This window comes from Mya arenaria, chromosome 15 (assembly GCF_026914265.1).
Source record: "Mya arenaria isolate MELC-2E11 chromosome 15, ASM2691426v1".
In the NCBI taxonomy this organism is placed as follows: domain Eukaryota; kingdom Metazoa; phylum Mollusca; class Bivalvia; order Myida; family Myidae; genus Mya; species Mya arenaria.
In genome coordinates, this window is record NC_069136.1 from 18,945,161 (window position 1) to 19,072,060 (window position 126,900).

The following is a 126,900-nucleotide window of genomic DNA, read 5'->3' on the forward strand; positions in this document are numbered from 1 at the left end:
TTAAGATAGTGATTGAACATATTGGCCTACAAGTTTGTTCAATGCGGATTATAGTAAACATTATTTTTAAAAGTATGTGTGTTTAGACTAAATAAAGTAAAAGCATAGGCTGACCTGAAAAAGTGTGTTATGTATAGTTCGGTTTGTTTGGTGTCAGATCAGCTATATACATTTGAAAGCACCTACGCTTCACGGCTTTCATTACTGAATTCTACTTTTATGGATAAAGACTAATCAGTAACTTGCAGATACTCATTTGAACAGAATTTATATATCCAAGCCTAAAAGTATTCAATTTTCATAACACTTCGAACAAATTGGGCATTTCCTCGTATATTTTTAGATAAATATTAATATATTTTGTGTAAACTATAAACATGGCCCTATAGGTCCGTGCTGTTAATAGCGTTGCTCTAATTTGAACTCTTGATGATGTTTCATCATAGTAACAAGCAATCTTTCACACTTCTCACGTGTTTTTGGTCGAGTTTAATCGTGAATGTCATAGTTGCACTCTCAAAGATTAACCGTTTTGACAACTTCTTTATTTTTTGTCTTAGAATGAGCCAATTCTCCGTAAATATCTGCAAAACAGTGATATAAGACTGTTGACAAAAGATCAGATCACAGATTTTCATATATCCGTTCGAAAATTAATGTTTTATGGCTAAAAGCGTTACTAACGGTTTATGAAAAATGCATAAAACATCAGTTTTTGAACTTAAATATGAAAATCTGCGATCTGATCTTTTGTCAGCAGTCATTGGTTTCCATGCATTTTCGCATAAATTGTCTCTTTCCAAGACAAAAAATACAAAAGATGTCAAAAAATTCAATATGTGAGAGTGCAGCTTTAATCGTAAAACGTGAACGAATCCGTTTAAAAACAACAATCCGATTAAAAACAACAATATTTATATCAAAACAAGAAAAGACATTTGATTGTGATATAAGCCTCCGGCCACTGACACAAGAATATGGATTTACATACATATGTACATGTATGTACAATACAATTCATGTGAGCACCAAACATGTCATTGGGTTCGCATTTCTGTAAAGGGCTACAAACAAATCAACCAATTTGCACTGACTTGCTAAATATCACATTGTGTTCTTTTACACTCCAGGTTGAAACGCGTACTGTGCTATTTCAATTCGTTCATTGTCGTCTTTCATTGTTGCGAAGCTTGATCTCGTTAGGTGATGTTTCACTTGCTTCGTCATCCATGACAGCGCCCTCGTTCCTTACACCGTGATCGAATGTATTCCTATTCCGTTGAGAGTTTTGCGGCGTTACCTCACGTTTTAGTTTTAGATGACCAGGCCCTATCCAAGACAACACTACCGGAAGTAACAAAAGTGCATGTGCGATTCCAAAAAGGAGAACGAAACACATAATTGTTGCGAACGTTTTAAATATATAGGATGTGGCGGCAAAAAGTATAACTACTCCACATAATGATGAAAATGCCCCATGGAATATTGGCGCACCGACTTCGTCTATTGCTTGTTCCACTCTAAGATTTTTGTCAGCTCCTGGAGCTACTATATAACCGTGACATATATGTGCTGTGAAGTCTATAGAGAAACCAATACACATGATTAGCTGTACCATAGTGATGGCGCTAAGTGCTATATCAACATAAAGCATATAACCGAACACCCCGACCATTATCATTGTTACAGCAACGGTTACAAATATAATCAGGACTGGATGAGGCATAAGTAAACATGTCACAACAAACACTGCAGCTAATGCTATACCCACTGATTGTAGAGTCTGGCCAAGAACACTTACATACTGTTCAAAAACATCAAAGTATGGGGAGAATGCTAGACAGTTCATCTGAGCATTTTTGGCTATTTCTCGCGCCTTTAGCATCATTTTTCCTTCTTCTTGACTGTCCGAAAGAACCCTTGATAGCACATAATACCTTGACGCAGTTATTTTCGTTCCGCTAGAGTCAATCACAATGTCGTTTTCATATCGAGTAAACTTGGGGTTGGTAATAAAGCTTTTGAAACCGTTTATGAAATTCAATTCGCTAGTTCCATCATAATACGCACTTGCCATGTAAACTTTAAGCCAGTTGGATTCAAATGAATCGTCAAAATAGTCATTCGCTTTGGCTGTGCTTAAAATACCATCTATTAGTGCCGTTGTATTCGGATCAGTGTATTTATATGTTTGCGTTGTCAAAAACGATATTGGATATTGACGTTTAAACTTTGTTTGGAGTAAATCCGAATATTTATAGAAATACGAATCTTCCTGAACCAATTGGGTAAATTCGAGTCCTTGTTTTAGATGGACACATCCGTAAATTCCTGCTGCCAGATATCCAAGAAATAGCAAAATAATAACGATTTTAAACGGTAATTTTAGCACAATCTTTGGAAACAACCACCTCGGAAATTTGTCAAGTAGACTTTCTGCCTCTTCACGATTACTGGGTGGGGAACCACTACAGCAAATGATGTAGGATCTTGATTTTCTTTCGACCTCTAGGCTTTGTTCTGTTTTAACGCGCCTACACGTAAAGAAATGCCGGTTTGCATCAACACGTCTTTCGTTGAGTGTAAGAGCCGCGGTGACAATGGTGATGTTGTTTAAGTAGCAGAACACAACCGCGACACCTGGAAATATCAGTGGAAACTATGACAACCTTTGTAAAGGAGGTATACGAATACAGTTGTTTAAAAGTTATTTTTGTCAATGAAACGTTTTGCTATGATAGTGCAATCGGCATAGCTTTTTATTGACAGAATATGCTCTAATGCCGCACTGTTTTGATTTTAAGAAATAAACATATATATATCCACTACAGAGTTATAATTTATGGTTGCTAGCTGTGGAAAATGTATCACGTTTCGTTGCTTGCATAGACATTGCACCCGCTCTGCAGTCTCGCGTGATATGGACTTTACGTCAGCAAGTCGAAGTAAACAACCCCTACTGATCAACCGACTGTTATATTTATAATTTATTTTATTTATAGGTATAATTTACCAGTATAGACACAAAAATTCCTGACAGCTATAAAGCTGGACCCTGCACCAGACATAAAGGCAATAAGGTCTGTGAGGGATGAAATTGTGATACTGACACACGAGGTCTGCAGTGTTGTCGCCATTTTGTCTTCAACAGTTGCTTCTCCTTGCGCTCCCGCCAGAGCCGATAACAACAAAAACATGTCGTCAATACCAATCCCTAGAAGCAAAGTCGTAGATGTAATGTCATGCAATAAATACTACAAAGGAGACAATGGAAATGACAGGGACAATCCCAGCAAAAATCCCCCAATAAAGTATTGAAATTCCTAGCAGGGGCGTAGCTTGACCACATTGTGCAGGCTTTGTGTCCCAAGGGATTTGGGTAATGTTCCCTCGCGATTATTTTTAGTGCAAATTTAGCAAATGTGCTTTTTGTACTAAATATATTTGAATAAAATAAAAACAGGAAAAAATAATGTAAAAAGGCCAACATTTTAAAGGCAATTTCGGACTTTTTAAAAATACCATTTGGAAAATTCATGTGCAGGACCAAGCCTTAAGTGCCTACATGGAGCTACGACAGTGAATAATGTTAAATTCTGTAAAAATAGAATACCGTTTAAGCATTTGCATATCGAGGGTTTAATCGAAATCGTTATTTCTGCTTTTTTATGTAATGTCACTCAGAACGTTTTCGTTTCGACCCTCGACATGTAAGTGGAGCATTGTACCGGGGTTGCCCTATTTTGTTGTTAATAAACAGTCTCAGTCAAACAGGGATTGCCGTTAAATAAGCTAACAGCTGTGTAGCATGTTCCTTTAGTTTCAATTGCATTATGTACGGGAGTTTTTGACAAAGCGCACATAAATGATAATGTCAATTAAGCGTTAAACATTAGATGAATTTTAAGCGTAAAGCATAATGTATTAATGCATAAACAGTACAGTACAGTACAGTACAGCACAGCAGAGTAGAGCACAGCGCAGCACAGCACTGTACCGTGCAGTACAGAATAGTACAGTACAATATAGTAGAGTAAAATACAGTACAGTACAAAACATTTCAGTACAGTACAGTAAAATACAGTGCAGTACAGTACAATACATTGGATTAAACCAAATGTACCAAAGTGTTGAATATTACAAATACCAGCACGTCTACTTGCAGATAATAAGCAACGATTGCTCAAAAGGCTTGTGAATTTAGATACTCAACATTTTTAATGTATTCAGTTTATTTAATGTTTCATTGGCATTGGTAACAACTGTCACCTCAATGTGTTTATATTATTCATATTTTGTGATATCAATGTATATTCATTTAACTATATGGGTTTATTTATTTATGTGACCAACGATTGGTAGATTGCTATTTTGTGTATTTATAAATTTCATTAATTATGCTTAAGGGTCTATGACCTTTATGCATCTGAAATAACTATTAAACTTTAATTCTCACCGATAATAAGAAAAGGGACCGTCCCAACAATACTGACAAACTCCAATCCGATTGCTGAACAGAACCCAAAACTGGCAAAAATAGCAAGAGCCGCTGCAGATATACCAGCCAACCCCAGCATAGCTCGTTGACTCACTACGTCCCTTAAATATGGAAAAATAACTATTAAAACTACAATTATCTATCATATATTAAAAATTATTAAAATCGAGGGGGTTTGTTTTCAATGTTCTTGGGTTGTGCTCAGTAAAGCTGTCTCATATTAATCAATATAAAACATAGTAAATTTGTACAGATTTGTTAACGTGATAGCTCGTCAGTAAATTATAAAAAACGTATATAAGAATGCAATAAAGGGAAAGTATATCAAGTTTTTTTCGAAAAATAAGTAATAGCTTGACAACACCAAATGCCATTTGTTCTATTTATAAACAAAGCAAAACGGTTCTAATAACCATTTTATTCTAGATGTAAGGCGGTATTAATACTATTACTACATTAACAATAATGCAATAAAAATATATAGAGACAATCCAGGTTCCATTTTTACTAACAGTTTCAAAACTGCAAATCTTAATTTTATTGCTCTAGTTGTTATACTTATAGCAAAAGGAATTTATCTAGTCCTATGTATTGCAACTACCATGTTTAACAAAAATTAACACATTTTTTGTCAAAATCACTAAATAAAATATTCTCGACATTTAAAGAAATCGCTATTCTTGATCTGAGTCCCAAACTCAGAGCCAAGACGTTAGTAAATATGGGCCCTGGTCACAATTTCTCGAAACATCTGAAGCTTAACAGGCTTAAGTAGCATACTTCACTTAGCCAAACTACATACTTAAATTTTGATTTTGAAGAATAAAAAGTTGTTTATAGTGATTGTCATTAACATAATTCCTATTTAAAGTCTAAAATCTCTAAACAAAATATAATATTACACCAATTATGGGGAAACAAAAATAGTGAGATAAGCTTCATCCTGTTATAAGGGACTTAAGAAGTTTCGAGAAATATGGGCCCAGGTGAACAGTGTAATTGTTGTTCCAGGAATCCGTGTAAAGAAACGCCAACAACATGGCTATGATGTACACTTTAATACTACTGGACTCGTGAAACATATAATGCAAACTCGTACCTTATAGATAACGTTGCAAGACAGGCATATAGGACCATAAGAAGAATGGTAACAGCAAACCATTTGATATCACCAGTTACATTTCTGTCTAATTCTTCATCAATTGAAGTGTGATGACCATAGGCAATGTCCAGTTTATCGGAGTTGTACGCCTCCATGTGATCAACAAAAGCATCCATCTGAAAGAAAATTTGTGATTTTTGAAATGAATGTTGAATGGAATTCAAACTTTGAAAACAACTTCATTGTTTATAACAACAAATAAACGTTTCTCACACAAGTGAAATGGTGCCTCTGGAGGCGGACACTACTGCATCCCTTTATAACCTTTATCTATGGCGAGGCTACAAATTTCATTATATAAATATATATAGAATACACGCCTACACCCACTGGAACAATTTTGAAAATCGTCCTCAAATTTCGGAGACTTTCCAATGACCTTGAGGCTATCATGCATAGTGAGTTATTTACGCTGGATGCCAAATGTAACGTTTTCCAAAAATTAGTACATGCCTCCGGCTGCGACCGATTCCACGAACACGCTGTTCCTGGACAATCTACTGCGTCGCTAGAAAAGCTAGATCAAGAGCGAAACAGTGATGTGCCACTTTATCAAAAAAAACAAACCCATAGCATACAACATACCTTAGAATTTGTGTCACAGGAATGCGTCAAAACAAGCATATCATATATATTAACTATAGTTACTTCCATTTACTACCGATTTTCAATAAAAGATGGTATACATGATACGTTGATATGTGTAATGTTTCGGAATGTTGTGATTTCGAAAGAGTATAGAAGGCATTTAAATATGTGCCACTGGTATACCTGTTTAATAAGTAGTTTGTACGTACACCACTTCATTTTTTATGAAAGGTACCGCAGTCAGAAACACTAATACATGCGTTATCTTGATACATAACGCACAAACACACGGTTGACCCTTGGGGTATTATGATTCTTCCGATTTCAATTCATAATTTATCATTCGAACGTATAAATTGTTATTGCTAATTACAAAGTGCTATCATATGTTGAAAAAGTATTTCTAATAAAACAACATCCAATATCAGACTCTAAAAAAAGAAAGTATCGACTTCATTTGTTTATAGAGTCGTTTTAAATAGCATGTTCCTTATTTTTGTATCTTAACAATTTCGTCAATTTTTTATAAACCTTCAGCATTACATGACATCGTTAAGGAAAGCTAGTATTTGGAATTCGTAACAATTTGCAAAAACGTCTTGTACAAGTAGAAAAATAAGTTATATACATAATAAGAATTTTCCACCATCACCAAGAACCATACATGTATTAGTACTTTTAATTGCACAATGCTGCTTCCTTTGTATTCAGTATTAGAACTAAATTTATAACCCACCATAACATTGGTTAGATTATAGTATCAAATATTTCAAACAATTCTACTGTCGGAAAATAATGGTTTATGATAATATATTTACACCTCCACTTCCATTCCTTTAATGAACTGCCTTTCGGCAATTGCGTTCATCAATCGATGAACACAACATCTTCGGATATGTTCGGATAGTAATTCATTGCATAACAATATACATGAAAGCTATTGATCCTGTTATTGGTTGTATTGTGTCTGCATGTCCCGTAAAATATAGATCAACATTTTTAAAAGGGTTAGTTTATTATATTTCAAATACAATGGTACCAGAAGTGTTTCAATTTTTACGTTTTAAAGTGATTTCAAGTGGTTGATCTTTTCCCGCGTTATTGTGACGTCATTTGAAAAAAATGTTTCCGGTTATAGTCGGGTCGTTCTATTTACAGAATGGGTAAGAACGGATAACTTAAAGGTTTTCTTAACTGAAATGAAGAATTTTTTTAACAATTCTTGAATGAAATAATGACTTATTGGTGTAAGTATAAGGAATGAATTGCGGGGTTGATGTCATTATCGAGGATATGAACGCAATTGGGTTGGTCAAAGTACGCGTGGAGTCCTTCGGACTCCACACACATTGACCAACCCAATTGCGTTCATACCCCGATAATGACATCAACCCCGCAAGTCATTCCTTAAATAAAATGGCTCAAATAGCCCTTTTGAGCTTGAGCTGCCAACTTATCCTTATCTTGTGCCCACGACATTTGTGTACTCAACAGTAGGCCCATTTATTCATAGACTGATTAGATTTAGCATTGAAACGACGAAAATGCCATTGTTCATAGTTTCGTAATGGCCTATCGTTTCTACAAAAATATATTTCGGTATTATAGAGGCTGACAGCCATACCTGAATTTAAACAGAAGTTATCTACTATATTTGATTGTTGTAATTTTGAAAACGTTTCTGTGCAATTAGGTACGCCATATGCAAACATTACGTATATGTTGTCTGGTTTTGCATTGTTTATGTAGATCCCAGAACCACAGGTCACCCTAAAACGGAGGAAAAGGGCGTACATCTTGACTTATTCCCTTGTCTTGCACCTAAAGCACACATATTAGTCTCAACACATGAATTTTAACCACAATTGTTTTGGAGCCCTTAAAATACGGTGTAAGCCTATCTGTTAAAGTGTTTGAACGTGTTAAACGTGATTTAACAAAAGCCTTGCGAAAATCTACTTATAAACAGGGAAAAGGGTCTTTTATCTAAAAATATTACTGTACCATGGATTTTAAACGAAGCATTTTATCGACTGTCCAATCGTTACAACGAAATCCAGCTTGACATTCATCAAACTTTAGTGTTAAGCACAACCGACCCGCCTTTAATTAATTTAACCCGATAATAGTTTATACATGGTATAAGTATGTATCCTCATTAATTTCGTGGTACAGTATTATGTCCAGATTTGTAAACAGAACATATTATACTTTGTCCCAATGTGTTTTCCAGTTGACAGGACTAGCAATAATGGTCCTATCTCAGAACTAGTATGTTTATAAAACTCAGACACGATTCCATCCAATCCAAAGCTTTTATTATTATCAAGCGCAGAAAAATATAAAACAATAAAATGATCAAATCCTTAATTATGGCTTTAAAACACCTTCGACAATAAACTGCCGCTTTCAGTCGCGTAAGCTGGTTCTAAAGAGTGTTGGACTGTACCTTTGCAGTCTTAAGAAGACCGAACCTACTATTTCCTTACCTCAAATGCCTCCTGTAATCTGGAGTATCTTATTCCTGAATAATATATTCGTGTGCGTATCTATTACTTTTGCTGGAGCACTTTTGTTAACATTTCAGGTGGGTCGAGAATTTGCGTTATGTTTACAGATCTTATACTTACCCATTTCTTTATGTAATCGTCAGAAGTGTCTTTACGAAGCTCATAGTTTAGATGTATGTACTTCATTTGCTTCAAGAATCCATTGGCATCCGTGGTTGCAGACTCTAAAAACGATGTAAATTGTAAGTAGAAGATATAATAAATAATGGAAATCATGATGAAACTGTCATGCACGAGCATTCCATTTTCTTCCATCCCAGGTAAGTAGATCCAAAGATTTTGGCATGCTGGAAATCCTTATCTTATAAGATCAAAACGTACCCGTAAGGAAATACTTTTTTCACTACACACAAAAGCGTTCCAGCGAAAAAAACATTTTTGATATATTCTGTCTATCTGAGGTGGGAGAAAAGGCATCTACAATGGCCACGCGTGTAAGAAAGGTGTATCTCAACCCTCGCGCAGGGTGATCTGCGAAAACTCTGTAAACCTCATTTCAGCAAAAAAACCTACGCTCAGGTTTGGATAAATCTTGCTCTCTCTCGGTCATGGAATATACTTATAGTCATGCACCATCATCCCAATATCACGTCGCAGTGACGTATAGTAAGCACTTACTGTCTACATTTAAAGCGTAGTAGACGTTTCCGACTATGGATGAAACAAAGACCGGAAACGTCACATTGCCAGCATCGACGGCAGCGAGGAATTCGTTGTTCCAGAAAATTGAGCCATCCACGGCACAGATACCATATGCACGGGCACATATGTCATTGAACTGAAAAGAACAACAAACTTGAGTATAGCTCATTTGAAGCTTTGGAAGAAAACACACAACTTATATAGTATTTTATGGGAACAAATACTTCTATGTTTTCTTTGTTCCACTTTCGATGATAAAATCGCAATTTATTGCGATTTATGCCTTTAACCAGTATAATGAAAAGATATAGCTCTAAAATATGAACTGGGTAATGCCTAATTTGACAAATAAAGCTCTTATTTTCAAAATTAATATTATTACTACTCAGAAATATTAATATGAAAGAATGTGTCATGCGGTGCGTGTGTTGATATGATGCCGCCAGACTGAAGCGTTCAAGCGCTTACCATTTTAATAAGGAATAATACAAAAATACCGTGACAATGGTTCCATCGTCGGCTGTAGCATTCATTGTTTGTAAAAAGGTGTTAAAGTCTTTGACTGCTTCAAGAGACGTTCTAGAAAGAAGGTTCCCTGATTTTGCCCGAACAATTACGCGAGCCCAGAGGCTGTCGAAATAAACGTCATACAGTGGGTTGTAGTTTCTTCCGGTTAGATCAGGAAATGTACTCTCGATTAAGTGCTGGTCTTTCTTTGACTGAGAATCTGAATGGTGAATGAATAATTGATTTTACAACTACATGTTTATCCATATACAGTGTGTGCATAAAGTGTATGCACAATTGAGTGGGATAACGGAAGTTGAGAATTCATCACATTTTCCATTCAGAGCGCCTCGGCCATTTTTATCGAAAACAACCTCGGATGTATGCCGGTACATCAGTTGATGTAGTTCGTAAATTTTTGATATATATTATTAAATGTAGTGTTTCAGAGTTGTATTTAATGAGCTAAGCTTAATTTTATTGCCAGTAAAGTGTATTATTGCAAACATAATTAAGATTCCCAAGAGTCAAGTCATAAAGATTAACTGCTAAGTAAAACCACTACGCGATCTACTTGCAGCGGACTTAAACGTAAAACTTTTTGAGTATGTAAGCCGTCCAAATACATTTGAGGTGCACATTTTCACGTTAAAATTCTATAGATAGCTTGATTGCTGACACTATTTTGTAGAGCGAATTGACTGACAAAGCATCATTGGTATCATCCAAGTAAATTTTATTAAAAAAGTAATGGAATATCAATGAAAGTTCTCGATTTTTATGGAAATCAAGCAAAAACTACATTTATTCGCTGAAAAGGGTCGAAAGAGCCTCGCTCATCTGAGAAATTAGATCCTGACTCCAATTTCTCGAATACTATTAAGGCATTTATAACAGGATCAAGTTAAGAACACGAGTTTTGTTTCGGTGAAATTAGTGTTTCGTTTGGAAAAGTGATGACACTTTTAATCACAATAAACAAATGTTCACCTTGTGAAATCAAGTTCAAGTAAGTAAGCAATTCTGCCAAATAAAAATTAGATAATTAAGCATTTTGCGCCCAGGGGTTTTAACAGCAGATAATTGTCAACCCTGAAAAACAACAGGATTCTTGCTTAAAGCAGGCTCAGGCCCTGTTCATTTATTATTTAATTTAAATATTTTTTATTCATTTCAAGGTACTTCCAATTGTTTTGTATGCAAATGTCCGATCAAAAACAATCTTTAAAACCGAACAATAATATGAACTTCAGAATCATGTACGCTCAAGTTTTGCTTTTAGAGTAATTTGGGCCTTTTATTACGGTCATGATTTGGACAAAGTCGGTAAAGAAACGCAAATCAATCTGTATTGTGATTTCAACCAAGGAAGCTTCGTTTATTCGAAAAAAGCTTTTAATTACACATCCAACATGCAAAATTAAATAAAAAACTTGAAGAAGTCGTTTAAAGCATATATTGATGACTGCAGACGACAACATTAGCCCAACACGAGCACAAGCATTGCGAGAAGTTACAATACGTTTTAGCAATAGTTTGAAGTACCTTGGGGTAGATAGACGTGCTCTGCGTCAATGTCGATTCGAAATCTGACCATGCCTATTCCAAGAGCGAGGTTCACCACAACAGCAATAATAAGGACATGCCAAGGGTGCCGGGCAACAAAACGACCATACCGGGCAAACAGCGAGCCAAACTTTCCCTCAACAAACTCGTAAAGGAAGTTTACTTGTGGCATCTTTGGGCTTGATAACTTTGAAAAAATGAAAATCGTCGCTTCAAGAAGTGCTCCTTATTTGCACAATTTGAATATGTCTTTAGCGAAGTTAAAGTCCCGTGTTATAGTTGGACCTAAAACCGAAATAATAACATAAAAGTTTAAAGAATAGGCAAAATAGGCGCATCTATAGTTTATCTTGATGCCAAACCTGCATGTAACAGACAAACGTTGTTTTAATTAAATGACCAGTTACTTTCCATCACGTTAAGTACAATTTAATTAATATAAGCTTCAACATTTTAACAGTAGCTGATAAGCCAACATTTGCAAATTTACTTTGTTTGTACTTTTTGATTGGTTTACAAAACAATTTATATTCACTGGAATAAATAAGACCTGAAACCTTCACATTCAAATCTTTAACATCACTTCTAAAATGCAAATGCATTAATAAATGAAGGTGTAATCGCACGCCATTATACTCACTGGTCTTTGAAAATAATTTAATCACTAGAGTATATTGTAATATTAAAAGGTGCACAGGCGTATGCAATAAACAAAAAAATGGTAATATTTCTTCACAATCCATCAATCTTATCGTTTCCAAACTGAAAAAATGCTTACATGATACATAAAACTTTCGAAATATAATTCATCCATAATCTATCCAAAATGAGTTTACATGAAAGGTTTTTGCAACCCGCATTTTAATATACAAAGATAATTCTGCTCTTAGAAGCAAAAAATACAAATACTTTCGAAATGAAATTCGTCGATGGTCTCTTTGATGTGGGGAGGTGTTGTTTAAATGTAGTCCCTCTTAATCATTATTTAATTTCCTTTCTTTGAAAGTATCGTACTTTTGTGAAAGTGAAACAGTTAAAACACGTCTGCCCAAACTCAAGCTGTACGTATTATGACCACGCCATAATCTCCTATTATGAATAGGTTTTTTCTACATAACAATTTAAAATATTTTAAACATAATATAATGAGGAATCTATTTAAATGCAACACATAACTAAAGAAGACGGATGATAAAAAACATAGTTTAAGGATCTTAGAACATGTCCAACAAACCTGATTGAAAAGTCTGCATCGTCTAGTCTTGGTATGAGTTTTTTTCAAAAGTAAGATTGTTCTCAAGACTTTAAAATACCGATCTATATACGTCTTGTAAATCCACGCCCTTTCTACATTAGAAAGCATCCATAGAAACGGTAAAAATCGATGCACAGTTCAAAATCACCTTCATCTCTGTGAATAAATAGAACATTGAAGAAATGTTAGTGATCACATTTAAATACCATTGAATGCACACTATTTAAAAAAAAAATCGTAACATTTAATGATAACAGAGCATGCACTAGCATGCATGTTTATCTTACCACTTCGAGCAATATCGTTAACATAAACAACTCTTGTTTATTTACTCGATGATAGTTTATAAAAAGCACGTGACATGTTTTTTTGCAGTGTGCGATAACAAATTCTAAATTGCCTTTACTTTGGTGATGTGTTTGTTATTTTTAGCAGCAACGAGAATGCTTCTAAAATGTTCTTAAACATTATATATATTATGCAATATTCATTGCATATACTAGTCACTGCTTTATCTTTCTTTCTCATATGTTTGTCATTGCATTTTTTTTTGCACTCACAAATCATTCGCTCACCCTGTAAAACTATTGTTAAACAATTTAATTATTGATGCTGTACATACAAATGATAGTTTGTGTTGAAATGAAGCTTTACAATAGTAATATTTATATTAAAACCTACAGAAACATGCTCAGTAACAGATAGTTTAAACATAATCCCCGTCTAATGGCACAGGGTAAATGCCAAAGACATAGAACACAATATATATATTTATACTGTTTCTCTCTTCACATAAGATAGTGCTACTACATTTTTACTCTTTCATAAGTATATGCACCAAGGGAGATTTGTGTGTTTATTGAAATGATATCCACTCGAGAAGGTTTCATAAATCATCTTATAAATAGGTATTACGATGGAAATATTCTAAAACAATGTGTCCAAGCAACTATATACATGTAGATCAGGTCCTCTTTTTGACTGCTTTTTTTATCAAGTTTCATAGTCACACATTGTAGAAAAAATAAAAATAAAACACTTACCTATCGAGATATATCCTTAATTTGTGGCTACACAAAGCAATTGTGGGACAAGCTTATAAAGGAATATGTAAAATTCAAGGAAATTATCTACTTTAATGCACATTTAAACGCCAAACCAATCTGTATTTAAATATTGTTTTCAATTTAACGTACACTGATAAAGCTAAGTTACAGATACACTCCCAAAACAGATACTTCCTGTTTTCCTCCTTTGAGTAAACATTAAAGATTCACTCTTACTCCCAAAAAAGATAAACCACAATTCATTATATTGTTTTAATATTCCAAAAATGGTGAATAAATGTCGAAAACAATGGTTCTCTTATGATACCGAGTACAATTTGAAAGAAATGAGCATAAAACACAGCATTTCTACCTTATGAGACTATAGTAGACCACAGTAAATCTTTAAGAATTCACCAATCATTTAATATTTTTGCTCTTTCTGCTATTAAATACACGGTTATAATCTTGTTATAAGTAATTTATATTTTCCATAAATGCATTATTTTGTGAGCAGTTAAAAGTTTATCAGTCAAACTTGATGTTTGTTATGCATGTGTATTTATTTATTTTGAATAAGAGTGTCACTTTAAAGGGGCTGTCTCACGTATGATAAAATAGCGGGGGAAAAAAGAAAATTGTCGAAAACTGACTTAAACTTGGCATCGATGTGTCCAATGCATTGAAACTTACTAACTGAAGTACCACATAGTTTACAATTTAATTAAGTTTAGCAGTTATTTCGTATTTTTCCATTCGAAAAGATTACTTGGTATGTCTATCAGGTAGAATTCATTCCTTATGCGTGATTGGCTAGTCGGTGTTATCACGTGATATTACCGAGGTAGGTGTATAGTTTAATTATGTCACCCGATTAGTATAGCTCAGTGAGTAAGACGCTGGAATTCAATTTTGGCGACGCGGGTTCGAACCCGGTCTCTAACACATTTTTTTTTATATATTGGTACTTTTTTTACAATTATGATATCAAAGCGTAACACATTCTATTAGATAATTTTCCTGAGATTCGTTACAGAAAAAAAAATTTGGTGCCAATCTGTGACACAGTCCCTTTAAGAAATGCACGTAACATTTGTATGCAATGAATTCAAGGTTCTTTCAACTCTAAAGTGCAGACGACATTTTTTGGTTGTCATGCAGGGAAAATGCACTATTCCAGTGCACATACGCAAATAACAAGTTAAATTGGAATACAATACACGCTTTTAGGTTTCCAGAATATATCACTTCTATTGGTATATGCATATTAAAATAATGCATTGGAAGCTATAGGGTAAAACATTGCAGCTTAAACGAGATAATAATCATTTTATTAATTGGCAAAAGGGTCATCAACTTTTTCGAACGTCAAAAAGAAAGCATCAATAAATTGTACTCTATTTTCAATTTTTGGGGTAACCATCGTAAATTATATGAAGAGGTTGTTATTGTTTTTGTTGAATATACGTATATTTACCTGTTGAGTTTATTGCTATAGCTTGAACTTTGATATTTTTTAGGCTTTTCTATTTTCATTTTGCTGTTGTTGCTTTTTCTTTCTTTTTTTTTCGTTTAATAAAATCCTAAAAGAATGTGTGTGTTTTATTGCTTTATCAATTAATCTTAATGATAAGCAATCCTTTTCTATTCACAAATGGCTGCAGTATTTCCTTTTCCACGACCAAAACCAAACATGCAAAGCGACAATATCAACGCAAAAATGCAAACAATGTTAAGATCAATATTACAGATTCGTTTTTTATGCACTCTGGAACAATCGCGTTTGTAATCAGAAGAGTTGATTTAAGGGGCTTAAACGGGTTAAACCCGCTTCGTAGTGCTCACAAATAGAACTCAAAATGTATAAAAACAGGAAAACCTTTAAATTGTAATCTTCATCTTTCTGGGTATCAAATTATATTGAGGCCATTACTTTACAACAAAACGTTAAATGATAGTGTAATTCAGTCGCACAGCAGTGCAAAAATGGAGAACAACTGAAAATCAACATCAACATCAACATAAAAGTCTGTTAAGTATATAATGGCATGGATATCCACAAAAAAAACGTCATTTGTGTCAGTAAAACGTAAAAAAAAAACCATGATGCCTTTATTTTTGTTGATGACTAATTGTCAGTTTATAGCAAAGGGACTAGTGTTGTTACCGAAGTTGTTTTTCGTGGATTTGGAACTCTGTGCACGGTAAAAAAATATAGACGACACTGAGTTTAAAGTTGAGCTAGAACTATGGGCCAGCACAAGCAATCCGGAACGATGTCCTGTGAAAATGTTCAAAATGTATGTTGAAAAACGGCCAGTCGGTCATTCTGATCCAGGTCTCACATTTTACATAGCTACAACAACCGTTATTTAAAATGGGCCTCGGGACATTTTGTTCCAAAAAAAATCTTGTCGGTGTCAACGAGCTCCACGGTGAAACGAATGGTGAAGAAGTCTGGGCTAAATTCAAACAAACGAGTCTATAATCACAGCACTAGAAAATACCCCGTCTAGAAATTAAATGACAACAATGGCCACATAAATCCGAATCCAAGGAAATATTCCACAACCTGAATGCCATCGAAAATATCACGTCTACTTCCATGCAAATTCCAGCAATGCACAAATTCTAACAGTCACTGATTCAAATTTAACTGTTTCTGTGTAAGTTTGTAACATTTTTAGAGCTCCAGTTTCACGGAGGTAATATCCATAGGCACATCCATCACCATGACAAAATTCCATGTGGTAAAACACCAGTTAGGAAGCGAATTCGCACCATTGAAAGTTACAGAGAAACTGAATTATGGTATTTTCAAAACTCGACAGCCAAATTACAAACTGGCTTGATTACTGATGACGTCACGCATGACATTACTCTATTAATGATACGTCTTATTTAAATGGATTGAAATCTGTATTTGTGTGGATCTTAATTGAAACCTTTGAGAATCGGCTGAAAATTTGGACATGATGCATGTTTTTTTTTTATTGTAATGTTTTTATGTGGGACTATTTTCATCCTTGCGGACGAAGTAGGCTTATAGCACATAATGTAAATTATTCGCACTACGAAACGAGAATGTGTACTGAAGAATATTTCACTTAGATATAGACCGTAAATGAGTTATCTAATAATATAATTGCAATCTCGTGTTTATTTGGTATCGAATCTATTAAACTCGTCATTTAAAAACGATAAAAAAAACTACGCAGAGCTTCGTTTTTATCATGATTTTAAAATCCTTTAAATAATGAACTCGATACAAAATACTGATTTGAGATCCTATATACACGTGTATCTATTATATGTTTGCTCTTACGTCTTTCTTCATTCATAGGCTGTGTTTAGATTGAAACTGTATTACAGTGCGAACATATCTCCCATTTCAACTTATTTTATAGTACATTCAATGCTTTGATAACGTGTCATTTTTGTACTCTTTGTGGAACTAATTTAATTTGTTGAATTGTTCTTTTATGATAAGTATGTTCCACTTTCCAGATCGTTTACATGCAAACCGCTCTAAATGTCTAAATAGAAATAAAAAATGAATGATACGAAAAATGATACGATTTTTACAAAAAGAAAGGAAACCGGGTGCCGGCATTTATTTGAAACGCTGTGCAGTTGTCTCCCTTATTTTCAAAATAATAAGGTAAACATACGTTTGTAAACATACTGGTACACAGTTTAGTATTGTTAATGGTTTGTACGGTTCTTTGGTGTTTGATAAAAGGTATGTATTAACTGCCTTTACTAGTTATGAGTTTCATGATATTGAATTCTAGTACTGCTCATATGTTTCGAATGTAAATTGTGACCGGTATCCGGACGTTTCGACCTTTTGTTATTTAGGCCCGGTCGTAGCGATCCATGTAGCATTATCGGACATCGGTGCCTTGTGTTTTCGACGGTGTTACTTCATTTGCTATACGAGGAAAAGTAAATAAAAACAAACATTACCGTACTGTTCAAGTAATTCATAAATAAGTTTTTTGTTGTTTTTTTTGCGACCATATTCAATTGCAAATCGTACAGTATACGTATTATATCGATATAACATGTTAACTACATGCAGTGTAATCCTTCGGTTGGAATGTTTTACTGAGTACTTCGTATTAACAAATAAAACAATGCATGGAATAAGATTATTCAGAAAATACTATTTCAAGATATTTTCTATTCCCTTCAACAATGACACATCCACAAGACAGACTCGGCGAACCAGGCATCACGCAGTGTTGTATTAATAGAATTAGATATTGATTGGCTCCATGCTTTTACTGTATGTAAAATGTATGTGTTGTTAATATCCAGTATTATGCATCCATATATTCAGCTATCGTTTCTTGAAACATTCCGTTCATTACTAGAAATTTATAAAGACTTCGGTATTTTGAACAAAGATTAAAAATTAAATAACCCTGTAACCTGTCTTTACCAATGATGTTAGACATGATTACACTTGAAAGGCTTTTGTACAGACCCATGGAATTTAAAATTCAAACAGACGAATCTGACATAAAACTCATCTATATTAAGTGCCCATACCTCCTTGATTTTAACAAAAAACTACGTCATCAGTACGCTCATGTTTACATCTTGGCACACAATGTCAGGAAATATCTCGGAACCATTGTAAACATGAGACCGACAAAAATACAAAACAACAAGATATAGTGTTAAGAGGAAATTCATTTAAAAAAGCCTCGTAATATTTATCAGCTTATCTTCTTATATAAGTTGCAGACAATAAATTATGGACAGTGTTTATAGAAGTTTGATTGTGTTGTTTTTTCCTCAATAAATGTCCCAAAATTATATTCTCTTATTTAAGACACATTTTGGTAAAATAAGCCAAAATTCGGTTGTTGAAATAAACCAGATAGTCTATTAAAATCGATTTTGGGTTGAAAATTAAATCAAAAGTTACATTACCGTGCATTTTGGTGTTAAAAAAGATGATGACAAATAATATGTTGATTCAATCAGAACATGCACTTCTGTAGTATAGGTGGAGTGTTCATTAGGGTTAGGAGTTTATTTGGTTATGTTTTTATTGAGAAAAACACACATAAAAATACTGGTTTTAGGGGCAAGGAAAATCCACATATATACAAGAAATTTTGAAACGTCCGTCCGTCTATCCGTCCGTCACCCCCTTGTCCGGAGAAAAACTTCAAAATTACTGATGGAATAAAATTGAAACTTGATATACTGATAGATTGCATTGAGGGGAAGTGCAATGCACAAAAACCGTAAGAACGTTTGCGACGCCTCTACCATTAGTCATAATTGATCTTGTTTTAATTGTAGTCTAGGTGATATAAATCTGTTTTACTGCATTGCAATTAGATTTAAAGTAGACGCTCTACATGTAAAGTCATGCTTGAAATATGACAAGCCGATCAATATTATATACGTGTAACATAGAACGATTGTGACCTTCGTGCTAATATGATTCAGGTAAGGTTTACATTTATGGCTAAACCATCGCACAGTCGTCTTAATTTACCCCAGTGTCATTCCCTTTCAGGTCCTTAGTTATGTGGTATTCGTTGTTAACTGAATACTACTAAACATATTCAGCGACTTGAAAATAACCAATAACCAACCAGTGCATTTATTTATACATTGCATGTGCACCTTTGAATAGTATAAATCGATAGATGGCAAAAGATGTCTGAGATGCTTCTGATGAGAATATCCGTGGAATATCTTTATTCAACTTTATTTTACGGCACACGTATGTGTGTCAATGCCATTATTTTTCTTGATGTTTATTGTTATTTGAGTAAAAGTCTTACTAATTCATTACTTCAATATAATTTTATAATGTACATATAAATGAGAATATATCCTAGCAAAACACTAAACTTTGGTTAATATTTATTTTGATTAATCATATGCTTCAAAACAGGCTTTATTTCCCACGCATTGCTGCAATTATTTGAAGTGCCTATTCGATAATGTTTCGAGTAATCGAGGGGTGAAAGCGAAAAGGTTCTATCTGCTTCTTTATTTAATGTCACTTAGAACCTTTTCATATTCACCTTTGAGTTATAAGCTAGAGAATGATTCAATAGCAGAATTCATTAGAGAAATATTGAACAGACAGACAAAGAAAATCACATTTACATGGAACATCAATACACACATTATCGAATCTGGTTCAATAAATGAGTTTTTAATGCAGTATCTCAAGCATTTGTCAATTCGTCTTTTTTGAAGAGTGTAAAGTACATACATCGTTTTGAATCGTTTATCTTTCGTTAAAAACGAGGCTATTTTTTTTCAAATTTGACATGAAGTATTGTTTACGTCCTCGAAAAATCATGCTTTAAACTTCCTCGTCTAATTGTCATATTCATATCAGTTTACAATGTTAAGTGTTCATTATTTCCTGTTAATCTTATTACACCGAAAACAAAGCTGTGTAAGTAGTGTTAAATGATATTATGGAGTTTCATATTATTCTCTAATAACGATAACCAATGCTGTGTTAAGTAGTGTTAAATGATATTATGGAGTTTCATATTATTCTCTAATAACGATAACCAATGCTGTGTAAAGTTTTATTGATTGAAAATATTTTTTGGCATTTCAAGGGCCATAATCAAACTATACATGAGCGGACCAGGTTTTCGATAGGAATGGAGCTCTCATAGATATCTAACTACTATTTAAGTTTGATTAAGATACACTGAAAACTTTTTCGCGTAAACAAGCGATTATTCACAGACGCACGGGCTAAAAACGTCCAATGAAAACAGTACAAAGATAATGACTTATTAACTTCTCCACATATATTGCAGGATGTTCCAACAACAGGAACAAGAACAGCGTAAATGTTCACCTATTTGCGTTCAAGCAATGATAAATATTTACAGGATGTGACTGGTAGCAGGCACAATATATAAACCTACTTGTGAAATAAAAGTGATAACTAATAACAGACTGTAACTGGGAGCAGCACAATATATAAACCTACTTGTGCAATAACCGATAACTACAGAATGTGACTGGGAGCAGCACAATATATAAACCTACTTGTGCAATAACCGATAACTACAGAATGTGACTGGGAGCAGCACAATATATAAACCTACTTGTGCAATAACCGATAACTACAGAATGTGGCTGGGAGCAGCACAATATATAAACCTACTTGTGCAATAAAAGTGATAACTAATAACAGACTGTAACTGGGAGCAACACAATATACCTACTTGTGCAATATCTGATAACTACAGAATGTGACTGGGTGCAACACAATACATAAACCTACTTGTGCAATATCTGATAACTACAGAATGTGACTGAGAGCAGCACAATATATAAACCTACTTGTGCAACTGATATAGATCTGCAGAATTTGACTTGGAACAACATGATATATATTTACCTTCAATGATATCTACGGACGGGAGCTTAGTATCTGAACCAAACCTGCCTCAAAATGTCTCGAGCAAACCATGTTTACGAGTGTGTTGAAGGCTTTATGTGCTCGGCCTTTTCCACCTATGGTCGCTTTGTTGCTCGTCATCCATGGAAAGTGCTTGTCCTATCAGTCGTTGTGAACGGATTACTTGGCCTTGGAATGATTAGACTGAACATCAATATTGATGCAGAACACGTGTATCTTCCACAAGGTAGCAACTATTGCTGTTAAAGACAAAAGTATTCATGATTTATCAAACTGTTTAATTTTGTGTTGTTAAAAGCTACATTGGTTTAACCAATAGGTATTCAATTCTTTAATTCTGACCAGTAAGCATATGTAATTAAATACTATTTGGTATGAAATTTGACGTAAAACGAACTTTAACAACGATGCTTAAATGAAGCAATATAGTTACTGACATAAAAGGATTAAGTTTTACAGAATTGTGAATTAACCAACAAGTCTCTCTTCTGAGGTTCCAGTACTTACAACTATTTTTGATGACCACTGTAATATATGTTGCATTTTACTTGCTTGTGTATTACAGGCTCACAAGCCAAAATGGATCAGGACTTGATCAAGAATACATTTCCAGACCTATCTGGACGCAACTACCAAAGCCTTCATGACATTTATTTTGACAGCTTTTGGGCAAGAGTAATCGTGCGTAGCAAATCGGGCAATCTTTTGTCTAGGACCGAACTTGAGGCTTTACGACAGCTGAACTCACTCATACACAGCATAAATATTACGTCGGAGAATGGAAGCACAGTAGAGGTAAATGCTTTAAAATATGATTATCTTATGCTATTTTTTTTAAAAACAACTCAATTGCATTTATTTTAATGTTAGTTTTGTCATAATTGTCAGGACATGTTGAAAATTGACATCCATACCAAAGATGTTAACCACGTAATATAAAGCAAATATGTAAAGATAGTCACTAACTAAATATCTAATATAACTGCATTGTTATCCTATCTATTTTATTACTGTTAAAAAAGGTTCTCAGATGATATGAAGTTTACTACTTCATTTTCCGAATAACTTATTCTTTACAATAATGCATTTTTTTTGTTTAACAAGTACTCAGACCTTTGTGCAAGGGCTTATGGAAGTTGTGCTGTAGATGGCGCCCTCTTTTGGAGCCCTGAGTTTCTGACCGCTGTTGATGCTGGGATAGTTACTTACCCTGCCTTCGTGTCGCAAGTTTTTGGGCCCATCTACTACGCCTTGCAAGTTGGTGGTATGAAGTACATTTGTATTGAGTTCTTTTGTGTATGAAATGCATATTCGATTGTTGCTTGTATTTAAATATCCAACTATAAGTGAAGAATATCTGTCCGTCAATTACCCCCCCCCCCCCCCCATAAAAACAGATGGAACAATACACTTCTGTTTTTTGTTCTTTACTACTGGGTTTGTCCCTGTAGTTTTCATTGTATTGCTAAGATTGTGTTATTGGTATCATTTAGGTTTATTTGGATGTTGACAATGAATATATCAATATTACATTAATACTACAGGGTCCCTGGAATATGACGCCAGTGGCTTCCTAACTGAAGTGGAATATATTCACCTAAGTTATAGGCTTCGGTCTGATACCAACCAGAAGGATCTTATTGCTAAATGGGTATGTGGATGATTTGAATACTTGTTACATTTTAGAAATCTCCTACGCAGTGATCTCCCTTGACAAGCAGAATATAGCGAGTATAGCTGGATTTTAGCTATATAAATTTTATATAAACTTTATTTCAAATGTTTTTGTCTCCCTTTTTGGGTAGTTGTTATCAAATTTCAAAAACAAGGTGCATTGAGGTTAAAATACAAACACATGTTTTAAATCAAAGATGATTTACATTCCATCTTTGGTCACGTGATTTGCATGGAGGCAGTTGTAATGTTTGAATTTTTATTGAATATGGTATTATTCTTATTTTCGTTTTTCGACTTTCACATACTGTGCATTCACCAAATGTTTTCTTACACCGATAAACCACAATACTAACACTTTCAATCTTTAAATCTTGTATGGTATTTGGGGTCTTAAAACAGTTGATCTGTTGACTTTCGAGTTTTATCAGTGGCGATTTTCGTGTTGGGTCATTCATGCTTTTAAGTATTTTCAATTGCAGACAGACACATTCAAAAACCGCCTATCCAGTTACAGCTCCGACGTTTTAGACATTGCATTTGGACATTTTACGTCTATGGATGAAGAACTGCATAGAAACGTCCTTGGAGATATATTTTGGTTCGCTGTAACCATATTTCTGATGGTTACATATGCCTGCATAGCCACACTGTCTTTTAGGTATTACTTGACATTGCATTTGTGGTAACTGCTTTTGTATGTCTAGTTCAGATTCCTTCAAGTCATTGATGCGATACAACTAATTCATAATGTGTAAAATATACCGCTTTACTTACTTTTGGTACATGTAACTTATTTCCGTGGAAATTGCTCTTATAATTAAGGCAAAAGTTGCAGAAAAAGGTTATGATTTGTGTCTAGAAGTAGATTGAACCTAATTTCTTTGCAGGGATGCAGTGAGTCAGCGATGTATGCTTGGTATCGCGGGAATCTTGGCAGCCTCTCTCGCCATTGTTTCGGGGTTTGGCTTTTGCTCGGCCATTGGTGTGGACTTTGTGAGCATTGTTGGCGCTGTGCCATTTCTTGTCGTAGGTGAGGCAAAATGATCAATTTATAGCGATTATGCTGTTTGAAGAAAAAAGTTGAGTTATTGTCATAGCCTTGTCGGTGTCGTCGACTGTAATAATTGTGAACCTTGCTTGACTTAGAAAACAAAACAAGACAAGCGTTTACTTTGCTCCGCGGCATCTTATTATAATTTGACACGTGTTTTCGTCGCATTAGATGTGAATTTAAAATTAAGACTTAAAAAGAACAAATAATAAACTGATTTGTATAATAGATAATATGAACAACTGAAAAATAGACCTCCGTAAACATGATAATTACGCGCATAATATTTTATAAACTAAAAGTTACTTTATAAAAGATATCTTATGATTTCTTCCAGGCATTGGTATTGACGACATGTTCATTCTTTTGTCTGGCCTGTCGGGTGCTCAAGGAATTGATTCCATTGAAGACAAGATGGCGGAGACACTTAGAGCGTCAGGAGTTAGTATCACGATCACAACACTTACAGACTTCATTGCCTTTATGGCAGGTCTCGGGTCCAGTTTCATTGCTGTCAGAAACTTCTGTCTTTATACAGGTACATCTTTTATATTAGGGTTAAAATTTAAATTGATCTCATCCAGTGTATTGCATCCCCCTCTCTCCCTCTCCAAAGAAAAAATGTTATTTGGTGCCACCATGTCTTTATAGCGCGAAATTATAGTCTAAAATTATTTTTGGTACGTTTTGGTTCTATGAAAATGCTTTAGCCTATAAAACATAATCATATATAATGTAATTTTAAGTGTATGCTCAGGTTGTAACTTAAAATACCGCATATACATACATATATTGTGAATTACATGCCTTTGTATATCTTTAATCAACAGTTTGAAATGAAGTGAAGTTCATCCCTTTGTATATTACTTATCAAAGTTTTGAATTGAAGTGTTGAAATGAAATGTTTTGACATTAAACTATCCTGTAATTTGTTTCAGGTGTATCTGTTGTGTTTTGCTACATCAACAACGTGACTTTCTTCGCGGCTTGTTTGACTTTAAACGAACGCCGACTCAAACAAAATCGTCACTTTTTGACATGTCGGCGTATTGCAACAGGAGCAGAAACACTGGACAGTAAAGATAAATCCAAATGTTTTGCCGTCTGCTGTGTAGGATCCCCGCCGAAAAACAGAGCAGAAGCCGAAAGCCTCTTAGATAAATTTCCACGATGGTTGTTCCCAAAGATTGTCTTAAAACTGCCATTTAAAATATTAATTGTTATATTATTCCTTGGATATCTGGCCGTGGGTATTTATGGGTGTATTAATTTAAAGCAAGGGCTTGTTTTTACGCAACTTGTTCCAACGGATGGGTATTTTTACAAATACACGAACTGGTTAGAAATCCATTTTTCCCGGCAGACTCCGGTATCTTTCGTGGCGAACAAGGCGTACAATTACAGTGACTCCAGTACAAAAACACTCATTGACCATCTTATAAATTCAACAACAAGTCACGACTACTTTGATGAAAGATTTGAATTGAACTGGTTAAATATGTACTTATCAAGCAGCTACCATGACGTATCAAATGAAACTAATTTTATCAGTGGACTTAGAACTTTTTTCAATGACATAAGGTACGCCAGATTTGAAAATGATGTGGTTATTGATTCGAGCGGAACACAAATCGTTGCTTCAAGATTTTATGTGTTATCAAGACCGTTAAAAGACAGCCAAGAAGAAGGAAAAATGATGTTAAAAGCGCGGGAAATCGCCGAAGATGCTGAACTCAGCTGTTTTGCATTTTCTCCGTATTTTGATGTATTCGAGCAGTATGTGAGTGTTCTCAAACAGACGATGCAATCTGTGGGAATAGCATTAGCGGCAGTGTTTGTAGTGACGTGTATTTTGATGCCCCAACCACTGTTGATAATATTTGTGACCGTCGCTGTGGCAATGATAATGTCAGGTGTGTTTGGTTATATGTTGTATATCGATGTATCGCTCAGCGCAATAACCATGGTGCAGCTGATAATGTGTATAGGGTTCTCTGTAGACTTTACTGCCCATATCTGCCATGGGTACATAACTTCAAAAAGCGAGAACAGAGATGAAAGAGTGAGACTTGCCATTGACAAAACCGGTGCTCCAATTTTTCATGGTGCTGTTTCATCTTTGGTAGGGGTTGTTGTCCTTTTTGGTGCCAACTCGTACATATTTAGAACCTTCGCTGCTGTAATGTCTTTCGTTTTGTTGTTCGGAATTGCGCATGCGTTGCTGTTACTGTTAGTGGTATTGTCGTGGATAGGACCAAAACAAGTGGTTGAAGAACACCCACTTTCGAATCCAAACTCAGTAAACCATGAGGTATATGAACTTGTATCCCAAATTTAGTTCATTGTACGATTTTCTTCCGTTCATGGTCGGAAACAGGCGACTAATCAGTTAAGTTACACTCACTTTATTGAGACTTGAATGGAGTGGTTCACAAATATGTAGCCGTCGATGGTTTTTGTTAAAAATTGGTAAGATTTTTTTCAACCGAAGTTGTTTGTTTATTTTTATTTCAATGCGATTCTTTTGTAATTGTTTTGTGTAAAAAGCACACAGAATGAAAACAAAAACTTACAACGACGAGAAGGTATTTTCGACGCACTTCTCTTGACACTTTATCATACTTGTTTTATTCAGAGGAATCCAAATTCTGACACAACGGCAGCCACTCGATATATATAATATTATGTTAGTGATAGTGATATGAGTGTGTTATACTGTGTGAAATGTTTATGTGAAGCATGTATGCCATTGTTTTGTGATTGTTAAATTAGTTATATTTGTTCTTTAAAGTACCTGTTTTACTCGGGTGGAATGGCAACCTTGACACAAAGGCAGTACTCGACACTTTGTGCTATAAGTGGAAATTAAGGATAAATTTTTTCTATTTTGCAAGATGCTTTAAAATGCTAAGCATATTGTTATCGTTATTATTTGAGAAGGAAAACGCCGTCTGATCTGGTCTGTTTTGTCATGCAATAGGGGCGTACTTTCATGTGTAAAGCATATGCCAAGCCTTCGTATGTCATTGTTGTGTGTGATTGTTTTGTTTATTTGCTTTAGTACCTGTTGATTGGAAATCTTAATATAATGACATAATGGCATTTATTGACTTTTATTATTTCAACTTAGTAATATTTAGTTGGGCTGTGTTATATATTTAGTTTGGGTACTTTATATATTCCAAGAATACTTATGTCGTTTTTATAAGTGCTTGAATTAGTTATGTTATCTGTTTTACAAAGACGAATGGCAATTTTGGCGTTTAACCATGGCAATTACTCGACATGTTATATTGGAAATAATAGGAGTGCGCTTTGTTTTGTGAAATGTGTTCTATGCTTAAAGTAAATATATATGTTATTATAGTTTTTATATGTTAGGTATATAGTCATAGCCTTGTAGTGCCAAAAGTTTAACTTTCACCATAACTAAAAAACACATTCAATCTAAATGAAATGAAACTTAGTACACATGTTGCCAAAGAAAATACACACTAGTACAGAAAGGCACTTAACTCTGAATGTGGTAATCATCAAATTATGCCCTTTGATTGGCTGAAAAAGACTAGCGTTGGCGTTCGCTCCACTGCGCCTTTGTCAAAACCAATCATTATACATGAAGCAGTATTGAATTAACCTCCGTGAACTGCATATATACCTGTACTCACAGTTTGCTTTTGATTACCTTAGTCTTCTACTATCATAGGCTTCCATGTTGTTGAATTGAAGAACTGGCGATACTTAAACAATACCATCATATAGTTCCAATACTGTAATAATGTAATATAATATTTTGACCATTTGTAAAGAAATATGCTGTACCATTACACGAATTGTACCAGAAAATTATATATATTAATATTTAATACCGCCAAGGGACATAACTCGAGTTATACTATTTTAGGAGTTCTGAAACCTCTCTAGATGTATACTTTTGCATGGATGTCTTACGACTGGTTTTGCGTCCTTTTGATTGGCAGCATTATAATATAAATGATAAGTTTCAGAATTCTTATTACGGTATAATTTGGCTGATTGCTCTTGGCGTATCAATAGGTAAAACATATTTTCCTTTTTCAATCTTTGTAAGAGAGACAACATTTTTAGTCAGCTACCTTGATACCAAATTTTACCAAACTGATTTTTTTGGGAAACCAACATATTTCTTTGCGATTTTTCGCGAATTTTAAGTATTATATATCATGTTTCGGTATGTCATGCTTTTATTTTGTATAAAGACAAGTTTCGGTAGAATAGGCTTGAGATTATTTCTGCACCATCTACCAAGTTGCTCACGTTGTTCAGTAGGTTTGTGTTCAAATATTACTTGTTGTATTGTTAGTTTGTTTTTACCTTTTATCCCGGTGCATATTGTATTTTTAAACATAAATATTGTAATCATAGATATTGTATTTCAGAACATAGATATTTTATTTAAAATAAATAGATACTGTATTTCAGAACTTGGTCAGTTTCTTAACTTAAAATAAAACAATCAGCTGATTTGATCAAAATCTTTATCTAGTATATATTAATTTGTATAAGTTCATGCTATAAATGTGAAGAAAATATTTTGTGTTTGTGATTCCTAAACTAGCTATTTATTTTGGCTCAAAGTGGTCATGCGAACTATTGTTATCGGTTGTTGTGCATCGTACAGGCCCTCGTCCTCCCCTCCCCCACCATTCTTTTCTCGAAATGATTTTTTATGTCAATATAGGATAGAAGGCTTATAAAAAGCCAAAGTATTGTTTGGGGACAAGTAAGAAACTCGCATTAACCCAAATTTAAACCATACATTATTCGATTTCGATTGGAATCCTGGATTCACCTCTGGACTCTCCTATGAAATCTTAAATTGATTCGACTATTGAATCACGCTATATGCCAGGTCAAAAAGCAGGTGACTTGGTCAAATTTCATAAAAAGGCCTATCTATAAATCTAGATTGGTTTTAAAACAGGTCAATGTATTTTTTCAAAATTGGTCACGGCCGTGTATGGTGCTGCAGTGCTTTTTAGTAAAATGGAGGACTTTCCAAAATACTTTGAATTTACATACATCACCGAAAGAAATTCCCATCTTAACATATCGGCCATTATCCAACATATATGACAATCCGAAGCTTGCAGGAGATGGCTGAGTTGTTACACTTGATCATGGCATAAGGGCATGTCACATATGAACGATTTCGTTCGCCGAAGCTAAACCCAAGAACAAATCTGGCAATTTTCGGTAATCGGTACAAGAACGGCAGCGCAACGGTATCACATCGTAAAAAATGGTATCACATCGCCAGGAATATCATTGGCGGAAACGGTATCAATTTTTGAACATGATCAAAATTTCTGTCGTTGCGCTACCGGGGCAGCAGTACTCCGGCATGGCTTCGTTAATCATAATGTTGGTAGAGCACCAGTCGGCCCCCGTAATGGATCGGCGGCTCCCCGGTGGCCCCAATGTGCACCGTACTGGTACAGATGTGATTCCGTATTTCAGCCGATATACTTACGATGTACTACCGTTCTTAGCGATGTGATACCGTACAACTGTAGTACAACGCTATAGCTCCGGTCAGCGTTAACACATTGTGAGAACAACGGCGGCGCTTCGATATAACCTCGCTGACAGAAAAGTGGAATGCTGGTAGCAAAGTAGCAAATCCGGCAGTACTAACGCCACGTTCCATTCCACTGGCGGAAAAACTACACATGGAAATGTTTACATGATAAAAAGAAAATGCACCCCCCCACACACACACACACATACACACCCCGAATTCTTTTCCAAAGATTACATATTATTTCAATATAGGAGTATCCTTTTTAAAAATAAAATAGGTCTAAAATGCACCACTTCGTAGATTTTCTTTCAAAATTTTCTTATGGGAGTACCGCCAACCCCCCTGCCAACACTTTATACAAAAAACGGTCTCAGGAAGGGACGCAAGTCAAAAGCCTATGCCTCTAAGTTACGCCCCTAGATCTGCACCTGAGATATAATTGAACATTTCGTTAGTCCGAACATAATCTCCATTAACCATGAAAACATTATTTTTATTTTTATTTCAGTCCGCAGTTCGATTTTGCAGACCTTGGATCAGAGCTATAAAAGCCGTTAGAGATCTACTGATCAGTATAGATGATCTGCCTGCGACCAGTGAGTGAATAATTAAAAAAAACAAATGTTTAAAAACAATATAAATCATGGTCCGTAAATTTCTAAATCTGGTCCGTAATGTCCCTAAATCTGGTCCGTAATGTCCCTAAATCTGGTCCGTAGTGTCTGGTCCGTAATGTCCATGGTCCGTAGTGTCCGTGACCCCCTGCGACTATCGTGTTAAGCTAAATTTGTCAAAGTCAAGCAACGAATTAGGCCCTTTCTATGTTTATGGATTTGAATCCAAATACATGATATGTTCTAGTTCCGATAACTATACAAATTAGTATTAGAGCTACATTATGAATAGCCTGTACTGAGGAAGTCGTGGAAACCGGTATTATAAATTCTGAAAATACAGGTGCCGGCTTTTATATGGTTAACCACGAATGTGTGACAGTGGCCTCCCCTATTTCTAAAGTTCACAATTTTGATGAACATTTCCTGCATATAATGCGTGATTGATTGGAAATTTAAACATTGATTGCATTCAGATAAAGGAAAATAGCCGGTAGGTTACTTTTGTAGAAGTAAAATAGGTATTTCATTTGAAGGTAAATTCTTACATGACAAATTGACATTGCCTAAGAAAGATCGTGGAGGTTGGAAAGCGGTGGGCTGTTGCTTTTTGCTATGGCCTCTGAAAAACAGTACCTGTCAACATTGGTCTTTATTTTCTATAAATTTATTCTATTACACTGAGTAAATTATACGTAAAACAGTAAATTTTACGTGAAAAACTACCAATTCTATTCTTCTAAAAAGATTTTCGGCATCATGGATATGAAATGTAATTTGACACTATCCACTTTCCTTGGTGTTTACACTCTTCTTCTTCCATATACTATGCTGGGGTCTTCAAAGAGCGTAAGTAGCTCAACGAGACTAGGCGTGGTGGTGGCGCAGTGTCTCAAATGTTAAAATTCGCACAGTGTCTCAAATGTTAAAATTCGCACAGTGTCTTAAATGTTAAATTTTTTAAAAACTATATACAGTGTCATGTCTGGCGAAGAAGTGTCAGGTTACTCAGCTAAAAGCAACCTGAATGCATCCATGGTGGGCGCAGATACTGTGCTAGCAGGTAAGAGGTTCCATTCACTCACTGTCCGTGGGAAGGAGTTTGCCAGTACCTGGTCTGTTATTCACTCCTGGAATAGCCGGTGTTGGCCCCTGGTTCGCGCATCACCACTTTGGAGGTACCTGTCTGCGATGATGTCTACAAAGTTATTGCGGATCATGTACATCATGGACAACCGGCTGTGTTTTCTATGCTGTTTGAGGGACTCCCAGTTAAGGTCTTTTACATACATGTGATAACGTCCCGGACGTCCAGGATTGTCCCGGAAATCGTATCTCTGTCACAGAGTCACGGAGGGTGCATGTTTGTCCCGGAAAGTCATAAGAAAAAAAGGGAAAAAAAATCTCAGAATCGATTATCTTAATTTTACCAATGTAAGTCAGCTATTTTGCCTGTCCGGGACACTGGTCGTAAAACACAGGACATGTTGACACTAATCCGTTAATCGGTACGAGTGTCGTCGAGGTCATCGTCAATCACCCGATAATTGATCTATTGGCCTATTGTTATGCTTAACGAGTCGGGGAGGGTTCTTGTATACAAATTCATTGTTTTCATATGGATTTGTTTGGTCTTATGAATGATAGCTTTTTATTCATGAATTGATATTTTTCACACATTTTACCGACAAACGAGCATGAAGGTAAGTTCAAAGAAAGTGACAAAATGAGTAAAAAAAACAAAATTAAAACACGGAAAACATCCCATATTCCATTCAAATTTCAAAGTCGATACGTCGTTATACTTTAAAAAACTTTAAACAACTTATGCGTCCATAAGGAATTTTAGTGTTTTGATTTTTTTTTCAAACTATCGTGTATTTTTACGCCGAAATAAAACTGACGATATGGGGTTTACAGGTGGTTATATATAGAGTGCTTTAATCACGTGACCATGGTAAGTCACGTGATCGCTTTATACACCCAATAGTTGACACGTCTCTATTAAAATTATATGCATCTCCAAACGGAAAAAAGCTCATCGACTGGAAAATCTTCTTGATCGTCTAGAAAATATTGTGTGTCATAAATTGCAAACGTTTTAAATATGATGAAAAAATAAATATTTTGTAACGCATATTCTTAAAAGCGCAGGAAAACAGGTGCCCGAATAGTTGTTTATTTCCTGTTTTGATGAAACCAAAAGTAGACTGCATATTCTCCTGGTTAGCACTTTATTTAAAGCAGGGTTTGACACTAACAGTAGTCCGGTAGTCCGGGACTACCAGATTTATGGTCGGACTACAAGACATTTTAAGTCGATTGTCCGTCGGACTACTAGAAGGAAGTAAATATCACATCAGTTAATTGAGCATAAAATCTTTATTACACTTAAACTTGCGTAAAACGTGATGTCAAGAAGCCGATTATCACCGGTAAACACTCATTGTAAAGCTTGTCGAAGATGGCCGAGCAGTTCCGGACAACAAGGACTGTTAACCAAATTTCGCGCGCATTTCGTATATAGCCTTTCGATCAATGTTTAAGTAGAATGTCAGTAGAATGTCTTTATTTAGAAAGGGAAAAACCATTTTCACACTCTATGGTGTGTTTTAATCGTCAGACATGTGCACCTCTGCTTAAATGTCAGCAAGGTAGATTTGGGTCCAAGTGGCAGATTTTCTAAATCCCTTGCATTTTCAGTCAAAAACAATGAAAGATATGATGCAGATAAACACTTGACAGTTGTTACCATTTTTAGATTTTCTGAAAATACGTCATGATTATTATGGTTTAGGGTATTGCCAAATGTCGGTGTTTATTTAAAGCAAACAGAAGGAACATTATGTCTGGCTTTTTATGAAATCTTTTAAACTGGCTTTTAGAAGAACAGCTGATAAATTAATCATACTGCCAAAACAGGTATAATGCAGTGTAAGTGCAGACGATGACAGAGTTGTGTGCTTTAATTTTCGCGCCAAAATGTAACATTTTATACATTGAAGCTAGGGCCAATAACAATAAACACCACGCCGATAGCGATAAGGCTACATGTACACCTACAGTGTCACATGACCACTTAATTAAGGACCTCCGACAAATACCCAGAAGCAGACGATAATAATACAAAAGTTATAAATGACAATCAGATAAAAAATGCATGGAACATGGTAAAACATAGCAATAAAACCAAGTATAACATTAAATAAGTTCATTATTATTAATTGTATGCAATGTATAATTCAGGTAGAAAAATGTCTAAACTTTAAAATAATTTATTTCTAGATAACATCGGAATTTTGTTACAGTACAATAACAGTCTCTATTTTAAAACTCAAATAATGGGAAACAAAACATGTGTTAATTTCCTATCCAAAAATCAACAAAAAAAGATGTTTGTATAGATCCATTGTCAAAACTCAATGGATTTCGCTGTTTTTCTTCCTTTTTCGATTCAGAATCACCTGTTTTATACAAGTGTAATGCATTATTATCATTATTTATATAACTACCTTATTGTTTCTCTCAATGAATAAATTTCCGTATTAAATGAAATGCAAAACTGTTTTAACAATCAGCATAGAAATTTTGAAACGACCATAGTACATTATACATGCAAAGGTTTTTACTTTGATTTGCGTCATTTTAAAATATGATTTTGTTTTATCTATACGTATATACTTTTTGTGACCTTAAGCTATATATCAGATATTTAATTAAATTTAATAAAGAATTTAACTCGCATAAAATGAGGTGTCTTTTTAACTAATATGTCAAACAAACTTAAATGCAAATGTATATATGCCTCGGTTTTAAAACTTTTCGCACAATAAGGAGACAAATTTCAAAATCAAACTAAATCGCAAGATATCATCAATATTGTACACTAATTCTCATAATGATATTTCTTATTTTAAGGCTATTAAAACGGAAATATACGTATATTATGTACGTTTACATTAAGATATTTTGAGAATTGAATTAGTCTACTAAACAGTCCCTTGTTATCAATTATAATTTTAGCAGCATAAAGGGAAAATGTCAGTATTTCGGATTTCTTAAACTGTCTTTACTATCTCTCAATTATGAGACATAATTTGTGTTAAATATATATAACAGCGTAATTACACTACTGTTGATATGTGAGGATTGTCGGAGGTCATGGCGGATAGCAACGGCAACTGATAAGCCCTGCCTAATCTGGACGCTAGTTTGAGTGACAGGCAGCGTCATGTTAATTGTTATCTTACTCCCATACAAAAAATAATTAATAACACTTTCGGAATTTATTTCATCATGTTTTTTAAGTATTATATGATATGTTGTTTAGGTTAACAAAGAATACTGAATAGTAGGATGCCAATAATCAAATATTGCTTATCAGTTTGATGTCTGTCATTTGTGCCATAACTTAACAACGATCTCAGTCGAGGTGTTTTAGTGTCAAGTGATTTATTGCAACATTTTCCTGAAAGTGACAGATTATGGGGTATTTTAGCATGGTTTTTAGATTTTTTATCAGAGGTATTTTAGCATAGTTTTTAGCATTTTTTTGGGTTTTAAAATTAAATTTAAAGGCCAAAAATTGTTTTGAAGAATGTGGAAATTTTAAGATTGAGACAGATAAAAATCATGACCAATCAAAGGGTTATACTGACAATGTTCTAAGAAGGCTAAGTCTCACAAAACACTGAAGGAATCCGTTGCAGGCTTGCATTTTTATGGACTACCAGAGTTTTTGCTGGACTACCCAGATTTGGGATCCAGTAGTCCGAGGGACTACCTTGTGAAAAATGTTAGAGTCTAACCCTGTAAAGCCTGGGCAAATATCTGGCAGAAAAAACCAAACCATGTCAAGTAAAAAATATGTCTTGGCAGTCAAAATAGGTACATTTTCCCGATATTAAAAACGACTAAAATAGCCCCAGATATGCTCTAAAATGGACCACAGACATTCCCCATTAAAAAAAATGGGGGGGGGGCATGCCCCCGGACCCCCCTAGTGTGCGTTGACATTACGACGAGTGTCCCGGAATCGACCCAAGAAATTATTACATGTATGTCTTTTTATCATGTTGGAGACGCATCCTGGGGTCTTTGTAGAATAGTCGTTGAAGACAAAGCGGGCTGCTCTACGCTGGACCTGCTCAATGGCTTTGATGTGGTTTTGCAGGTGTTGGTCCCAGACGGTGGCTGCATTTTCAAGTGAGGGGCGGACCATGGCCTTGTATGAAGCTTTCTTGACAGGTGGCGTGCATTCCCTCAGGTTTCTGCGTAGGAATCCCAGTGTCCGGTTGGCCTTGCATGTGATGTTGACTATGTGCTTCTCCCAGGTGAGGCTTTCAGTGATGGTTACTCCAAGGTATTTGCTGGCGTCAACTACTTCAAGTGTGTGGCCATGGAGACTGTATTTGGTGTCTATGATTTTTCGACAACAAGGGGCGATTCTGATGACATCACACTTAGTGGGGTTGAAGCTCATTTGCCACTTTTCTTCCTACTTTTCCAGTGCCGTGAGGTCTTCCTGGAGGAATTGTACATCATGGTCGTTCTCGATCACCTTGAAGACTGCACTGTCGTTAGCAAATAACTTAGATGATGATGATTTGATCATGTCTGGGAGGTCATTGATGAAGGCTAAAAACAACAGAGGACCAAGGACTGTCCCTTGCGGAACGCCGGATACTACATCTGCTGTTCCTGACTTGGCACCATCAAGAACAACTTGTTGTTTTTTGTTACTTAGGAATGACTATACCCATCTCTTGATGTTTCCCCTAACACCGTAGTGGTCCAACTTGTGCAGTAGGCGGGCATGGGGGACTCTGTCAGCCTCTGCGGCTGATCAGTGGAAAGAAGAATTGCGACCACCGTATTATTTTGAGGTGTAAACACTGCAGAAACCAACGTATCTAGACTTGATTTATTAAATTAATTAAATACTTTTCTAAATTATTAATTTAACTCATTTGACTTTTTGTCCCAATATCTTTTTTTACTTTTCTTTATGAATATTTCAAATAACTTCTCTTAACCTTTTTGACATTTTTTAACCCCCAGTTTGATAAAAAAAAGGCTAGCTTCATGATTTTATATTTGTTATATAATAAACAATTTAATGAAACTGGTACATGCAAAACACAATTAATATGTACCACAACTTTTGAAATAATGACAGAAAAAATCTTCACACTAAAAGGTACTCAATATCTTCATCACAATAATCGATTAAGTTTCGTGGCCTAGTGGTTAAGCACCCGCCTACAGAGCAGGTGAAACCTCGGGGGAATTGAGCGCGGAATAAGGGTTACATCCTTGGCAGAATTACACTATTTCCTAAAGACACTTGGAAAAGCAGCAGAGTAACCATGGAAATTGGAAGTTCTGCGTGAAATGGACTAAAGAATTTAAATGACAGAAATGCTCTAGAAATGCTCTTTGCTACTGAGAGAAATTTTAGATAGGTTAGGATAGCTGGAATCTCTAGCATTAGGTCACTTTTAGAAAACTGTGGAATAAAACTCATTTACTTCTTGTTTTCTTTATTTTGCAGATTTCAATCAATTTCACGATTTAAGACAAAACTAACAGGTGTTGCAGTTTGTATTCAATGTTGTTTTTATTTTAGATTGTATTTTTTTTTCTTTTCAGAGATGGATCGCTGGCCAGATATTCCACCACCTCCTGATCCAAATGTTATATTTGAACAGTTCAGACTGGATCTTCCTCCAACCCCAGGTCTTATTAATCCTGGTGAACAACTGTCAAATAATGCTACAGATCTTGGACAGAACAAAAATCAACAAGCAAAACAGCAGGGACAATTTATGTCTCAGAATTGGCAACAACAGGACTTTACCACAGGATCAGGATATCAATACCCGCAAGAAAGATCAACGTTCCAGCAAATGCAACATTTTGGTCCACCAACAAACTTTAATAATGCAGGTCAACTTTCGAGCTATGATATGTTTGGCCAGCAAACATTAAATTCAAGAAACTATGGTTTCCAGCAATCTGAGTTGTCAAGTATGAGTGGGCAGTGTAGCTTTAATTTACAAAATCAGCCAGATAAACCTTCCTTTGATAGTCTGAACAACTCTGTCCCTAACTCAGGCGTATCTCAGTATCAGAATCTGCAATATACTCCAGAAGAAAATCAATGCTCGACATCAGTGGAAGACTTTGAATTACCATATCAGACACAATCTGCCAATACAGGCTCTTTTGCAGGTGTACCATCACAGTACCACACTTTCACAGATGATCCAGTAGATTCATCACGAGTGAATGTTGATAATGAAAATGTAGCTGAAAAAAGTGATGGAAATCAATGGTACGATCCTTTGCAGGCATCAGGCGATGATATGTCCATAAGTGATTATTCTGATCAGGAGAGAGAAGATCATACTACCATGCCTACTGTGATAGATTACCAACATGGTAAGGTTAGTATTGTTCCTGAATATGGGTCTGAAATATGTATGGGTCCTCAGTTCCAGAAAGATGTACACAAAGCAAAGATAGTTGATCAGCATGGTCAGGCAGATAATGATATTGAGTATGAAGCAGACATGAATAACCCTCTGCACTTTCAGAAAGAAGAACATGAACCAAAGACTGTTGAAGATTTCTATACAAAGGCCAAAATGTTATTGCCTCTTGGTAAGGATCACCAAGCTGAAACTAAATCCAACAAACAGCTACAGAAGGTCAAACAGACAGATAATGAATCACCAGAAAAGACTAATGAGTTGAAACTTGTTACAGAAAATGTTATAAAGGAACTGGCAGCCAGTGTTAACTTGCTGTCCAAACTTCAGGAGGCAAAAAAGGTACATGTACCAGAGGTGGAAAAGGTGACATGCACTGATAAATCTGCAGGGGAATGGACGAAAGAAAAAGACAAGCCAAGAGAGGTGAAAAAAGAAGTGGTAGAAAAGCAACACGCAGTTACTGAAGTTCATTCAGAAATAACAGATGATAGTGGTAATTGAATCTCATTTTATTAGAAAATATGTCTAACTCTTTTACACTTGAAAATGGATTTATAATTTTGATGGATGCCCTTTTTTATAAAAAAAAATACATGCTTATAAAAACATTAGGATTTAGCTAGAGGATATTGGAGGGTGTTGCACCCTGTCCTTTTTTGGTAGCACCTGTCTGCCCTCATGGGGACCAGAATGTGCACCCTCCTGCCTTCAAAGAATTAAATGCTTAAGCACCTTTAAGGTACTCGAATATTTTTTATTGTTTTGGTTAAAATTGTATTAAAACAAACTTTACATATTTGGTAGTTAAATCCTTATATTACTTCAAATAAGCACAATTTTCTTAACATTTTCTATGAAATTCATAATGCTTTAATTATTTATTGCCACATACAATGCGCCATTGTGTCCCTCAGCATTCTGTCCCTTTTCTGTAGCACCTTATCATTTTTAAAACCTGGCTAAACCCCTAAAACATACCAGAAATCTTCTGAATTATAGAATGTTCTTGATTTTGATTATTGAAATGATTTTTTTATAAATTTTACTAAAAAAACAACTTGTAATTTAGTTGGTCTCTTACATATCCTTTACATTAATTTTGAAACAATATGAAGCTAACTGCTGTTTTGACTTTATTGTTTGTTGTCATGGAGAAAGTTCCTAAATGAGGATTTGTTGTGATTTCAGATGGGGACCCAGAACACGTGCAGGCCCAGATTTTCCTTGGCAACTTGGCTCCCAGCACAACTTTGGTAGGTCTATAATGCACTGGCTTAAAATATGAAAATATGAAAACATTTTGGCTGTCTGTCTGTGTGTTTTTTAGCCCTTAACAAATCTAACCACAACAACAAGATGTTATCACTACACGCTTTTGTTGTTATTGTCAAAATTGTTTTGAAACCTGAATACGATATTATTTCGGGAGTGAATAACTTTACTTATCAGCAATATTAAAAAGAAGGTAAGGTCACTTGGCAAATGGAACAATTTTGTTGACTGTTACAAAGAGTTGTGAAGTTCAAATGTGGCTTCTGAAATCCAGGCTTGTATATTTATATTAACTTAAATTACCAGCACTATCAAACAGAAGGAAGAGTAACTGGGTAAAATGTATTCATTTGCTGACTGTAACCAAGAGTTGTGAATTTAAAATTATGTGCCTTTTGAAATCCGGGTTCGTTAATATTTATTTTTAGTAGGGATAAATTGATGACTGATTATTGTTAAAGACTGAGGTCATTGATAATCATGGCAACATCCAGGTGTTGGTGTCGCATGCAAGAAGTGAAGAGCAATGTTGTAAATCCTTTGGTATTCAGTTGGAAATAAACAAAACACAAAATAAGATTTTTGCATTCATGTTCATTTACTGAAGTGCACTTGTAAACATCAAAATACTTATAATTAAATCTTTATTCTTTTAAACCACTATGTTTTTTAACATTGTTTATCTTTTCATATTTTGATATTGATTGCATATTTGAAAATTGATCAAGAATGCTTGACTACCTTAATTAATTCCAATGCTTTAGTGTATTTCTGACCGCTTTTTAGTCTCTTATAATTTGTTTGTTTTTACATGTATTCCAGGGTGAGATTCGTCGGCTGTTGAAGGGTTATGAGGTTCAGGTCTGGCAAGCTTACCTGCCTGACAAGGTTGACAATGTGTAAGTCAAAGTAATATTAGTATGTCTAACAAACCCACCTGCCTGAAACGCTGGACCTTGTGTAAGTCATATTCTATTAGTATGTCTGGCAAGCTGACCTGCCTGAAACGCTGGACCTTGTGTTAGTCATATTCTATAAATGTGTCTGGCAAGCCTACCTGCCTGAAATGCGGGACAATGTGTAAGTCAAATTCCATAAGTATGTCCAGAAAGCTGACCTGCCTGAAATGCTGCACCTTGTAATAGTCAGAGTCTATTAGTATGTCTGGCAAGCCTACATGCCTGAAACGCTGGACCTTGTGTTAGTCAGAGTGTATAAGTGTGTCTGGCAAGCCTACCTGCCTGAAACACTGGACCTGTGTTAGTCAGATTCTATTAGTATGTCTGGCAAGCCTACATGCCTGAAACGCTGGACCTTGTGTTAGTCAGAGTCTATAAGTGTGCCTGGCAAGCTGACCTGCCTGAAACACTGGACCTTGTGTAAGTCAAATTCTTTTAGTATGTCCGGCAAGCCTACATGCCTGAAACACTTGACCTTGTGTTAGTCAGAGTCTATTAGTTTGTTTGGCAAGCTTACATGCCTGAAATGCTGGACCTTGTGTAAATCAGAGTCTATTAGTATGTCTGGCAAGCCTACATGCCTAAAATGCTGGACCTTGTGTTAGTCAGAGTCTATTAGTATGTCTGGCAAACCCACCTGCCTAAAATGCTGGACCTTGTGTTAGTCAGAGTCTATTAGTATGTCTGGCAAGCTTACATGCCTGAAATGCTGGACCTTGTGTTAGTCAGAGTCTATTAGTATGTCTGGCAAACCCACCTGCCTAAAATGCTGGACCTTGTGTTAGTCAGAGTCTATTAGTATGTCTGGCAAGCTGACCTGCCTGAAACGCTGCACCTTGTGTAAATCAGAGTCTATTAGTATGTCTGGCAAGCCTACATGCCTGAAATGCTGGACCTTGTGATAGTCAGAGTCTATTAGTATGTCTCATAGTTATAAAAATTGCAATGACAGTTGAAAGGCAATTTGATAAGGTGTGAAAAAACGTTTATCACTATTTATGCATGACCGATAATAGTTGATAAGAGCATTTGAGAAGATAATTATGAGAAGTTAATGACGAGAAGTTATTTGATACAAATGTAAATGAGTATTAAAAATATGAATAAACACTACCATATTGATCAAACATCAGAATCTCTGAAACGCGACACATAATCAGTGTCTTAGTAAACATCATGTCTATTTATTGATTTCCGTTAGATGCGCATTTGTGAAAATGTCAACACTGAAGGAAGCCAAATGTTTCATCCTTGAATCTGATGACACAATGTTAAGGGGAAAACAACTGGACATTCGTTTTGCTGCGGCGCAAGATTTTGATGACTACAAAGTGGGAAAACCACCCAGAAGTTCTGGTAAGGCTAATGAATTTATGATTAGTTTATATCAGGATTTGATTTCTCTAATATGTGTCTGATCTAAGTCTTTGATAACAGGGTAAATCTCACTTTATTTGTTATGATATGAATATGTATGGAATTTCAACTGACATGTTGGTTTTTTCAACCTAAAATGCTGACTTAATGAGCTTTAATTTCAGCTCAGAAACAAAAGCCTGAGAAGCAGACGCCAGGTCCTATGAAAAAGCCTGTTGTGGAGGAACAGGTGAAGACTCAATTCTAATTCATTAGTTAAAGCTGCACTCTCTCAGATTGACCCTTTTGGCAATTTCTTTTTTGTTTGTTTTGGAATGACCAAATATTTGTATAAATGTCTGGAAGCCATTTATTTTGTATACAAGACTGCTAACAAAAGATCAGATCGCAGTTTTTCATATTTATTTCGAAAATTGATATTTTATGGCTAAAAGAAAATTTGAAATTTTCAGCAGTTTCTCAAATGATTGCGATGTGTTGTATTGTGAGTTATCTTATATGACTGAATAAATTGCATTGATACATAAATCAGCTGATTCTGAAACAAAAACTAAAAAAAAAAAATGTCAAAACTGTCAATCTGTAAGAGTGCAGCTTTAAAAATACGTATGAGGCTGACTAAACAGATATATGGACTTAAATTTTTGTAAATAAAATATTGATTCTTATATATGTGTGTTCATCAACGCCCAGCAGCAATTTTGCAAACTCATGAAGCTGACGCTAGCATGAACGCACATAAAGTAAGAATCGCACCTTATATTTACATTAAGCCCTTATAACTTTATTTCTTTTTTGTGGTTAAAATGATTTGGTTGTAATAGTTTTTGTGTTTATCAAGAAAAAAATTGAGACATTCGAATCCATGTTTTACATATGCATGACCCAGGTCATTCTTGCGAAACTCCATATACAAAGGTTAAGAAAGGTTGACCAGTTCATGCAATATGAACGTGAATTCCATCGTAGAGAAAATCAAGTGCGAATGTAAATATAATATCAATTTCCACAGGGATATCAAGCAAGGATTTGTGTTTTTATGAAAATGCAAAAGATGTGAACAAAGTTCATCATGTGTATGGATGTAAACTGTGTACTACATGTAGAAATACTTTAATTTGATTTAAATTTTTCTTTCCAGTAAGAAAAGGAGATCTCCACTGTTGTTTTGTTTTATCTAGCACTTCATATGCTTAGAACATTGATGCATCATTCAAAATTGTTAACATCTTCCAGGATGAAAGGCCTGCTACACTTAAAAAAAGTTGAAGTTTAAAATGTAACTTGAAAGTTTAAAAGTTGTTATCAACCCTGAATATGAATTTCAACCTTTAAATTATCTATTAGGAGGAAATCCAGCAGCCAGACAACTTCCTTCCCTGGTCCATATCAGAACTAGAAACCCTTCAAGGTCAAGGTCAAGAGGACACAACACCATCAGGGGCTAAGGGGACATCAGAGGTAGCGGGGTGCTCTGAGCCCACAAGATCAAAAGAGGTCAGAGATGGGTCAGTGTTTTGGGAAGCAATACGCGCAGAATGTTCCCAGGCACCACTTGTTGGTAAGTTAAGTTAACACAGTGAAGCTGTTTTAATTTTATTAGTGTTTATGGCATTGTCTCCGGCTGACAGGTTCATGGTTCAGTACAAATTTTTAATACGGCCTTGAATTTTAAAACTGTGAGATATTCATATTAAACTTAGTACACATGTTTCCAATGACATATGTGCAGTAAAGCCAGTCACCTTGGCTTAAATAATTGGCGAGTTATGTACTTGTTTTACTTTAAAATTAACTGAAGATGTTTGTCATGCACATGGTACCTATGTATATCGGCTTACTGAATGATGAACATAATGAACATTTAGATAGAAGCTTTAAAATAGAAACTTTAACAGCTTTATCATATCACGTTCAGCCATAAAGAATATGATGGAGTATGTAAGCTGTAACAGTTTACATTGACATATAACCTGTCCACACTGTGTAGAGTGAAGGTCAAAAGAAAACGGTGCTACTCTTACCTAATATCTTATCATTTACCGAGTTAAAATACATTGTAGAGTATGTAAGCTCCTATGGAAGTTGTAACTGGTGCACACAGTGTAGAGTCAAGTTTATAAAAAATCAGTGTCGCCCTAGCCTTACAATTTTATTTAATCTTCTCTTATACTATAAAATCTTATCCTATTACTTCCAGGCCTAAAGTACATAGTGGAGTATGTCAGCTCTAACAGAAGCTGTTATCTGTGCACACTGTGTAAGGTCAAGTTCATGGACACGAGTGTGGTGAATCATTTGGTTGGTCTACAGCACAGGATGAAGTTCCTGGTAAGTGCATTGAAACCGTGATTTGAAGTTATGGTCGTGAAAATTTTGATGGCTTTTGAATTAACTTATATTGGATTGTTATCCCACTTTATCCAGTTTTGGGAAATAGGAATCACATGCTGCCTGTCAGTATTAAACCACAGATGTCTGAAGATTTAAAAAAAACATAACATTTCAGAGGGATTGTAAAAACAATATATATATTATATAAATCCTAGTTGCTTAATGTTATAACTCATTTGTTTTTGCTGAGGCCTAAACGCAATACCTGTGTTTAGGGCTACCCAACCCTGCCTGGCAAAACCCCTCAACCCTGTCAACCCTAGCTGGATAAAAAAGATCTGATTTTCAGATTTTTATTTGTTGTTGGTGATTTATGTTGATAACAATGAAAAAAAAATCTAGTAATAATTAATACACAATATAGCAAAATGTCATGGTAAGCATTCAACACATGCTTTGGTGTTTTGACGGAACCCAACCCTGCCCGGCAAAACTCCTCGACCCTAGGGCTTTTGTTTCTACACTGGCTAGAATAAAAGATCGGATTTTCAGATTATTAATTATTGTTGGCCCTTTGTGTTGGTTACAATTAAAAATATAAACTAGTAATAATTTAATACACTATATACCGAAATGTCATGGTAAGTATTCAACACCCGCTTTTGTGTTTTAACTGGACTTAAAAAAACAAACTTTGTCCCCTAGTACCCTAACAAACTTTGTCCCCTAGTACCCTAACAAACTTTGTCCCCTAGTACCCTTCCTTACATTTTTGAGACCGTTGCCCTAAACTTAGATATATTCTATAGGTTTTGGCATGTATTCTGAACAGGTGAGAATAGCAAATTACATGGATGTCTTCTTTAATACTTTATTTTTGTCTTCACAGAAGGAGACCATACCGAGTCTCTACCAGGATCTCGTAATAATTGGTAGACAACATGGGCAGGAGCAGTTAGAGATTGAGTGCGCCCACTATGTGGCTCGTAATGTACCAAAGGGCGAGACAATCAACGTTGTCCAATGTGACAAGAAATTGCCCGCAGAGGACGCTGTGGATTTGGATCTAGAGAGTATCCAGGTATTTGCATTCGAGAAATTGAAATATAGGACAAAATATGTCACTGTCTTACATACACCTTTTGTTTACTGTATAATGAATAATTCTTCTTTTATCAAAGCTTAGGAAGAGAGGTGTCGAATGGTATAGGTGTCCATGCCTAGAGGTCGAGGGTTCGAACCTCGCCAGGGTCATGTTTCAATTAGATATCTTAGTCATAACCCACCTTACGATGCTTAAGCTCACTAACACCGGTAAAGTTACGAGCAAAGTCCATGCAATAAATGTCGTTACGATATTTTTATCAGAATGCAGTTTCCACACCTAATGGGGCTATGGCGGGAATTATTTATTCTTAAGCCTTACAATCTTTATTGAAACCGTGCACAGGGGTACTTTCTAATTGCTTCTTAAAATGGACATTAGTACTGAATTCTACACTAGAAACAGACTCTGACTTGATTTTATCAGCTATCATCATAATCAAGCTAAAAGAGCCTAGTATAAACTAAAGCTATTAGCAATGTTATTTTCTGGATCTGTTTAAACATGTAACTGTTTCACCTACAGAATGAGAGCCTGCGCGAGTTAGAAGCCCGCAAAAGCCGGTTAGCCAGCAAGTTAGAAGGTGACATGAAGATCAGTCCGACAATAGGGTCGCGGATTGATGAGTTCTATAAGCAATTCCAGGAGAAATCGCCCATCAACAAATATATCATAGGTGGGTGTACAACAAAATTTCATGGCAGTCAGTGTCTTGAATCAGCCTTGTATATAGTTTCATTAGTTTGACTATTTGAAGAATAGGAGAGCTGTACTACTCCCTCTGGCGTTGGCGTCATACCTTGGAATTTTGCATGTAATCATGTTTGAATCAATATCTCAGCAAAGATATCATGTATTGATTTGAAACTTTCGACACATGGTGCTATTTATTCAACATTACTTCATTAATCAAGTAAGATAACACTATCTTGCATATAAGGCAATTATGGCCCTTTATTGCTTGACTTAAACATTCTTGTGAAGGTTTTGCATGAAACTTGACATCTTAAAGTTAATATCTCAACAACTGCTACTTGCATGGCATTGAATCTTTCTACGATAGCTTCTAACCATCCATCCTACTTAATTAATAAAGTAATTTAATGACCTTGCATGCAATGCAAATTAGTGTCCTTTATCATATGACTACGAAATTCAGGGTAAGGTTTCGCATTAAAGCGTGTATAAGTCAATATCTGAGCAACTACTTGATGTATTGTTTTGACAGGTATTGAATGCCTCAGTCCATATACACCTTTGAAGGCTGACTGGCCAGTCCTTATGTTACTGTCTGACCTTCAGTGGTGTGTATTATATCTTTAAGCTGCACTCTCACAGATTGCATGTTTTGACAAAAACATTTTTAGCTCGACTGTTCAAAGAATAAGGAGAGCTATACTACTCACCCTGGCGTCGGTGTCAACGTTGGCGTCACACCTTGGTTAAGGTTTTGCATGTAAGCACCTTTAAGTCAATATCTCAGTAAATACATCAGTTATTGCATTGAAACTTTGGATATGTATTCCCAACTATCTTACATACTAAATTAATGAAGTTAGATAACAATTATTTGAATATAATGCAAATAATAGGCCTTTATTATTTGACTTAGAAATTCTGGTTAAGGTTTTGCGTGGAAGCACACATAGGTTAATATCTCAGCAACTACTTGAGGTATTGCATTGATACTTGATACAATGGTACTCAACCATCCAACCTACTAAATTAACCAAGTTAGATAACTCTAGTTTGCATTTAATGCAAATAATTGCCCTTTATTAATCGACTTAGAAATTCTGGTTAAGGTTTTGCGTGTAAGCACACATAGGTTAATATCTCAGCAACTACTTGAGGTATTGCATTGAGACTTTATACAATGGTAGTCAACCATCCAACCTACTTAATTAACTAAGTTAGATAACTCTTATTTGCATTTAATTCAAAATAATTGCCCTTTATTATTCGACTTAGAAATTCTGGTTAAGGTTTTGCATGTTACCACTTTTAAGTCAATACCTCAGCGAATACATCATGTATTGCATTGAAACTTTACACACAGGCTCCCATCTATTTAACCTTCTTATTTAATCAAGTAAGATAACTCTATCTTTTATAATATATAATTTTTGCCCCTATATTATGCGACTTAGAAATTCTGGTTAAGGTCTTGCATGTTAGCACACATAGGATAATATCTCAGCCACTACTTGATGTATTGCATTGAGACTTAACACAATGGTATTCAACCACCCAACCTAATTGAATAACCAAGTTAGATAATTGTATTTTGCAAATAATGGCCCTTTATTATTAGACTTAGAAATTCTGATTAAAATTTTGCATGTAACCACATTTATGTTAATATCTCAGCACACCATGTATTGCATTGAAATCTAATCTAACAGTGATCCATGCATAACTTGCCAAAACTTTTCAATCCTTACACTGAAAAGCGGCGGAATAGTCGAGCACGCTGTCTCTGTGACAGCTCTTGTTATACATAACAGTGATATATGCCTTCAAGTAATTTGCATTTGTTAGTGTTAATTTATCAGTATTTTTTATAAATCCTACTTTTTATATCAGATTAATCTGGTGTCTCTGAATGAATATTAGAATTCCTCCTTATTTTACCTAGCATATATTAGGTTACACAATCCATGCTATAACATGTCAACACATTCTCTATAAACACAAATATTACTGTCATTCATTACATCTCACATGAACAAAAAGAATAACTTTAAACTTTAATAAGTTGATAGTTTAAACCTTATGTATTATAGATATTAATTATATGCTTTCTGATGGTTAGAGAATTATCAGTGAAATATAAATGTTATTTCACTGTTTCTTAACAGTGAAATAACATTTTGATATTTCTCACTGGTTTGCAATTCCAAATCAGACGTCAGCTCGCAAAGGGCTGGGGACAAATTCAATGACATCATTTCCAAAATGACCTAAGGTTTCTATACAATTTGGCGGGCTTATCTGTAAAACAACAACTGTCACTTTATACCTTTTTTAGGCATATAATAAAAAGAAACATTGTTGGTTTCAGTGTAAGATTGCAATATAGTTCACCTTGTGAACACCAAAAGAAAATATTTTACTTACAAGTATACTACTGGTGAAATATAGCTGTTGGTGCACACAATAAAAATAAGTCAATGTTTGTTACATACATTTCTCATAACTGTTCACATAAAGTCAATGTTTGTTACATACATCTCTTATAACTGTTTACATAAAGTCAATGTTTGTTACATACATCTCTTATAACTGTTTACATAAAGTCAATGTTTGTTACATACATCTCTTATAACTGTTTACATAAAGTCAATGTTTGTTACATACATCTCTTATAACTGTTCACATAAAGTCAATGTTTGTTTGATACATCTCTTATAACTGTTCACATAAAGTCAATGTTTGTTTGATACATCTCTTATAACTGTTCACATAAAGTCAATGTTTGTTTGATACATCTCTTATAACTGTTCACATAAAGTCAATGTTTGTTACACACATCTCATAACTGTTCACAGGAAATCAACGTTTGCTTCATATTCCTGACCAGTCTCCTCTATGAACAGTTTCATGGTGAACTCTGTCTCACCCACTACCAATTTCCCTGTATGATTTATCTCATCAGGCCAGCCCCCAGGAGGAGATGGTACATTGATCACACCAACGCGCTCACACTGGTCATCCTCCAGGTAACAGTACCTGGGGTTAGGCTTTGGAGACCCCCACAGGGATAAATGAGACTCCAACTGTTTACTCTTTGTTTGTATGCATTTATAGAATTTCTTAGAGAATTCCTGCTGGTGTTGTAGAAGCTCACCCCTCTCTATCAGCTTATCAAACACACCCTTACACCAGGTCCTACCATCGAAGTTCTTTTTAAACTGTTCTGGGTGCTTGCCTTCAACAAAGAGTGCATATGTACTAAACCCATATGTGAATCTAGCCCTCCTCTGGATGACGTTTCTTGGTTTCAGTCCCATCATTACAGCCCCTTTCATCACTGCCAGTCTCCCATTTTCTACTATCACTGTGGTCAGTTGAGGAAAGTTTTGCTGTATTCTTTCCCTTACATATGGTGACTCGGAGTAACCACCGACCAACAGCAGACTGGTGATGTTGTCTTGAGGACAGGCAGACAGAATCTCTTTCAGTTTTTCGATTATAATGTCCACGGAGCTGTCAAAAAACTCCTTCACAACTGAATGATTGAGAATAAGACGACGACCCGTAATCTTGTACTGCACAAGGTCTTTGTACCTTGAACCTTTTACCATTTCATCAATGGCTTCTTCATTGTCTTTTTCCACCAATGTTACAAAGTCGTAGTCTAGTGGTAATGTTGTTTTATCTGTACTGCATGAAAACATACACTTTTTTGTTTCTACTGTCTGTATAAAATCCTGATAGGAATGTGTAAATTTTGTTCTAAATTCATCAAGTGCTGGAGCGCCAAACAGTCTCACTAAGAACTTTTCAAATTCATGGTTAACTCTTGATCCCCCAGCATAGTCCCCGGTAGCTCTGTACAGTTCACAGAGTTTTCTACTATCGAGGATTTCATGACTACAAATGTCAATGGTACCTCCCCCAAGGTCAGCCAAAATGTATTTGTGTCCTACTGCAAACCTTTCATTTGACATGTCCTCTCTTACATTTAGTGGTTTATCGATGGCATATAAAGCACCTGCCTCTGGTTCAAGGACCAGCCTGACATTTTTCATCCCTGCATTTGTAGCAGTTTCACGCATGAACTGTCTGGCAGAATCTGTCCAAATGGCCGGTATTGATAGCATCCACAGGATATGCTTTGAAGAAAATCCTTGACTGGTTTGATAACATTTCACTTGGCCAACATGTTCCATAGCTCTTCTATGGAAATACTCGAAGACAATACTGTAAACATCCATTGCTTTCATCTCCTTTCCAGTGTGATCTTGGAGAGATGTTTCCCTTGTTAGTTTCTTACTCTCATACAGTTTTTTCTTGAAGTGGTTGAAAAAGTAGTGTGATTGATGTTCCTCCGGTTCTAACTCTGCGTAGTTAATAAGAGCCTTTTTACCAAAGGCATTGAATGTCTTATCTGGGTTGAGGAGAACACAAGTGGGCTCCCTCTCCTCCCCCATGGCTGTGTAGATGGAGGTGGGATCACTGGTGAACATGAAGGCATAGCCACTGTATGTGGTCCCAAAGTCTATCCCTACAATCACTGCAGCTTCAACTTCCTGGTTAGGTTCTGAAAACATCTTTTCTCAAAGCTTTTTGGCTATTTTGTTGTTATATCTAAACTGGTGAACATGAAGGCATAGCCACTGTATGTGGTCCCAAAGTCTATCCCTACAATCACTGCAGCTTCTACTTCCTGGTCAGGTTCTGAAAACATCTTTTCTAGTAGCTGTTAGGCTATTTTGTTGATATATCTAAACTTCGATGTACCTGTATTTATGTGATGTATTTCACAATTCTATGGATATGTTAGCTGATGCATAAACATAATGAGCTAAATATATATGTATTTATTCATTTATTGACTGAAGCATGATATACCATTAGCTCAGCTTGACTACGCTCCATCAAGGTTAACCATGGGAATCATTTCAAACTATGATAAGCTCGATAATTTCTTAATGTGTATCTCTTCCTGGTTTTAAAAACAAAAATTAAAATAACAATTTTATTTAAATTTGAATTACCCTTCCACCATTTCAGAATGTTTGAAAAAAAAAGCCTTCACCCTAGACAAGAAAAATCCTTTATTTCATTTGTTATTCAACATTTTGGTAATAATTTAATACCAGAGTTACGAAAAGTATATTTACAACAAATATAATAACTGTACTGAAATAACCATATGGTAGTACAATTTTAACACACTGTTTTGATGCATAAAAATTGGAACCTTGACGTTTAAAAGCAAAATCAATAAGTTCTAGAAATGCTCATGTTCCTTATTAATAGTTAGCTTTAACCTTTTTGGAACATTATGCAAAAAAAATCAGAATGTTTTACTGTCTCTTTTAAAAAAATAAGGGTTTGATATTCCCAATCACCTATTTCAGCCGTGGATGCAAGTAAGAAAATCTTCAAAGATGCTTTTATTTATGTGTAAAAAAATAAAATAAATTACCGGGTTCTTATGAACATTCTGTATGAACTTCTGTAATAAATATTAGCTAATAATTTTTGTTTAATTTTTAAAAAAAAATGCTTCTGGATCGATTTGAACCGCTGAAATCCATTAGGGCCTTTTTTTTTTAATTATATGTTTTACGAACGGCCAGAGTTGTGAAGTGTCAGAGGAGGAGGAAATAAAAATAAAAATAAAATTACATTTCTGGAATTTTATTTTTTGGTCGGCAAAAATAAACACACAGAAAAGCAAAAGCTATGATGTATTCTCTATGATTTTCTATTTTAATGTCAAGTCAATATGTAAGTGTGTGCACATTTGTTTTTGCTTTATCTGACAAGTTCACTTCATATTTTCATTAATCACTCCTTATACTTTGTAAATGCATGTTATAATAGACAAGTGACATAAATAAATCAACTATTTTCGGTAAATTTATTTGCCATTTAGAGTTTAAGGAATCGGCTATCACTTCACTGTGTTGTCTTGGCTGCAAATTGTCTGATACCAATTCACCAACCATGTCATTGTTACAGTTAGCAAAAGAGCTTTTTTGTTTCCTTCTATACAGGGAATATTTATCCGCCAGGAACTAGCGATCCAGGAACTAGCGATCCAGGAACTTGTAAATCAACTGATTATAGCTGTCTGATAAAACAAAAGCTGTCTATCCAACAGTGATTCATATAATACTAGTTGTCCATCACACATTCTGTCCAACAAGCAGTCCAAACAACGCTGGTGGTCCAACCAACACTTCCGGTCCAACCATTTATAGTAACTGTTTTTCAACCAACACATATGGTCCATCCAATATAGCGGTCCAGTAAGCAATAGATGCCCAACCAACAATAGAGTTTCACAGGCACTAGCTTACATCATGTTGCTACCAATCTAGCAGCCCAACCGATTGTAGTGATGTTCTTCATTGAAAGTGATGGTCTCAGTAGATAACATCAGCATATTTGAATCATATCTGTAAAGAAAGGAATGGAAAATTAAAAGTATATTTTTTATAAAAAAAATAAGTTACTCTCAGACTTATTTATGGATGGGTTTTAAGACAATCTGGACCCCGATTTAATTCCAGGCCTGGGTGTATGTGACTAGTCCGGTGGCCATCATAACGTTTAAACATAACTACTAGTAACAAATCATTCAGAACCTGGGAACACTACAAAGGTGACAGCATAACATAATTACTCTTTCTATGTAAAATTTTTATTACATAGTAATAAAACACACAGAGCAGTATAAATATCATAAAAACCCGATACCAGGTATCGATATCGAGAAAAGTCGTTATCACAGTTTATGATACCGGATTATGTTGATACCGTGTTATTTAAAGTATGCATTGATTGTCAAAAAGCAATTTATAACGGACCGTGGATACTTGGATTTATCATCTGATATTAACCCTGATATCAACATAGTTCGGTATCAGAAAGTGATACCGCATACCAGGGGATACCAGGCACCAGATACCAGGTTTTTAGCACCAGCCTGCAAATCCGATGAATGTTTTTCATTGGCTTAAACTTTTTTTAGAAATATTTACACCAATAATTTTACAGGTATTGTGACGTCCTCTGCTTTTAATGATTTGCCGCGATAAAGTTTCATCGGCGGAAAAAAAAAAAAAAAACGAAATCACAATTTTATTTTTATTTCAAAAATGAGTATTTTTAGAATCAAATAAAAAAGGCCTAGAGAGAGATTTCTTTTTTTAAACCAGCCAGATCAGTCCTTGCATTACTGAGTTATGGTTCTTGAAGTTATCAAAATTGCTATTGATACTAAGTAAAAATAATACAATCTAAGGGAGACAACCAGTATTCAGTCACTGTATTTTTTATTTTATTTTTCATTCCCTTGCCTTTGTTAAAGAGGTAAGAAGTACAGTAGACTAGACAACCTGTACTGACTGTGTGTATTTGTTTTTATCCCTTGCCTTTGTGTTAGTGTGTTACCTATTACCCACACAATTACATGCTCTGGATTGAAAATGACCAAAAGAACCATGCCAGTATAGCATAGCCTATCATGGGTCGTTCAGCTCACCTGAGCGCATTAAGTGTTCATTGTGAGTTATGGTGACAATATATGTCTTCCATCTTCAATGACATCTTCTCCTTAACCACTTGGCCATTTTTTTCTCAAACTTCAGGTATGTTCCTTGGAAGGTCCCCTTTCAAATTTGTTAAAAAGACTGAATCCCAGGCTCCAAACTCTCATTGCCAGGACAAAGAAAAGGAAACACTTTTAAATGTCTTGTTGTCTAAACTAACAAATTGAAAATAATTTCCTTTTGAAAACCTTTACCTCCTACATGGCCTCCATGGCCTCTTTATGTTTGTATGTATGTAGTAAAAAAGCACAAGTCTTAAATCGTTAACATAATTTTATGGTGTGTAGCATATTACCTATGGTAGTAGTACTTAACCAAGATAGTTTAAATTGTGTCCCAGGATTTATATGTCTTTTTTATGATGGGATACTTTAGAAAATATAATATAATTTATTGTGGCACCCATTGGAGAAGCAGGGGTATATTGAATTGCACATGTCTGTCAGTCGGTTTGACCAAACCTTGTCTGATTGATAACTAGAGACCACTTGCGCCTCAGATCCTCAAACTTTGCAGAGAGGTTTGTTTTGCCTGCAGATGACCCCTAACAATTTTGAGGTCAGCAGGTTGCAAGTCAAGGTCACAGTGGCCTTAAACACAAAAACCTTGACCATCCAATCAATATCAATACTTCACTTGTACCTATTGTCCTAAAACTTTGTGGGGAGATTTGTCATGACTTGTAGATCTCTATTGTAGACCCCATATTGTGTTTAAGATCAACAAATCAAATGTCAAGGTCACCAGATTCACCACAGTAATTTTGTCAAACCATGTATCTTAAGATATAGGTAGATATACTGATGAAATACTAAAATGATTTGCTTAAAAATTGCAAGATATTGACCGCTGTCATATTATTAAAAACAAAACTGTCTGTACAACATGCATTCCCCAAATTCAAAACTTTATATTGTTTTAAACTAATTCATTGCTGTCAGGAGGACGCATTCTTTTTTAGCTGTAAACCTTTTCTCATCAGTGTCTATAACAACATTTAGATCTGGTCAATAACAATACCTACTATCCTCAAACTTGGAAGGAATGGTGGTCATTATATTGCATTACCCCGCATACTAAATGCATTTTATCTAATTTGCTGCCATAAGGGAGACAGAAGTTTTACAAAATATATCTTGTTAATTTTGTAAAATTGATTTCAAATGGCATGAAATAAAACACTTCTTTAATGGCTTGTTGATAAAAAATCAAAATCATTTGCACGAGGTTGTGGAAAGACCAAGTGAATTTATAATTCCCCTTGGTCTCATGGCAATAGCTAATTATGCACCAGTCAATTTTACCACGGCCCCCCCAGGTCCGGGGGTATACCGGGGATAGCCGTGGAAATGGGCCGTGTTTTTACCTTTCATGTGGCCCCGCAGTGCCGGGTGAATGCGGTGGTTTTGTCTTTGCTTTAAATATACCTTATCAAGGGTCCCTGGGGAGCGTGGACATTTGGCGGGGATTTTACCATCTGTTCATCACCGCAGGGCGGGGATTTTAGCCGGGGTTGGCTGGACTGAAAGTCAAAGTCCCCGCTATTCCCCGGACCTGGGGGGGGGGGCGTGGTTTCAATTGACTGGTGCATTAGTCCTTACCTGGCCTCAGGCAAATTGTATTGACTATTGTCAAACAAGCAATTCCATATGTGTATACCATAAGACCCATTCCCCTCCTATTTTCTAAAACAAAACATTTAATTGGTGTTATTTATTGTTTGTTTCTAGGCCTGAAGTATGTCACCGAGGTTTTGAAGCGTAAGAAAGGGGAGACGATCTACGTGTGTGGCCTGTGTCACTGTGTGAACTTCAATGCACACATCTTCGGCCATGTCACAGGATACAAACATAGGATGAAGTTCTTTGTGAGTGCTTGTTGTTTTAATTATGACTTTTCATAATGAATTACTTAATTAACATCAGTCTGCGAAATAATTCTTAAAATTTAGGAGACATTCAGACTCCTACAATTCAAAGATTTTGAATGAAGATTTGGAAGTCCAAATATTCTCGAAGAGTCAACTGGGACCATATTCATAAAGCTTTTTAGTGATACCAAAAATACCCTTCAATTTTCATTAAATTTATTCATATGCTTTTATTATATAGACCTTTTTGATTGGTGTGAAAACATTTCCATTTTCTTAAAATTCATGTTTGAAAAAAAACAACACCTCAGGACTCCCAAACTTTAAAAACTATTATCATTATCAGTTATATCATGTTCTGATTTTCTTACGCAAGCTTGTACATTTGTTTTGATTAAACAGTGTTTACAATTATAATAAGAATGTGAGTCTTATTTGTAATAATTCTGTAAAGTTCTATTGGCTTGTACCATGTTATAGAGTGTTTTGTTTGTTTTCATCTACACATTAACTCCCATATGGGATTGTAACAAGTCGAATGGGTGTAACAGATCTACTGTGTGGAAAAATTACACAACTAGGTATTCACATGTACTGCACGATAGATTACAACCTTTTTAATGTATACCGCACGCTATTTATTGAATGTTGTCCTTGATAGCCTGGTTCAAACTCATTACATCACCTGCAAGCTTTGCGATTAAAATTATACACCTGCGCTGGAATATAGTCTCAATAACATGGTTTGTGAGTGCAGTAAATATCATCACAATTATTTTACCTCCTCAACACCGAAAGTAAAGAGCTTGTGACGCTCTTTTGGTGATATATATTGCACCTTAACACTGAATTGAAGAATAATCATCTATTAATAGAGTACAGGGTTCAATAATAGTAAATGCACTTTCTACTTTCCCCATACACAGGAGGTATGCAAGCCAGAGGTCCACAAGATTATCAAAGACGCAAACCTGACTGGGCTGAAGGAACTGAAATCTGTGTGTCTCCGGGCTGCCCAAGCTATAGAGGAGAGTGATGGGCTATCTCAAGTGTTAACTATCACAGAGGCCCAGAAAATACTCCTCGAGGCTAGATATGGCCCTATGGTATGTTACATTGGTGGTTGGGTTATTTAGTTATTGTCAGTGTGTGTCTACGGGCTGCGAAGGCTATAGAGGAGTGTGATAATCAATTTCTGTGGGCCAGAAAATACACAAGATATGGCCCTATAGTAAGTAACACTGGTTCTGGTGGGATTTAGTTATTGTATGTCTAAGAACCACATGGGCTATGGAAGATAAGGATGGGCTATTTCAGGTGTTTTACTTTCATGAAGGCCAGAAAACACTCCTTGAGACTAGACATGGCCGTATTAAGACTATTTTTTTAGGACGCAATTTTTTGCCTTAGTTTTGTATAGAAATGTATACACTTAATGTTGGCTGGGTTTGGGTTAAAATGGCATGTATGCCGGTAATGGAAAGTAAATGAGACCAATCAACCCTTGGTCCATTCCCTGCATTGAACTGAGTTCAACATTCCTGTATACGTACGGATCCAATACCGGCCGTCAAAATACCAGCAGACTGGGGGTAACTCCTGAACTGGAGCAAAAACAAGGCCCCTCAAGCCCTCGTCCATTTCCTGTGGTCAACTTACCTCCAGCATTCTGTATATTTCCAGATCCAATACAGGCCTCCAAAATCAAAGCAGACCGAAGTATTGGTGGTAGCTCCAAAACTGGAGGGAAAACGAGGGCCCTCCACTCCTGGTCCATTTCCTGTGGTCAGCCTTGAAACAGACATCTTTAAAATGAAGGTTTGTCACTTTAAATCATTATCAAAAGCATATTGACTATATTTATGAAACATTTAATTTTTTCATTGCAACTTGATGTAATGTGAGCTTGTCTGTTTAACAAAGAAAACAAGATGAGTTATTATCTTAGCCTTGATGTCGGGAGTTATTATCTTAGCCTTGATGTCGGGAGTTATTATCGTAGCCTTGATGTCGGGAGTTATTATCTTAGCCTTGATGGCGGGTGTTATTATCTTAGCCTTGATGTCGGGAGTTATTATCTTAGCCTTGATTTCAGGAGTTATTATCTTAGCCTTGATGGCGGGTGTTATTATCTTAGCCTTGATGGCGGGTGTTATTATCTTAGCCTTGATGGCGGGAGTTATTATCTTAGCCTTGATGGCGGGTGTTATTATCTTAGCCTTGATGGCGGGAGTTATTATCTTAGCCTTGATGGCGGGAGTTATTGTCTTAGCCTTGATGGCGGGTGTTATTATCTTAGCCTTGATGGCGGGTGTTATTATCTTAGCCTTGATGGCGGGAGTTATTATCTTAGCCTTGATGTCGGGAGTTATTATCTTAGCCTTGATTTCGGGAGTTATTATCTTAGCCATGATGTTGGGAGTTATTATCTTAGCCTTGATTTCGGCTTCATTGTCTGCATTCTTGTTCTAGATCTTTTATTCAAAAACAGAAACAATACCCCTTTTTACTGAAAGCAACAGACAAAGTATTGGCATTTGCTCTGTGGTACTTGTTTTAGCTCATTAAAGCTTAAAGAGCTCATCGGGTGACCTATTATTTTTGTGTTTGCCGTCTTTTGTTATTGTTTTTTCAACAATTTCATCTGAAAATACTTGTTATTAAAAAGATAATCAGATTTTGTACTGAATCTACTGAATTTTGTACAAGACTTGTAATGTTCTCTATTTAAATACTCCCAAGGTCACTGGTGAAATGCTACAGAAGCTTGGGTTGATCCAGGCTGCCCAGCCTGTGGAGTATAAGGAATCTCTGGACCAGGATGTCCACCTTTACAAGTATCTCCAGGAAAACAGTCTCATGGACAGTCCCCTTCCAGGTAGTATAGTATAAGTACATGTGTTTTGCTTGTCTGTTTTCCAGCGGCAAAAAAGTATTTGTGTTGGTTGTGTTTTTTTTTTGTTGGCTGTAACTTAAAAGCCTTTCTTTACGCGTAACTTAGGACGTATGTTGATAATAAGGTTAAGCTTTATTTATTTTTGCAACGATTGTAAGGAAAGTTACATTTACTTATACTAAGTCACTCTTGTTGACACAATGTAGACCAAGAGTGTGTTTTTGTGTTGTGGGGGAACTCAGAGATAACCAACTTGTGTGGCTGTGTGACCACAAACCAAACCCTCATGCCCCCAAGCCGGGAATCAAACTCGGGGGTGACTTTGGTGAGAAGTGAGTGCGCTAACTAGACCACCGATATTTATGATCACAATGCCCACATATTTTGCTTTTTTTCTATCAGATTAAAGGTAAATAAGTAGCATTCAAGAGGCTTTATTCAACCAGTAATTTGGAAATAAACAAATATATTGATAAAAGCTTTACGTTTCAAGGGATATTAAGGAAGACATTCTGATTGTCATTTTGTTTTTGTCGCAGGGTTGGGCCATATTTACGAGATACAGGATTTACCTGGCGCAGGTTTTGAGAAGAGACACCTATATTTCTGCTCCCTGTGTGATCAAGTATCAGGGAACCGGGCTTTGGCAAAATCACACATAAGGAGTCTTAACCACGGCATTAAATATTTTGTAAGTAGACAGCTTGTTAACCACTGCATTATAGTACATATAATATGGTAAATAGACAAAGTGTATGAAATCATTTCCATCATCCATTGTTTGTCTTCATACATGCCATATCCCCCAGCGGGGGGGAAAATCCCCGAAATTTCGACCCATCCCCTGGTCCCCCGCCGGGGGATCCATATCCCCTGGAATTTAATTTTTTTTTTTTTTTTTTTTTTTTTTTTTTTTTCAAAACTTGCTTAAGGTTGACAGTGGAAAGCATCAATAATATTATAAGTGTGAAATTCCATGAAGGACCATGATGACTAAGTACAAAAATTATTGTAATTTGAGTGTATTTCAGTTTTTTATTTTTATATCATAAATGCAGATATTGCGCAAATTTTGGTCGCGTAAAAATCCCCTGGTGTAATACCAAAATCCCCTGGAATTCAGACCAAAATCCCCTGGGAAGCCTCTCAGAAATATGGCATGTTTGTGCCTTGAACAGAGGTAACTAAATGTGTACTGTCTGATAGCATTGTAGTGAGGCAGTAAAGACATTCATTGAATATTGTTTTATTGGCAAATGGCATTGAAAACTGAAAATTGTAAAAATATTATAATGCTATTAGTCTGTAAGATCTGTTTAAAAGCTTATGTGTGTAATGTTCTCATATAGCAATAAGGATTTCATTGAGCTATCAAGCAGTGTTATATTTCATCCAGGATGAGATTAGAGGCTCCTTCTTTTATACATTGCATGTCTGGAGGAAAAATCTCACAGAAATTTGATCTATTCCCCACGAATTTTAACCATAAAACCAAAAAAAACTATAAATTCTGCAGTCATTTGGGCGAAAACATTAATTTCTTCTAACCTCTTTTCAAAGATACAAATATTGGATACTTAAAACAAATAAGGTAAGCTTGGTAAATATCTATTTACAGCATTAACATTTTTGCAAAAGCATTTTTTTCTTGATTGTTATTTGTTTTTTACCCGTCTCAAATATGTAGGTTTAGAAATTGAAACCTGGGTCCATATTAAAGAAGCATCTTATGTATTATTTAACATATCTTAACTTATGTGTAACATTTGGAATTGTTATATTTCTTTAAAAAAACTAATTTTCAAATAATGGAGTTTTCATTTTTAAAAACATAAGTCTCCATGTTTTATTTGGAGAATATGCACTTAGCGTAACACTTTTTTTCCAGTGAAATAAAACAGTTAAGTAAATTGTTGAATTAAGGAAAAGGTAAAATTTAACTTAAGGTGCTTCTGTAATATGGCCCTCGATGCTGAATATATAATTCATTTGGTATGTCCTAGCTGTAACTCCATTACTGTTACAGACAAAGGTGCTACCAGAGTTGACCCAGAAGTTGGGCTTGCTTGATCAAGCTACAAAACAGGAAGTTATCCAGTTTCGTGCCATGGAATATCACCGTGACCATGGCAATGAGAGTCTGTGGGTTGTTGCCGTTAGGTGTAATGAGCCTACTACCACCCCAGTAACTGGACAGCCATCCACACCCCAGCAAACACCTGGTATAAATCAATGACATTGGTGTATATTAAAGAATATTGTACACCACTGAGGGAATATGACATTATATAGACTGGCCTGCCAGCCCCCTGAAGGTGTATATGGAATGAGGTGTTAGCCTATGTCCATTCACTTTCGGCCAGGCTGACTGGCCAGTCCTTACAATGCCATATGGCAAGTGTTTTTTGTCTGGCTATATTAACTGGCAAGGATTTTTCCCAATTGTGAAAAACGCAAAGCAGCACTGAACAGTTTTATGAAGTCAATGGTCCCTTTTTGAATACAGTGGTACAATGAATGATTGACTTTACATATACAAACAAGGGACGCCTTTATGTAAGGCTTAACATTGTGAAATATAAGGTTGCTGTCCTTTTGAGTTGAATGCAGCATTAAAAACTTGTAGAAGTTTTCATTATAATTTTTTTTTTGTATTCAGATCATTTAAAGGGAATAAAACCTCAATAAGCTTGACCTCTAATTTCTAAAAAGATGTCTTTTCCATTAGGCTAAACCCCTAAGCTAAACAACCCTCCTCTGACACACAAACATAAAAAACAAACAGAAAAAGCACATACCCCTATAGGACTTTAATTAATTTGCCTTTGATGTGGATTTTGGTCATATTGGATCGGAAAGCAATTTTCTAGACACAAATATATTTTAAACATTTAATAGTTTCAAGATATATTGATGTTTGTTGATAACTTACAGGATCTACTCCTTCCACGAGAAAGGAGGAAGCCAATAAAACAGTGGCCATGGTGGATGAACCAATCAGACCTCGGGTGTTTGACATCATACGACGGAACAGCAGTATATCCTCTAAACCAGCTGTTGGTTAGCATATGAATTACTTCATACATATTGTTTGCCTTCTAATTATCATTTTTCTGCCATTATTTCAACAATGTTTACCCATTTTTTACGGATTCATGTCCATATGAATGTGTTCTAAATTGAACAGTCACTGACGATTGCATTGCTGTAAATAGATTAATAACATACCAAATTATAAAAATTCAAAAATTCCCCTATAATATTATTAGAATTATTGTGTGTGTACTATAGATCATATTAATGGTCTTGCAATGAATTGTTTCAGTTTTTTTTATCCCTGTATTCCAAACACAGTATTAAGAGGTTTTAAATGATTTCTGCCTGAATATTATCTGCAGTAAAATTTGGAAATTAACTCTGCTAAGGCCATCAATTGACAGTAATTGAATCTATTCATAAATTATCTTCCAATTGATCTTTAGATAGGGTCTTAGATTTATATTAAGAAAAAATATATTTTTTGATAAATAAATGCCACATGGATAGATGTTGACTGTAAAATTGTACCATTGCCAGGCTTGCACTTGATGACCGAGTACCAGAACGCTGTCAACCAAGCAGAGAAGCCGAGGTTTGACTGTCGACTGTGTAACGTAAAACTTACATGTGATAGCGTGTACTCTCATCTGATTGGTGACAGACATGTGACCACTTACATGGTGAGCTCTGGCTTAGTTTTTGAACAGACTATGACATTTTTTTCTTAACAAGATATTCTTAATAACTAAATTTGGATTCAAAACACATGCATATTTTGAGACCCATCTACCGCTCTGTTGCTTTCCTGACAAAATCTACTGCTTCTCAAAACTGAGTAAGGTCATACAATTATCATTATGTTACTGCAATTGTCCGATCACACATTGCTTGAGGGCAGAGATTAACACCATGTGTCTGCCATGATCCTGCCAAATAGTATAATCTATGATTATTAATCCATTGTACATGTGTAGTTTAATAACAACAAAAAAAAGGCTGACATTCAATGGGTAACTGTATGGTGTCACGTTAGCTTACTGTTTTGTTTTGTCTCCCTATTGCATTGCAGCATATACACTGCAAGCTGGGAAGCTAATTGCAAACGAATAAGCTGCAAACACTTATATTTTGCCTAAACTGTACTTAAGGCTGATTTGCTCTTCAATTGTGAATAACCTGAAATAATGTTGCTTAAGTGAAACCTACTTATTTTTTGCCTGCCGCCTGTTCAAAAAATAATTTTTACTTATTTCTGAAGCTAACCTTTTTCCCAGGAGAAGCACCATAATATCTTGAGTGACGCAGTGAAAGAGCGGCCGGAGAGACTGGATATGTATGGCCGCTGGCTGGATGCATCTGGGCCACGGAAAGTGACGGTTGTACAGATTTCGGGCTACAATGCCAGACAGGAACCACTGTACACTTACCCGAAACACATTGAAGGTGAGTATATGGGGCCACATCATTCAGCATGGTAGAGTTATCTTAAGCACAGAATAAAAAAAGTGTTTTCATTGGTCAGTAAGATTTTGGCCAATCACTGAGGCTGAAGAGTATGTATTGAATACAAATACTTAAATGTATTGTTTGATAGTTGCTTTTAAGCTCATTTGGTTTTCAAAGAAGATTTTTTCATAGCCATGTTCTTGTTATGTTTCTGTCATGATTTGCACCATCAGTGGCCATTTGCAGAAAAGGGGCAAGTCCCATAACTCTAGCATAGATAACTGAGTTGCAAGGGCATCTGTTTGTCTGTCATTAGGGTTATATTGATGTAGTCGGCCAGCAAAGACCATTTACCAAAATTATATTAAATAATGCTATGAGCAACGGCTTTATGAAATGACAATGCACATTTGTCCATCAAACACCTTCACCAGATAACATAGCAGTAAGGTCGTTGTTTTTTTGATTTGGCTGTAAAGTGTCCAGAAGCTTAAAACCATATATATATTTTTATTGAAAACATGAAGGTGTACAATAAAAGTGCTAAATACTCATTTCAGATACTGAATATGTTTCTCCATATGCTGGCATGTACACGCTGAAATACATTGAAACAACGACTGATGCCATCAATAGTATCCAGCCTAAACCACGGAAAAACTCCGGGACAGATGGGAAACAGCTTACACAGGCAATATCTAAAGATCAGGGTAAGGGCAAGGCTTGGATCACCCCTCTATTTCTCGCACAATCTTCAGCCATAAGATTCAGATGATCGCACTATGTGAGTGTTTTTACATCTTCTTTTGAAGAATGCCTACAAATTACGAAAATATATATAACCATATAAATTCAATTTTGTGAAATCAAATTTAAATAAGGTTTTTCAGGTGAATCTAATTCATTGATTTAAACCTTCTGTATTAAAAAATAGGGATGTAGTCAATAAATAGCTTAGCAATACTTACGGTATAAGTTGATGCAAAAAATCAAAAAAATCCATTTCAAATCATTTACATGTTTAATTTATTTTACTTTAATGATCAAATCATAAAAAGATATAAGCAATATTAGTGTGCTATTTTAACTGGGGAGTCTGTGGCTACGTAGCTATTAATTAAAAAAACATTTTATAAAGGTTAATATTTGTTTACCAGGCCCCAATTTCTCGAAACTTCTTAAGTCCCTTATAACAGGATTAAGCTAAACTCACTATTTTTGTTGTTTTATAAAATGCGTTATATTTACTATTTTAAGAGTTTTTAGAAATTATATAAGAAAAATCTGTATGCTAATGAGAAGAAACCATTTTTTATTTATCAAAATCCATTTTTAGTATGTATTTTGGCTAATTGAAATAAACGACTTAAGCCTGTTAAGCTTAAGAAGTTTCGAGAAATTGGGGCCTGTACCTTAATCAAATGTTTTTGTTGAAATAATTCAAGTCAAATGAGTTAAACATGAAGATGCATTAAAATAAAAAATAAACCTATATTGTGCACCTTTAAATTTCACAGGTCGGACAAGAAATGAAGAAGATGACTGGAAGATTATTTATCGTACGTATAAGTTATTTCTATTTATTACTGTGTATTAAAAAACGCTCGAAACCTACAGCCCTTTTCAAAGGATGTGCCTTTCAGTGAAATCATGTCAACCTTACCGACTGCAGATATCAATGTAGATATCATGGGTTATAGGTGTAGATATCAGTGTAAATATCATGGGTTATTAGTGTAGATATCAGTGTAGATATCATGGGTTATGAGTGTAGATTTCAGTGTGGATATCATGGGTTATGATAAAGATATCAATGTAGATATCATGGGTTATGAGTGTAGGTGTCACGGGTTATGGGTGTAGATATCAGTGTAAATATCATGGGTTATTAGTGTAGATATCAGTGTAGATATCATGGGTTATGAGTGTAGATATCATGGGTTATGAGTGTAGATATCAGTGTAGATATTAGTGTAAATATCAGTGTAGATATCATGGCTTATGAGTGTAGATATCAGTGTATATATCATGGGTTATGAGTGTAGATAACAGTGTAGATATCATGGGTTATGAGTGTAGATATCATGGGTTATGAGTGTGGATATCATGAGTTATGGGTGTAGATATCAGGGTAGATATAATGGGTATTGGGTGTTGATATCATGGGTTATTTAAAATATTAAGATCTAAATGAAATACACATACACCTTAAGATCTAAACACAATTCACATACATCTTAAGATCTAAATGAAATAATCCAATATCAATTTTACAGGAGATGTTGAAGAAAGAAGGCGAAACAAAAGCATTGTTCAGTGTGCCCGCATGTCGAGATTTCAGAAATTGTATATGGACACGACGAAAACAGAGGCCTTTATTGGTATGTTGTGCCCTCTGTTATCTATTGACAATTCTGTTATTACAACTCTGATATAAATATTTATCACTGTTAAATCAATTGGCGGTCACATCATAATGTTGGACAAACAAATACATGTAGACTTGAATACATGTAGACTTGACTTCAATATATGATTTTGTTTAAAGAGAAGGCAGTTTGCGATATTGAATTCAATACACTCTTTTGTTAAACAAAGAAAAAAAGACATAATCCTATGTAAGTGCTATATAAATTGGAGTTTTTGCCATGGTTTTGCTGTTTGCAGTTGTCATGCTCTTGGAATGAATTTGTTTAATTTGAAATAGCCATTGGTAAATACTTTTTTCGCTCTGTTTTAAGTTTCTTCGCAACAGTAATATAATTTCAGACATGGCCAAACAAATAGTGAAACTGTACTACTGTTTGCATATTGCTTTTTGTAGTCACACAATGAAATGAATTTCAATCTTAAATCGAAATTTCAACATATCCTCTATTATTCCTATTTACTCTAGGTCTGGCACAAGTCAATGAGTTTCAACAGCCGGACTTTACAGTGGACCCCTGGTACATGTGCTATATCTGTAAAATAAAGGTCACATGGCCAGACATTCTACAACATGTCACCTCACAAGATCACCGGCTCCTGTATATGGTACAGAAATGTTTTTATGCACTCTTTTAAACATGAATTTTATATTTATTGCTTTGTTGAGTCACAGTTGGGCCATAATTAATGAAAAGTTTGTTTGGCATTACCCACTTATTTACCTGTGACCCTAAAATTCTTTTTAGGCTCTCCGGTGGTATTTTGTTTTCTTCATGTTTTTAAAGTTTAACCTGTGGGCGGACGGATGGACAGCGCTCAGTATGTTTTCCAATAAATAACTTTAGAAGCCTTAGAGTTATCCCATGTTAACTATAGAAAATACCTAAAATCAGTCTTGTGTATTGGAATAATAATTATCTTGGAAAAGTTTGCTAACAAGCCATATTGCTCAAGTCACTGAAGAGTGATAACCCTTTCATTATGGATATTGCCATTTTATTATAGAAATACAGTAAAACTGCGATCGCTCGAGGACGCCGGGGTCCGAGCTGAAACCTCGAAGGAACCGATGTTTCGAACGACCCGAGTTTCTATATTCCAGTCTGTTATGAAATATCTTTCAGTGTATTTTAAGTTGAAAGTTGTCATACTGACTGTATACTACGACACAGGTTATGTGTTGTGTTGTGGAAATCACTCATATGTTCAAAGGCTGTCGTGTACTAAATGTAAAAGAAAAAAACAACAATCATAAATGAATAAATAGTTATCTTTATTTTACATAAAGCACATTTCCTAAACAAGCAACATTTAAATATGAAAGAACATATTATGGCATAAGTCAGATTTAAGTTTCACAAAATCACAGATTGATGATTGGCGCATCTTGACTGTCTCGCAAAACTGTTTAAACTCTTAATGATCTTCTCACAGGCCCTTATCAACTATCATCGTTCATGCGTAAACAGTGATAAATGGTTTTTCACACCTTATCAAATTACCTTTTAACTGTCATCGCAATTTATACAACTTGCGAAAATTTTAACACCAAGCAATTGTTTGTTTATATTGGAACACGTGTTCGGGAAAAAGTGTGAAATTATGACCTCGAGGGAGCCATAAGATTTTGTGCATGATTTGTGTATTTGGGACCGGCTATTGTGCTCGATCCTCGACTTATTTAGGTTTCGATGCAGCGTCAGTATATTTTATATGAAAATAGAAGGAAAAATGTTGGGGACCAAGCTCTGACCTCGAGGGAACGCTGGTTCTCGAACAAACAGCCTGTTTAATGAAAGAGCCATGAAAAAGACCCCTGATCCATCTATTAAGGCATGCAAGTTTAAGGACAATTATGGTATATTCATTTCTTGATAATCAAGGTTTTCTATACTCAGATGAAGAACTACCAGTATATCTACAAGCTGGCTACTGGTTATGATCCGGAGAAGAAATCAGTGGCCGAATATGCCATGCAGATCCAAAACACTGAAGGTGCAATGAAGAAAACTATCTCAGTTTTTCTGGAGCTTAAAACAGACGAGGAAGCCCTCAAATGTGCTATGAAAACATCAGGTATTGATTATTGCCTCAAATAGGTGTACTGTTTGTTATTAACAGAGTGAGAGTGATCTAGTGGTAAACCTGTCTGCCCTTCCAAGAGGTCGATGTTTCCATTCCCACCAGGATGAGAGTTGTCTAGTAGTATACGTGTCTGCCTCTTACCCAATAGGTTGATGGTTCCATTCCCACCAGGGTGAGAGTTGTCTAGTAGTATACGTGTCTGCCTCTTACCCAATAGGTTGATGGTTCCATTCCCACCAGGATGAGAGTTGTCTAGTAGTATACGTGTCTGCCTCTTACCCAATAGGTTGATGGTTCCATTCCCACCAGGGTGAGAGTTGTCTAGTAGTATACGTGTCTGCCTCTTACCCAATAGGATGATGGTTCCATTTCCACCAGGGTGAGAGTTGTCTAGTAGTATATGTGTCTGCCTCTTACCCAATAGGTCGATGTTTCCATTCCCACCAGGGTTAGAGTTGTCTAGTAGTATACGTGTCTGCCTCTTACCCAATAGGTCGATGTTTCCATTCCCACCAGGGTGAGAGTTGTCTAGTAGTATACGTGTCTGCCTCTTACCCAATAGGTTGATGGTTCCATTCCCACCAGGGTGAGAGTTGTCTAGTAGTATACGTGTCTGCCTCTTACCCAATAGGTTGATGGTTCCATTTCCACCAGGGTGAGAGTTGTCTAGTAGTATACGTGTCTGCCTCTTACCCAATAGGTTGATGGTTCCATTTCCACCAGGGTGAGAGTTGTCTAGTAGTATACGTGTCTGCCTCTTACCCAATAGGTTGATGGTTCCATTCCCACCAGGGTGAGAGTTGTCTAGTAGTATACGTGTCTGCCTCTTACCCAATAGGTTGATGGTTCCATTTCCACCAGGGTGAGAGTTGTCTAGTAGTATACGTGTCTGCCTCTTACCCAATAGGTTGATGGTTCCATTCCCACCAGGGTGAGAGTTGTCTAGTAGTATACGTGTCTGCCTCTTACCCAATAGGTTGATGGTTCCATTCCCACCAGGGTGAGAGTTGTCTAGTAGTATATGTGTCTGCCTCTTACCCAATAGGTTGATGGTTCCATTCCCACCAGGGTGAGAGTTGTCTAGTAGTATACGTGTCTGCCTCTTACCCAATAGGTTGATGGTTCCATTCCCACCAGGGTGAGATTGGTCTAGTGGTAAAGCTGTCTGCCTCTCACCCAATAGCTCCTAGGTTCCATCCCCACCAGGGTGAGATTGGTCTAGTGGTTTATGTGTCTGCCTCTCACCCAATAGCTCCTAGGTTCCATCCCCACCAGGGTGAGATTGGTCTAGTGGTTTATGTGTCTGCCTCTCACCCAATAGCTCCTAGGTTCCATCCCCACCAGGGTGAGATTGGTCTAGTGGTTTATGTGTCTGCCTCTCACCCAATAGCTCCTAGGTTCCATCCCCACCAGGGTGAGATTGGTCTAGTGGTTTATGTGTCTGCCTCTCACCAAATAGGTCAAAGGTTCCATCCTCACCAGGGTGAGAGTGGTCAAGTGGTTTATGTGTCTGCCTCTCACCAAATAGGTCAAAGGTTCCATCCTCACCAGGGTGAGAGTGGTGTAGTTGTTTATGTGTCTGCCTCTCATGAAATAGGTTGTGGGTGTGATCCCCACCATGGTGAGAGTGGTCTAGTGGTGTAGGTGTCTGCCTCTCACCCAAGAGGTTGTGGGTTTGATTCCCACCATGGTGAGAGTAGTCTAGTGGTTTATGTGCCTGCATCTCACCAAATAGGTTGTGGGTTTGATCCCCCCAGGGTGAGAGTGGTCTAGTGGTATAGCTGTCGTCTCACACCCAATAGCTCCTAGGTTCCATCCCCACCAGGGTGATAGTGATCTAGTAGTATATTTGTCTGCCTCTCACTTAAGAGATTAAAGGTACGATCCCTGCCTAGGGAATGTTCACTATGTATCCCAAACAGGACACAGTAATGATTTCTGACCAGGAAATAGACTGAAGTGTATTGGGTTACAGCTGTCTTCACAATTGAGCTAAAATAGATTGATATAAAATTAAAATAAAGGCTTTTGATCCTTTTGTCACAAAAAAGACCATTGCACGTCTGTTTTTAAATTAACTTCACATATCAAGGTTTGAAGCTTTGAATGATTGCGGCGATTGTTTTGCCAAAAACGCCAAGTAAATTTCAAATCAACTTCAAACATCAAAGATATTTTGAAGTTAATTTGCAAACAGTACTTTTTTATGACTACTACACAAGTGTTTGTTGTTGATGTTTGATCTATGCATGTTTATCAACCCTCTGTTTTTGACTGAAGAAGAACAGAAAAGTGCTTGCTCTGCAGAACTGTTGTTTTTGTTTTAGAATTAAGACATTATTTGAGTACAAAATGTTCATATATATCTTTTAATCAGTATGGTTTTACCAGTTCATCTGGGTATTTTAGCTCACCTGTCACTTTGTGACAAGGTGAGCTTTTGTGATCGCCTTTTGTCCGTCGTGCGTCGTGCGTCGTCCGTCAACAATTTACTTAAAAGACATCTCCTCCTTAACCGCTGGGCCAATATTAATAAAACTTCATAGGGATGTTCCTTGGGTGGTCTTCTATCAAAGTTGTTCAAAGAATTCAATTCCAGGCAGAACTCTGGTTGCCATGGCAACCAAAAGGAAAAACTTTAAAAATCTTCTTCTCCCAAACCACAAGGCTTAGGCTGTTGATATATGGTAGGTAGGATCACCAAATGGTCCTCTACCAAGATTGTTCAAATTATGGCCCTTGGGTCAAAATTGGCCCCGCCCCGGGGGATCGTGGGTATTCTCTATATGTTTATAGTTAAAACTTCAAAAATCTTCTCCTCTGAACTTACTTGGACTAGAGCTTAGATATTTGGCATGATTCATTGTCTAGTGGACCTTTACAAAGATTGTTCAAATTATGGCCTTGGGGTCTAAATTGGCCCCGCCCCGGGGGGTTAGGGTATTCTCTATATGTTTATAGTTAAAACTTCAAAAATCTTCTCCTTTGAACTTACTTGGACTAGAGCTTAGATATATGGCATGATTCATTGTCTAGTGGACCTCTACAAAGATTGTTCAAATTATGGCCTTGGGGTCAAAATTGGCCCCGCCCCCTTGGGGGGTCATGGGTTTTCTCTATATGTTTATAGTGAAAACTTAAAAAATCATCTCCTCTGAACTTACGTGGCTTAGAGCTTAGATATTTGGCATGATTCATTGTCTAGTGGACCTCTACAAAATTTGTTCAAATTATGGCCCTTGGGTCAAAATTGGCCACACCCCGGGGCTGATGGGTTTTCTCTATATGTGTTATAGTGAAAACTTAAAAAATCTTCTCCGAACTCACAAAGACAAGTAACGTCTTAATTTAAACTGGATAACATATTTAGTACACATACCAATTTTCAATATGGGCCACATACAACAGTTAATAACAAATATACATATATAGATACACACGTAAAATCAAGTAGTGACAAGAGCTTAGATATTTGGCATGATATATCATCTAGTTGACTTGTACCAATATTGTTCAATCTTTGGCCCTGGGGTCAAAAAATGGCCCCACCCGGGCGGTCATGGGTTTCCTTATATATGTATATGATGAAAACTTAAAAAATCTTCTTCTCCGAAACCAAAAGGCGAAGGCCTTAGATATTTGGTATGAAGCATCGTTTATTGGACCACTATTAAGATTGTTCAAACTTTAGCCCTGGGGTCAAAATTGGCCACGCCCCGTGTTCATAGGCTTAGGTTTTCAATATTTGTATATAATAGAAGCATAAAAAATTTTTATCTCCGAATTCACAAGGACTAGAGCTATTTGGCATAATACATCATTAAGTGGACCTCTACCTTTATTGTCCAAACTTTGGCATTGGGGTAAAAAATGACCCAGACTTCTAAAAAACCTTAACTACTTTGAACCATCCAGATTTCTTATCAAACCAATGTGCAATATATGACAGGTGAGCGATTCAGGGCCATTTGGCCCTCTTGTTAAAGGAAGTATTATGATCGCCTTGGCGTTGTTATATGCGTTGTACAAACATTTATCCCTGTTCACAAGATATTCACATGAAACTTAGTACACAGGTTACCAGTGGTAATATGAACATTTGTATTAAGGCCCAAACCTCTGGCTTGATGAGTTATGCCCCTTTAGCTATGGGACCAAAAAAACAGTTGGGCATTGACAGCTTGTGGTTCTCTTGGTCAGAAAATGTATTTAAAAATAATATCTTTGATATTTAGAAACAAGAAAGCACAGGAGTCCAGGCAGCTATGGGGGGTCGAGTAGAAACCAGGAAAGAACAAGGACTAATAGGTAAATGGAGAGGATGGAGGAATGGCTTCATCTGCTTTATCTACGGTATATTTGTTAGCTTAAATAAGCCATGGCCACATTAGCTCTTTTATGCAAGCCTCAGAATTATAACATGTTTGCAAAGGTTGCAATTACATTTTGGAGTACATGTCCCTGGACTTGCTCAGCTGAGTGGTAATCATTTATGTAAGAATAATCATTCATGTAAGAATTTGTGTTGGTTGAAAGATGATTAAAAACTTCTCTCTTTCTTTGGCTATGTCCTGGTAATTTTTAACAGAGTTCACCCTCTCTTTACAGTGTAATTCTGACAGAACAACAAAACCTGATTGAAAAAAATCAGAAATATAATATCAATAATAATGTATCATAATTCTGGAAAAAATAGCTTTAATTTATTCTCACTTATTATTTTCAGGTTCTGACAATAGTTAATGAATATTGTATAAATAGTTTAAGTTTATTTTAAAGAAATTGTCATACTTGGTTTATGGTAAGTGAGTTGTCATACTTTCAATTTAGAAAACAAATCAAAATGATGTTGATTCTATTGAAATTACTTTATATGTCTTGTTTGCTTGACATAGTTTTATACATCGGTATGAATTGTTGCATGGCTATAATGTTTAATCAAGGAAAAGCAGAAGTAGAAGCCATGGTAGAGAACGAAGAAGAAGCAGAGAAAGGAGAAGTAGAAGTCATAGCAGAGACAGGCGCAGACCAAGAGGCAGTGGTCACGGCAGAAGTAAGGAATCCAGATTGTCCTCTTCAGGCAGCAAAAGGCTATCCAACAGTAAGGAACAAAGAAGATACAAAGATTTGGGTCAATCATCTTCAGGTAGTGTGAGAGGTTCTCATAGACCTAGCAGTCATGAAAGTACTGCCGGAAGCTCTGTGGGACAGAAGTCCAGAGCAACTCCAGATACCACAAGTATGGTTGGAAATGAAGCTAAAACAGTGAAAGAGACTGTTGAAGCTGGTAAGGAAGGAAACAAGACCCCTGTCAGAGATGGAGGGCTTCAAACATCTGGCACACTTGAAGATTCTGCTGGTCTTCAGAAATATAGCACTCAAAAAGGTAACGAATGGAAAGATTCAGAGAATACCAAAAAAGACATGGTCAAAACAGTTAAAAGTGGTTATGACTTGGAAAAAAATGATGGTATAGCTATGGACAGGGATTTAAAGATAGAACTTGAAAATGAGCTAGCTAGACTAGCTGAAGAAGATGACGAAGACTTTAGTGATGGGATTGAGGATGATGGTATTCACATTAATGTGAATAATGAAGATCTCTTGCCATCTACTGGTGAAAATTCAGATGGTATTGCAAAGGACAAAATGGTTGGAACGAACACTTACGTTAAAGGTCATGGTGATAGGAAGGGTGATACAAGAAGTGAGGAAGAAAGTCAAGTCAGAAAAGATTATGGACTAAGGCAGGATATTCATACAAAAGATTATACAAAGTTGCAGAAGGGAAGTCCAATTGTAAGTAGAATGAGTCCGAAATATTATTTAAAAGATAATAGAATGAAGGAGAAAGACAAATCAAAAGAGGACCTGACAAAGCACCAAATAATTCCAAAGTATGGTGGAGCAAGACAACAGGGCAGTCCAACAGATGTTGCAACCAGGCTGGAAAGCAGCCATCTAAAAAGACCTCATATATCAGAGGTAAGAAGCAACATAGATGTTAAAAGTAGAAAATCCAGGTTTCAATCAGGAGCATCTACATGTACCTTTCCTGCCAGAGATGCAAACAGCCCGCAAAGAGGAAAAATCACAAGAACAAATAGCAGAGATCCATACAGCTCTCCAAGAGGACTAAGTAGGGGAACAGATAGCCGTAATATTCCACATGCCACAAAGTCTGCAGATGAAATACATACTTCTAGGCTTGTACAAGATATTGACAGCAGTGCTAGAGATGAGCCGTATGGACAGTACAGGTCTTCCTTCTCACCTCAGGAAAGACCTGTCCTGTCTAAACAATACAAGTCCTCTCCAAAAGCTGTTGAGCAGATCAGTAGAGACCCGTCTCCAAGGTCAAGGTCATTCCTAACTGAGCCTGGGTGTGACAATATGTCAACCGACAGGCAGAATGAAGCTACTGGATGGACGGTCCATGCGTCAAGGCATACGTATGTTCCAGGTCACCCTGATGTTAACAGAATGAGGGGAAACCACCAAGATGTTGAACCAATGGCCTTACAGCCAGTGATTGTTCCCCAGATTGTATCCAACACACCAGTAGTGTACAGTCAGTATGAGCTAGATGGGCACACAGTCCAGCCTGCACTGTATCCTGATTATGACAAATTCAGGGAAGACTGTGGTACCTTTGATGATGGCCGTTATAGTTCCCCTCACCACGAAACTGCAAGCACTGATAGATTGCTAGATGTCCATCGTGATTATGGCTTCTCTAATGGAGCGAGGAACTTTTCTCCTAGGGATTATGATGATGAAGATATCCCAGGTAGATATCCGGATGGTGATGGGCGTATTCACCATGGATATCAGGATGCTGGTGGTGATATGTCTTCCAGATATCATGACAGTGATATGGATATCTCTTCTAGAAATCCAGAAGAGGATGTCGGTCCTGGATATCATAACAGTGATATGGATATCTCTCCTAGTTATCCAGATGAAGATATCGGTCCTGGCTTTCTTGACAGTGATATGGATATCTCAACAAGATATTCAGATGAGAATAGGTCTCCCAAACAACATCAGCATAATGATGATATCGCTCCCAGATATCGGGATAATAATGATATTGCTGGTACGTATCCACATGATGATATCTCTTCTAGATTTAATGATCATAGAAGCAGCCAGTTTTCATCCACAGATGACTCATACTTTCCTGCAAGTAAGAGGCAGAATATTAATACTGATGATATAGCTACAAATAATGCGAGCAGAGCCTTCAGTGAGGGTTATAAAGAAGGCGTGGATGCAAATTCAGAGCTAAGCGTTGAAACGCAGTCTAGACCCTTGCCTAACGCTTATAGGCATGGGAAGATTCTATTTCCTGCAGCAGTGACAGGAAAGATCGAGATGATGTTGGAGAGTTCCATAAACAAGGAGCCGCTTCAAAACGTGGTGGACAGATGGTGTAAGACGTATCCTCATCATTGCCCAATAGGTAAGCTGAATATGTTATCTTGCATATATTTTCCATGTTTACCGAGGCAAGGAATCCGCGGTCTCCCCAAACCTGGATTAGACAAACTGTTCGCCGAAACGCGCCATTTCATAATTTTTTACCATATAATTGGAGACTTGATTACAAGGCTTATGGCAAATATTTAATGAAAAAAGTTTGTATGTTAAATCGCGACGTTTCTCTGGATATGTTTGACTTTGACTTTATAATTTTTGCACATCATGATGTTGATGTCAGTAAACATTGGACGCGCTTTTTGGTGAAATGTTTAAATCACAAACACGAGGATAATGCACGCAAAAGAATCTTTCACGTTCATGCTGAGAGTACAAAGTTGGCCACGAATTGGATATTTTTATTCTACCTGCGACACTGGGAAGATATTTATAACATTTTTCCAAGAAGGTAAGCTTTGTCATCAACTGCTTTGCTCTTGTTTCTACTTGCATGTATATTTTTCGTGTTCGTCTCCAGGTCTTCAGATGGTGACGGAGTTTACCCACCATGATTGTGAACTGCCCCCTGTGTACATGTGTAGAGCGTGTGACAAGCGGCTTAGGACAAATGACAGATACTACACGATGAAGAACATGTTTAAACACATCCTGTCTGAAGATCACAGTGTGACATTTATGGTAAGTCCAGTACAATAAATAACAAGGTTGCAAAACACTTCTTGTATGTGTTAGCCACCAATAAAAGTAAAAGTTGCAGTCTGTCCTAAAAGTCTTAAAGTTTAACTCATTTTCATGGGTACCGATAATCTAACCAACCTGCATTCAACTTGCATGAGCCTATTCATACCTTAATAGTGTAGATTATAAATTGTATAATATTGTACATGACTTAAAGCTGCACTCTCACAGATATACCATTTTTACAACTTTTTATTTTTTTGTCTTGGAAAGAGCCATTTTTTGTGTGAATATCTCCAAACCAATTACAGAAGATTGCTGAGAAAAGATCAGATCGCAGATTTTCATATTTCTTTTTGAAAATTTGAATGTTTTATCGCTAAAACTGTTACTAACAGTTTAAGAAAAATGCATAAAACATCAATTTTTGAACTTAAATATAAAAATCTGGGGTTTTTTGTCAGCAGTCTTATATAATTGGTTTCCATGGTTTTCCCAAAAATTGGCTCGTTCCAAGACAAAAAGTTGTCAAAACGTTCAATGTGTGAGAGTGCAGCTTTAATGTGCTTGATGATGACTTACACTCTTTAAACATGACCTGCAAAACTTTAAATTTTGGCCATAACTCAAACACCATTGGAGATATTTGAATGAAACTTGTTACAAATATTGCCAGAGACAACACTCACATGTATAGTAAGGCCCATAACTCTGGCTTGAATAATAGCTTTGTTTCATGTATGCCCCTTCTTAGACTGAAAAATCAACATGCAATGAATAGCGTTCGCTCTATGGTGCTCTAATATTACGAATTTCATAAAATGTTCACATGTATCTTGAGTGATGGCTTCTTGAAAACATTGTGTATAAAAACTATATACTAGCTAAGTGCAAGACAGTTGTAACTAAACATAGAAAAAGAAAGCATTACAAGAGTTTTGCGCATAGCCCTTGTATTGCTCATGTGCCATGCAAGTATATTACAACCATTAGATCTCGTAGTCAATCTTTAAATTATCATTCTTATGCATCATATCAAACATATTATTCTCGAAAAAGGAACAAAGTGATTTACAAAAATCATGGCCCTTAAAAATATGTACACCAAGTGTACCTTCATTCTATTTTTAATCACAGGAAACTATGACAACATATTATTTTCGCTGTTGTCATGTTTTTACAATTAACTATAAGGCATATTTCTTCTTGTCCCAGCTTGTTTTGTTAAAATATTACTTTGTGTATTTTGCAGCTGAGTCACTACAAGAATGATTACTATGGACTGGAAAGAAATGCCAAGAATGCAGACTCTTATTTTGGCCTTTTCAAAAATCTGTGTAACAGGATCTACAAGGAAACGTCGAAAGACAATAGCGTGTACGAGGTGAAAACAAAGGCCGTAATATATTGGAAAAAAGCATTTGGAATGAGGGTCTCGTATATCAGTAAGTATTATTGAAATTAAATACATTTTCTAAATTATGTGTTAACGATGAAAATTTCAGGTCTGTGATTTTTCATACCAGGTAAGAGGAAGATATTTATATCAACCATGAATTTCATGAAAGCAACGCACAATGATGATCTTTTCTCTTTTGGTGAATCTGCAAAGGTTTGGAATGACAATAAGATGACAAGAAAAAAGTTGATGCATAGCATCAAGTCGGCGCAATGAAATTAGAAGAAAAACGTGCATGCAGATAACCAAAAATGGTTATTATTTCAATGATAATATTTGTTTTTATGTTGGGTGTACATATGCTCGAAGGACATTATGGTTAATAATATTGTTACAATAGTTTAAGCCCGGAATTAGAGATATTCTGGGGGGGGGGGGTCCCAAGCTAATCCTCCGGTTAAACTAAATTATAACAAAAGTATACATACGTTTCTTCAGAAGAAATAGAGTCAGTGGTCTAATACATAGATTTCAATACAATGAAATTCACCTTTTATTTGTACTGGCATGTTATGTGAATTCCTTGCTTTATATTTTGTATAAGTTTTTGTAACATATTTCACTCATGTGAGTATATAGAAAGGGGATAAAAAATACTATACATCAAGAGGGAATTATCTGGAGTTTATTCATTCCAATGACATTTTCAAAACAAACAATTAAGCTCAAGGTTAATTTTTCAAAACTCGGCATTTTTGCCGTCACCAAGGGAGATTACTGCGTAGGAGGTTTACAAACATAAAGGATATTGTGATAGTACCGTGTAACCTTCATCTATTTTGGGTGGAAGTTGATATCAATTGGAACACCTCGGCCTGTATCTATCTCGCAGATGGCCGAGTTGTTATGATTGAGTTGATTGAAAATGATAAGCAGGGCTATTATAATTTAAGGTTTCATTATCAATTAAAGTGTAAAATTTTATAAAACATACTAAACTTCATATTTTATCATGTAACGTGGAAACTTTTGAAAGCATTGTTCTGCAATTTATGAACTAGTCCCTAAGTTGGCAAAGTTCTAAAGTAATATCAAATATAGTCGGCGCCCTTCTGGGCGCAGACTAATAAAAGAAACTGCCTTTTACAAATTAAGGAAAATTTGACGAAAATAGACGACGTTTAACATAGTTAAGTCAACGTCAAGATATTTGCTATTGTTACCTATTTTTTCATTCGGTAAGGTTACAGGTGAGTACCTATACAATCATCATAGGGTGTGTATGTGAAGTGGAGTTGAATGCAGATGGAAATCATTTAACTTCAACAGGATGAGCAACATAAATTAACCTTATGTGCAAGAGAATTGCAGATGAAGAAAATCAATGATTTTAGTCTAATTAAGAAATGAAATGCAGAGCTATTGGGTCTTACTGCATATTGCCACAATACACCAGGGAACATTGGCACCTCATTCATGATAAGATAAGGGATATTTTTGTCCTAACAACATAAAAGCAGAGATGGTGTCCAGAGAACTCAGTGGCAGAGCTATTGCTTCCAGGAGGGCTCTGCTGTAGGGCTTTGCTGCCAATGAAAACTCAGTGGGAGAGCTTTTGCTTCCAAAATAGCTCAGTGATGGAGCTTTGCTGCCGATGAAAACTCAGTGGGAGAGCTTTTGCTGCCAGAATACCTCAGTGATGGAGCTTTGCTGCCGATGAAAACTCAGTGGGAGAGTTTTTGCTTCCAGAATAGCTCAGTGGTGGAGTTTTGCTGCCAGAATAGCTCAGTGGTGGAGCATTTGCTTCCAGAATAGATCAGTGGTGGAGCTTTGCTGCCAGAATAGCTCAGTGGTGGAGCTTTTTGCTGCCAATGAAAACTCAATGGTTAAGCTTTTACTGCCAGAATAGCTCAGTGGTAGAGCTTTGCTGTCAGAATAGCTCAGTGGTGGAGCTTTTTGCTGCCAGAATAGCTCAGTGATGGAGCTTTGCTGCCGATGAAAACTCAATAGTTAAGCTTTTACTGCCAGAATAGCTCAGTGGTGGAGCTTTTTGCTGCTGATGGGAACTCAGTGGGAGAGCTTTTGCTGCCAGATAAGCTTAGTGGTGGAGCTTTTTGCTGCCAGAATAGCACAGTGATGGAGCTTTGCTGCCAGAATAGCTCAGTGGTGGAGCTTTTTGCTGCTGATGGGAACTCAGTGGGAGAGCTTTTGCTGCCAGAATAGCTTAGTGGTGGAGCTTTTTGCTGCCAGAATAGCAGTGATGGAGCTTTGCTGCCAGAATAGCTCAGTGGTGGAGCTTTGCTGCCAGAATAGCTCAGTTGTGAGAACTCAATGGGAGAGCTTTTCCTGCCAGAATAGCTCAGTGATGGAGCTTTGCTGCCAGAATACACATGTAGCTAAGTGGGAGAGCTTTGTTGTGGATGAGAACTCAATCTCAATGGTAGAGGTTTGCTGCCAGATTACAAATGTAGCTCAGTGGTGGAGCTTTTTGCTGCAGCTGAAAACTCAGTGGGAGAGCTTTTGCTGCCAGACGAGCTTGGTGGTGGAGCTTTTTGCTGCCAGAATAGCTCAGTGATGGAGCTTTGCTGCCAGAATAGCTCAGTGGTGGACTTTGCTGCCAGAATAGCTCAGTGGTGAGAACTCAATGGGAAAGCTTTTCCTGCCAGAATAGCTCAGTGATGGAGCTTTGATGCCAGAATAGATCAGTGGTAGAGCTTTGCTGCAGATGAGAATTCAGTGGTAGAGCTTTTGCTGCCAGATTAGCTCAGTGGTGGAACTTTTTGCTGCCGATAGAAACTCAATGGAAGAGCTTTTGCTGCCAGAATAGCTCAGTGGTGGAGCTTTTGCTGCCAGAATAGCTCAGTGATGGAGCTTTGCTGCCAGAATAGCTCAGTGGTGGAGCTTTGCTGCCAGAATAGCTCAGTGGTGAGAACTCAATGGGAAAGCTTTTCCTGCCAGAATAGCTCAGTGATGGAGCTTTGATGCCAGAATAGATCAGTGGTAGAGCTTTCCTGCAGATGAGAATTCAGTGGTAGAGCTTTTGCTGCCAGATTAGCTCAGTGGTGGAACTTTTTGCTGCCGATAGAAACTCAATGGAAGAGCTTTTGCTGCCAGAATAGCTCAGTGGTGGAGCTTTTGCTGCCAGAATAGCTCAGTGGTGGAGCTTTTGTTGCCAGAATAGCTCAGTGGTGGAGCTTTTGCTGCCAGAATAGCTCAGTGGTGGAGCTTTTGCTGCCAGAATAGCTCAGTGGTGGAGCTTTTGCTGCCAGAATAGCTCAGTGGTGGAGCTTTTGCTGCCAATGAGAATATTGTGATAAAGCTTTTGCTGTCCCAGAGAGCTCTGTAGTAGAGCCTCTGCTGCCTAAAGAACTCAGTCTGCATCTGCATTTTATAACCCAAATGTAATATTGGTGTAGTCTACAGGATGGAGGTAAAATCTTTTTTGTGAAACATTTGGTGGACAGTGTTTTATCATTTTATGAGAGCAGATTTTTGGGAGAGCTATGAATAAAGTTGCTGAAAATATGGATTTTATTGTTGATGTTAAAGATTACTTTTGAAGTATTGGATATGGCATAGGTCGAGAACATCATACAGGTGGATGCTGGGTAGAACTGGGATGGTAGCTAAGACCATTCATATTCTTGGCTCACACCAATGACTGGGGACATTTCATCTGTATCTGTGTATGGTTAACTGATATGGCTCACCAACCTCTAACAACTAAGGTTTCTAAAGAATAATTAACTTTTTACAACCATTCCAGTTTTCTGGATAACTTGAGGCTGAACTCAAGACTCGACAACTTATCTGGCAGATTGTCTTCATACCTCATGTGTTTATGAGGATATGGTGGAGAATGTATACTGTCGATAACTGTTGACATCAGTCATACATGCTGTGATTGTAGACATCATTGTTTTATCAGTGCTTTTGGTTTGGCCAGCATTTTGTATACAGGAGTGAATTGAATTTGTTTAACTATAGGACAAGCAGTTAAATCTGTGTGATTTATTAACAACTTGTGCTGAGCTGCAAAGAACATGTTTTTGAAGGATAACAACTTGTGTCATCATCTTTTCCAGAGCAGAAAATTGCAGAGCAGAAAAGACTTTCAAAGTAAGTGAATATTATATTTTTGTTGACCATGATATTTCCATCATCTTTGAGGTTTCTTATAATGTTATTGGATAGCCCAGGCTTGATAGATTGAGGATTCTCATCAAACTATGGGACCACCAAAGCTTGATAGATTGAGGCTTCTAATCAAGTTATGAGACTGCCCAGGCATGATTGAGGCTTCTCATTCAGTTATGGGATTGCCCAGGCTTGATAGATTGAGGCTTCTCATTCAGTAATGGGATTGCCCAAGCTTGATAGATTGAGGCTTCTCATTCAGTAATGGGATTGCCCAGGCTTGATAGATTGAGGCTTCTCATTCAGTTATGGGATTGCCCAGGCTTGATAGATTGAGGCTTCTCATTCAGTTATGGGATTGCCCAAGCTTGATAGATTGAGGCTTCTCATTCAGTTATGGGATTGCCCAGGCTTGATAGATTGAGGCTTCTCATTCAGTTATGGGATTGCCCAAGCTTGATAGATTGAGGCTTCTCATTCAGTAATGGGATTGCCCAGGCTTGATAGATTGAGGCTTCTCATTCAGTAATGGGATTGCCCAAGCTTGATAGATTGAGGCTTCTCATTCAGTAATGGGATTGCCCAGGCTTGATAGATTGAGGCTTCTCATTCAGTAATGGGATTGCCCAAGCTTGATAGATTGAGGCTTCTCATTCAGTAATGGGATTGCCCAGGCTTGATAGATTGAGGCTTCTCATTCAGTAATGGGATTGCCCAGGCTTGATAGATTGAGGCTTCTCATTCAGTTATGGGATTGCCCAAGCTTGATAGATTGAGGCTTCTCATTCAGTAATGGGATTGCCCAAGCTTGATAGATTGAGGCTTGTCATTCAGTAATGGGATTGCCCAAGCTTGATAGATTGAGGCTTCTCATTCAGTAATGGGATTGCCCAAGCTTGATAGATTGAGGCTTCTCATTCAGTAATGGGATTGCCCAAGCTTGATAGATTGAGGCTTCTCATTCAGTTATGGGATTGCCCAGGCTTGATAGATTGAGGCTTCTCATTCAGTAATGGGATTGCCCAAGCTTGATAGATTGAGGCTTGTCATTCAGTAATGGGATTGCCCAAGCTTGATAGATTGAGGCTTCTCATTCAGTAATGGGATTGCCCAAGCTTGATAGATTGAGGCTTCTCATTCAGTAATGGGATTGCCCAAGCTTGATAGATTGAGGCTTCTCATTCAGTAATGGGATTGCCCAGGCTTGATAGATTGAGGCTTCTCATTCAGTTATGGGATTGCCCAGGCTTGATAGATTGAGGCTTCTCATTCAGTAATGGGATTGCCCAAGCTTGATAGATTGAGGCTTCTCATTCAGTAATGGGATTGCCCAGGCTTGATAGATTGAGGCTTCTCATTCAGTAATGGGATTGCCCAGGCTTGATAGATTGAGGCTTCTCATTCAGTTATGGGATTGCCCAAGCTTGATAGATTGAGGCTTCTCATTCAGTTATGGGATTGCCCAGGCTTGATAGATTGAGGCTTCTCATTCAGTTATGGGATTGCCCAGGCTTGATAGATTGAGGCTTCTCATTCAGTTATGGGATTGCCCAAGCTTGATAGATTGAGGCTTCTCATTCAGTAATGGGATTGCCCAGGCTTGATAGATTGAGGCTTCTCATTCAGTTATGGGATTGCCCAAGCTTGATAGATTGAGGCTTCTCATTCAGTTATGGGATTGCCCAAGCTTGATAGATTGAGGCTTCTCATTCAGTTATGGGATTGCCCAGGCTTGATAGATTGAGGCTTCTCATTCAGTTATGGGATTGCCCAGGCTTGATAGATTGAGGCTTCTCATTCAGTTATGGGATTGCCCAGGCTTGATAGATTGAGGCTTCTCATTCAGTTATGGGATTGCCCAAGCTTGATAGATTGAGGCTTCTCATTCAGTAATGGGATTGCCCAAGCTTGATAGATTGAGGCTTGTCATTCAGTAATGGGATTGCCCAAGCTTGATAGATTGAGGCTTCTCATTCAGTAATGGGATTGCCCAAGCTTGATAGATTGAGGCTTCTCATTCAGTAATGATATCACCCATGCTTGATAGATTGAGGCTTCTCATTCAGTAATGATATCACCCAAGCTTCATAGATTGAGGCTTCTCATTCAGTAATGAGATCACACAAGCTTGAAAGATTGAGGCTTGTCATTTAGTTATGGGATCACCCAAACTTGAAGGATTGAGGCTTCTCATCATATTATGGGATAGCCTATACAAATGCTTGCTTGATCATGATTGTGGTATTACTACATGTACCATTTTTTGTCATGTAGTCTGAAAATGTATTATCGGATATTGCACTCTGAGGCATTTCAGTTTGTTTTTAACCTTAAAATAAAAATGTCATGTAAAGGTTTATATTTGGTTGCTGTGTGCCAGTATGTTTATCAACCGAAGATGTCCATTATGGCCATAGGGCTGGTAGCCCAGAGGACATTACGGGGACAAGTCTTTTTTCTTTGAAATGAAAAAAAGTAAAATCAGTTTCTGTTAACAGCAACATGTAAAACAGATTTTATCACGCAACAAGTGAAATAATGCTGAGCATGCATCTGCCAAGTTCATATAATGCAACATAATGACTTGAAAAAGCTACTATTTCTGTTTGGTAAGAAATATATATTACGGTAACATACAGTATCAAGATCTCTATGAAACCTAAATCTTAAACTCATGAAAAATTCAATACTCTTTACAATATGTTCAGTATAATTGATTATTTTTAAGGCCTGATGTAAAGCAAACAGGAAGTAAGAAGAATCAGCCACCTACAAATCCACAATCAATAGAGCAGCAGACAATGGAGCAGCAGACAACAGAAAAACCTACCTTGAGCATCAGCCAGGGAATTGTTAATCGTAGGAAGAAACTGTAAGGGCTTAGTAGCTTATGAAATGTAGTTTGCAAATGGGTTTTCTATTGGTAGATTCAAGATTCCATCATGTTAATAATTCAAAACTTAAATTGCAAAAAATACAGGAAAACTGAACTGTGTTGGTGAAAGTGATGTACATGTATATCATTATGCTCATCATGGCTTAAGGAATACAAAACCTGACAACACCATTTCAAAAAAGGGACCTTACTTTTTTACAATCTACAGTTTTTGTTAAGGGTGCCTGAGCATTATTGTAATTACCACTTGTAGTGATCATTGCGGCCCCCTAAGTGTCCACCTCCACTTTGTCCTGCCTTGTCATTTTTGTCAAACACTTGTTTCTAAGCAATAACTTTGAAGGACCTTGTCTTCAAATTTTGTGTGCACATTTTGGGATCCATGGGTCAAAGGTCAAGGTCATACAATGTAGTTACTTTTATTGAGGGAAAAAATGTTTCTGATCAGTAACTTCTGATGTCCTCAAGCATTGGCCATCATCAGGAGATGACCCCTTTTGATTTTATGTTTAATGGCAGCAGATCAAAGGTCCAGGTTGTGGTGACTTTATATCCAAAATCTGTTCCCACTCAATATATCCTGCAATCCTCAAACCTAGTAGGATTGACCATTAATAGGATTGACCATGATAAGTACATGTTTTTTACTGAATTTTAAGTTTAGTTAGTCAAATTTCAATGTCATTGTGACCTTAAGTTAACTCGAAAAACGCTTTACGCGAAATGTCTCAAGAACTTTTGATCCTACAGTCTTCAAACTTTGTAGGAATATTGGTAATGACAAGTAATAAGGTTTTCGGTTTGAGGTCAGTTGGTCAATGGTCAAGCTCAGGATGACCTTTATTATAAAACAGTGTTAGCTTAAAATATGTGACACATTGAATTTTAAGGTCATCAACCAGATGTTATTGATCATGCCCAAAGATGAATCTGAATGATTTTCTTAGGTCAGTAAGGTCAAGAACAAGGTTGTAGTGACTTTTACTTGAATGAAATAGTGTTTGCCCAATATATCAAGAAGACTTACCCCTAGGATCCTCAAACTTAGTAGCAATATTGATTCTTATTATTTACAAAAATAATAAAAATTTACACTTATAATATTTGATTATTTACTTTTAAATAGTGTAAAGAAAAGAATCCCATTGAAAGAAATATTAACTATTTGTTATAGTGAGAATTGTGTAGTAATATAAGTGATCACCTCTTGCAGTTGTGGGTTCGATCTTCTACGGGAGGTTGTCTCCCATGGCCTCTTTGATTTTACATTAAGCAAATGATCAAAATATAACTGGTTACAAACAAAAAATTATTATGATTATAATGATTCGCTCGTCAATAAGATGGTCCCTGTTTGTATTCTCATTTGATTTTTCACAGTCGTGCACAAGAAGTGAAGCTGGTAAATGTAGAGAGTCCAGAAAGTTTCGATGTCAAGTTTGTGGAGGCTCTCACCAAGGAACGGTAAGTGGATAACGATGCAACAAAATATCGTGTATGCTAGTGAGTAAAGCGATTTGCTTTGTTTTGCTTTGAGGAGGAGGTTTAGATGTGTCACTTATATGGCTGACCTTTCTTTGTCTTTGCTTGATAATCTGCAAAGCTTGAAAATACTCGCACTGATATTAAGAGCTTATTTGTCTTTTTACTTCAAGAACAAGGTCACACTACGGAGTCAAAGGTCATGTCTGCTTCACAACTCTGATCTGGATAGAACTAGGTCTATTGCATTTAGTTAACATACACATCGCATATTCCAGCCACATTGCTTTACAATCATACTTAAAGCAGCCAACATTTTTCGTGTCAAAGTAATTTTATCACTAAAGAACCCACAATGAATGAACATGTTGTGGGCATGTTCTTGCTTAATTACTTCCGTTTATTGGAGATAAACACCAGATGATAGTAACATCAGGGATGTAATTTGTCTGCAGATTTCTGTGGCTCCAGGGACAACAAAATGTTTTCGTCGGTTTTTGACCTGAAATATTGACTGGTTGCTTTTGGTTGTTAGTATTTTTCAAATTGTTACCTCATTCTAAAAAGCTAAGTTTGCTTCTGCGGCAAAGTGCTTCTTCCCCTTTGATCCAGATTGGGGCACTAAAGCGCTCCCCAATCCTTATGATGGCCAACATGGTTTCAGTCCTTCAGCTGTCAGGTTTATCACATCAGAGTAACATATATTTACCATATCTGATTAATGATCCTTTTCTCCTACTTAAAGATTTCAAACTAACTGAAATTTCAACCATCAATCAAACTGCCAAGACAGACAAAAAGTTTATTTACAATATTTTTATGTCTGTTTTTTTCCTGATAAAAGAGGCAAACTTTTTTTTGTATGTGTTTTTTGTTCCCTATGAAGCATGGCAGTCACATAAATTCATTCATACGAATCATGGGCATCACACTTTCATCTTCAGTTGACTTGGTCTAGAGTCTTTAAACTTGCACCTTGGTCATGGTCAGTAGATGACCACTATCTTGAGGTCAAGGTCATGGTGACCTTTAATAGAAAATTATGAGTGTTCAAAAGGCAACAAATCTGATTTTTGAAATTGTAGTTTGATCATTTTAAATAAACTTAAAGCATCACACTTTCACTTTCAATTGACTTGGTCTTCAGTCTTTAAATTTGGTATGCACTTTGGTAATGGTCAGTAGGTGAGCACTATCTTAGGGTCAAGGTCATGGTGACCGTTACTAGAAAGTTATGAGAATTCTCGATAGGTGACACATCTGATTTATTAAATTGTACTTTAATTATTTTAATTAAACCTAAAGTTTATGTTACCTAATTTTCAGAGAGTAGAGGGCATCAATGGAAATAAAACCATGTTTATGACATGTATATTTATGCGGTATTATGTACATGTATGATATTTACGGTTTTCTGTTTTTAGCCTTTGCGAAATGATCCATGTGTTCTACAAAAGGCAAAATAAACCAAATCCGAATGCAAGAGGGAACTGGAAAAAATCTGAGAGATGCGTGGTTTACTACGATGGCAAAGGAGTTTTTGCACGAGGGGAAGTGTTGGGTCCTTTTCGATCTACGCGGAGTTACAAGGTATTTTTTGAGTAATTTAAGCCCCCAGTTCACTGACCTTTCCCAAGCGGTAACCCCGACATTTATTAATAAACATATTTAATGCATATGTTATGTTATTGGTCTTTTAAAAAAATGATAATATAAAATTATAGCATTACTTACCTCCTTTGATGATTGTCAAAAGCATACTTTACATGACAATGGGCCAATATTGTAATTGTTCTTTAAGATTTGTGTCATAGCCAATTTAATAAGATTTTACCATTTGTGAACAGCCAGTTTATTTTTTAGAATATGAATAATATTGTTTCAGGTGTATCTGTTAGACTATGATACGGAAATTATCTGCTCATACAAGGAATTGCGGGATGTTGAACCAGTGTACCAGATGCGATGGGAAAACCTGGACATCTGCACTTGTAAGGTAAGGCTATCATTTCGCCCCAAAACACCCACCCACAGAACTTCCACGACCAGTATGGCAAATCATTGATTTAGCATGATCGTGGTGTGACATACTGCAATGATATTGCATGATACCAGTATTGTCACAACAGTTTTCCAGGCCCCAATTTCTCAAAACTTCTTAAGTCCCATTTAACAGGATTAAGCTCAACTCACTAATTTTGTTTTTTAAAAATTAATTTCATAATATTAACTTCTTCAAGAGTTTTGTTTTATACTTTTGATAGGAATTATCTTGATGATAATCACAATTAACAATTTTTCATTCATCAAAATTCAATTTAATTATGTATTTCGGCTAATTGCATACATGCCATATCCCCCGGCGGGGGGAAAAATCCCCCGGAATTTCGATCCATTCCCCGATCTCCCGGCGGGAGATAAAAATCCCCTGGATTTTTTTTTTTTTTTTTTTAAATTTTACATCAGGCAATAATGACAAAATGAAACCACAGTATGTGAGTGAAACTCTCCAAAAGGAAACTTTTACAACAAGTGATCAATTAATATGTAGTAATTATCAAAGGCAAAGAAATATTACTCTTTTGGAAGGAAGAAATTAATAATATTTATTCTATTCTCTTATTGTCTAAAAGTCATCAAAGCTGATAGAATTAAGCACAATTTTTTTAAAGACTTTGGAGGAAGGTTAATTTAATTTAATTGTCTCGAAAACATATTTTTCCAATGACGTATTTTGTTCTGCAATTGCGTTACAGTATGACATGACAGTGTATAATAAAAATATGATAAATCATGACATAAAATAATTCTGTATAATGAAAAAGTTAAGAGGTTTTCAAAGCAAACTATATGTGAATACATTTTTTCATACTTGCGTCTAAAAATACTTTAAAATTTCGCCAACTTAGACCTGCTAAAAAAATCCCCCTGAATACAACCAAAATCCCCCTGAATTTTCAGCCTTTTGAACAAATCCCCCTGAATGGTCTCCAGAAAATATGGCATGTATGTAATTGAAATACACTACTTAAGCCTGTTAAGCTTAAGAAGTTTTGAAAAATTGGGGCCAGAACTCTAAAGTGCAGAATTAATCCGGAACTCGGGTTTGAGAGCTTTTAACATCAGACTGTATTTTACAGTTATATTATAAATACTGTTTTTAGATTGAACATTTGCATCAAAACAGTAGGATGTACATATAAATGAATATAAAAGACTTGCAAAAGGATCAATAGCACCTTTACTTTGCTTTGACTTGAATCCCTGGTACACCAACAGCTGTGAGAGTCCATGGTTACCTTAAATGAATTAATTTTATGCTGCTTTCTTATGTAACACACTGCCCATAAATAAAGGTATTACACTTACGAATTTGCAATATATTGTTTATGTCTGCAAATGGTAAACATATGTATTTCTCACTTAATACATTGAATTTTCAGCTCGCCAATGTTGAGCCATGTGACCAGTTGAAATCATGGCCAACCAACATCGCGCAAGTTATGACGAGATTACCGTCACTGGAGGGATCGTTACTTGTCGTCTGTAAGGTAAGTACTGCTTAATTATTTTATGTACAGTCAAACCCCGTTGGCTCGTACTAACTTTGCTCAAATTCCTCGTTGGCTTGAATTGAATGTTAAGGACCAATCTCTTTATTCTGAATGTAAGGTTTCCCGCTTCAAGGGCTTGGCTCAAATTTTCCGAGACTCTGAAATATTTTCGCCGCTCCCAAGGAGTTGAGCCATTGGGTTTCGACTGTATGATTAACCACCAACATAATATATTATAATGATAAAAGCATTGGTCCATATAATATGTCCATGGTTTCCCCGACAAATACAATTTTTGTGGGGGGCAAAATTTTATACCCGTATTTATATGTATTTCATGGCTAAGTCACTTAACCTAATTTTTATACACAAAATAGAAATTATTTTTTTGTGTTTAATAGATTGACTTGTGATCATGTGATTATCAAGGTATTGATTTGATAATGTACACCATAAATATTAATATTATGTTAATAATTGATGTCTTTCATTACTAGATTTAGAGAAAACTACCGGTAGGGTTATGGTTATTGCTGGTACAACGGATTTAGTCCTGTGTCCACTTCGCACCTAAAAGACTCACTAGAAGTTGTTCTCTGCCTCGGAAAAATGACATCAATCCTGTTTCTTCCCAGAAAACAGACTCAAGAGAATTTCAAATCAGCATATTGTTAAAAATGTCATGACAATTTTACAGGGTCCTGCTGAGGATGGGCGACAGCCAGTGGAACTCTTGATGGAGGACATCAGGGACGGTCGGTTATCATATCACGCACTCTCAGATATACTTGTCAAGATGAAGGTTGCTAGGTTCACTGGAGGGTAGGTGGATATTGACCCTCCTAAAACATTTGTGATCAGTACTTATAGCATAAATTATGGGTATTCAATTTTTGCGCGTGTCAAGAAGTGTTTGAAATAAAACCAAAAAATGTTAACATTGATTTTTTTCTCCTGCTGTGGAATAAAATTCAATAAAAAAATGCTTGAAGAAGTATGCTTGAGTTAAGCTTTATCAGTATAGCCTAAATATACTTATTTCAGATTGGAATTAATGTTGTTATGTATCAGTTCCTATATTCCAGGGATGGCACTATCAATCCTAGTCCAATTAAAGGCATTGTTCCACACACACCGAAAGCAAACATCAACACTCTTCCTAAGGGAGACAATTTGTCCACGGAAGATCAGCCAGACTTATCAGGCAACAAAATTCTGTCCAAGGGAGATCAGCCAAGCTTGTCAGGCAACACAAATATGCCCAAGGGAGACAATCTGTCCAAGGGAGATCAGCCAAGCTTGTCAGGCAACAAAATGCTCAAGGGAGACAATCTGTCAAAAGGAAACCAGCCTGGTTTATCAGGCAACAAAAATCTACCCAAGTTTGGCAATCGAGTCAAACAGAAAGGGCCTGGACTTCAAGAGGAACCAAAAGTGACGTCAACCGCCAAAGATCCACCCCCGGTTGGGAAACAGTCAGAAAAAGTTATGTATGACATAATGGACCAGTGTTATAACACGGATGGTAAGGTGGCTGTTACTACTAGGTTGAATCCAGATAGTGGGACTGTTGGGAAATCAGAGAGAGAAAGTACTAATAGGAAGAAAGCTGTTAATGAAGTTCCTGTTTGTAGAAATGATAAGCAAGAAGCTAGAAAATCAAGTGCAAGTAAAAATGCTTCAAGTACAGATATCAGCCATGTTAGCAACACCGGATGCCCTAGTACCAAAAATGATTCTTGTGTAGTTTCTGTAAAAACAGGTAGTGTTCAGGAAAGAGATGTTAGCATTAGCCATCCGGTAATTGTTAAAACTGAACCACTTGATGTTGAAGATGCTACAATGGAACCTATAGCAATTGAAAGAGTTAAAATTGAGCCAGTTGCTTTTGGAAGTATTAAAACTGAGCCAGTTACAATTACAAATGTCAGAACTGAGTCAATAGCTATTGAAAAGATTAAAACTGAACCTGTTGCGATTGAAAGTTCTGAGGTTGATAATGAAGAACTAAGTGAAGGAGAGCAAGAAGATCTTGAGAATGCTTTTAAAGAATACATGGATGAACTGGAAGGTACGGCTGATGATGTTAGTGATGAGTGTTGAATAAATGAGAACATTTAAGTTTGTGTTTGGAGAAAATTTTGGTAGCTTAATGATAATGCTTTACTACCTGGATCATGCTAGACTTCCTAATAATGAGGACTTGTTTAAGGTAAAAGTTTAGCTCTTTTTTATTGCAAACTGTATTACAGAATGAAAGAGGAAGTGATTTTAATGGTGGTCAATTTTTAGTTCCAATTTGATTATAGCTAATGGTGTGTTTCAAATTTTGAAATTATCCTTGTAGGATCATGATGGAGTTCTAATTTGATTATTATAAGGTAATAGTATGTGTTTGAAATTATGAAAATATTCTGGTAGGATCCTGTAATACTCATGGGTTGTTATTATTTGATATTTGTAAGATTTTTTATAGCATTGAAAGTACATATTTTATTTCCTTTCTGTACATATCATGTTAAATTCATGTGTTCGTTGTTTTTGTTTTATATCAGAGGTCACACTATGTTGTTATGTTTTCATTTATTCTCTTAAAAATAATATGACACTATTTAATACCTTTATATGAATGTTTTTAGTATAATAATTACCAGTACCAGTACATATTTTTTAATATTGTGTAAAACTGCTTAATATACCTTACTTTTTAGTCTTCTGGACCTTGATCTGGTTTTGGCCTATTATAATCATACTGTAGGTTAGTGATTATAATCGAAAATCGATTGGTTGGGCCTGAAATCGGCGACAATCGATTGTATTTGGTTATAATCAATCATCGAAAAAAAAAAGAAAAAAAAAAATATAAGCAAGTGTTCAGATGTTATCTTGATCAAAATGGCAGATGAAAGCCACAATGAGCAAGTAAAAATGTACTATTTTTTATATAACACTTAATTACTTCAATCATAGACATAACGTATATGCATATAATGATTAAGAGTTTAATAATGTGCATGAATGAAACTTCACTTTAGGTTTTATCTAGTATTTAAAAAAACGATTGTACTATCGATAATCGGTTACTCGAGTGGAACCGATTATCGATTGTAAAATTGGAACCGATTCCCAACACTACTGTAGGTATTCCACCCACAAATAAGCATTGTACGATTCCATTTATTTCCACTATAGAGGCTCGCTCATGTTTTTATATTTAATGCATTTATTGTATGAATAAAGAGTTATCATTAGGAGTGTTAAAAATAAGAAACCAAAAGCTGGAACCCTTCAGCCAATGTTGGTATTTTCTCAAATATCGTCTTTAAGGACCACAATTTTCATAAGCGTTAATTATGCAGTTAGCAGCTTTGTTGTTGTGTGATTGGTTTATTGACATTATCATGTTATGTTTTCAATGTATTGTCAAAACATCATCACTTTTGGTCTTTGTGGCCTAGTGGTTAAGGCACCGTTTTGTATTCTTTTCTTAATTTATCAGCATGGGTTCCCGCCCAACTAAAACCAAAATCCTTTTTATACTTAAATTGTATTTTTTATGAAACTTTGATATCATGGAGTAAAATAATGATAAAATAAGGCTTTTAAGATGCAATACCAGGAAAACTAATTTTTGGTCCAAAATCATTAACGAGTCTTTTTCACAATCGTTTCAAGTTGTAAAGCCTGGCCCAGATTTCTCCAGACTTCTAAAGGTTAATATACTTAATTGCTTATTTTGTTCAGCAAAATTTCTTACTTTAATTTGGTGTAAATAAGGTAGTTTTGTCTATTTTGAAAATTTTCTTGATTCTTTTTATAGAGGCACTCAGTCATGTTTTTTTTTTTTTTAAATTAGTACTAGTATGTTTATAGTGTTGATTTGTTTCGAAAAAGTGTATTTAATGAGGTTAAAATGATGATCATGAAATTATTCTCCCCACCCATTGCTAAAATACCCCCCTAAAAGGGTTTCGACCCCTTTCCCTGAAGTAGAGTGAGAGGCCCTGATGAGAATTTATAACAAGTTTACATCTCAAGAATATTTGAGTTATTGTGTTTTAAGATTGTATGTTTTCCTTTAAAAAAAGAGAGAGAAAAACATGTGTTACAAGGCATAAATAATTATTGTGCAGGAAAGAGTGTGAAAAAGACAGTTATCGATATATTAAACTATAACAGTCAATTGAATAAATGTGACCTACATTTGTATGGCAGCATAATTTTGACATATAGCATACATGCCATATTTCTGAGAAGCTTCCCAGGGGATATTGGTCTGAATTCCAGGGGATTTTGATATTAACACCAGGGGATTTTTACGCGGCGAAAACTTGCGCAATATCTGCATTTATAATATGAGAATAAATACAGAAATACACTCAAATAACAATAATTTCTGGACTTAGTCATCATGGTCCTTCATGGAATTTCACACTCATAATATTATTGATGCTTTCCACTGTCAACCTTAATTTTTATGCCCCCTTTTGAAAAAAGTGGGGTATATTGTTTTGCACATGTCGGTCGGTCGGTCGGTCTGTCTGTCTGTCGGTCGGTCGGTCGGAATACCAAATGGTTTCCGATCAATAACTTGAGAACGCTTTGACCGAGGGACCTCATACTTGGTATGTGTATTGGTCATCACCAGCAGATGAACCCTATTGATTTTGAGGTCAGTGGGTCAAAGGTCAAGGTCAGTGTGACCTTTACATGAAAAACGGTTTCCGATCAATAACTTGAGAACGCTTTGACCCAGGAACCTCATACTTGGTAGGTGTATTGGTCATGACCAGCAGATGAACCCTATTGATTTTGAGGTCAGTGGGTCAAAGGTCAAGGTCAGTGTGACCTTAACATGAAAAACGGTTTCCGATCAATAACTTGAGAACGCTTTGACCCAGGGACCTCATACTAGGTAGGCTTATTGGTCATGACCAGCAGATGAACCCTATTGATTTTGAGGTCAGTGGGTCAAAGGTCAAGGTCAGTGTGACCTTTACATGAAAAACGGTTTCCGATCAATAACTTGAGAACGCTTTGACCCAGGAACCTCATACTTGGTAGGTGTATTGGTCATGACCAGCAGATGAACCCTATTGATTTTGAGGTCAGTGGGTCAAAGGTCAAGGTCAGTGTGACCTTAACATGAAAAACTGTCTGTCTGTCGGTCGGTCGGAATACCAAATGGTTTCCGATCAATAACTTGAGAACGCTTTGACCGAGGGACCTCATACTTGGTAGGTGTATTGGTCATCACCAGCAGATGAACCCTATTGATTTTGAGGTCAGTGGGTCAAAGGTCAAGGTCAGTGTGACCTTTACATGAAAAACGGTTTCCGATCAATAACTTGAGAACGCTTTGACCCAGGGACCTCATACTTGGTAGGTGTATTGGTCATGACCAGCAGATGAACCCTATTGATTTTGAGGTCAGTGGGTCAAAGGTCAAGGTCAGTGTGACCTTAACATGAAAAACGGTTTCCGATCAATAACTTGAGAACGCTTTGACCCAGGGACCTCATACTAGGTAGGCTTATTGGTCATGACCAGCAGATGAACCCTATTGATTTTGAGGTCAGTGGGTCAAAGGTCAAGGTCAGTGTGACCTTTACATGAAAAACGGTTTCCGATCAATAACTTGAGAACGCTTTGACCCAGGAACCTCATACTTGGTAGGTGTATTGGTCATGACCAGCAGATGAACCCTATTGATTTTGAGGTCAGTGGGTCAAAGGTCAAGGTCAGTGTGACCTTAACATGAAAAACGGTTTCCGATCAATAACTTGAGAACGCTTTGACCCAGGGACCTCATACTAGGTAGGCTTATTGGTCATGACCAGCAGATGAACCCTATTGATTTTGAGGTCAGTGGGTCAAAGGTCAAGGTCAGTGTGACTGTAAGCTGAAAAAAGGTTTTCTGATTGTCCATATTTATGCCCCCTTTTGAAAAAAGTGGGGTATATTGTTTTGCACATGTCGGTCGGTCGGTCGGTCTGTCTGTCTGTCGGTCGGTCGGTCGGAATACCAAATGGTTTCCGATCAATAACTTGAGAACGCTTTGACCGAGGGACCTCATACTTGGTATGTGTATTGGTCATCACCAGCAGATGAACCCTATTGATTTTGAGGTCAGTGGGTCAAAGGTCAAGGTCAGTGTGACCTTTACATGAAAAACGGTTTCCGATCAATAACTTGAGAACGCTTTGACCCAGGAACCTCATACTTGGTAGGTGTATTGGTCATGACCAGCAGATGAACCCTATTGATTTTGAGGTCAGTGGGTCAAAGGTCAAGGTCAGTGTGACCTTAACATGAAAAACGGTTTCCGATCAATAACTTGAGAACGCTTTGACCCAGGGACCTCATACTAGGTAGGCTTATTGGTCATGACCAGCAGATGAACCCTATTGATTTTGAGGTCAGTGGGTCAAAGGTCAAGGTCAGTGTGACCTTTACATGAAAAACGGTTTCCGATCAATAACTTGAGAACGCTTTGACCCAGGAACCTCATACTTGGTAGGTGTATTGGTCATGACCAGCAGATGAACCCTATTGATTTTGAGGTCAAAGGTCAAGGTCAGTGTGACCTTAACATGAAAAACGGTTTCCGATCAATAACTTGAGAACGCTTTGACCCAGGGACCTCATACTAGGTAGGCTTATTGGTCATGACCAGCAGATGAACCCTATTGATTTTGAGGTCAGTGGGTCAAAGGTCAAGGTCAGTGTGACCTTTACATGAAAAACGGTTTCCGATCAATAACTTGAGAACGCTTTGACCCAGGGACCTCATACTTGGTAGGTGTATTGGTCATGACCAGCAGATGAACCCTATTGATTTTGAGGTCAGTGGGTCAAAGGTCAAGGTCAGTGTGACCTTAACATGAAAAACGGTTTCCGATCAATAACTTGAGAACGCTTTGACCCAGGGACCTCATACTAGGTAGGCTTATTGGTCATGACCAGCAGATGAACCCTATTGATTTTGAGGTCAGTGGGTCAAAGGTCAAGGTCAGTGTGACTGTAAGCTGAAAAAAGGTTTTCTGATTGTCCATATTTTTTTAATGCATGCACAGATGATTGGGATTGATGTATAAATGTTTGTATAGAAATGATTTTCTTTTATGTTACTATTTTAGTTGGGCATTTATTTGCCTTCTTAAGTTATCATAAGTAGATGACCTGCCTCATATGCATCCAATGACAAATCAGCTGTCATTTCAGTCCATGCATATTTCATTCAATTGTCCAAATATTTCTGGCAACTTGGCGCTCAGGGGGCATAATGTTTGACAAACATCTCTTGTTTTATTTATTTTTTAATTCCAGGGGATATGGATCCCCCGGCGGGGGACCAGGGGATGGGTCGAAATTCCGGGGGATTTTTCCCCCCACAGGGGGATATGGCATATATGATATAGCTATATCTTGGATTTTTATTAGACCTCTTAATTTACTATGTCATAGAAGCCATTTCAATACTTTTTAAGTACAAACCAGACGAAACTGGTAATGTCAAAGTTGTTGGGACATAAGAAATAGTTTGACATAGAGAAAATTTGACATTCCCAAAACTGGGCCACTATGCATTATAATAGTATTATTTCAGTTTGTTTTCTTTATTAGGCAACAAAAATGGTTGGTTAGGGTACATCTTGTCCAAAACAACAGATAGTAGGTTAGTGTGTTTTTTTTATTTTTGTACTGGGTTTTATGATAGAACGTTATTGTCATGAATGGGAAAAAGGCTGTAAGAGTAATCTTCAGTGTAAGGCTTTTCAAACGACATATTAAACACACTTTTAAAAAAAGATAAATGTTCTTTTTTAATCGCAGGCTTTAAAAAAGGTAAGATCCGCGCCTTTTTCATAGGTTGGGTCGGGTAACCTTGAAACACACGTATTTTAGGCCCTAGGTTGTTTTTGAGTTGTACAAAGTTTAATTTTGAGATTTGTTTTGAGAAATATTAGCGATTTTGTTTGACATTTGGTTGTACCAAAGCATTGTGCTATGACAATGTTGTTATTTAACAGATTTAAAAATGACTATGCTTTATTTCCTTGTCTATAAAAAGTTACCAAGCCTCTTACTTTGAAAAGCCAAATGAAACATTATAAACCTTGTATACTATATTGTAAACTACGTGGACATGCCCAGTATCAAAATCCTATGAAATCCTTGTTGTTTTTGTTGTGTACAATCAAACTTAATTGGCTCCTAGAGACCGGCGAAAATACCTCGGGAAAATCGAGCCAAGCGTGAATGTTTACCTTCAGTAGGAAGATATAGGTCCTTCACATCCAGTTCGAGCCAATGAGAAAATTGACCTACATGTAAGCAAGTTTGAGGCTACTTAGTTCAACTGTATTTAAATTACAGCCAATAGCTGTAAAAACTGAACTTATTAACTTTTATAAGGGTAGACATATCTTTACCAAACTTTGTATATAGGAAGAAATTATGGAGACCTTTCATGGGATTGAGTTTGGGGCCCCTAGGGTCAATGTCACTGTTACTAAACGGTTACTAATAACTTCGTAAGGGTTGACATATCTTGACTAAACTTGTATTTAGGAAAAGTTAATGGATACTTCATTTGAAGATGCACTGGGATCAAGGTCAAGGTTATATTAAAGGTTATATTAAAATAGAAAAGCAGTAAAACAGAAAAACTTTAGTTAGGGTTTATATATCTACTAAACTTAGTATTAAGGAAGAGTTTATGGAGGCCTTTCATGGGATTGCGTAAAGGTCTTTTGGGTTCAAGGTCAAGGTCAATGTTCCTTAAAATAGAGAAACGGTTGAAACTTAATAAATTTAGTTAAGGTTGACATATCTTAATTTAACATGGTATTTAGGAAGTGTTCAGAGAGACATTTCATGGGATTGCTTTTTGGCGGCTGGGGTCAAGGTCAATTTCACTTTTACTAAAAATAGAAAAATGGTTGGAACTGAATAACTTCAGTTAGGGTTGTCATATCTTGACTAAACTTGTATTTAGGTAGAGTTAATGAAGGCCTTACATGGGATTGCGTTTTGGGCCCCTGGGGTCAAGAACACTGTTACCAAAAAGAGAAACAGTTGAAACATAAAATTAAAGTTAGTGTTGACAGATCTTTTCATTGATTGGGTGAAGGTCGTTGTTGTATTTAAATAGAATAACGATTGAAACTCAAAGGGTTGACATATCTTGACTAAACTTAGTATCAAGAAAGAGTTCATGGAGACTTTAGTGAATTACGCTTAAGGCCCTTGGGGTCAATATCGAGGTCATTGTTATTATGAATAGATAAGCAGTTGCAACTGAAAAACTGAATAGGTGGGGTTGACATATCTTGACTTAACAGTGTATTTAGGAAGAGTTTATGAAGACCTTTAATGGAATTTCGTTTGGGACCCCTGGGGTCAAAGGTTACTGTTACTAAAAATAGAAAATGGTTGAAACTGAAGGATTTTAGTTAGGGGGTCAACATGGTTTATGGAGGCCTTTTATTGGATTGTGTTGGGACCCCATAGGGTCAAGGTCACTGTTATTAAAAATAGAAAAACGTCTGAAACTGAATCTCACAATAAAAGCTGAAGTTCTTCTGTCAATCATTGAAAACCTGGTTTTGTCGCATTGCGGCGCCATTTTATCGTTCTCTTATATCACTAGCACTAGAAACAACCAGTTAAACCTTAACGACACATTATTATGTGTTGTTGTATACACACCAGCTTTAAAGCTTGGGCCACACAGACGGTTGGAGGAGAGACATCTAATACACAAAACAACACAGACAGGCCACATATGCATTGACATACATTTATAAACAAAAGAACTTATCGCCGAAACATGTGCTCGAATGCTAAATGCAAGCAGAGAGACCATCCCATTTTTGGATAAATCGTCCAAATTGACGATATATACTAGTAAGACCACTTATCAAGTCTAAGATTGCCAATGACCTGACACACTGTAAAACACTCGGGCGTAAAAAAATGTTTGTTTCCAATAATCCGAACGACCTTGTTTTTCCCGACCCGATCATACACTTTCTTCTTCCGTAATGTGGATTTCGTTTCGTAATTTCCTAAGAAAACGTGCATGTTTTAGTTAAAGCTGCACTCTCACAGATTTTCCATTTTTGCAACTTTTTTATTTGTTGTTTTTGCGTAAATACCTGCAAACCAATGATATAAGATTGCTAACAAAAACTCAGATCGTAGATTCTCATATTTCCGTTCGAAAACGGAAGCCTGTTTTATGGCTTAAACCGTTAAAACATCATTTTTTAAATTTAAATCTGCGATCTAATTTTTTGTCAGGAGTTTTGTTTAACTGGTTTCCATGGATTTTCGCAAAAATTGATTCGTTCCAAGACAAAAAGTAGAAAAGTTGCCACAACGTTCAATCTGTGAGAGTGCAGCTTTGCCATGTAAAAATATATTATGTATAATATAATATATTTGAAAATTTCTACTATGGTGAAAGTGATATACCCTGATATATGTCGGTTTGGAACAGAATCCCGGTTCCCCAAAAAAGAAAAAAATGCCTACCTATACCTACCTACCGTTTTTTGCGGGATGTTAGTGGAAACAAAGTACTTTTTTTACCTCACTAAAAGTCTGAACAAATGACAGGGATGATCAGGATTGATAGCTTTCAATTCCAGACTATGCCATAGACTATGGTACAATAATCGAGGGGTGAATGCGAAAAGGTTCTAAGTGACATTAAATAAAGAAGAACATTGTCGCTTTAACCACTCGATATAATCGTAAAGGTTTTTGTTGCACATACATGTATGCATAAAAACAAAAAGAATAACCCTGAAAATGACCAATTTCCTTAAAAGCACTATGAAAGGGTTCTAAGTATCTTAATCCTGCGTTGGGCAGAACACCTCGTCCCTGAAACCTTAGATTTCAGAATAGGCTTTTCGGTCTGTTATAATTCTAGCACTAGCGGTTCCGGGGGCGCCCCCTTTAAAAACAATCGTCCAAGTTTACTTTTAATCTCAAAATAGTAGAAAAAGGTAATAAAATACGCCCGAAATGACCAAATTCGGAGTAGAAATTGTATAAAGAAATTCATGGAGTATCCCCTACCCCCCTGCCAACATTTTAAACAAAACAAAACGGTTCTGATGGAGGGGCGCAAGTCAAAATGTGACGCCCCTAAGTTTCACCCTCTCAAACGTCAAATCCTGGAGCAGCCCCTGATATGGCAAATGGCTTTTGTTTCCCCAACATTTAGCATATAGCAATATTATCTACGGTTTGTGCTTCTTTGTTCGCCAAAAAAATGTGTGTGGTCTACATGTTCACACCGTCAATGAATGGGCGCACTGAGTACGTGACAAAATAGGTCAAACTGTCAATTTGTTATCTTTCATGATGCTTGCTAGTTATAATGCTCCACAATATTCAAAATACGAACTATAACGAGTACGTACATGATGCGATATTTCCAAATATGTAGCGGCTTTGTGATGATGCGACTTCAAATCATTCGGAATACCTCGGCCATTATCCACCATAATTAAATTTTGCTTTGTAGAAGCTTGCCGGAGACGGACGAGTTGTTACGATTGACTCCCCCATGTATCCAATGCCAGCTTGGTAACACTAGAATACAATTACACGGCATTCAATACCAGGCATACGGCATTAAATTGTTTTGTTTTTCTTCTGTATTTAATTCAAACAGTGTAAACAGGGTATTCACTGTTAGGGATTATAAATGCGACACACTTTGTCAGGTCCCAATGAAATTCCTTTTTGCTAAACATTTTTTTTTTAAATCAAACAGTTGATAACATTTATCAACAGGCATTTGGCTCATTGTTTGTGTCTAAAATGTGGATTAACATCATTAGTATTTTAATAGCAGAGCTCAATCGGAATGCCTCTGCCATTATTCAACAGAATCCAAAGAAGCTTGCCGGAGATATTACGATTGAGGAGAGTCATGTAATGCACCAGTCATTCGTAACCACGGCCCCCAGGTCCTGGGGTATACCAGGGGTAACCGGGGAAATGGGCCCTGTTTTTATCATTCAGATGGCCTCGCAGTGCCAGGTGAATGCGGTGGTTTTGTCTTCGCGCCAAGAATAACGGGGAATGAGCCTTACTTAGGGTCCCTGGGGTGCGAGGGCATTTGGTGGGTGGGAATTTTACCAGCAGTTGGTCCCCGCAGGGCGGAGATTTTACACGGGCTTGGCTGGACCGAAAGTCTCCGCTATTCATCGGACCTGATATGACCTTGTCTACCACAGCCACACACTTTGCCGTCGATTTTACCACCTTACCAATCCCGCCTCTTCAAGTATATGTTTTGTATGAACATTGTCCAGAGGGACAATCATAATTATACGCCCAACTTTTCGGACTTTCACCTTTTACATACCTACATGTTTGTTATCTGGCCTGGTTTCAAGTGCGCCAGTGATTTTCAAAATAAATTCTGGCTGCCGTGAAAGGCACCAGTCATTTTCAATCCAATACGCTTGTATTGTTTCTTATCCCCTGGATGGACTCCGGATGTGAGAGCGCAAATATAAAATATATAAAAGCATTTACTAGTTTCGTAATTAATGATTATTCTTGTTTCTGTTTTATTGACCAAATGAACATCATACAAAGAAGTGTTTGATGTTTGTTATACGAAACAAAGCTTTAAGTTGCAAATATTTAACATAAATTTGGTCATGAGCGATTAATATTTCGGACATATTTTATGTAAAATAAAAAGATAAATACATGAAAGAGATGATGTGCAGACGGCTAGAGGAAAAGTTCTTTTTTGTTGTTGTTAGATTAGATAGTTTTAATGCTGTTCTTTGTTTAAATAATCATTTCTGGAATCATAAAATGTAACCAAATGAAACACATTTTATCATGCTAGACATGTTAAATTGGTCACATAAGCAATATGCTGGTTGATGTCATTGGCCTGTCTTTAAGTTATATCTGGAACAAAATGTCGTCCTCTGTACATATGTATGTCCTTATTTTAAGACGAACTTCGTTCCCTTATATAACCCCTTAATAGTAGGTCACCATTTATCGGATTGTTCCATATCATAAACTTTGTCTGCGATAGTCTTATAGTCCAAATAAAAAAGTTATTGGTGTACGAACTCTTCTTCGTCGTTGCTATGTAAGAATGATTTCGACCGTCGTGATCAATCGTAACAACTCGGGCATCCCCGGCAAGCGGAAAATGATTTTGACCCTCTTGATCACCTCACCAGTCTCCTGCAATCTTCGAGGCGGAGGTGTTCCGAGTGCCTCTTGATGTCGTGTTTAAATACAGTAAATAGTAGACACGTTTTGATTGGTTGTTATCCAACAAGCGGAGAGACATTATAAATGGAGTTTTTTACAACAAAATGCCCTTTTGATTTATTTTAACATTTTTACCAACTGTGTATTACACCGAAAGCCTGTAGAGACGTATTAAATAAATTTTATATGTAACTTTTTGTATAAAAAACGTTCAACGATCTGCCTTTTTGAAAGGAAAAAAAGAGACTGTTAAAAATTGGTGAATTAAACCAAGTGATATCGGTTTTTATAAATAAAAAATACAAACAAAAACACGCTTTAAACGCTTGTTTAATGGCTTAAAAACAGTTGTAATACAAAGTGCCAGTCATACATCAGAATCACTATTCTTCCTGAGAACTACCCCAGTAGGTGTTCGATTTTAAGCCCAAATTTTCGTTTTAATTTAAAACTGTATATTCATACAACATGTTACATAGTTCAGTAAATAACAACTCTTTGTGCTGCAATATCTTGTTAATCACAGTCAAGAATAAAGCATAATGTTTTATTTTTTCAAAATGTAGAGAGTATTTACTGCTGAAGTCAGACTTTTTCTAGTTTTCTCGATAAGTAGTCGACTGATTATGGAACCATTGATACACATATAAACAAAAACATACATCTATTTACAAAACGAAGGGATGAGTTTTATTGAAACGAGCCTTTAAACACATGTGTCAATATCTTGGCCTTGTGCAGTGCTCGTGTATATAACGAACTGCAGGACACAACTCAAGACAGTGAAAGGCATTCAGAATGATGAGATCAATTATTCTCCTTTGTTGCGTTGGGGCTGCTTTCGGGTAAGAGATTTCTTACATAAATTTTAGCTAGTCTGTGTAGACGTATCGTCATCTCCTTGGTGACAGTGTCGGCAACAGCGTTCTCCTGCAAAAACTGGTATGTTGGCCATAACTCAAAAAAAATGTTCACTATGTTCAAAGAAATCTGGTTCACATGTTGCCAGAGATAGTATTCTCATGCAAAGCCCGTAACTCTAGGGGTGTTTTTGCTATAGCCATTGTTTACCTGCGGGAAAAGCATCAGACATGCGTTTCCACTTTTGTTTCAAATTTCAAAATTATTCGGGATTTAAGTCAGCAGTGGTTTGTCGAAGGTTGTTGTTGTTGTTGTTGCCAGAAGTAGGCACTCTTCAGTGGCAAAGATATTTAACTTTCAATAGAGCGTGTATTTTCTATGTATTTTGTAGCCCGTTTAAAAAAGGTCGATGAACCGGCTGAAAATAACATTGTAATATATCGCTGTTTGTATGTATATAATTGAATGCCTGAATGTTTCAGTGCTCTTAAATTATTAGAACAGAACAGAACAGATTTTATTTCAACTTATGCATAAAGCATCTCGTTACAGTATTCGTACAAAGAAAAGACAAATGTCATAATATGTGATCAACGTGTAAAAGATGGTACTTTTAGATAATAGAGTAAACAATAAACTGTAGATATCATATTGTTATATGGAGAATGTTAACAATGTATCAATAAGCTAAATTATAGTAATATAAAGTAATTGATTCCACAAAATAATAGCTAAATAGTGGAAATGTAAATGGTGATAAAGGTGGTTACTCATTTATATCATTAATGATTGTATTACGTCTATCGTTAGCAAATAATAAGTATTTACAAAGATTAACAATAGTTGTTTTACAAGAACAGTTGAGTAATTCAATAAACTTATACATATTTGGTCTAATTCTAAAATATCGTTTAATGTACTGTATCCTTAGATCGTTATAACGACTACAACTTAAAACAAAATGAAATTCGTCTTCAATGTCCTGTGCATCACACAATAAACATATTCTCTCGTTTCTTTGAAGTCTATTTGCCCCATATCTTCCGGTTTCAATACGTAAACAATGGGCTGACACACGTAATTTGGTAAGATATTTTCTATATGTCTTATTATATAGCAAATTTAAATAACTGGCGATTTCAAACTTATCATGGAGGTGTAAAAATACAGTATTAAGTTTTGTACTGTTAGTAATATCCGCGCGCCACTTCTGCAAAAAAGTATCAGTAAGGCGCTGTTTAAATAGCGGAACAAATGTTTTAACATTATAATTCCATGGGTTGCACCAGACATCATAAAATCCATATCCCTCTAGTAATGTTTTAACATTGTATGCCCAGTTTTTGCGTCCAAGTTCACACGACTGAAGGGATTTACGATAAAGGGATGTAAGCAATATATTATTGGAATCTTGTGCCTTGAGCCAGTACTTAATTATTTTTAAATATCGGGTAATATATAATGGATAGCGTCCTAATTCGCCATAGACTGCTGCTGTGCACGTTGTTTGCTTGACACCAAGTAGAAATTTACAATATTTAAGGTGTATTCTTTCCAGGTCCTTGGACTTCGTAAACCCCCATATCGGACATGCATAATTAAGAATAGACCCGACAAAGGAATCAAATAGTTGTAACGCTATTTTAGGTGGGACATCGTATTTACTTATATTTCTGGTTAATACGTTCATCGCCTTTAGTGCTTTACCCACTACATACTGGTTGTTTAAAACAAATGATCCCGTATAGTTAAAAACAACACCCAAATAATTAAAATCGTCGACTATCTCCAGGGGTTCATTATTATAGTACCAAGTTTCGTTGGGTCTTGTTGGGCCTCTCTTTCGAAATACTACCACTTTAGTTTTGACAGTATTAACTTGTAAACCCCAAGTGTGACAGTATTCATATAATTTGTTTAAACTAGTTTGTAGGTCCTGGAGAGTTACCAAATATGACCATATCATCAGCAAATAGCAATATCATAATATATAAATCATATAGTGACAATCCACTCCCAATATCGGATTGTAAATATAATTCCAGGTCTTCTAAGAACAACGCAAATAATATCGGTGAATTATTTAGGCCCTGTTTTAGGACGATTGGAATGTCGAAAAAGTCAGAGAAGGAATTGCAATGTTTTACACATGATTTGACCACAGAGTACATTGCTCTGAATATCCGAAGTATTTTCCCGTCAAGTCCCATATTAAAAAGCTTATACCAAAGAGCATTCCTATTAGAGTATTGTCCAGTCCGGTGGCCGGGTGTCCAATGAATGGATAGAGGCTTGTTGTCCCTTAAATACACTGAAACTAAAACAAAAACAATGCAAAACGATATAAAATCAAAGTTTATTTTAGTATTTCAGAAAAGCGCGCCAAATTGCACACGAACGTTACGTTTTCTTTATAAAATCGAAATTGTTAAACGTGTGTCCCTGCTCTGTGCGCGCAAATGTTTGATATTGAAGTGTGAGCGGGCTTAAATTTCAAAATATTAAACATATCAATTTCTTATTTAACAGTTTCAGTGTGTGTATACCACGTGATAAATTACGTCACATGTGCTACGTCGGAAAGCAATATTTTGCTTAAAATAAAGACTTAAATCAAAGATAGCTTTTCGCTTACTACACCATTTTAAATGAAACAAAGGCCAGTCTTTGCCGCTTAAAGAGCCCCACCATTGTTTTATAACCGGAGTTTGATAAGGAGATTAGTTTCATCAAACACTTCGACAAACCTGTTTCTAAAACAATGTTTTGACAGTGCTCCGTCAGACGGCCGTATCGTGAAAAGGTTTGTCGAAGTGTTATAAGAAACTTAACACTCAATTTGGTAAAAGACCGAAGGCCTGGCTCCGTTAGCGGCATAGACTGCGCTATGTTTTATTGAAAATGGTAAAGAAAATGAAAATTTATCATTGTTTTAAGTCTTCAATCGAAGCAAAACATTGCCTTCCGACGTAGCATTTATGACGCAATTTATCACGTGGTATACACACACTGAGTTTAAAACGGTGAAAATAATTTGTAAATCACAGTGACATCTCTATTGACCACCAGAAAGCAAATAATAAAAATGTCTGCTCTAGTAAAAGATGAAATATATTTTGTCCGTATCATCTTTCTTTGTAAATAATATTGGTTAACATTTAAACATATGTATACCCGGTAATGTAAGAACTCCAACAGATATTTCCCACGAAAACCATTTCTATATACAAGTTGCAGCATAAACAGTGTGTGTATACCACGTGATAAATTACGTCATATATGCTACGTCGGAAAACAACATTTTAAGCAAAATGAAGACTTAAAACAAAGATAACATTTCTTCTTCTTCACCATTTTAAATGAAACAAAGGGCAGCCTATGCTGCTTAAAGAGTCCCACCTTCGTTTTATTACCAGAGTTTGATTAGGTAATTATGCACCAGTTAATTGTAACCACACCCCCAGGTCCGGGGATAGCCGGGGAAATGGGCCGTGTTTTTACCTTCCAATACGGTGGTTTTGCCTTCGCGCCAAAAATAGCGGAGAATGGGCCTTACCTTTGGTCCCTGGGTGCGGGGGCATTTGGCGTTTTTTTCACCAGCAGTTCGTTCCCGCAGGGCTGGGATGTTACCCGGGGTTAGCTTGACCGAAAGTCAAAGTCCCTGCTATTCCCCGGACTGAGAGGCGTGGTTACAATTGACTGGTGCTTTAGTTTCCTCAAACACTTCCATGGATGCGAAACAGTGGCTCAAACTCTTTTAGGAGCGGTTTATCATCACTATACCCGCAATGTCTAGCAACTAACCTTGTCAATCCTAAATGGAAGATCACACACACACTGATGTTTATTGGCTTAATATCGTGTGCTAACTATTATGCTGTATTTTGACCTTGATTTTCCATTAAACAATGAATTTTTGTAAGAATACACACTTGTTTTCACTAAAACTAAGTCAAGCTTGCGATTAATGTCGGTAAATAGTGTTCCTCATTTTTTTCATAGCAAATATTAATCAAATGTAAAGAAAAAAACACATACACGTATTCAATCCGATTGGTGTACTAGCGGTCCGTTAAGTTCAAAGTTGATGTTATTTATAACATAGTTTACCAGTTTTCGTCTACTTAATCCTTGTTAAATGACACTTTTTCTTTGATCCACTACACTCAATTTATTTTGGAATCTGATTGGAGTAAAAACTGGTCAAGAAACAGTAACCATATGATTATATAGATGTTGTTAAAGGATTGTTTATGCTGAGATTGCAACGCACATTATCAGATAAATTGCATTAAATATTCATAAATAATAAGCTGTTTAAAAAAATGCAACGATATCTTAATAAAAGATTTAAATACAGTACTTTAACTATTCCAAATATGCCGAGTTGAGTGCATTATTATACAGCGTATTTGCTTAGCCTCTATGCTTTGGCTCAAGCTCCGCCAGGCTTTTGGCTCAAGCTCAACCCAGAAAAAGAGTATAAACGTGCTTATTCCCGACAAAATAAAAAAAAACTCGATAATACTGGTTTTATCGCATATGTAAGCTTCTTGAGTAAAATTCAGCTGGAAATGATTTACTTCCGTCTGTAAACATGCATGTGTTTGAAGGGAGAATCGGTTTTGTAACTCCATATACAATTTTCATGAAAAATAACCGAAAAACGTGTGAAGATTAAACATATTTATATAGCACTACATTCCCATATTTGTCAAATAGCCCTCATAGTTGTTATATAAGAAAAAAATAATAACGTGTCATACTTACGTTATACAAATGTATGATGACGTCCATTGTTTTGCTCTAGCTCGGAAGTGTCGTTTAAAATGTAAATTCAAGCTTACCAATCAAGCTTAAACTAACCCTGACCCCTTTTGTTACCAGGCAAACCTTCACGCTTCCCAACCACCACGACCTGCGAACCTTATTGAACAGGGCATTTGGTAGACTTGACCAAGACCAAAGCGGTGACATTTCCGAGGCAGAATTCGACATGGTCATTGTTCACGACGATGCAAATAGTGCGTAATATTACATGTGCTCAGTTTTTAGAAGAAACCTCGACCTGCAAAAACCTAAAAGGACTCACTCATGTTTTGGGACCAACCTTTTCCATGTAATGCTTCTGTATATCCACATATATACATATGCAATAATATACTTCATTGGCAATCAATTTAAACTTAGATCAATAATTAAGTACATGCTTATACACTAAATTTAATTAATGATATAATTTAAAAAAAATACGAACTGCTTCTACTGATGTACCGTCACTAATGATCTTATTGATGGTGTAGAGGACGGGAATGTTACCCTGGCGGAGTATCAAGCGGCTCACTCACACATGCCGGCAGAAATCAGCGGCCCACTATTTAATTTCTTCGACCCCGACCACAACGGCGTTCACACAGTATCCGACATGCAAACGGAGTACCACCTAATGGATCATAACAGTAAGCAATCGGAACACCTCGGTCATCACCTAATTACGACCAGCTGTAAACGGAGAATAATGACCGAAGTGTTCCAATTGAACAGGCAGAAATTCATCCAATCAAATCAATACAATCCGGTGCCATTTTCCATCAAAACTATCTCGAGCATATATTTACAATGTCAGGATTCTTTACAATTGATTACGCTGTAGGTAGATAGCGTTGTAATTCCACGTTAGCAGTTAAGCCGATTTATTTTACTCTTAGGAATCTTCCTTATATTACAATAATGACTTCACGGGGAATCAATTTGAACCTGGTAGTACAAATTTCACGTTAAAACGCTACAATTATTTAATAAATAGTATTATCATTAATTTCAAGAACTACTTCTCCCGATATAACGGCAAACATCCGAGGTTGTTTTCGTTGGAAAATGGCCGGGGTGCTCCGATTGAAAATCATCAACCGGAACAGGCAAAACGACAAAACGGGGTTGATAAAACAATGACTATTGACTTCCAAATGAACGTGCACACCTAAAGGAATTCCTATTAAATTTACTTCGATGTTGATAATATTTAACAAAACTGAGTTAAGGTATTTATACGGCAGTGATTCACTTTTTTTACGGTTCTGCTCAGTTTTTGCAAACCGCTTACATATTCGTTGATGGGAAGTTTGGCAAATGGCCTGTACATTTTTGCTATTTAGATCTTTCGAGATTTTTTGACAATTTAAGCTGCATTAAGATATAATTATTTTATGCTAGATCGTTGGTAGTGTTCCCTTCGATAAATCTGAAGAAAATTAATAACTTGTAGGCTAAATGTCTCTAATTTTTTTCATGTCATATATATTCGATAGTTTATTAAAGTCTTATCAATACAACACATCACATAATAAATATACCTTAAAACATGCATTGCCACTCAGCGTATAAGTTATAAGAGACTATAGCACACAAAAGATAATACTATACAGAACTAATACAACATCTTAAATCAATATATATATATATATATATATATATATATATATATATATATATATATATATATATATATATATATATATATATATTTAGACCAATCCAACCTTTGGGTAACTTTGATTCAACCTTTGGCCTTTGGGAGACTCGTGTCGCCCATAGGATATATGTTGTGTCGCCCAAAAGTAATTGTGTTTTTTTTCTATCAATTGATTTTTTAAAATAATAAAACAATTTTGCAAACGATTTTGAACGCTTTAAAAAAGGTTCAGTCATTAAGCATATATATTTACAACACAAAGTATTGCACACATATTGGATACCATACATCTATTTACAAAAGTAAGAAACTAGAAACCAAAGTCATATGACACCAAAGCAGCAGTTCCAATAAACCGACTGTGAGCTCGTACTGATCTCTTGAGACCTGATTACTCATTAAAAGGCCCCTGGATGTCGCGTACCAAACTGCGAAGAGGGGACGGTCAGCAGGTATGCCCCTTTGGTCTATTAAAATGTTTCGTATCTCATTCAGAGAACGGTGAGCTGACGATGCAAGAGTTTGATAACTACATGATCAAACAACTCGAGGCACTGTTTGGACAGCACGGCCACGCTGGTCGGTAACATCTTCATAGTCCAAGGAACATGTGTTATTATGTGCATTTGTTTATTGACCTGAAAAACTGTAGTAATAAATAATTATAAACTTTGATTCTTAAGTCGTTTATTACATATCGTTTTTGCTCGTCCGTTTGTCGAAGAAAACCGTCGAGGACTGTTCATAGCCGTTGACGTCGTTGCCGGTGTAACGTTGTAAACTGACCCCCCTCCCCCCATATGATAATGACCCCCCGGTCATTATTTTATATAGAATAATGACCTCTTTCTATAAAATACTGACACCCCTTATAAAAATATTTACCCCCGCCTTACCTATCACTAACATACTCTGTATCAATTCAAGTCACTGTCGTGTTAGTATTGGTAAAATTTGTTGTTGTTATTACTGCTGCTGCTCCTGTTGCTGCTTTGTCTACAGCTGACACAACATCAGTATAACTTAGAGGCCCCGCTTGTTCGTCACCGATTTTGGGCCTTTATATAGCCGTTTTTACGGCGAAGATTTGTTTCTTTGATTTTCCAGATATGGCCTTTGATAAACACTGAAACACGAAAAAAAAGACTAAAAGATTCACAAAATATGTTATCAACTTATTAGTGAGCTTACGCCAATCACATTTTTACTGGTCATTCAATCTAATTGTTTGTTGAGTATATTCGATTTCTGTCGTTACAAATACTATTGAATATACTAGTAAGCTAAAATATTTGTTGATAAAGTTTCATTCTTCTGGTTTTGTTTTCAACGTAAAAGGCAACATTTTTCTACTGAGTGACGTCATATAAGCTCTGTTCATTCCGCGGTGGCATTGTTCAAAGTCATCGCTAAGAACCAACGACGTTCCGCAAGAAAGCTGGTTAGTTTCCCAACATGAAAGATCTTAATCGTAAGCCTCGGTGGCGCAATGATAGCGCGCTTGCTTATTAAAGCGGATAAGTCATGTAAGTCTCATCAAAGGGATATTGTTTCGCCGTATTAAACCTTTGCCAATAGAAACAGATGACCCCATGGAATGGGGATAAATAAAGGAATCCTTTTGCAACTTGAAACCCCTACAACTTTCAAGGTACACGGTAGAACATACTTAGAACATAGATCTCGAAACCTTGCTTTAAAGGTGCATGACTTTTTATTTAGAACATGTTTTATATCTAAATCTGTTCTTACTTATAAAGGTATCATGATTCAAGGATTTCAACAAGCTTTATTTTTTCAAGATTTTTCCAATAGTCGTTAAGATAGTACACTAAACGGCCTCGTAACTTTGTGACACAACTAGGCATCGGTAGTAGTAATCTCTTTAGGTTTGAATCAGTTCCGTCCAATAATAAACGAAGAGTTGCAGTCACAAAAAAATGTTGCACGTACGCGCGCACGGACGCACGGACGGACGGACGGGTGTCATTACCATATTCTCCTCCGATACCCATCGGTGGGGATAATTATGTTGTCAGTGTACCTTAGATGGGTTACGGTTAGGGTTTGGGATAGAGGGTCACAATTCTATGAGAGGGTCATTTTTCTGTGTTTGGGGGAATCATAATACTATGACCCCCGGTCATAATATTATGACTGGGGAGTCACTATTCTATATAAAATAATGACCGGGGGTCATTATTCTATGGGGGTCAGTTTACAAACGTAACACCGGCGTCGTCGTCGTCTTCCTCATCAGTGTGTGTGTGTATACCACGTGATAAATTGCGTCATAAATGCTACGTCGGAAGGCAATATTTCGTTTCGATTGAAGACTTAAAACGATGATAACTTTTCATTTTCTTTACCATTTTAAATGAAACATAGCGCAGTCTATGCCGCTTACGGAGCCCCGCCTTCGGAGCCCCGCCTTCGCTCCTTTACCAAATCTTGATTGAGAGTTTAGTTTTTTATAACACTTCGACAAACCTTTTCATGATACGGCCGTGTCAAAACATTGTTTTGGAAACAGGTTTGTCGAAGTGTTTGATGGAACTAATCTTCTTATCAAACTCCGGTTATAAAACAAAGATTGGGTTCTTTAAGCGACATAGCCTGGCCTTTGTTTCGCTTAAAATGGTGTAGTGAGCGAAAAGTTATCTTTGATTTAAGTCTTTATTTTAAGCAAAATATTGCCTTCCGACGTAGCATACATGACTTAATTTATCACGTGGTATACACAACTGTCTTGCAAAGGATTTAATTTTGGCAATCACTGAACTACCGTTCAAAAAACATCTAGCATTGTAATGTAATTGAAGGTTTGCCCTTCTTTGTTCGTCAATAAAATCGAAGTATTGCGATTTCAATTCTAAGAAATAGTTAGATGACATGAATGAGCGTAGCGAAATCAATACATACACATACATAACAAACATAAATTTTGAGTGATACATCTTTAACTACCTACTTAATAATACATTAATGGAAAATATTAATTACTAATAACACTATTTTAACCGTGTTTAAATAGCTGAAATCGCAAAAATATTAATTGATTGGTGAGTGCTTAATGATTTGCTGTGATCTACTTTAGTCTCATAAGGTAGAAATACCATCATGTTTTCTGCACTTTTCTTTCGAATTAAACCCGCTATCTTCATTAGGAGCCATTGTTTTTACATTTATTCACATTTTTGGTATATCAAAACAAATGTATCAATTGTGGTAATTCTTAGTTGGGAGTAAGAGTGCAACTTTAAGACTTCACTTCATGATATCTAACTGACTTATACATATTATATAACCTCATTGGCTGATGCATTGTCAACGCAAAATCTGACGCAGGGAGTGTGTATCGGATGATAGAGGCGGACCTTTAAACACGCGGACCTTTAAACACGCGCGAAAGTAGAAATTCTTAATGATCAAGCCTAGTACTAAATGATCTTCATAAAATGCCAAGACCTCTTGATATGGAACTCTTGATATGGAACGCCAATACCTCTTGATATACCACGTGACAAATCGCTCGAATCAGGTACATGTAGGTCAAACTGTCAATTTGTTATCGTTCATGATGCTAGCCTGTGATATCAGTGTGTGTATACCACATGACAAATTGTGTCATAAATGCCACGTCGGAAGGCAATATGTTGCTTCGAACGACGACTTGACACAAAGATAACTTCATTATTATTTCACCAATTTTAAATAAAACATAGCACAGTCTACGCCGCTTACGGAGCCACGCCTTCGGTCTTTTACCAGAGTTTGATTTTAGGAATGAATTGCGGGGGTTGATGTCATTATCGGGGTATGAACGCAATTGGACTGGTCAAAGTGTGTGGAGTCCGAAGGAGTCCGCTTCACAATTTTTTAATTTTTTTTTTAAATATGATTTATTCAAGAATGGACATATCTGTCACTTAAGTTTATAAACCTACACATAAAGGTAATGTTACCTAACTTTAACTGAAAGTAAACTTATTGGATACTCAACAACACTGCTAAATGCAAACGGCGCTTGAAGGACCAAAATTTAAAATAGCGTTTAAAAAAGTAAAAAAAGTTTTTAGATTCAATATTAAGCAAGCACAATTAATACATGGTATATCAGTTGTAACATAAGAAGCTGTATTTAGGAGTTGAGCCGTTTTTAGGCAAGAATATTTCAGATTTCCTATCAAAAAACATTTATGTTTTGCCGAAAATATCTTTATACAAAATGAACATGTTTATGAGCCATCCCGAATACACACGTATTGACATTTTACAGCACTGGGAATAGTGCCCGGAGCAGTTTACGCACAACATTGCGACCGAGCACCGCATTGCACCCTGGTCTGCCGCCCCCGTCACCCAACCCGCCATTTTTTATTCCAGAAACATTGCCAATACACCCGCATTGGCATTCAACAGCACTGGGGATAGTGCCCAGAGCAGTTTACGCACACCTTTGCGACCGAGCTAAGCATTGCACCCTCGTCTGCCCACCCACCCTCATCCCACCCGCCATTTTTGTATTCCGAAAAACTCTGCTAATACACCCGCATTGACATTCTACAGCACTGGGGATAGTGCCCGGAGCAGTTTACGCACACATTACGACCGAGCACCGCATTGCACCCTGGTCTGCTGCCCCCGCTCACCCCACCCGCCATTTTTTTATTCCAAAAAATCTGCCAATACACCCGCATTGGCATTCAACAGCACTGGGGATAGTGCCCAGAGCAGTTTACGCACAGCCTTGCGACCAAGCACCGCATTGCACCCTGGTCTGTCGCCCCCGTTCTCCCCACCTGCCATTTTTTTATTACGAAAACCACTGCCAATACACCCGCATTAGCATTCTACAGCACTGGGGATAGTGCCCGGAGCAGTTTACGCACAGCAGTGCGACCGAGCACCGCATTTCACCCTGGGCTGCCGTCCCCGCTCACCCAACACGCCATTGTTATTCCAAAAACAGTGCCAATTTCAATTAATTGGAAATCAGCTAGTTTTAATGTTCCGGTAATGTCATACAAAAAACGGAATCCAATTATTAGTAATTAACTTTTATTTATTATCATTGAGGTTAAATAATTTGTAACATTTTTAAACCATTTTACAGTAAAATAAACACTGATTTAGGTACAGTACTTACACGTTGTATACCTCGATCATGTATATTCATGTGAATACATGATCATCATGTGTACCCTTTTACATATATTAGACATTACAATTTCAGAATTGAAGGTCAACTTTTCATTGGCATCTTGAATTCGTGGATAAGCCAACCCACGAAATCCACGAAAATTAATATCCCACGAATCTTTATGATTTCACAGTACATGTACAGCAAGGCCCATGTATAGGTACAGCACTGTCAATGTACAGCAAGATTCGTGTACAGGTAGAGCAAGGTCCATATTCAACAAGGTCAATAAATAGTTAGAGCAAGGTCCGTATACAGAAAGTTCCATGTACAGCAAGTCCATGTGCAACAAGGTCAATGAATAGTTAGAGCAAGGTCCGTGTACAGGTACAGCAAGTTTGTGTACTTCAAGGTACGTGAACAGGTATGGCAAAGTCCAGGTACAGGTAAAGCAAAGTCCGTGTACAGCAGGGGCCGTGTACAGGTACAGCAAGGTCAGTTCCAAACAGCAATGTCCTTAAACAGGAAAAGCAAGGTCCATGTACAGGGACACAAATTCCTTGTACGGATACAGCAATGTCCGTGTACAAGTACTGAAAGGTCAGTATACAGCAAGGTCCATGTACAACAAGGTCAATGAATAGTTACAGCAAGGTCCGTATACAGCAATGCCAGTGTAGAGGAACAGTAAGGTCAGTGTACAGGTACAGCAAGGTCGGTGCATATGTACGGCAAGGCCCCCCTTGTACAGGTAGAGCAAGGCCAGTGTACAGGTACAACAATGTCCTTGTAAAGGTACAGCAAGGTCCATGTACAGCAAGGTCAGTGTACAGGTACAACAATGTCCTTGTAAAGGTACAGCAAGGTCCATGTACAGCAAGGTCAGTGTACAGGTACAACAATGTCCTTGTAAAGGTACAGCAAGGTCCATGTACAGCAAGGTCAGTGTACAGGTACAACAATGTCCTTGTAAAGGTACAGCAAGGTCCATGTACAGCAAGGTCAGTGTACAGGTACAATAATGTCCTTGTAAAGGTACAGCAAGGTCCATGTACAGCAAGGCTAGTGTACAGGTACAACAATGTCCTTGTAAAGGTACAGCAAGGTCCATGTACAGCAAGGTCAGTGTACAGGTACAACAATGTCCTTGTAAAGGTACAGCAAGGTCCATGTACAGCAAGGCTAGTGTACAGGTACAATAATGTCCTTGTAAAGGTACAGCAAGGTCCATGTACAGCAAGGTCAGTGTACAGGTACAACAATGTCCTTGTAAAGGTATAGCAAGGTCCATGTACAGCAAGGCTAGTGTACAGGTACAATAATGTCCTTGTAAAGGTACAGCAAGGTCCATGTACAGCAAGGTCAGTGTACAGGTACAACAATGTCCTTGTAAAGGTACAGCAAGGTCCATGTACAGCAAGGTCAGTGAACAGGTACAATAATGTCCTTGTAAAGGTACAGCAAGGTCCATGTACAGCAAGGTCAGTGTACAGGTACAACAATGTCCTTGTAAAGGTACAGCAAGGTCCATGTACAACAAGGTACACGTACAGGTACAACAAGGTCCATGTACAACAAGGTACACGTACAGGTACAACAAGGTCAAGTTCAACAAGGTACACGTACAGGTACAGCAAGGTCATGTACAACAAGGTACACGTACAGGTACAACAAGGTCAATATATAACAAGGTTAATGTACAGCAAGGTCCATGGACAACAAGGTACACGTACAGGTACAACAAGGTCCATGTACAACAAGGTACATGTACAGGTACAGCAAGGTCATGTACAACAAGGTCCATGTACAACAAGGTACACGTACAGATGCAGCAAGGTCAATATATAACAAGGTTCATGTACAGCAAGGTTCATGTACAGCAAGGTCCATGTACAACAAGGTACACGTACAGGTACAACAAGGTCCATGTACAACAAGGTACACGTACATATACAACAAGGTCCATGTACAACAAGGTACACGTACAGGTACAACAAGGTCCATGTACAACAAGGTACATGTACAGGTACAGCAAGGTCCAGGTACAACAAGGTACACGTCCAGGTACAACAAGGTCCATGTACAACAAGGTACACGTACAACAAGGTACATGTACAGGTACAGCAAGGTCCATGTACAACAAGGTACATGTACAGGTACAACAAGGTCAATATATAACAAGGTCCATGTACAACAAGGTACACGTACAGGTACAACAAGGTCCATGTACAACAAGGTACACGTACAGATACAACAAGGTCCATGTACAACAAGGTACACGTACAGGTACAACAAGGTCCATGTACAACAAGGTACACGTACAGGTACAACAAGGTCCATGTACAACAAGGTACATGTACAGGTACAGCAAGGTCCATGTACAACAAGGTACATGTACAGGTACAACAAGGTCAATATATAACAAGGTCCATGTACAACAAGGTACACGTACAGGTACAACAAGGTCCATGTACAACAAGGTACACGTACAGATACAACAAGATCCATGTACAACAAGGTACACGTACAGGTACAACAAGGTCCATGTACAACAAGGTACATGTACAGGTACAGCAAGGTCCATGTACAACAAGGTACACGTACAGGTACAACAAGGTCCATGTACAACAAGGTACATGTACAGGTACAGCAGGGTCATGTACAACAAGGTACACGTACAGGTACAACAAGGTCATGTACAACAAGGTACACGTACAGATACAACAAGGTCCATGTACAACAAGGTACACGTACAGGTACAACAAGGTCCATGTACAACAAGGTACACGTACAGGTACAGCAATGTCCTTGTACAGCAAGGTCAATATATAACAAGGTCCATGTACAGCAAGATCCATGTACAACAAGGTCCATGTACAGCAAGGTACACGTATAGGTACAGCAAGGTCCTTGTACAGCAAGGTCAGTGTACATGTACAACAATGTCCTTGTAAAGGTACAGCTAGGTCCATGTACAGCAAGGTCAGTGTACAGGTACAACAATGTCCTTGTAAAGGTACAGCAAGGTCCATGCACAGCAAGGTCAGTGTACATGTACAACAATGTCCTTGTAAAGGTACAGCAAGGTCCATGTACAGCAAGGTCCGTGTGCGGCAAGGTCCATGTACATAAAGGTCAGTGAATAATTACAGCAAGGTCCTTATACATCATGGTCTGTGTACAGGTGAAGCAATGTCCTTGTACAACAAGGCCAATGTACAACAAAGTCCATGTACGGTAAGGTCCGTGAACAGATACAGCAAGGTCCATCTACAGCAAAGCTCATGTTCAGGTACAGCAAGGTCGTTGTACAGGTGCAGCATACTCTATGTGCAACAAGGTCCGTGAATATGTACAGAAAGGTCCGTGTACGGCAAGTTCCATAGACAACAAGGTCCATTTACAGAATGATACATGTACAGCAAAGTACATGTACAGAAAGGTCCGTGTATAGGTAGACCAAGGTCCATGTAGAGCAATGCCTATGTACATGTACAGCAAGGTCCTCGTACAGCTGCAGCAAGGTCAATATATAACAAGATCCATGTACAACAAGGTCTATGTATAGCAAGGTACACGTACAGGTACAGCAAGGTCCATGTACAGCTGCAGCAAGGTCAATATATAACAAGGTCCATGTACAGCAAGGTCCATGTACAACAAGGTACACGTACAGATGCAGCAAGGTCAATATATAACAAGGTCCATGTACAGCAAGGTCCATGTACAACAAGGTACACGTACAGATGCAGCAAGGTCAATATATAACAAGGTTCATGTACAGCAAGGTCCATGTACAACAAGGTACACGTACAGGTACAACAAGGTTAATATATAACAAGGTCTATGTACAACAAGGTACACGTACAGGTACAACAAGGTCCATGTACAACAAGGTACACGTACAGATACAACAAGGTCCAGGTACAACAAGATCCATGTACAGGTACAACAAGGTCCATGTACAACAAGGTACACGTACTGGTACAGCAAGGTCATGTACAACAAGGTACACGTACTGGTACAGCAAGGTCCATGTACAACAAGGTACACGTACAGATGCAGCAAGGTCAATATAAAACAAGGTTCATGTACAGCAAGGTCCATGTACAACAAGGTACACGTACAGATGCAGCAAGGTCAATATATAACAAGGTTCATGTACAGCAAGGTCCATGTACAACAAGGTACACGTACAGGTACAACAAGGTCAATATATAACAAGGTCCATGTACAACAAGGTACACGTACAGGTACAACAAGGTCCATGTACAACAAGGTACACGTACAGATACAACAAGGTCCAGGTACAACAAGATCCATGTACAGGTACAACAAGGTCCATGTACAACAAGGTACATGTACAGGTACAGCAAGGTCATGTACAACAAGGTACACGTACTGGTACAGCAAGGTCCATGTACAACAAGGTACATGTACCGGTACAGCAAGGTCCATGTACAACAAGGTATATGTACTGGTACAACAAGGTCTATGTACAACAAGGTACATGTACAGGTACAGCAAGGTCCATGTACAACAAGGTATATGTACTGGTACAACAAGGTCCATGTACAACAAGATCCATGTACAGGTACAACAAGGTCCATGTACAACAAGGTACATGTACAGGTACAGCAAGGTCCATGTACAACAAGGTGCACGTACTTGTACAGCAAGATCCATGTACAACAACAAGGTACATGTACAGGTACAGCAAGGTCCATGTACAACAAGGTATATGTACTGGTACAACAAGGTCCATGTACAACAAGGTACATGGACAGGTACAACAAGGTCCATGTACAGGTACAACAAGGTACATGTACAACAAGGAACACGTACAGGTACAGCAAGGTCATGTACAACAAGGTACACGTACAGGTACAACAAGGTCTATGTACAACAAGGTACACGTATAGGTAGAGCAAGGTCCTTGTACAGCAAGGTCAATATATAACAAGGTCCATGTACAGCAAGATCCATGTACAACAAGGTCCATGTACAGCAAGGTACACGTACTGGTACAGCAAGGTCATGTACAACAAGGTACACGTACAGGTACAACAAGTTCCATGTACAACAAGGTACACGTATAGGTACAGCAAGGTCCTTGTACAACAAGGTCAATATATAACAAGGTCCATGTACAACAAGGTACATGTACAGGTACAACAAGGTCCATGTACAACAAGGTACACGTACAGGTACAGCAAGGTCATGTACAACAAGGTACACGTACAGGTACAACAAGGTCCATGTACAACAAGGTACACGTACAGGTACAGCAAAGTCCTTGTACAGCAAGGTCAATATATAACAAGGTCCATGTACAGCAAGATCCATGTACAACAAGGTCCATGTACAGCAAGGTACACGTACTGGTACAGCAAGGTCCTTGTAGAGCAAGATCCATGTACAGCAAGATCCATGTACAGCAAGGTACACGTATAGGTACAGCAAGGTCCATGTACAGCAAGATCCATGTACAACAAGGTACACGTATAGGTACAGCAATGTCCTTGTACAGCAAGGTCAATGTATAACAAGGTCCATGTACAGCAAGGTCCATGTACAGCAAGATCCATGTACATCAAGATCCATGTACATCAAGATCCATGTACAGCAAGATCCATGTACAGCAAGATCCATGTACATCAAGGTCCTTGTACAGCAAGATCCATGTACAGCAAGATCTATGTACAGCAAGGTACACGTATAGGTACAGCAAGTTCCTTGTACAGCAAGGTCAATATATAACAAGGTCCATGTACAACAAGGTCCATGTACAGCAAGGTACACGTACAGGTACAGCAAGGTCCTTGTACAGCAAGATCCATGTACAACAAGGTCCATGTACAGCAAGGTACACGTACTGGTACAGCAAGGTCCATGTACAACAAGGTCCATGTACAGGTACAACAAGGTCCATGTACAACAAGGTCTATGTACAGGCACAACAAGGCCCATGTACAACAAGGTACATGTACAGGTACAGCAAGGTCATGTACAACAAGGTACACGTACAGGTACAACAAGGTCATGTACAACAAGGTACACGTACAGATACAACAAGGTCCATGTACAACAAGGTACACGTACAGGTACAACAAGGTCCATGTACAACAAGGTACACGTACAGGTACAGCAATGTCCTTGTACAGCAAGGTCAATATATAACAAGGTCCATGTACAGCAAGATCCATGTACAACAAGGTCCATGTACAGCAAGGTACACGTATAGGTACAGCAAGGTCCTTGTACAGCAAGGTCAGTGTACATGTACAACAATGTCCTTGTAAAGGTACAGCTAGGTCCATGTACAGCAAGGTCAGTGTACAGGTACAACAATGTCCTTGTAAAGGTACAGCAAGGTCCGTGTACAGCAAGGTCAGTGTACATGTACAACAATGTCCTTGTAAAGGTACAGCAAGGTCCATGTACAGCAAGGTCCGTGTGCGGCAAGGTCCATGTACATAAAGGTCAGTGAATAATTACAGCAAGGTCCTTATACATCATGGTCTGTGTACAGGTGAAGCAATGTCCTTGTACAACAAGGCCAATGTACAACAAAGTCCATGTACGGTAAGGTCCGTGAACAGATACAGCAAGGTCCATCTACAGCAAAGCTCATGTTCAGGTACAGCAAGGTCGTTGTACAGGTGCAGCATACTCTATGTGCAACAAGGTCCGTGAATATGTACAGAAAGGTCCGTGTACGGCAAGTTCCATAGACAACAAGGTCCATTTACAGAATGATACATGTACAGCAAAGTACATGTACAGAAAGGTCCGTGTATAGGTAGACCAAGGTCCATGTAGAGCAATGCCTATGTACATGTACAGCAAGGTCCTCGTACAGCTGCAGCAAGGTCAATATATAACAAGATCCATGTACAACAAGGTCTATGTATAGCAAGGTACACGTACAGGTACAGCAAGGTCCATGTACAGCTGCAGCAAGGTCAATATATAACAAGGTCCATGTACAGCAAGGTCCATGTACAACAAGGTACACGTACAGATGCAGCAAGGTCAATATAAAACAAGGTTCATGTACAGCAAGGTACACGTACAGATGCAGCAAGGTCAATATATAACAAGGTTCATGTACAGCAAGGTCCATGTACAACAAGGTACACGTACAGGTACAACAAGGTCAATATATAACAAGGTCCATGTACAACAAGGTACACGTACAGGTACAACAAGGTCCATGTACAACAAGGTACACGTACAGATACAACAAGGTCCAGGTACAACAAGATCCATGTACAGGTACAACAAGGTCCATGTACAACAAGGTACACGTACAGGTACAGCAAGGTCATGTACAACAAGGTACATGTACAGGTACAACAAGGTCCATGTACAACAAGGTACACGTAAAGGTACAGCAAGGTCCATGTACAACAAGGTACACGTACAGGTACAACAAGGTCTATGTACAACAAGGTACACGTATAGGTACAGCAAGGTCCTTGTACAGCAAGGTCAATATAAAACAAGGTCCATGTACAGCAAGATCCATGTACAACAAGGTCCATGTACAGCAAGGTACACGTACTGGTACAGCAAGGTCATGTACAACAAGGTTCACGTACAGGTACAACAAGGTCCATGTACAACAAGGTACACGTATAGGTACAGCAAGGTCCTTGTACAACAAGGTCAATATATAACAAGGTCCATGTACAACAAGGTACATGTACAGGTACAACAAGGTCCATGTACAACAAGGTACACGTACAGGTACAACAAGGTCCATGTAAAACAAGGTACGCGTACAGGTACACCAAGGTCCATGTACAACAAGGTACACGTACAGGTACAGCAAGGTCCTTGTACAGCAAGGTCAATATATAACAAGGTCCATGTACAGCAAGATCCATGTACAACAAGGTCCATGTACAGCAAGGTACACGTACTGGTACAGCAAGGTCCTTGTAGAGCAAGATCCATGTACAGCAAGATCCATGTACAGCAAGGTACACGTATAGGTACAGCAAGGTCCATGTACAGCAAGATCCATGTACAACAAGGTACACGTATAGGTACAGCAATGTCTTTGTACAGCAAGGTCAATGTATAACAAGGTCCATGTACAGCAAGGTCCATGTACAGCAAGATCCATGTACAGCAAGATCCATGTACATCAAGATCCATGCACAGCAAAATCCATGTACAGCAAGATCCATGTACATCAAGGTCCTTGTACAGCAAGATCCATGTACAGAAAGATCCATGTACAGCAAGGTACACGTATAGGTACAGCAAGTTCCTTGTACAGCAAGGTCAATATATAACAAGGTCCATGTACAACAAGGTCCATGTACAGCAAGGTACACGTACAGGTACAGCAAGGTCCTTGTACAGCAAGATCCATGTACAACAAGGTCCATGTACAGCAAGGTACACGTACTGGTACAGCAAGGTCCTTGTACAGCAAGGTCAGTGTACATGTACAACAATGTCCTTGTAAATTTACAGCAAGGTCCATGTTCAGCAAGGTCAGTGTACATGTACAACAAGGTCCATGTACAACAAGGTCCATGTACAGGTACAACAAGGTCCATGTACAGCAAGGTCCATGTACAACAAGGTCCATGTACAGTTACAACAAGGTCCATGTACAACAAGGTCTATGTACAGGCACAACAAGGTCCATGTACAACAAGGTGCACGTACTTGTACAGCAAGATCCATGTACAACAAGGTCCATGTACAGATACAACAAGGTCCATGTACAACAAGGTATATGTACAGGTACAGCAAGGTCCATGTACAACAAGGTACACGTACAGATACAACAAGGTCCAGGTACAACAAGATCCATGTACAGGTACAACAAGGTCCATGTACAACAAGGTACACGTACAGGTACAACAAGGTCCATGTACAACAAGGTACATGTACAGGTACAGCAAGGTCCATGTACAACAAGGTACACGTACTGGTACAGCAAGGTCCATGTACAACAAGGTACACGTACTGGTACAGCAAGGTCCATGTACAACAAGGTATATGTACTGGTACAACAAGGTCCATGTACAACAAGGTACACGTACAGATACAACAAGGTCCAGGTACAACAAGATCCATGTACAGGTACAACAAGGTCCATGTACAACAAGGTACATGTACAGCAAGGTACACGTACTGGTACAGCAAGGTCCATGTACAACAAGGTTCACGTACAGGTACAACAAGGTCCATGTACAACAAGGTACACGTATAGGTACAGCAAGGTCCTTGTACAACAAGGTCAATATATAACAAGGTCCATGTACAACAAGGTACATGTACAGGTACAACAAGGTCCATGTACAACAAGGTACACGTACAGGTACAGCAAGGTCATGTACAACAAGGTACACGTACAGGTACAACAAGGTCCATGTACAACAAGGTACACGTACAGGTACAGCAAGGTCCTTGTACAGCAAGTTCAATATATAACAAGGTCCATGTACAGCAAGATCCATGTACAACAAGGTCCATGTACAGCAAGGTACACGTACTGGTACAGCAAGGTCCTTGTAGAGCAAGATCCATGTACAGCAAGATCCATGTACAGCAAGATCCATGTACAACAAGGTACACGTATAGGTACAGCAATGTCCTTGTACAGCAAGGTCAATGTATAACAAGGTCCATGTACAGCAAGGTCCATGTACAGCAAGATCCATGTACAGCAAGATCCATGTACATCAAGATCCATGCACAGCAAAATCCATGTACAGCAAGATCCATGTACATCAAGGTCCTTGTACAGCAAGATCCATGTACAGCAAGATCCATGTACAGCAAGGTACACGTATAGGTACAGCAAGTTCCTTGTACAGCAAGGTCAATATATAACAAGGTCCATGTACAACAAGGTCCATGTACAGCAAGGTACACGTACAGGTACAGCAAGGTCCTTGTACAGCAAGATCCATGTACAACAAGGTCCATGTACAGCAAGGTACACGTACTGGTACAGCAAGGTCCTTGTACAGCAAGATCAGTGTACATGTACAACAATGTCCTTGTAAATTTACAGCAAGGTCCATGTTCAGCAAGGTCAGTGTACATGTACAACAAGGTCCATGTACAACAAGGTCCATGTACAGGTACAACAAGGTCCATGTACAGCAAGGTCCATGTACAACAAGGTCCATGTACAGTTACAACAAGGTCCATGTACAACAAGGTCTATGTACAGGCACAACAAGGTCCATGTACAACAAGGTGCACGTACTTGTACAGCAAGATCCATGTACAACAAGGTCCATGTACAGATACAACAAGGTCCATGTACAACAAGGTATATGTACAGGTACAGCAAGGTCCATGTACAACAAGGTACACGTACAGATACAACAAGGTCCAGGTACAACAAGATCCATGTACAGGTACAACAAGGTCCATGTACAACAAGGTACACGTACAGGTACAACAAGGTCCATGTACAACAAGGTACATGTACAGGTACAGCAAGGTCCATGTACAACAAGGTACACGTACTTGTACAGCAAGGTCCATGTACAACAAGGTACACGTACTGGTACAGCAAGGTCCATGTACAACAAGGTATATGTACTGGTACAGCAAGGTCCATGTACAACAAGGTACACGTACAGATACAACAAGGTCCAGGTACAACAAGATCCATGTACAGGTACAACAAGGTCCATGTACAACAAGGTACACGTACAGGTACAACAAGGTCCAGGTACAACAAGGTACATGTACAGGTACAGCAAGGTCATGTACAACAAGGTACACGTACTGGTACAGCAAGGTCCAGGTACAACAAGGTACACGTACAGGTACAACAAGGTCCAGGTACAACAAGGTACACGTACAGGTACAACAAGGTCCATGTACAACAAGGTACATGTACAGGTACAACAAGGTCCATGTACAACAAGGTACACGAACAGGTACAACAAGGTCCATGTACAACAAGGTATATGTACAGGTACAGCAAGGTCCAGGTACAACAAGGTACACGTACAGGTACAACAAGGTCCAGGTACAACAAGGTCTATGTACAGGTACAACAAGGTCCATGTACAACAAGGTCCATGTACAGGTACAACAAGGTCCATGTACAACAAGGTACACGTACAGGTACAGCAAGGTCCATGTACAACAAGGTACACGTACAGGTACAGCAAGGTCCAGGTACAACAAGGTACACGTACAGGTACAACAAGGTCCAGGTACAACAAGATCCATGTACAGGTACAACAAGGTCCATGTACAACAAGGTACACGTACAGGTACAACAAGGTCCATGTACAACAAGGTACACGTACAGGTACAGCAAGGTCCAGGTACAACAAGGTACACGTACAGGTACAACAAGGTCCATGTACAACAAGGTACACGTCCAGGTACAGCAAGGTCATGTACAACAAGGTGCACGTACTGGTACAGCAAGGTCCATGTACAACAAGGTACATGTACAGGTACAACAAGGTCCATGTACAACAAGGTACACGTACAGGTACAGCAAGGTCCATGTACAACAAGGTACACGTACAGGTACAACAAGGTCCATGTACAGCAAGGTACACGTACAGGTACAGCAAGGTCCTTGTACAGCAAGATCCATGTACAGCAAGGTCCATGTACAGCAAGGTACACGTACTGGTACAGCAAGGTCCTTGTACAGCAAGATCCATGTACAACAAGGTCCATGTACAGCAAGGTACACGTATAGGTACAGCAAGGTCCTTGTACAGCAAGGTCAATATATAACAAGGTCCATGTACAACAAGGTCCATATACAGCAAGGTACACGTACAGGTACAGCAAGGTCCTTGTACAGCAAGATCCATGTACAGGTAGAGCAAGATCCGTACAGCAAGGCCCATGTACAGCAATAAGCATGTACAGGAATGGCAAGGTCGTTGTACAGGTACAGCAAGGTCCGTGTACCGGTACAGCAAGGTCCGTGTACAGCAAGGTCCGTGTCCCGGTACAGCAAGGTCTTTGTACCGGTACAGCAAGGTCCGTGTACAGGTACAGTTTAGTTCGTGAACAGCAAAATCCATGTTTAACAAGGTCCGTGTACAACAAGTTCAACGAACAGCAACTCTGACTTTAAACATTGAGTTATGCCCCCTTTCCGACTTAAACCCACGAGCGAGCATTGGCATTAGCCCAGTGGCGGTCTCGTTCATAGAGTGCTGCTTACGAAAGAAGACAGTCATTATCATGGTTATGCTTGTGACAAACTGTACCTACTATAAAAAGAAATATTTGCTTGTCTTGAAAAAGTGCCCGGTTTTGGTCTCACTAGCTTTTCACTCAACCTGATTTGAAGATATGCCTGAAGAAAACATCCATCGATATGCGTTTGCACCATTATAAAATGCCAATCAGTTCTATATGTTATTTTGATTATTTAAACTTAAAAGTCCTATAATCACCGGTTGTTATGGAAGCACATTTGATAACCATGCATTCAATTATGAACGGGATTGTTTAGTACATTAAACAAATAGTTGAACATAGTTTCAACATTGAATCAGTACGAAACACCGATCATTTTCCTTCAAACTGGATTATTTTTAAATTGAACTTATTGGATTAAAGAACAGGTTTTTCCGAAGACTTGTAATCTAGCGTCGCGGTTCAAAATTATATAAGCAAGTGGAAGTCTATTATTTTACTGCTATGGTTGACATTGTAGTTTTCACAAACCATGACTTTTAGAAAATGATCTTTCTTTTCGCAATCTCTTTTGTATTAATGTGATTTTTTCAAAGGCCTATTTTGCTACACCTTGTTTAT

At 37.1% G+C, this 126,900-nt stretch overlaps 5 protein-coding genes across 9 annotated transcripts; 3 read left to right on the plus strand and 2 right to left on the minus strand.

Moving 5' to 3' along the window:
* Nucleotides 1-898: 898 nt before the first annotated feature.
* LOC128218804 (patched domain-containing protein 3-like) lies at nt 899-14,238 on the minus strand. Of its 3 annotated transcripts, none has more exons than XM_052926509.1 (10): nt 14,208-14,238; nt 12,768-12,944; nt 11,513-11,818; nt 9,958-10,187; nt 9,437-9,596; nt 8,879-8,982; nt 5,598-5,776; nt 4,457-4,599; nt 3,014-3,214; nt 899-2,640 (listed from the first exon to the last, which is right to left on the minus strand). In XM_052926509.1, exons 3-10 carry the CDS (start codon nt 11,703-11,705, stop codon nt 1,163-1,165), a joined length of 2,688 nt encoding a protein of 895 aa, XP_052782469.1. In that variant the 5' UTR covers nt 11,706-11,818; nt 12,768-12,944; nt 14,208-14,238; the 3' UTR covers nt 899-1,162. The 3 variants fall into 3 exon arrangements, with proteins under 3 accessions (XP_052782469.1, XP_052782467.1, XP_052782470.1); XM_052926507.1 differs by lacking the exon at nt 14,208-14,238 and adding an exon at nt 13,832-14,141; XM_052926510.1 differs by lacking the exon at nt 14,208-14,238 and adding an exon at nt 13,832-14,141 and having other exon boundaries at nt 2,487-2,640; nt 3,111-3,214.
* Nucleotides 14,239-21,294: 7,056 nt separating this feature from the next.
* Nucleotides 21,295-28,559, plus strand: LOC128218805 (patched domain-containing protein 3-like). Its single transcript, XM_052926511.1, has 8 exons — nt 21,295-21,492; nt 21,832-22,061; nt 22,371-22,530; nt 22,811-22,917; nt 23,423-23,601; nt 23,831-23,973; nt 24,332-24,532; nt 24,933-28,559. The coding sequence occupies exons 1-8, from the start codon at nt 21,300-21,302 to the stop codon at nt 26,330-26,332; spliced, it is 2,613 nt and encodes an 870-aa protein (XP_052782471.1). The 5' UTR covers nt 21,295-21,299; the 3' UTR covers nt 26,333-28,559.
* A 2,002-nt stretch (nt 28,560-30,561) lies between these two features.
* LOC128218801 (uncharacterized) lies at nt 30,562-96,405 on the plus strand. 3 transcript variants are annotated; one of them, XR_008258468.1, is made up of 37 exons: nt 30,562-30,664; nt 36,823-38,160; nt 38,856-38,920; nt 39,762-39,838; nt 41,100-41,254; nt 41,440-41,504; nt 42,623-42,836; nt 43,476-43,606; nt 44,499-44,690; nt 45,240-45,390; nt 54,736-54,872; nt 55,802-55,981; nt 56,559-56,693; nt 57,618-57,753; nt 58,311-58,462; nt 59,798-59,993; nt 60,706-60,831; nt 61,348-61,490; nt 62,085-62,253; nt 62,817-62,966; nt 63,774-63,815; nt 64,533-64,637; nt 65,153-65,292; nt 66,585-66,762; nt 71,007-71,079; nt 71,715-74,236; nt 74,732-74,892; nt 76,145-76,337; nt 80,377-80,410; nt 83,157-83,300; nt 84,705-84,788; nt 86,231-86,396; nt 86,692-86,802; nt 88,250-88,357; nt 89,058-89,182; nt 89,446-94,224; nt 94,489-96,405. XR_008258468.1 is itself a non-coding variant. In XM_052926497.1 (36 exons), exons 2-36 carry the CDS (start codon nt 36,825-36,827, stop codon nt 90,461-90,463), a joined length of 9,114 nt encoding a protein of 3,037 aa, XP_052782457.1. In that variant the 5' UTR covers nt 30,562-30,664; nt 36,823-36,824; the 3' UTR covers nt 90,464-96,405. The 3 variants fall into 3 exon arrangements, 1 of the variants encoding a protein (XP_052782457.1); XR_008258469.1 differs by having other exon boundaries at nt 89,446-91,118; nt 91,502-96,405; XM_052926497.1 differs by having other exon boundaries at nt 89,446-96,405.
* Nucleotides 47,724-50,163, minus strand: LOC128218806 (heat shock 70 kDa protein 12A-like). Its single transcript, XM_052926512.1, has one exon. It carries the CDS (start codon nt 49,988-49,990, stop codon nt 48,260-48,262), a length of 1,731 nt encoding a protein of 576 aa, XP_052782472.1. The 5' UTR covers nt 49,991-50,163; the 3' UTR covers nt 47,724-48,259.
* A 5,998-nt stretch (nt 96,406-102,403) lies between the features above and the next one.
* LOC128218782 (insoluble matrix shell protein 5-like) lies at nt 102,404-109,643 on the plus strand. Its single transcript, XM_052926476.1, has 4 exons — nt 102,404-102,480; nt 107,384-107,520; nt 107,800-107,955; nt 109,464-109,643. Exons 1-4 carry the CDS (start codon nt 102,434-102,436, stop codon nt 109,553-109,555), a joined length of 432 nt encoding a protein of 143 aa, XP_052782436.1. The 5' UTR covers nt 102,404-102,433; the 3' UTR covers nt 109,556-109,643.
* The last annotated feature ends 17,257 nt before the right edge of the window (nt 109,644-126,900 follow it).

What these genes read in the sequence shown, in the direction of transcription:
- LOC128218782 (XM_052926476.1), top strand. Translation starts at nt 102,434, where the DNA reads ATGATGAGATCAATTATTCTCCTTTGTTGCGTTGGGGCTGCTTTCGG. An exon ending in TGTTCACGACGATGCAAATA is followed by an intron (nt 107,521 to 107,799) that starts GTGCGTAATATT and finishes TTGATGGTGTAG; the next exon opens with AGGACGGGAATGTTACCCTG. An exon ending in CCACCTAATGGATCATAACA is followed by an intron (nt 107,956 to 109,463) that starts GTAAGCAATCGG and finishes TATCTCATTCAG; the next exon opens with AGAACGGTGAGCTGACGATG.
- LOC128218801 (XM_052926497.1), top strand. Translation starts at nt 36,825, where the DNA reads ATGGATCGCTGGCCAGATATTCCACCACCTCCTGATCCAAATGTTATA. An exon ending in AACATAGGATGAAGTTCTTT is followed by an intron (nt 54,873 to 55,801) that starts GTGAGTGCTTGT and finishes CCCCATACACAG; the next exon opens with GAGGTATGCAAGCCAGAGGT. An exon ending in ATCACAGTGTGACATTTATG is followed by an intron (nt 74,893 to 76,144) that starts GTAAGTCCAGTA and finishes TGTATTTTGCAG; the next exon opens with CTGAGTCACTACAAGAATGA.
- LOC128218805 (XM_052926511.1), top strand. Translation starts at nt 21,300, where the DNA reads ATGTCTCGAGCAAACCATGTTTACGAGTGTGTTGAAGGCTTTATGTGC. An exon ending in ACACGTGTATCTTCCACAAG is followed by an intron (nt 21,493 to 21,831) that starts GTAGCAACTATT and finishes TGTGTATTACAG; the next exon opens with GCTCACAAGCCAAAATGGAT. An exon ending in ATAGCCACACTGTCTTTTAG is followed by an intron (nt 23,602 to 23,830) that starts GTATTACTTGAC and finishes ATTTCTTTGCAG; the next exon opens with GGATGCAGTGAGTCAGCGAT.
- LOC128218806 (XM_052926512.1), bottom strand. Translation starts at nt 49,990, where the DNA reads ATGTTTTCAGAACCTAACCAGGAAGTTGAAGCTGCAGTGATTGTAGGG.
- LOC128218804 (XM_052926509.1), bottom strand. Translation starts at nt 11,705, where the DNA reads ATGCCACAAGTAAACTTCCTTTACGAGTTTGTTGAGGGAAAGTTTGGC. An exon ending in ACGATGGAACCATTGTCACG is followed by an intron (nt 9,597 to 9,957) that starts GTATTTTTGTAT and finishes TGTTCTTTTCAG; the next exon opens with TTCAATGACATATGTGCCCG. An exon ending in CTACGCTTTAAATGTAGACA is followed by an intron (nt 8,983 to 9,436) that starts GTAAGTGCTTAC and finishes CATCGTTTTTAG; the next exon opens with AGTCTGCAACCACGGATGCC.